Raw genomic sequence first — 144,179 nt, 5'->3', positions numbered from 1 at the left:
TAAAGAAGACTGCAAAGTACTTTATAAACCTTTGCCCAGATCCCTTTTCTTCAAAGGGTTGTTGTAGATGTTAAGGATGTCAGTAGTCCCACTGGACTCCATACATCTTTGCAAGATTAGGGCTTTAATTGTGACAACGACCTCCTGAAACAATCCTCATGAAGCAGGAACTCTATAACTCTAATAAACTAGATATTAAAATTAGGCCCAAACTAAAAAAGGCCATTGAGTTACCAAAGGAATAAGATTACATGTACAATCTAAACAGCTTACTTGTTTGGTGGCAAACTTACTTCTTACATCAAACTTACATAAAAAGCCTGTTTGCTTTTAATTGAATATGTCAGACTGACCCTGCTCTTTGTTGTATTTGTGGCAAAAAAATAAAATCAGTTTTAGCGCCAATACTTATGATAAAGTGATTCTGAATTCTTGTTTGTGATACTTCTGTCCATCTTGGTTTGTTTTAGTTTGACTGATCACTTTCAAATAGCCCGTTAGTTCTAGAGTGAAGTGTCAAGTCACTAACATTTTACTCTTCAGGTTAAGGGCTGTACACAAAACAGGTCTGGATAGGTGGCTCTTTTTTTTTTTTTCTCCTGGATTGGAGGAGACGATGTTGATAATACTAATCAATCTTGCAGCTGGAAATGGGAAGAATTGCAGATTTCATTGGAGAATATGGATAAATGTGATAATAATATTTAAATTAAGGAAATAAACTTCAATAAAGCAAATATAAATGAAGTTCATCATGAAAGGTATAATAAAATAAACCTTTGTGTGAAATAAAAGCTAATCAGCAACATAATACAGAAAGTTTTTAGCGTTGTTTAATTATCAATTTATCCTCCACAACAACATTACCCATTATTATTGCAAATATAAACAAATGCTACATTGGGATGTAATACTAGTAAACTGCATTGTAAGCCAAGTGAGATAATTCTACAGCCATTACCGGTAATTGGGCTGCTGTTGAGGTTGTGTCTAAAACAAATTGTATGTTATAAGGCAAATTGGAGAGTGTTCAGAGCAATCTAATTGATGAAAGTTTTGGAACGAATAAGACTGATAGGGTAAAGCTGGCAGAAATGGGTTTTTTTCAACAAAGGGAAGGCATTACAGAGACATAAAGGGACATCACCAAGGGTACGTCTAGACTACATGCCTCTGTTGCCAGAGGCATGTAGATTAGGCTACCAGGTATAGGAAAATGAAGCGGCGATTTAAATAATCGCCGCTTCATTTAAATTTACATGGCTGCCGCACTGAGCCGACACAGCTGATCAGCTGTTTGTCGGCTCAGCACGGTAGTCCGGACGCGCGGGTGTCAACATCAAAGGCATTTGTCGACCACCCAGGTATGCCTCCTGGGAGGCACCCCAAGAGAACAAGGAGCAGTTTTTGAGGAGCCTAGGCCAAAACAAAAAGTAATGAGCTTCAGTGGAAGTGGGGAAAATTTAGGGTTAAAATTTGTCATGGGAACAAACTATCCATTGTGGCTGCAGAATTGCCATCTTTTGAGGTGTCTAGATCTAGATTAGACACCTGTCTGTGAGAGATGATTTAGAAATTCATTTAATCAATCTTTCACCAATGCAAGGACAGGACTGCTAAGGACTCTATCCGTCCCAAAATCTGTATGACAACATGCAGATGAAGAGTAACTGTTGTCTTGATTGTTAAATATCCTGTGAGTCATCATGCTGAGCTGCATTTACAGTACATGGAAATTCCTTCCTTACAAGCAATATATACAATTCTTGGTAATCCTAATAAGGAGACATGTGGAGAAAAGCATAGACAAAGACAGATCAGTATGAGTCATGAAGAGATTATATTGCTTTGTAAGCACCACAGTATAAATAATTTATATACTTTTATCAGCATGCTCTGTAGTATATTTTCTATACTATTAAGACCTAAATATTAAGTGACTCTAGGATCACTGGATGCATTTTTGTTTGTGTATGATCTTTTTTTAAAGATGATAGTTACACTTAATCTAATTTTTGCAATAAGGACATTGGTGATGTTTTTCGACTGTGCTCTCAATCATTTTGGACAGCAAAACACCTTCAAAAGTTTGAGCTGACTTAAGGTATCTTTCTATGCAGATTTCTGGTACAGGGGGTGGGCAATAAGCAACCTGAGCGTCGGACGCCATTTGCCAAGGTTAGCCACTTGCTTTGTTTACCTGAGCATTGATGGATATGGCTGCACATAGCTCCCGTTGGGTTCCGTTCACTGTTCCCGAACAATGGGAACTGCAGGAAGCGCACATAGGACAGGCCACTGCTTCTTGCAGCTTCCACTGGCCAGGAATGGTGAACTGTGGCCAACAGGAACTACAACCTGCAGACGCTCAGGTAAACAAAGCATCTGGTGGCCGGCCAGGGGCTAACCCTAATAAACCGTGTCTGGCCAGCAGGCTGCTTATTGCCCACTCCTGTACAAGTAGCTGGCCCCAGGAAAGATAAGAGCCTGTTACTTTGTCATGGTCAGTGGCATTAGCTCTTTCTATCTCAAAATGGCAAAGGCTCTGCGTTAGTGTCCTGATTCGGGAATGCATTTTCAAAGTTACCATTAAATAATCATGTGTTTAAAGATAAGGATGTACTTTAGTCCTATTGGGATTTGGTGAATAGCAATCTATATGGATATGTTTTCCTGAATCATAGAGCTTTGGGTTTGATCTCTACTACAGACCATAGTGTCTATGTTCTGTCCTGGTTTCTTGCAAGAATAATTACACTACAGGCAGTCCCCGGGTTCCGTACAAGATAGGGACTGTAGGTTTGTTCTTAAGTTGAATTTGTATGTAAGTCGGAACTAGCATCCAGATTCAGGCGCTGCTGAATCTGACCAGCGGCTGACTACAGGAAGCCCAAGGCAGAGTTGCTCTGCCCTGGGCTTCCTGGAATCAGCCGCTGATCAGTTTCAACAGCGGCTGAATTTGGACGCCTGGGACAGAGCAGCTGGGGCACTGCCGGGTAGGTCACCTCAGCGCCGCACCTCAGCTCTGCGGGGACCAACCCGGCAGCACCCCAGCTGCTCTACCCCAGGTGTCCCCAAGTCAGCCGCTGCTGAAATTGATCAGCGGCTGATTCCAGGAAGCCGGGGCAGAGCAACTCTGCCTCGGGCTTCCTATAGTCAGCCGCTGGTCAGTTTCAGCAGCGGCTGACTTGGGGACGCCTGGGGCAGAGCAGCTGGGGTGCTGCCGGGTTGGTCCAGTAGCGCCAAGGAGCGGCGCTGCGGGACCAACCCGGCAGCGCCCCACCTGCTCTACCCCAGGCGTCGTCGGCGAGAAAAGCCTGTTCTGCTGGGGGCGGGGCGCCCCCTCCTTCCCCCCGCAGACCAGGGAGACGCGGGTGGCGGGACCGCCAAGATGCACCACGGTCCCGCCCGCATCCTCCGTGGCTTTGCTCCGCGTCTCCCTGGTCTGCTGAGGGGGGGCTTCCCCCCCCCAGCAGACCAGGGAGATGCGGAGCAGCTTTTCTCGCCCCGTAGGACGCGGGCGGCGGGATTGTGGCGCATCTCGGCGTCCCGCCGCTCCCGTCCTCCGGGGTGAGAAAAGCCCCATTTGTAACTGCGGATCCAACATAAGTCGGATCCGCATAACTCGGGGACTGCCTGTATTCCATGTTTTCCAGAAACTATGAAGGGAAAAAGGAAACGTGAAAGTTAGCACCATTGCCCTGGGAAGCAAAGGAGAAGAAAAAATAAGAGTAGGCATTTTTATTTCTAAACAGGAGATTAACATGAAAATTACTTTAAGTAAGGAAGAAGTCCCAAGATAAACACAAACAAGCCTCATCAACTCCCTCTGTGTCTAGCTATCATAATAATAAATATCAGTGAAATTAAGAACTTCCATGGTGAAAAGTGTGTGTGTGTGTGTGTGCATGTGTATATATATTGTCCATCAACTGTATGGAATAGCATAAAGTCAAATAAAAAAGTAAAATAGGGATTAATCTAAGAATAATTTATCAGATTTCCACTCTGAGAAGTGCTATGCGTGGGAGAACAGGAAGTGGAAAAGAAAAACTCTTTTGTGGCTCACCCCTGCATTTTCCTAATTTCCCATGAGGTGGTTTTTGTGTGTTTGGAGAACCAGTGCCCTAAAGAGAAGATAGCAGGCACAAGCACTTCCCATTAACTTCAGTGAGACTAGGATTGGCCCCAAGTGAGGAATTATGATGCTAGTCCACTTCTTTGCTCAACTGAGCAAGAATATTTTAATTGCATTGAAATGAGGGAAGAATAGGGTCAGGATTTTTTTGTTAGTGGCCATTTATAATACTGGTTCTTCCTCTTCACGTCTAGAACTGCTGAACAAGTGTATGAATTAGGATGCCACTGCCAAGGTCAATTGAAGTGATAGCAGTGGTAATACTTCATTAAGTCAGCCTTCTGTTGGGATAAATGGCTTGCAAATTTGCTCCCTCTAAAACTTACTATCAAACATGTCGCACTGATATTGATGAAAACTGGATGTAGGGCCCCTGGCATGGGAAGGCTTCCCTTCATTCCCTGATGTGACACCTCATTCCCCCATAAGAGCAAAGCGGTACTCTTGGAGGTGTGTTGAGTGTATCCCCATGAGGCACAGCAACCCTCTCACTGGCACAAAAATACATTTTAGTCTCCAGTGCTGATGAATCAATCCCACTGGTCTCACTTATTGCATAACAAATTTGTAAACATCTCTCTCTAAGGCTATGGCTACATTACGAACTTTTTTCAGAGAGGAAATGCAAATGGAGAGCTCATTTGCATATATTGTGCTCTCATTTGCATATTGTCTTCTGATCTTTTTCACAGAAGAGGTTTTTGTGCAAAAAAGTGCAGTGTAAACGGTGCCTTTTTGCGCGAAACCCCTCTTTTATGCAAGATCCCTTCTTCCTCAATCTAGGAAGGAAGAAGGGATCTTGTGCAAATGAGTTTTTTTGCGCAAAAACCTCTTCCGCAAAAAGGATCAGAAGAGAATATGCAAATGAGAGTGTAAGCTATGCAAATGAGCACTCTATTTGCATTTCCTCTTCTGGAAAAAGTTTGTAGTGTAGCCGTAGCCTTTTGAGTTAGGAAGACAAGATTGTTTCATTAAATCCATGTGGCAAAACAGATCTCTCTTCGTAAACATGAACTGGCCTGTTCAATCAATCCACTCTGGCATTTCTTAACTTGAAAGGTCTTTTAAGGAGAGTTCTTATAGCTTAGATCAAACACAGCACAATTGAAAGCATTTTTATAAACAAACATTTAAAATCTATCAAACATTTTTGATAATCCATGAAAATAATTTAGGGATGGGAAATTGAGTATAGATTTGTCATAGATCAGAAGGGGGTTTTTTAGGTCTGATTCCTGATTTTTGAAGTCATAGAGATAGCATACTATAAGTTACAGGGAATGCATAGGTGGTATTGCATAGTTTGGGCAGATTTAGCTTTTAAAAGTTGTGTAACATGAATGCAGTGTTGTCAAGTTCTAAGAAAACCACGAAACTGTCTTGCAAATTAGATTAAAATACAATACACTTGGAATTCCTTTTATTTACCTCTGGAAGTTGAGTCCCTAGGACAGTGGTCACCAACCTTTTGCAACCCAAGATCACTTTTTGAATTTACGTGCAACCGAAGATCTACCCGAAGATAATGTTGTAGATAAACAGTCTATTTTGTAAATTATGCTAAATAAAAATTAAAATAGTGTTTATTGTTATAAAATAAACAGTCAATTTTTTAAATTTAAGCTATGTAAATCTAAAATCAAGTATTTATACATTTTGTCCTCTATTCACCAAGTCTCAGTTTGACACCTGTGACTGAACGTTATCTGCCAGTGACTTCAAGTCTGGGTTGTAGTTTGAGATTGCTAGAAGTATACTGTCCATCAGATGGGCATCTGTGAGGTGGGTGTTCTACTTGGACTTGGTATCTTTATTTGGGAGAACGCTGTCTCCCAGAGGTATGTGGAGCCACAGTAAGCCTTCACTTTGAAAGCACAGGATGATAGAAGCAGGTACCTGATGAAATTTGATAGCCAACCTGCCAATGTCTTCTACTTGAAGGAATGGGTTTGAGAGAAACATGACAATTTGGTCCATCGTATCTAATTCTTGAAATCGCCTGTTGAATTCCTCTGCTAATTTCCTTAGGTGTGTACAGAAGTTTTCTGGGTGGAACTATTTTTCTTTCTCATTGATTTCCTCTAGTATTCTCTCCAGACTCGGGAAGTGATGCAGTGTTTTATTCTTTAATTGGGAGGACCACAGACCCAGTTTCAATTTGAATGCATTCATGGCACTGATCATGTGTGCTAAGTCTCTGCCCTTTCCCTGAAGTTCACAGTTCAACTCGTTCAGTTTTGATGTTATATATGTAAGGAACCAGAAGTCTAGCAACCATGCACTGTCTGACGGCTCACTGAACACGTCATTCCTTGATTTAAGAAAAGTATTAATTTCAGGCATCAGCTCTAAAATCTTGCAGGACCTTCCCTCAACTTAACCACCTCACATTAGCATGGAGGATTAGTTCACCGTAGGTAGCATCAAGTTTGTTGAATAAGGATTTAAATAGGCGGTGTTGAAAGGGTATTGCTTGAATAGAGTTTACAGTCTTATCAACTATTTTCATTACATGAGAGAAGTCCAGAACTTTGCTTGCTAATACTTGTTGGTGGATTATACAGTAATAATCGACAAAAGGAGGGAAATTGGGATAATTCCTGCAAAATGCAACAAAGCCCGCATTTGCGCCAAGCATGGTTGGTACACCACCCATTGTGATGAAAACCAGTTTCTTGATTGGAATGTTTTTCTCAAGCAAATACCTTTTGTTGTACATATCCTCACCTCTTGGTGTCTCTTTAAGGGGCAAAAGGATGAGAAGATCCTCTTAATTGTCATATCCTTAAAAACCATACACACAAAACCAATCAGCTGGGCAGTGTCAGTCATGTTGACAGATTCATCAAACTGCAGTGAGAAGCATTTGCAGTCCTTCGGGTTCTTCTGTAGTTGCTGAAAGACATCTTCAGACAAAGATTCCGCTCGTCTTGCTACTGTGAAAGCCCCAAGCTACAGGCTCTGGATTGCTGTCATTATTTCTTCTTTGTTTTTAAAATCATTGAATAAAGAGTCAGTGGCCATAGTCATTGCTTCTTTAATTACTTCGCCATCTGTGAATAATTTCTTGTGTTTTGCCAGCAGATGGCAAATGCAAAATGATGCTTCAGTGCCTTTTGCTGCTGGTTTAAAAAATAATGACTGTCGAGCTTTCAAAATGGCCTTCAGTTCGTTAACTTTCTTTGTACGAAGCATGCTGTTCAAGGGAAAACTGTCCTTGAATTTACTATGTACTCATGTGTGGTGTCGTTTCAAGTTATCCCTTTTACTTAGTGATAAACTTGGATGACATATAAGGCATATGCTCTTATCTTTTACATTTGTGAACAGAAATTCATTTTCCCATTCCACGTGGAAGTTGTACATTTTCGGTTTCTTAGGTTGCCCAGGTGCGCCACTCATCATTATTGCCAGCCAAGGATGTATAGCTGAAATAAAAAGCAAGAATCTGTTACAGCAACTGAAGGAGTCAGGTTAAAGCTTAAACAGTTACAAGTTTATTAAAGAAGCTTATAAATCATATGATTACAATGGCTATTGCTCTATTTCTTAACTGCTAGCATATATAGATCTTAAAAATGGTTACAAAGAAAATAAAGATAGAAAATAGAAATAATGGAACCAAGTGACAGCTTAATCTTTAAAGAGCTTTAAGTCTATATATACGCTTAAGACAAAGGACACATACAGGTACAATTTTTACCCCCTTCTGTGCCTCTCGACTCCAGCGTATCATGCCAGGGCCGGTCCCTCAATTCCTAGGAAAGATGAATACGAGGTGGGCGTCCCCATGGAACCTCAGGAGGCCAATCACCTAACCTGACCAGCAGATAGATGGTAGATTGATGCTCAGAGTAAGTGTGCTGCTGGACCCATCTTTATACCCATAGGGGCCCGTATTCTCTTTCTTATCTAAGATGCCAAATTGTACTGGTCCGTCTTTGTGACGCCAGTTCTTACAAGGGAGTTTTAATTTAATTTACACTTGTAAGAGAGAGAACTAAATTGTGAGTACTGGACATTCTTTACTGGGTGGGAGATTCCTCCCCCCGGACAAGTGTGTGTTCGTATCAATATGGGTTTCAGTCAAGGCAGTTCTCGCAGCCTCGAGATCAACAATTGGCGTATCTCTGTTTACAGCCATCCAGGGTCACAGCAGCCAGCATATCCGGGCCTTCTGTCAAGGCTTCAAAGACTATGCTGATTTTACTGCTCTCTCTCTATGCCCTGTGTGCTCCAGGCAAGCAAAGATGGATGTTATGGAGGGGGGGTTCCTGTCTGGCTACAATGCTAGGCAGTATGGTCTTCTGGAACTGGAACACGCAGGGACAGCTTCACAGGGCCCTGGCTCCAGCCGGAGCAAAGAGTGGCAGCTGCCCGACCAGCTGGCCATGGTGTTCAGCCCGCCGAGGCTGCGCTGTGCTCCAGCTGGTCTGGTGGCTGCCCCACTTTGCTCTCAGATATGATGACTTGCCCTTGGAAAGATGTGGCGCAATGTGTATTTCCATTATATGGGTACATGTACCCAACCACTCCAACCCTTTCCCAGGACCACACCAGACCCAGTTCCAGTCATAGCTGCTGTCAGTGATGGATTCACTTGAGACAGTGCAGGTCAATGTGAGGGTCTCTCCAGGCTTCACTGTCACTGGGCCGGATTGGACCAGCTACATCTGGGAGATGACAGGGAAAGGAAAAGCAGCAGAGGTTCCATCCTCATTCCCAGGCACTGAGGGAAACTCCCCGGCGGGCAGGCCCAGGCAGGTCTGTGGCTAGGGAGAGACTGAGGCTCTTAGAATCTGGGGGTTTGTATTTAAACAGCAGCGGCTCTTGGGAATAGACAAGACATAGAACCGGTGCACAGACACAGCCAGTAGAAATGAGCTGCCATGGGGATGAGTAAAGGGGAAGGTGATTCCTTTCTGTAATGTTAATTAATTAATATCTTGCACATAGACAGAGCCAGTGGGGAAAGTGATGGAGAGGCCCCAGGCATTGGGTAGCAGGTAAAGACAATCAGCTGCAGTGAAAGAGAAAGAAATGGAGACATGAAAGAAAGATGCAGTTTTGGGGTTTGTGCCATGAAAAGCTTTGACTGCACTCGGGGAGTCCCAGCAGTTACCGGCAGGGGAAGCAGCAGCTTGTGGTTTGTGTCACTTGAAAGTGAATCACTTCATGGCTATTTAGCCCCAAAGGCACCATTGGAACCAGCTAACCCAGCCCCTGCAGCGCAGCCTCCGCGGGCTGAAAGCCATGGCCAGCTGGTCAGGTGACTGCCCTCTGCTCTAGCCCACGTGGAGCATGGTGCAGCTTAGCTGGGATGGCCAGCGGGCCAGGCAGCTGCTCCTCTTTGCCACCGCCCAGCCTCGCCACGCTCAGCCCGCAATGGCTGCACCTTTCTCCAGTTGAGCTGGAGCAGAGGGCAGCCATCTGACCAGATAAAGCATGATGCAGCCTCCCCCGGCTGAATGCCACAGCCAGCTGGCCATGCGGCTGCCAGTCTTTAATCCAGCCCAGCTGGCCGGGGTGTTTCAGCCCTCAAGACGCTGCCCAGCAGAGCCCACCATGCCGCCACAACTACTCACCTTCTGATCTATGGGTGCTGCTCAGCAAATGAGGAGGGCAGATGTAAAATGTGTTGTGCGCAGACGCACAGTTCAGAGGGAGCTCAAGATCGACTTACAGAGCCCCCTGCAATCGACCGGTAGATCACGGCCCTAGGGTTTGTTTTTTCAGGCACAGCTCTGTACCCATGAAGGCTAGGAAATTACATTTTTTTAAAATGAAAGCTGGTTTTCTAGTATAGAGTCATGACCCAAGGGTTGGGAGCTTTGCAACTCATGATAAAATCATGACAGTTGGCAATAATGTATATCTTGCCCACTGTGATAGTGGGGATGCAGGGAAGAAGAAATCGACGGTCATATAAACAGCTGATAGGTGACTCTATAAACAAAGCACTCTTACCATCCCCAACATGTTTTGGATTTGTATTAAACTTTGGCTAAGTTCCAATGACTTCCATGCAGATTTCACCCACTTACTCCCAGGCTGAATTTGAAATTTGCAGAATACCAAAGTGATGACAGTTATGGTCAGATTCCCTCCAGATCAGTGCAAAGTTATGCTATTTTGCTTCTTGTATCCTGCGTGATTTATGCCGTCAAACACCGCACTGTCAAATTTGGTTTAGAGGTTCAGTTTAGCAAATTACTACCTGTTCATTGAATAGTTTTGCCCAACCAATCAATTATCCTGTGATTTTAGCATTGTACACTAGCACTATATCCACAGTACAATATCATTTGAGGACTGAACTCTTTCTGGCAGTCATATACTCCAAATGAAAAGTGTAATTTCATTACAAGAGCCAAGTCATATGACAAGCAAGAGTAGGCAAAAGATACACAGGAGGGCTGTGTCTACACTGGACCACTTATTCCGGAAAATCAGCCGCTTTTCCGGAATAAGCTGCGAGCTGTCTACACTGGCCCTTGAATTTCCGGAAAAGCAACGATGCTCTACTGTACAAAATCAGCTGCTATTCCGGAAAAACTATTCTGCTCCCACTTGGGCATAAGTCCTTATTCCAGAACACTGTTCCGGAAAAGGGCCAGTGTAGACAGCCCAGTAGTCTTTTCCGGAAAAAAGCCCCAATCGTGAAAATGGCGATCGGGACTCTTTTCCGGAAAAGCGCGTCTACATTGGCCACAGACGCTTTTCCGGAAAAAGGGCTTTTCCGGAAAAGCAGCCTGCCAATGTAGACGCTCCTTTTCCAGAAAAACTGAAAACGGAATAGTATTCCGTTTTAAGCAGTTCCGGAAATTCATGCCAGTGTAGACACAGCCAAGGAGTCCAAATCTTCACATTGCAGGACTCTGCTCCTTGCACCCAAACCTGCAGGGATACACTATGAAGTGTGGGGAAGATGAAGCCATGTCTGTGTGGATCCTTTAGGCAGGGACAGTAACTGAGAGCATGTCAGTGGAATAGGGAATGCATAGAATGAGGGTTTAATAAAGTTCCATTGTTCAATTTAACGTGCATTCACTTCACTCCTTGTGAACAAAACAGGAGAAGCTCGCATGTAGAATGCAGTGTGTTTTTATTTAGGTTGGACCTCCTCAGGGTAGCACACTCAAGACCTGCCTGGTCCTGAATGACGAAGTTTTCTGGACTAGGGATGGCCAATTTTGGCCCCTCTGCTGCCAGCCTCCAGGCTCTCTCTGGCAGCTGCCAGCCTGTCATCTGGGCTCCCACCCCACAACCACCAACCCCACTGCCAGTCCCAAGGGCCAGGTTCTGCTGCTGACCCAGGCTGGGCTACCTGTCCCCAGACATTGGACCGACTCTGCTCATGGTCCCCTGGCTTGGATCTGGGCCACCAGCTCCCTGGCTGCAGGTCCGGCTCCATTCTTGGCCCTCTGGATGGGCTCCCAGTTGCTGGCGCCTCAGCTGCTGGGGATCTCTGGTCTAGGGGCTGTCTGGTTCTGCCGGATCACAGATGTTGCTGGACCAGAGAGGTTCAACCTGTACTTTAAAAATGGATGTTAGGTTGTGTTACTCCCTTCTACTTTAGTAATAGAGATGTAGCTGTGTTAGTCTGGTCTTGCTGAAACAAAAGACAGGACTATGCAGCACTTTAAAGACTAACAAGATGGTTTATTAGGTGATGAGCTTTCATGGGCCAGACCCACTTCCTCAGATCAAATTGTGGAAGAAAATTGGCACAACCATATATACTAAAGGGATACAATAAAAAAAAAGTGAATACATAGGTTAACCTCTCCTCCTCATCTCCCCTCTGTTCTAAATTCTGATTTGTCTATTTTCTATGTGTTCCTTTTTTTTTTTATTGTATCCCTTTGGTATATATGGTCATGCCAATTTTCTTCCACAATTTGATCTGAGGAAGTGGGTCTGGCCCATGAAAGCTCTTCACCTAATAAACCATCTTGTTAGTCTTCAAAGTGCTGCATAGTCCTGTCTTTTGTCCTTTCTACTTTGTTTCTTAGCATCTGCATAGTGCCCTGCCCATATGTATTGTCACTAATAGTGGTGAGGCAATAGGTGCAGGGTGCTGTCACTGCACTCTTACTAATATGAGTGCTTTCTGCTATGTACAATTACTCCAATTAAGGCTCATTTTCTAATCTGACTGCAATATACGCTTCCTGAATTGAATCATAACCTCATATGTGCCTGCAGACATGGAAACGGATTCTGTGCTAGGGAGAACCGGGCCAAAGCCAAAGTTTGGACACTAGCAGCTGTGAATAGTAAGGCCCAGATCCTCAGAGGAATCTCGACCCAAATGTTACCAATATTAGTGTCTCAACTGTGAGTGGAATAAAACAAGGACAATACAAGTGAACGGATGCAGGAATGGTACTGCGTGTGCAACAGGATAGGTCCCTCAATGGCTATTGGGCAGGGATGGTGTCCCAGCCTTTGTTTGACAGAAAGTGGGAATGGGCAATAGGGAATAGATCACTTGCTGATTATCAGTTCTGTCCATTCTCTCTGAGCACCCAGCATTAGCCATGGCAGAAGACAGGATACCAGGCTAGATGAACCATTGATCTGACCCAGTATGGCTGTTCCTATGTGATACTCGGTATCTTTCTTTTCTCATTTAGCATAAGCAAAAAAATTGGAAGGCAGCTGTTTCAAGTAGGTTTAAAAAGTGTTTTTGTGGGCTCAGTGTTTCAAACTTTAAGAACACAGTTAAAACATTACTCTTTAAAAATGTAATATCCTTGGCTGTGTGGGGAAATGATCTGATATTCACGTGCAGCTTACTTTGAGGCATCTTCTTTTTTTTTTTTCTTTTCAGATTCTTTTGTAATATCCCTTCATGCTGAGGACAACATCACAGTAACAATTAAACGTGCATCTTCTGTTCCACTGCAACCAGACTGTAAAATCTGTTTGAGACAAACATGCAAATCTGAAGTTAGGATAACTACTGCTGTGAAAATAGAAAATTATACTTTCAAGTGTGCAGCACCAGAGAAATTTTTAGTCATGGAAATCCAAAAGAACATTGGTAAGACATGTTTCAAATGTCCCCTTTTAGAATTTCTAACCCCTCCTCACCTTCTAGTTTAGTGTCTGCTTCATAACAACACATGGGGATATCTTGCTCATTATGCCATCTTGTAGTAACTACTATAGCAAGGGTGGGCAATAATTTTTGATGGGGGGCAACTCCAAGATTTTGGTATGTGCTCAAAGGCTGCACTTTTTTATGGGCAGGGGTGCAGGTTCAGGGGGGTGCAGGTTCTGGGATGGAGATTGGATACATGGGAGCAGAGTCCCATGCTAGCAAATCTGGCTGCTGTAGGGTTAGTCTTTTGTAGGTATGAGGTAGAGTTATTGAGATGAATATCCTGGGTTTATTATAATGAGTAAACATTCATAGATGCATGTTGGCGCATAAGACAGGACTGTAGATCTTTTCCACATTGTGCATGCAGTTTATGTATGGTCATTAATGTTCACACTATGTACAGTACAACTATTGGATAACCTATTGTGGGATATCTAGGACTTAATGGCTATCGCTCTGCTGCACATCTGATCTCACTGTGATGATCTGACAGTGCACATACTCTCATCCTCGTACTCCAAAAGCACAGGCCCAAAAGCACAGAAATTATAGCTAATCCTTCTCTGTTAGCTGATACACATTTGGAGAGGTTTGATTCAGCTCAACAGAGGGTGATATACATACATATTACACACAGATTACATTAATAGAACTTAAAATTGCAAAGTCAGGCACTCAAAAGCTAGGAAATGGCAGAATGACGGTTGCCTGTTCACTTTAATTTGTCCCCATTGTGCACGTGCATTACGATGCAGTCTTTAATTGCAGAAGCATACTGTTTTTTCCATAGGGCCCCCTGCATGGAACGCATGGTGCACACTTTTTGTTTTATGCTGTTTGTGCACAAAACAATGAGGGTAAAACAAAATAAATAAGGCATAAGCAGGGGAGCCGACAGCCTGTATGGTGCGTGGGCAAAGTGAGTGGGAGTGGCTGTTCTGTACTCCTGTAAGAGGCAAGGTCTCAGTCGTAAACTCTGAGGCCAGGGGTAGCCAGCCTTCCGAATTGCCCAGTGTGTCCTACCCGCCATGCCTTCAGAGCTGTACGGCGCACATAGCATGGCACTGTGGTCCAGTGGCAATTTAAAGGGCCCGGAGTCCAGCCACTACTGCTGTAACAGCAGGGGTGTCTGGGAGCTCTGGGCCCCTTTGAATTGCCAGGCCCTAGGGCAACTGCTCCTTTTGTCCCCTCTCCCCCGTCAGTGGGCCTGGGCATAAGGCCTTATTTACTTCACACTGTTAAATTTAGCTCTGAAGGCAAAATTATTAAATCCCTCCTGGGTTTTTCCTATGGTGCTCACTACGGTTGTATCTGAGAGCTTTAATGTTAATGGGTTTATCTTCACAACACCCCCTGAGAGGTGAGGGTGTAAAATTATCCCTTTTTCCAGATGGATAGGTGAGGCACAGCAAGTAAGATTAGAGGCATCCACTAATTTTGAGTGCCCAGTTTGCATAGCACCTCATAGTAGGGGTATATAAGGTTATATATATTACGTTTACTGGAATGCTACTGGGTAACCAGCCACACCAGGCCTGAATAGCCCAGTTCACATTGAGCAGGTGGGATCCTGGCTAAGCAGCGGGCTGGCATAACTCCAGCCACAGCTGCGCTGGGCCAGCCAGTGGGTCCCAACCATGGCTACATCAGGCAGGCAGGGATCTAGCTGCATGGCAGGCAGGCTAGCCTGGAGCAGCCCCTGCCGTGCTTGGCAGATCAGGTTGGACCCCAATCCCAGCTGCTTTGTGCAGCCTGCCAACAGTTAAACAGTTAAACTTATACTGTTAAACTTGTACTGTTTAACAGTATAAGTTTAATCATTTAACTGGTTAATTGTTTTAACCGATATTTACATCTTTATAGTGCCCGCTGACGTAGAGTTGCAGCCTTGAATGTTTAGCCCAGCATCTCAAGTTGGGCAGTCCAAGAGGGAGGAATGCATGATTAGTAGCCACCTGTGAAAAGTTTGGTTTACGTGGCTGAAACAGCAGCATATTGGAACTCTGTCGGATAGTCCAGGAAAGAATCCAGTTCTCCATTCAATTGTCTTAGCCATAAGTTGCCACTCCACTCCTCCCACCGTCCTATCATCTCCTAAAGCTTTTTTAAAAAGTTTGCTAGATTTTTTTAGCATGAGGGAAAACGATATACTTTTCCCTTTGGACTTAAAAAATGGCGGAACCATTTTGGCTGAAAATTTCCAGAAAAATATAGCCCCCAAGACAGACATCTGACATGGAAAATTTTGGCCTATATCGTTAAAAATTGATAAACTTTTATAAACAATAGGGTATTAGTTTAAGGCTATCTAATACTAATAATGATGTTACTAGCCTTACCTAGTTATCCGGTTCATGACAAAATAAACATGGGGCAGGACTAATGCAGAAGCTGCAAGTTGGATTTCTTGACTACCATGCAATTGAAAAATTGTAACCAATCACTGCAGGAGGTCCCTGAATGCTTTGGTATACCCAGGGCTGGCAGGAGGCTTTGTTGGGCCCTGAGCATTGGGGTTCAGCTCTGGGCCTTTGGAAGGGGTGTGGCCTTGGGTGGGAAGGGGTGGGGCTAGAGGCAGCTAGTCCCTCCTCCACCCAGCCCTCAGAACCACCCGGGCTTCAACAGTGATTTAAAGAGCCCAAAGCCCCAGGTCCTTTTAAATCACCAGGTCCTGGGGCAACAGCTCTCCCCACTCATCGGCAGCCCTGGATACACCAGTCCCTTCTGGATGCCTGGTAGCACTTTCTGTGTAGCACAATCTTAGCGGCAACTCTTGTAGGCGCTTCCAACATCAGCAATGCCAACTCTTATGATTGTATCAAGAATCTTACTGTATAGGATGTTTTTCTAAACGCTCTCTTTCCTGGAGTCACAAATCTCAGTTTTCATTTAAGAAGAGCATTTGTAGCCCTCATGGCTATGGAGGAAAGCTTGAAAACATGAGTTATGAAGGCTTAAAAATAAAAAAAACTAAAATGTATTTGTTTTTTGAAATCTGACTTTATGAAAAATAATATATCTTAATATTACAGTGGGGTCTGTCTTAAAGTTTTTGAACAGCCAAGGTTGTCCGTAGTGTTCCAGCTTTCTCTAGAGGGCTGCAGGGAAATGTACAATGCATGTAATTTATTGTGTTAAAAAAGCAATTTGCTGCAATTTGTTAACTGTTAAACAAATGTGCACACTGTAATTTAAGTGGTGGTGGGGATTTAGGTATTTTTTTTAGAAAAATATAAACACAGTGAGGGGAGGGGGAAAACAGCAAGTTCCTCAACTGTTGATGCTTTGTGCACCTGCTTTGTGTGTGCCCTGTTTTTTAGATTGTATGTCGGGCCCATGCCCCTTTGGAGATGTTCATCTTCATCCATCAGGATTGCCTCGCCTTAACAGGACCTTCATTTGGGATGTGAAAGCCAGTAAGAAGGTTGGACTTGAACTGAAATTCTCTACACCATGGCTAAGGCAGATTGGGCCCACAGACACTTGTCCCGATTTAATCACTTACAAGATCAGCAGCTATATCGACGCTACTACAGTCAACATTGGAACGTTCTGCAGAAATGGCTCCGTGTCTCGGGTCAAGGTTCAGGGAGGTGTTGTGATGGCTTTGCAGATACCATGGAATTCACATCTCCCCACTTCTGGCTTTAACATAGCAAACAGATCTTCCATAAAAAGTAGGTACAGTATACTATGTACTTGTTTATTTGCAGTTTTAGCTCCTGTAGCTTGCAAAAAGGTTTTTAATCTTTGTACAGGTTGAACCTCTCTAGTCCAGCACCCTTGGGACCTGATCGGTGCCAAACCAGGGAATTTGCTGGACCACGGGAGGTCAGTATTGTCTAGCACAAGGCTACTCAACACATGGCCCACAGACCGCATGCGGCCTACTGCCCGTTTGTTTGTGGCCCGCGGTGCGGTTTGGGTTTGCAATGCGGTTTGGGTTGATATGTGTTTTAGTAATTAAATTCATGGATTGCTGTGAAGCCAAAATAAAAAAGTAGTCAATATAATGGTCTTCTGTTGATATGCATTTTAGTAGTTAAATTCCGGGATTGTCATTGCTCATTAAAAGTGCTGTCATATGGATGGAAATTGAATAAATATTGCATTTTATTAGTAGCAGCAGAACTGACTTACATGGGGCCTGCGTGTTGTGTAGACTTACCTTAATCTTTGTATTCATGCCCGTCAATGTGAAAAGCTATTTTCACATATATTTGCATGTATATGCAACCACGCTTAAGTTGCAGCCCTTGGCATGTGCTATGAATATCATTGTGGCCCCCAGGGCTTCCAAAATTGAGTAACCCTGGTCTAGCAGCATTACCAACACTTCCACTGCTTACTGGACTCTTAGAAGACATATGGGTCCATGGGAGATTTGGCTACACCCATGATAAATGGACATCCAGCTAACTAAAATCATGCCAGACCAGAGAGTGCCGGACTAGAGAGGTTCAACCTATATTTGTTTAACTTGAAATGGGGAGGGAGGAGGAATCATGAAACTAAAAATCACAGACAATATGGCTACGTCTACACTGGCCCCTTTTCCGGAAGGGGCATGTAAATTTCACCAGTCGTCGTAGGGAAATCCGCGGGGGATTTAAATATCCCCCGCGGCATTTAAATAAAAATGTCCGCCGCTTTTTTCCGGCTTTTAAAAAAGCCGGAAAAGAGCGTCTACACTGGCCCCGATCCTCCGGAAAAAGCGCCCTTTTCCGGAGGCTCTTATTCCTACTTCAAAGTAGGAATAAGAGCCTCCGGAAAAGGGCGCTTTTTCCGGAGGATCGGGGCCAGTGTAGACGCTCTTTTCCGGCTTTTTTAAAAGCCGGAAAAAAGCGGCGGACATTTTTATTTAAATGCCGCGGGGGATATTTAAATCCCCCGCGGATTTCCCTACGACGACTGGTGAAATTTACATGCCCCTTCCGGAAAAGGGGCCAGTGTAGACGAGCCCTATAGGTTTAATCACTAGTACTTTCCTATTTTCTCTGCATCCTCACACATTAGTCCCATCTTATTAAAATCCACTGAAATATTTCCAGAACTTAATCATGTTCCTTACTTCAGTGATCCTTGCTATCAATTTTTACTTTTGTAATTACTTTGCTAATTCACTAATGTCCCTCTCCCTTCTCGTAGTTATTCTATTTTTTTTAAGTTTTTAGATTGTCCACTTAATTTCATGATTTTTAGCTTGATCAGTTCACATAATAATTATGAAAAGATTTCAGGTTTCCCTATTTGTGAATCAAACTGTTCCATCCAAACTCTTCTTAAGTTGAGTCTTTATAGGATTTTAAAAACCAAACCAAAAGTATTTGCCAAAGAGTAAAAACATACAAATAACGACGTGATAGGAATGGACAAAGATTGCAATTGAGTCTGTTTAATAGCTTCTTCCTTCATAATTTGCTGATCTCCTCAGATTTCCATTGCAGTTTAAAAAACCATAAGAAGGATGCCTGGAAGATGAATCAGCCTGTCTACTTGTGACTGTATATGTGTAATACTCTGTTTCAGCCCATTCTGTAATGTGAAACTTGCACAACTGTATTTTTTATCTGTAGGTTCCATGGCAAAGGATGGAGCCCTCTGTGAACTGCTCATATAAACACATTTTGGTTTTGAGAAGTTTCCACCTTTTATCTGAATGCCACAGTCATCATTAGTTGTGGGTGGAAAGTGCTTTGGATATAAAACATAGTTGTCTCTACATAGGTAAAAATCAGATATGTGGTTTATCAAGAGGGCAGTCCCACTAATTTTTAGCTGTTGATTAAACAGGGTGTTGCCCTCCTTCATGCTGCGGGTCAGCAATGAGGCCTGAATATAGTAGTAGTTATCCTGCTTTTTGCTTTCTGTAGTGATGCCTGGTTAGTCAGGAGGTTAGTTTTTAATTCACATGCCAAGGATGTTACAAGGCTATGGTCAGGATTCAGCTACTACCTTACACATTTGCGACTTTTGTCTGGTATATTTTTCCTAGATCCTTAGATTCAAATCTCTACACTTAAGTTCTCCAGTGATTTGAATGTCCTCTTGCTTGTGATATTATACATGAAATTCAGAGAGGCAGTGTCAGTAAACACAATTACATGTGTCACACAACTTTCTCCTGTGGTGCCAGGCTGGATTCTTCACACATATAGTAGACCAATGAGCCTGTGTTTTTGGAGCTGAACTCTTAAGCCAACAACAGATTCTTTACAGGCAGTCCCCGGGTTACATGGATCCGACTTACATCGGATCCCTACTTACAAACGGGGTGAGGCAACCCCGCACTAGCTGCTTCCCCCCAGCAGACCAGGGAGACGCGAAGCTAGCGCCCACCCCCCCAGCAGACCAGGGAGACGCGAAGCGGCTTTTCTCAGCAGACACCTCAGCTTGAGAATAAAGGACTGAGGGAAGTGAGGTGTGGGAGAATAAAACTGAGCTCTGGAGAAATGTTTGGCTAGAGTTTCCCCTACAATATGTACCAGTTCCGACTTACATACAAATTCAACTTAAGAACAAACCTACAGTCCCTATCTTGTACGTAACCCGGGGACTGCCTGTACTGTGTTCGATCAGCCTTTAGAGGACAACATCAGCAAGTCAAATATATGCACTCTGTTTTCTTCTATAATTCGGCCTATCGCTGAGATGTATAGTGACTTTTTTTTATTTGAAGGTCTGCTTGGCCATTGCTATTGAACTGTGCAAGTGAATATGTATTTTCTTTAATGGCTGCCTATTTTTTCTGTAACAGGGTTGTGTATTATTGAATCTACTTTTAAAGGAGAGATGTCAGCAACCCTAATGTCTGCCAACTACCCACTGGGCTTCCCAGAAGACGAGCTCATGACGTGGCAGTTTGTTGTTCCTTCTAACCTTAGAGCAAGCATCTTCTTCCGCAACTATAGCCTTTCCAACTGTGAAAGGAAAGAGGAAAGGGTGGAGTATTACTTACCTGGATTGTACGGTAGCCCTGAGGTGTATAAACTGAGCGACAAACAACCTGCCAATATTGCTGGCAATTTCAACTTGTCCCTGCAAGGCTGTGATCATGATGATCAGAACCCTGGAATGCTCCGTCTGCTTTTTCAGATTGTAGTTCAACATCCTCAGAATGAAGAGAGTAAGTAACCACTTGTCCGTTTCCCTCTTTATGCTGCTTATTTAATTTTCTCAGTTGTTTTGTTAATATGAATTTGGCAGAAAGATCGCTTGGAATTAGGCTTTCTGATTTTGTTTATAAACATTGGGGCTGAGTTACACAGGCAGTGATTTTTCTTTTGGGGGGGGAGAAGAGAATATTATTTCTGACTGGCTGCTGTTGGAATCTTTGAACTTTGGATCCAAGTTGAGTTTAAGCAAGTGGGTTGCTAGGCAATGTTGAAAGGTCTGTGGTACTGTGTTGGATGCCAGAGAGGTTTCATTACAGTAAGGTGAACAAGATTCTCTAATCTGTAAACAGGAGTAAAAGATATTAGAAATTTAGACTGCATATTTTAAAACTAAAGCAAATGACACCCCCAACTTCTTTTTCAACACTTATTCTGTGTTTCGTGTCATATGATTTTATTTTCACGTATTTGACTCAAACACTTTCATAACTTGCTGCAAGGGTGGAAAAAATCAAACACGGCAGTGCTAAGCTTGTACATGAGAGCCGGAGACTGGACCTGGCTGCAGCATAATCAAAGTGAAACTGACAAGTTTAACTGAGCAAGCTGAATACAATGCAAGTGGTAGCAAGAGTGGTAAAAAGTAAATTGGATATTTAAAATTACTTCAATTTTAATCCTATGTATTATATTAGTAATAAAATTAAGGACTTCTTTAGTATTGTTCTTGTACTGTGTCTATTGCATAGTATCAGAGAATCTTCCAGCAGGGTAATAATAAAGAAGATAACTTTTATCTGGATCCTGACCCTTTACTAGTAGAACTAGCTGAATGTAAAGAGCACTGTGCTATATCATGTCATTTATCTAGATTAGCCAGGTCATTTTGCATCTTCTGCTGCCCTGCGGTTATTAGACTAACACTTTCATCACCCTTTTGCATCTAAAACAGATTGAGTTGTTTGACCAACTATTGTTAAAATCTCTGGGGCTGTGGGCCATGCTACTTGGATATTAAACATAGACTATCTTGAATGGTTTTAGAGGTCACTTTAAAATCAATATAAAGAACTCCATTTAAAACACTGATTGGAATTTCTTATCACAGAGGAGCACATAGCCTTTTCCTGAGTGAATGATTTTAAGGGGAAAACTGTCCTTGTCGGCAAAACACAAGACAATTTAACATCCTTGCCAAATTTGTTGCATTCTTTTTGGGAAGAAATGGAATCAATCTGTGAAAACTGAAGCACTGAAGAGATCAGCTATGGTTTTTCATAAATGTTCTATGTTGGCCTAACCCATTGCATTTAGTGGAAGCTCTGAATAGTGAGTGTTTTTAAAAATCAACCCCCTGATGTACTGCACTACATGCCTACTAATCTAAACTAATCTCTCCAGAAGAAAACAGTCTGCTTTGTATATGTACTTAGTTACCAGAGAATATGTTCAGATAATGTTACAGGTGTAACTTAAAAAAAATAACAGGATAAGCTTTGCAGTCTGTACAATCTATAGGATTAACATCCAATATTTTAGAGACTGTTATACTCAGGCAACATAATAAACTGTGCTAAAGACAGTTCCTATTTGTTTGTTTTTTTACATTTATGTCTTATGCTTAATGTTTTTTGAATGGAATTTAAATTTTCTTTTCTTGTTTTATTATGACTGTACTTGTTTCTGAAAGTGCCATTAAAGGTTACAGACTCTTGGAGTAGGCCTTTCTAGAGTACATTGACTGAGATTCTGTGATTCTTTCCATTTATGAATTAATGCAAGATCTGTAATTAACGTGGCTTATCAGCACCCATGATTTCAGAATAGAGGAGGCTCCCTAACTGGATGATGATGGGATGTGTGTGTATGTGTCAGGATTCGTTTTGTCTCTAGATTGTTGCTGGCTCAGTGTTAGCCAAGGAAGACTTTGAGAGCTGGTATCACCATATTGTTATCTGACTTTATACATAAAATCCTTTCACACTCCACACTAGATACAAGTGTAGAATGTGCCCTTTTGTGAGTTCCAAATTAGGGCATATCACAGAAAATGTGGTGGGGATAAGAGGTGTCTGTTGTACCTCACAGTTCCTCTCAGAGTAAAATAACTTCTTCTCTGTCATGTTAGAGTGTTAATCAGTATACCATGTCCTGGATGATATCAACATTCATATCAGATGACTTTTGGATTAGTTTAGGATCTCATGGCCTCCGTGATAAGACTAGTACTGATCTGTTAGCTTGTGTCTTAGTATACAGGGGTGGGCAAATTCTGGTCCTTCGCGTCCAAACTCAAAGGCAAATTGGAGGGAACTGTTGTCATGTTGTTATTACCCCCATCAGATAGAGTGCACATATCTCAGGATGGTGCACATATTTCACTGGCCTATTTAATTTCAGAATTCTGTGAGGGAGAACATTAATAGTAGGCCATTTTGTCGAGGTTTGTACTATATGTTAACCATCGTACTTCAACTATCAATATTTCTTCTAAATTTCCTCTCCTTTTATGACATCCTCATGGGTCATTTTGGTATGATGTATGACATTCAATTAATGTGGGGAAGCAGTTACTGCACCAATTGTGTGGAAGTTGCTTTTGGAGTCAGACTAACTGATTATAGTAGAGAAATTCTGGAAGGGCCATGCTGTGGGGAAGGCTAAGGAAACTTTCATTTTCTCCACCATCCATGAACTTTTAGTGATTATCCTCATTCAACACAAGTGCTTGGAGATGCACAAATTATAGCTTATGCAATAAGATAAAATTGCTGCTTTGAGGAATACATCAGTGGAACTGCTATAGGTAGCAAGCAAGTTAGTTACTGTGAGATGCCTCTACTTGGAAACAAAGCCCCTGTTTGTTCACGTTGAAGAATTTTCCACCTACTCTATGAATAAGACTAATTGATCGGACAGGATCAGCCTTCATGATAGAACATATCTGTAGGGAGCAAACATTTTTTAGCGAAAAACAACAAATGGTCTGGTAGCACTTTATAGACTAACTAAACATGTAGATGGTATCATGAGCTTTTGTGGGCACAGCCCACTTCTTCAGATGACCGGAGTTATGAGTTTGGGATGTGAACACTTGAAATAAATAGGAGAGGGGAAGGGGAGGGGTGGGGGGGGTGGGGAAAGAGCATCAGTAAATACAGTATCTGGAGAATAGGTACTTAAACCTAAGCAGATAAAAATCAAACTCAATAGATAGATTCCCATGTCAGGAAGGATACTACTCAGAGAGCTGTTAGCACCTTCAATGGTTGTTAAATTGGAAATATCCTAACCAACCTTCATCACGATTTAAGTCCATTAGCATGTGAATTGAATTTGCGGATGAACTCTAATTCCAAGGCTTCCCTGTGGATCTGGCTTGTAGAGCTGGTTTGTGACAAGACAGCTACTTGAAGAACTGTCATAGTATGATTTGGAAGGTTAAAGTGTTCACCAATAGGTTTCTGTACGTATATCTGATTTGTGTCCATTGATTCTTTCCCGCAGAGACTGTCCAGTTTGTCCAATATATATATATAGCAGTGGGGCACTGCTGGCATTTGATAGCATAGATCAAATTACTGGATGTGCAGTCAAATGACCTTTTGATTTTGTGGCTTATGTTGTTTGCTCCAGTGATGAATTCGCCAGTATAGATATGTGGGCAGAGTTGGCATCTCTTTTGGTTGCATGGCTGTGTTCCTGGAGGCTTATGATGTGGTTGTGTGGTACAGTTACCAGAAAGAATACGTTTCAGGTTAGGAGGTTGTCTGTAAGCAAGAATAAGTTTTTCTCCCAAGGCATCTGAGAGTGAGGGATCATTTTTCAAGATGGGTTGTAGGTTGTGTATAATGTGTTGGAGGGGTCTGAGTTGTGGACTGTAGGTAACAACTAGAGGAGTTCTGTTGTTTTCTCTTTTGGGTCTGTCTTGAAGTAGTTCATGTCTGGGTACTTTTTTGGCTCTATTTGTTTTTTCACTTCTTTCTCCAGATACTTACTAATGCTCTGTTCATCCTCCCCTCCCCCCCATCCCGGCCGCCCTTCTTTTATTCTCTCCCTCCCGCCCTTCCCCTCTCCTATTTATTTTGAGTGTTCACATCCCAAACTCATAACTGGTCATGTGAAGAAGTGGGCTGTGCCCATGAAAGCTCATGATACCATCTACATGTTTTGTCAGTCTATAAAGTGCTACCAGACCATTTATTGTTTTTTTCTATAACAGACTAGCTCCGTTTTTTAGTGAGTTCATCATGTTGGTAGATTATAACCTCCAAAAGGGATGCATGTCCCTTTCTTGCTTTTTAAAGAAACCTTGATGTTTAGGGTAGCATTATTGGAAGAGATTCCCAGAATTGGCCCACCTCTATATATTGAGACAAATGAACAGCTTAGTACTAGTCTTATCATGGGGACCATGAGATCGAAAACTAATTCAACAGCCATCTAACTTCTAAAGACTTGGTGCTAGGTTTACTCAAGAGAGGAATTATTAATTGCCAAAGAAACCACTGTTTGGTGATGATGATTTTTCCAATGACACCTCTGTCTCTTAACTTTCTGGTTTTGGGGGAGGTATCAAAAAAGTTGTGGGAAAGGTGTAGAAGTCTCTGATTCGTTTGTATTCTGGCAATATGGATTTCAGCCAGGATATAATATGGTTACCATACTGGTCTTGTTTGGCTGATTTTACTTTTATCTATTGCTAGCAGCTGTAGACGCTGATACTTTTAGCTCTGTCAGCAGCCTTGAATCAGACTGGCCTCCCATAGGCTGTGTTGACTCACCTGTGAATCTTGACTGAGGAGAATGAAGATGTATCTGAATAACTCTAACCTTTAAGGAACATGCCAAAAGTAGCTATAGGTGGTTTTCCAACTCTCTAGTGCAGGGTGCCAGGGCTGCTGTGGTAGGAGATAGCAAAGTCCACAGGCTGTAGTGCTATCAGTATGTTGATCACACCTCCTTGTTTTGATGTTGATGATGATTTTCCTTGTTGTTGTTTTGTTGTTTTTAAAACTGGATCCAGATTGTAGTAGGCTTCTGATTTACATCATACTTTGCCAAGATAGGGGCATAGATGAGAATAAGATGACATGAAGCTCAGTCCAGAGGAGATATTAACTTAGAGGAAAGCACTTGGCGATTTCACCATATAGATATCTACATGTGTAGGAATATCTCTCTCTCGCTCACTCGCTCTCCCTTTTAACAGAACCGACAAGTTACTCTTAACCTAAAATAGCTTCAAAATCACCGGTTAATGTAAGTTGATACTTCTGGGTAAAGTGCATCCCTGTAGAACTACTTGCTAGAGGAAATGACTTCTAATGCTGTTACATGTATTAAAAATAACAATCCTGTTGGAGACTAGATGGTGAAAGTGATAATGAGCTGTAAAGTTATTTATTGTCAGGTCATTGGTCTGGCTTCAGCTCATGTTGGCAGAAACTGAAAAATTCACCTATGACAGTTGCCTGGCTAAAATGAGTAGATGAGCTCAGAACAATCGCTAGTGGATAGACGTCCACTTTGCAAAACCATCACTTCAGCTGGTGCTAATTTAGGAGGCCAACTCCACAGGGAACAAAGATGGAATGGATTCAACCTACAGGTGATCCATGTAGGTGTTGATCATGACATATCAGCAGTGCAGCTTTTTTGTTCATGAAATATGTTTTAACCTTTAATCTGGCTCCATTCGTAAGCATCAAATACCTCAGATCCTCAAGGAAGTTCAAGTTTGACAAATCATGTTGGTTCATATTCAGTGTGCAATCTGTCTTGATTCTGTGAGTAAAAACATTCAATTAATCCATCTTTGAATCGTTTCTATATTGACAGTAAAGTGGAACTTTATAATGTATTGTGTCTTGCAGACTAAATGCTAACCTAAAAAATCTGGCAGGCTGTTGGATTTTGCAAAATGCAAATAATAAATACAGCAGCAGTCAAAAAAAAGCAAACAAAACGTTAGCAATCATTAAAAAAGGGATAGAGAATAAGACAGAGAATATCTTATCACTGCCATATAAATCCATGGTATGCCCACATCTTGCATACTGCGTGCAGTTGTGGTTGCTTTTCTCAAAAAAAGTATCTTGGCAATGGAAAAATTTCAGAAAAGGAACAAAAATGATTAGGGGTTTGGAATGGCTGCCGTATGAGGAGAGATTAATAAGACTGAGACTATTCAGTTTAGAAAAGAGGAGTCTAAGGCGGTATATGATAGAGGTCTATGAAATCATGACTGATGTAGAGAAAGTAAATAAGGAAAACATATTTACTTGTTCCCATAACACAAGAACTAGGGATCACCAAATAAAATCAATAGGTAGCAGGTTTAAAACAAACAAAAGGAAGTATTTCTTCATATAACACACAGTCAATCTGTGAAACTCTTTACCATGGTGTTTCTTAAAGTGTGTTCCACGGCACGCCGGTGTGCCGCAGAGAACAGAGTTCAAAATGGCCGCCCTTAAAAGGGCAGTGCCTGCTCTCCTGATAAAAGGGCAAACTGTTCGGGTATTTTTGCTTAACAATTTCTTCAAAGGAATCCTATTCAAAGTAGGAATAAGAGATCTCCGGAAAAGGGCTTTTTTCCGGAGGATCGGGGCCAGTGTAGATGCTTTTTCCGGCTTTTCTAAAAGCCGGAAAAAAGCGGTGGACATTTTTATTTAAATGCCGCGGGGGATATTTAAATCCCCCGCAGATTTCCCTATTACGACCTGTCAAATTAGCATGCCCCTTTCGGAAAAGGGGCCAATGTAGACGTAGCCCTTTTGTGCACCAAGTCTATTGAAACTATGCTGGTATTTTGTTTCTATAAGGGACAAACTAATTGAAACTCCATTTAACTTCCAGATTTAAAAGAGAGTTGATATTTGCATGTTCTAACGGCATTCCAAATACTTAAACAAGTTTTACTGCTATCTGTAGCACGTACAATTGGGTGCCAGGGAAAATCATATAGCTGTTCCCAAAAAACAAATATCCTATCTGTACTATTGTATATAGCTGAAATAAATCATAGAGGAAGCGTGGCCTGGTGGTTAGTAGTGATGTAAAAATCTAACTCTTTAAATGGTTAATTGAGAAGCATTAGCTGATCAGTTTGCATTATGGTTACATGCTGGCTTCCGTTCCTGGGGAGCTGGCAGTCGCCCTGCACTGTGGGCTCTGCAGAAAGTTATTCTGCAAGCTTGCAGTGAAGCCGGCTCCTCAGAAGTGGAGCCAGCATCCAGGAGCCAGTGGGTGCCGGGAGCTAGCTGATAAGCCAGCTCCCAGTACAAAACTGCTCCCAGCTGCCGTCCCTACTCCTGGGGAGCTGGTTATGCTGTGAGCTCTGAAGGATAAAGCTTATGCTGCAGAACTCGCAGCATGTGTTGCCACTAGGATTTTTAATGGTTACATTTTTAACCAACTATTACATCCCTAATGGTTAGGGCATTGGACTGGAAGTTCAGACCTGGATTCCCTTCCTGTTGTGCCATTGACTTACTGTGTGACCTTGGGCATGTCTCTAGTTTTGCGCCTCAGTTTCTCATGTGTCAAATGAAGATAATAGTGCTCTCCCACCTTTTGTAATGGCCCCATTTTTATACATGCTGGCCACAGTGATCAGATTTTGCTGCCATAATGTTAAGCAGCCTGATTGTAAAGTGCTGAGTCATACTCACCTTATGTGGGTCTTGTGGTTGTGTAGTGCCTCTGAAAATGCAGGCCCCTAAGTTCATACTTGATGTAGGTGCCCAGCTAGAATGTGCACATCCTCAGTGCCTGCATCACAGCCACTTATTCTTCTGGTCGAGGACCACCCTTGGAGGCTGTCAGTGGGACCACTCAATTGGCCAGATGATTCATTTAACTGCAGTGCTTCCATCCCTTGAGAGGAGTTTATTTGATTGCTTTACTACTAAATTACAGCCACTCTCCGACTTACGAACACACCAACTTATGACTATCCTTACTTACGACTAACCTCCCATTAACTCCATTATAATATTTTCGAGTTAAGAACCATGTATGTCAAGTTTTTCGAACAGTGCGGACAGCACATTAAAGGGTATTTCCGACTTACGACCAAACTGAGTTACGACCAGGTGTTTGAAACATAACCTGTTTGTAAGTCGGGGACTGCCTGTAGTCTGGTAGCTCAAACCTTAAGGGAGCAGAATCTTACAAGGTTTCTGTGACAGAATAATAGCTTTTCAAAAACAAGCTTCCTACTTGAATTGGGCGAAAGCAGTTGCTGTCTGTCTGGGCAAATGCAGCAATATACCACATTTAACAGAAGCCGCTTCCCTTTTGATTTCCATTTAGAAAACATTGTGTGGGACTCACAAACTGAGGTTCTTATCTTTTAATTAATGGAAGAGACAGAAAAATAGGTGCAGTAGGACTAAGTAGTCCAAGACCTCTTCAGTTATATTAGCCACACCTTCCTAGCTCTAGCTGTCATTTACCATATATCATGACACTTCCGCAGCAGAGAAAAAAAACTTTATTTACTCCCGCTGGACAGACGCATTCTCTAGAGCATTCAGAGGACTGGCATTCTGTAAAGGGACAAATGTCCTCTGGATTTAAAATCAAGCACAAATCTCTTAGGCTGTGTCTAGATTAAACCTCTTTGTCAACAGAGAGATGTAGATTAGGCACTTCGAAAATGCAAATGAAGCCAGGATTTAAATATCATTTGCATAAACATGGCTGCCGCTCTTTTCTGAAATGGAGCTTTTTCGAAAAAACCCTGCAGTCTGGATGGGGCTCTTTCAAAAATACAACCCTTTTTCAAAAGATCCCTTATCCCTCATAAAATGAGGTTCACGGATCTTTCGAAAAAGGGTTTATTTTTCGAAAGATCCGCGTCTAGATTGCCATTTTTTTTTAAAAAGCTCCATTAAAAAAAACGGCAGCCATGTTTATGCAAATGAAGTGTGGGATATTTAAATCCGGCTTCATTTGCACTTTCAAAGTGCTTGATTTGCATCCCTCTGCCGACAGAGGGCTGCAGTCTAGACATAGCCTTACGAACAGCCTGTAGTCCCTCTGTGTGCCATAGACCTGCAAAGATTTAAATGGACTGAGACACTACCTGTCTGAGAGACTGCTTAACTCCCAATGCCCCAGTAACACAGCTACAGTCAGCAGAGCCCTGTGAGCCGGATTGCACTCTTTATACAAGAAAGGGGGGCTGGTGGCAAGGTGTTTTCTGTAAGGGCCCAGGGATTCTGGAGCTTGTTTAACTCACACACCTACTGGGTATGGTTCACTAGCCCAGGTAGTAACCCTTTAGACCACTTACAAAGAGAGAATGAGTGTGCTCTGCAGCCGTAACTGAGAGCCAGCTGGCTTTTAGCTCAAGCTATACAGGCACATGCACTAGGTCCCAGGTTTGGTTCTGCCTGTCAACACTACACTTGCTCCCCATCCTTGATCCAAAACAGCCCGTATCCGATGACATTCTGAAGAAACGTGTGAGAGAGGGGTTTAGGTGAAGGATACAGGTCTGTCAAAAGGAGGTGACAGACTGGTTTTTTGGATTTTTTTCACGTTTGCTATCTACCGGCTGAAGCAAATTATTATCAGCTGTTGATTATTGGAGGCTGCTAGTTGGTGTCGTCAGTTTATTTGTATTTATTTCAACTGACTGTAAATTTTCCAGTGGAACTGTTTTCTGTAATAAATTATTCTAAAGAATCAAAATGTTATATGTGACCATGTAGGTTCCATCTACACACTTCATGGAAACCAGGCAGGCTATTCATCTTACAGGCTCCCTATATAGCCAGCTACTCCCTTGTTGGACTCCCCATGTCCCCTGCCTGGAATTTCATGAAAAACTCCATTTCATTTTTCTCAGAAGATAATTTTCTAGAACTCCTCTTCCATGGAAATATTGATGTATCCAACTCTTTTCTGATTCAGAATGAAAAGTCTCAGAACTACCCATTCTTTTTCACGGAATGGAAATTCCAGTGCACGCAGAGCTGTAATATGGATAGAGCTCAGTGATTACTGTAAATTACATTATACTTAGCTGCTCACAGCTTTGTACGTGTGTGCATTTTAAATGTCAGATCTAAAGAAATGAGTATTAGGAAGCCCTCTTTTATACTCTATTATCTTGATAAACTTTAACAATGTTGCAAGCATACCATATTTATCCATTTCCCCTCCACTTTGGACATTGTTGGCAGAGCTTGATTCCTAATAGACTGGACAACTTGACAGTTTTGTTCACAGCTCAGCTGAAGGAACTTAATTTGTCTAATATGCTTGTACAAGGGGGAGTGAAGGCAACTTTGTAGTCAATGTCAATCTGAGAAATGAGGACTCTTCCATTTGAAATCATTAGTGGGTGACTAGTAGGGTTGGCCAAAAAATGTAAGAAAAACCCTTTAGCGCACTGTTTTTGCACAAGTCTCAATTCTGTTTTTCAAAATTTCAGTACTCGTGGCCATTAGTGGTTCAGCATGAGCAGTACGTTTTGACCCATTTCTCTGTCCTTCCCCGGGGGCCCTTTCAAGTGATGAGCCTACTGCCTTTGCTCCTCTTACAGTGGAATCTCATGATTCACCCAACTTTCTGCCTGGTTTTTGAGATTACAGCACTGCTGTTTGCTAGCCCTGTTTCTGGCAGGCGTGGCTGGTTTTGATTCCTGTAAAACACTTCTCTTCAGGAGCTAAGACCAGTATGAAAATGCAGTGATTCCAATTAGCTATTTCAAAACAAAGTGCTGTTTATCCATAGGAACAAAGTATTCAGAGAAAAGGGCTAAAACAACAAAAGGCCTACATGAATGACTGTCTTACCTAAAACTTAGCAATTCCCTCACTTTAGACAGGCCCCACTTATCCCAAATACACCACCCACCATTCTCCGACTTCTGGGGAGCATAACTCCATCTGTATTCCTGAAGTTCATGCTTCTTTGGTTTCTCTCAGTTTATGGGCTGAGGCTATTTTTAAACCATTTCATTTTCCCCATTTGGATTCCTTTCTCCTGTCGCCCAGTTACCAGCCAGCATATAGATCAGAGAGAGTAACTTCAAAGGAATTGACACCTGAATTGTTTATATACAGGTGATTAACTAGCTGCAACCATTGACTTTGAGTCCTGTAATAATTCAAAACCACCTCACTGACTTAATCTCTAGTTATCCTTTAACAAGTATCATATTACCCATCAAACAGAAGGTCACATAGTAGTCATAAAAATGTTCTGCTATTTCCAAAGTTCTTCATTCTCAATTTTGTTTTGTAAAGCTTAAAATAAAAACAAACAAAACCAAAATGTTAACATCACAGAAAAGTGCTTCAGTCCTTTGTGAAATTAACATGTGGACAGGATTGCTGTCGTGTATGGTATGTAATATAGAGAAATGAAATTAATTAGCTACATAGTACTAGTACTTCATACATACTTAGCAAGTTTCTTCCATAGATCTTAAACCACTTTACATGGGTAAGAAAGCATTATCTCCATGTTACAGTTGGGAAATGGAGACACAGAAAGGTGTTCTCCTGACTTGCTTATGATCACACAACAGGTCTGACAGAGCTGGCAATAGGACCCAGATCTTCTGATTTAGTCTGGGCTCTATCCACTGGTCTATTTTACTACCATTCTATAGCATCTGTTGTGAATTCTATGGTTGTGACTGAAATAATTTTCTGTAGCAAGCACCTTGTATTATTGCATAACCTTTTCAGAAAGCATTAGCATATATATGATCACATGGGGAAAAATATTAGCAAATGGTAAATTTGCTAAAAATGCACTTTGGAGGGGCATGAAAACTATTCATAAATTCATATCAAAGTCAGCTGAAAGTTTCCAAAAGCAACATTTCTTTTTCTTTGAGTCAAACACTTTTTTTTCCTTGTTTTGTATTTTGGTGACTGAAACTGGAAAAAATCGATTTCATTTCAAAATTAACTGATTTTTTTTCCTCCAGAACCAAACCAAAATATCAACTGTTAGCTCCTATCTACATATGATACCTGTAAAGGGGGGTAAAAATAGGAAGTAGAATGAGATTCCAACTCCTAAATCAGAAAAAACTTAAAAAATAACGAATAGTCTAGTGGCACCTTAAAGACTAACAAAACATTTGGATGGTGTCATGAGCTTTTGTGGAGTATCTGAAGAAGTGGGTTGTACCCACATAAGCATAAGCTCATGATATCATCTGCATGTTTTGTTAGTCTTTAAGGTGCTGCTAGACTATTAGTTGTTTTGTACGTTTTTCCTGTTACAGACTAACTCAGCTACCCCTCTGAAGCTCCTAAATCTGAAGAATGTTTATTTGTATAGGTTCCAATAGTTTAAAAAATAAATAATGCTTTCCTACTAAATGTAAAGATAAGTCCAACATCTGATTTTTGGAGAAGAGAGGAATAGGGTGAGGTTCCAGTTCACCTCATTTCTTTAATTGCTATGTTGATTTATATATATTTTTTTCATTTCAGATGTAACATACTTAATTGACTTAACCAAAGAGAAGGACCTAAGTGTAACAATACATACCAAATCACCATACAATGGGCACCCAATGCAGTTTGAACCAGAATGTTTGATCTGTAAAGATCCTAGAACCTGTCAACACAACGTAACTTTAATATCAGGCAACACATACATGATTTCCTTCTTGTGTTCTGATTTGGAGCATCTGAGGATCACAGCTGAAAAAACCATAGGTATGATAAGGGCATTGTATTTTGTTACTTGTAGAAGGGTTCTCTACATGTTCTCACTTCCACAGTATTCTACTGAAGATTCAGGCTTTTAAATCCCATTTTTTATTTGTGCATAAGTGTGGTTTGGCTTGCAGACAAGCTCTGAACAATAAGGTAGTGGGTACAATTAATCAGTAAATAAAACCAGTTTATGTTTAGAAGGCAGAGATGTGGTGACAAACAAGAACAGCATAGCTGGTCTCTGGAGAAGTTCAGTTATAGCAAATGGAAGACAAGCATGTGAGATGGAAGCTTCTTGCTCAGTGCTGGAACTTCTTTTAGGGCAGAGCTGTAGCAAAGCTCTCCTTCAATCCTAGGGTGGTTTTCATCCATGCTTCTTACACCACATGTCTACACTATGCCCTGGAAAATCTCATGACGCATATAGACAGATGGTGAAGGAAAGATAATATCTTGTGCTTTGTGCGCTGACCGACGCTGTGCATTTGTATTTCCCAGTTTTCCTTAATATCCTCTAACAGTCAGGAGAAAGACTTCAACTAGATATACACAGTAATTTTATTAATGGTTACTATGGAAAATACAGTGGGAAACTTGAATACAAGTTGTACATCTCTAGACCGGCACCCTTGGGACCTGACTGGTGCCAAACCACAGAATTTGCCAAACCACGAGAAGTCAATATTGTCTTACAGCATTCCTAACACTTCCACTGCTTGCTGGACTCTTAGAAGACATTTAGGGATAAATTAGAGCTAAATAATAGCACAGGACACTGAGAGCTAGGACTGGTGGCTGAAAACAAACTTTATGCGATGACAGGAAACTTGGCCACACTCATGATAAACAGGCATCTGGCTAACTAAAATCATTCCAGACAACAGATGTTGTTGGACCAGAGAGTGCCGGACTAGAGAGGTTCAACCTGTATAGGGATGTCTCCTGTAGGATATCCCCACAGGACCAGAGCTAATTGGGAATTTGAATTATTTCTATCTTTCAATGCATACACCCCCAGTGCCACGCAATGGAACTCTGTTGTATTTTGTTTGTGCAGATAGGGTTGCCAGGTGTCTGGTATTGACCCTGACAGTCTGGTATTTTTGCCTCTTGTCTGGTAAAAAAAATTCAGAAAATACCGGACACCTAAAATGTCCAGTATTTTCTAATTCCCCCCCCCCCCTCCAGGAAGTGAAAATACCAGTCACTTGGCAACCGTACACACACTGAGCAACCGGGCCCAGCCGCCTCTTAAGCCCCCAGACCAACCCCCATCTTCCCTACTTACTTGGTTCCGCAAGAAAGCTGCCTTCTGGCTCTGATCAAGAAAACAAGATGGCCCCTGCAAAAAGCCTAAAGACTTTTCTTAAAGGGTCCATGCTGTTTTCATGCTGTTTTATTTTTTGTATTTTTTGTATTTTTTTTTTTTTTGCTTAACTCTCGGGGCGGGGGAGGGGGGGCGTTTCTCAACAACTCTGGTCTCCCCCCTTTTTTTTTCCTCAACAGAATTTTTGTCCCGGTGGGTTTTTGGGGGGGGAAGGGGGTTGTTTGGTATTTTTGGTTAAACCATCTGGCAATCCTATGTGCAGACCTAACCACTCTAGCACGTAGCAAAGCCTCATTTTCATAGCTCTGCTCAATGGGAAAAGTATTGCTATAATTTGTGTCTCTGTGACTGCAGTCTGTTGGGATCTCAGGTACTGCCAAAAGAAGATCTATGCCCTCACTGTGCCCAGGGCTATTTTCCAACTCCCCATTCGGCTGGATAAGTTTATTTGGAAGCTGTTGGCTCCAGAAGAGATCAATGTGGAAATAACATCTCCATCCTTGAAACTACAACAACATGTCCAAGAGCATAAGTGCAATACAAGTTACAGCTATAGCATTGTCAGCACCACTAAGGAAAAGGAATTAGACCTGGGTATATTCTGTCCTGGTGGAGCCATTGAAAAGATTCAGATGAGAGACAATATCACCATATCCCTAAAAACATTTGGCAGAGGATTCTTCAATGCGTCTCTTAATCAGGATCTGAAAATGTCTTTTGTGCCTTTTATTAAAGGTAAGGTGGAGGGTCTGTTCCCTCACTCCATTTCCCCAACTCATTTGGTATATCCATTAACAAATAACCATTGTACATCCATTAATAAAATAGGAGTTGTTAAATTGCTTAAGGCCAAATTTTAATGTCATCACTTGGGCAAAGCTTCCTTTGAATCAAGGGGTAGTTTTGCCACTGTAAGGAGGGAATAACAACTTGAGAGTGGGAGTTGTAGGTGGGTAGTTATGAAGGAAATCCTGCAGGTAAAGCATGTTATGATGAGATGCTGTGATTTTTTGTGTGAATCACTAGTCACCTTTGTAAGAGATGCATGTTTCATTTTAGAAAAGACTGGCTAAGTAATGTATTTAAAGAGAAAAGCTAAGAGCAGTGACAATATTATGTATTCACTCTATCTCTACCTGTGCTACAGAGGAATGCATCTTCACTGTGACCCCCGACGCAAAAGCTCAAGTTTATCTACAGACTCCTAACTGGTTCCACGGTTTGCCTCCTTATGTCTCTGTGTCCTGGAACATCACAGTCCCCAGTAAGCAAGTTGCTCGCTTGGCATTCTCGAAGGAGCGGATGGACATTGCTTGTGAAACAGGGCGCGCCTACGTCAACATAAAGGAACAAAAACCAAGGGCTGAAGAAACTGTGCGCCGTGAAGATGAGATGCTTCCTGAGCCCCTTCATATGTATCACCACTTCTGGGTAAACATCTCTAACTGCAAACCAGTGAACAAGAAGCAGCTGAGCCTGCAGTTCTGGTTGACGTTTGTCCAGCAAAAGACAGGTGAGTTGCCACTCTTTTTCTCCACTGAGGGAAGATAATGCTCTGCAGTGCGGATACTCTGGTGTTTTCCGTCCACAGATGAGGATGTAGTTATAGACTATTTGCTTCATCAATTTGTTGTGCACAGGGATGCTTCTCAGTAGCTTTTTCTGCATTTTGTAGCAAGCAGCATCAGATGCCTAACTTCTGTGCCAGGATCCTCTCTCTTTTTTTGGATGCATTCTCTTGGGAAACAGTCAAATGAAGTAGCAAGTGTTAAAATGCTGAAGAGATTGAAATAGCAGAATGGTGAGATATTATTCTGAACTTAGTTAAAACAGATAATGTAAAACTGGGTATATACATTTTAAGATACTTAAGGACCAATCTGTATTTCAGACACTTTATTAGCTTTTAGGAATATATATTTTAACTATTAGATTTTTTCCCCAATTTCACTATAACTTTTGTTTTTCAGTTTCCTTTTCGCTACTTAGCTCAAAAGCAAGTAAGGGGACGATATTTTCTTATTGGAAAATGGACAAAAGAGTTTCAGACTCCTGTGGGATTAGATTCCTAGTCTGAACATTGGTATTTGGATGCACTAATTTCAGTGGGACTACACATAGGTTCTCGCTATCGGCCCTAAGACATCAAGGCCTAGAGCACGAGGCATAAGGGATCAGTCGGCAAGTCTTTCCTTGCCGACCGATCCCCGTCTTGACTGCCGCTTCGTGCCGACAAACAGTTGAGCTGGCACAATGCGGCGGCCATTTTTATTCTAATGAAGCGGGGGATATTTAAATCCCCGCTTCATTGACTATGTCGGTATGTCTAATTTACATGCCTCGGTAGGCAGAGGCATGTAGTCTAGACATACCCATAATCCACTCTGCAGTCATTTGAAAAAATCCAATAAAATTAGGGACAATACTTAGAATCAGTCCCTGCATCTAAGAGCTTTTATTAAGTCAGTCTTTGCTCTTAACATTTTGTAAGCACTTTCAGCAATGGGAGAAGTCTGAAATAATACTGAAATCCTGACATTGCAGTGGGAATTTAATAACTGGAAAGCAAAACAACACACAAGTTAAAATTGGAAAACATTGAGAAATAAAACCAGAGTGACGCACAAAAAAAGACTTCTTAAAATTTCATTGTATTATTTCCTCGAACTGCCCTTTCTTTTTTGTGAGATGTCTAGTTAGGCACAAATCTAGCAATCTGATCTGGTCAGGGCCAGTGGATCCTTATAGTCACATGGAGCTGATTGCAAAAGTGGGGTCATAATCTATAGATATAGAAACTTCTCTTATGTGTCTATCAAAAACCTGGCATGCTTTTGCATTGTATAAATAATGAAGGTACATATTAAATGCATGTTGTGGGTGTGCATTTTTTAACGTGCATCAATGTAAAAATGTGGCACAAGGTTTTTCTGGAATGGCTACAAATATTACTCCGTTTAATATTGGTCATAAAATCCCTGCATTTTGTAATACCTGGACCTCAAAAATCTTTGAGAGCCATAGGTATGTACTTTAAAAGTTTCTTTTTTTGTCAGAGATCATAGAATTCTAGAACTGGAAGGGACCTCAAGAGGGCGAGTACAGTCCCCTGCCCTCACAGCAGGACCAAACACTCTCAGTCTTCTTTTCTAAACTAAACAAGCCCAGTTCTTTCAGTCTTCCCTCATAGCTCATGTTTTCTAGACCTTTAATCAGTTTTGCAGCTCTTCTCTGAACCTTCTCCAATTTCTCCACATCGTTCTTGAAATGCGGGGCCCAGAACTGGACACAATATTCCAATTGGGGCCTAATCAGTGCAGAGTAGAGTGGAAGAATTACTTCTCATATCTTGCTCAAGTGTTTTATTTTTAATGCCCTAATTCTCCTGAGTTATCCACACAGATTAAAGTTCACGTATGAAGTTGGAGAACTTTCTTTGCCAGCCAGAATCTAGAAACAAAATACAGGTTGAAACTCTGATCCAAAAACATCCGTGATCCAGAATGATTTAGTTAGCTGGATGTCCACCTTTTGTGGGTGTGGCCAAAATTCCCATGGTCCCATAAAGTTTGTTCAAAGCCACCAGCCTTAGCTCTCAGTGTGCTGTTCTGTTACTTAGCTCTAATTTACCCCAAATGTCTTTTAACAGCCCAGTAAGCAGTGGAAGCATAGGTAATGCTGCTAGATAATATTGAACTTCTGTGATCCGGAAAAGTCTCTTGTTTGGCACCAGTCAGGCCCTGAAGGTGCCGGACTAGAGAGGTTCAACCTGTACATGATTGACTTATGTGTCTGATCTTTCTTACAGTGAAAACCATTAACACTCACATAGTACACTCAGTCTTCAAATCACTTTATCAACATTAACTAATTATTTCAATAGTGCTGTGTGATAGGTAATAACTCTTTAATTTCTCTTATTTGTAAGGATGTGGTAACTCGAGCAGAGACACAGATTGTTTTGTCCAAAGCTACAGAAGGAAACTTTCAGCTACAATTAGAAATCAAGAGATCCTGGTGCCCTGCCCCATCGTGAGACTTGACCACATGTCTTTCTAATTAGTAGCATTCCTTTAAATCAGAATATCATAATCATAAAATCTAATGCTTCCCATTTCAAAGCTCTGCTGCAAACTCTGGTAACTATCAAGTCAGGGTCAGCATCAATGGTAGCAAATTTGTGAATCTGATATCCATCTGCCTGTACTGTTGTACACAGTAAAGCCATACAGCTACCAGAGGCTTTGTGTGTCCATGTGGAGACACAGGAACTAATTGCTCAGAAATTTGGTTTGTAGCGGAGAATGTTTCTAAATGAAAAATGCACAAAAAGTAGTAGTAATACTTTTACCTCTTCAGCTGGAGATGAGATCTGTAGGGTGCAATAAATCTTTGATTACTCATGTTTGGGAGCTCACATAAGAACTTCTTGGATGAGTACAGTGGTATGAACAGGTCACTTAAAGTGCTTAGTGAAAACGCTACCTAAGTCAATGGGAGGGTTTCTCCCATTGAAGTAAGCACCCCACCTTCCCCCAAGAGGCTGTTGCACTGTCGATGGGAGAAGCTCTCCTGGTGACACAGCATTGTTTACACTGGGAGTTAAGTTGGTATAAGGATGTTGCTCAAGGGTATGGATTTTCCATGTCTCCGAGTGACCGTTATACTGACATACATTGGTAGCGTAGATTAAGGCTAAGTCTTTGACCTTGGGAATTAAAATGTCACGTGACCTCTTTTGTGTTTTCTGGATATGTTTATGAAAAAAAAAAACCTTAAATACCATGTAGAAAACAACTTGCAGACATCTAACTTTTCTAAGTAATTTTAAACTTGTGCTTTTTTTATTTTATCTTCTAAACTTACCTCATTTCAACTAGCATTCACTTTGTTAGTCATTTCTTCATCATCAGACTTCTTGGTGAAGACCGAAACAAAGAAGTCATGAAGCATCTCTGCCATTTCCAAGTTTCCTGTTCTTGTTTCTCTCTCTTCACTGAGCAATGGGCCTACCCTGCCCTTGTTCTTCCTTTTGCTTCTAATATATTTATAGAATGTCTTATTGTTACCCTTTATGTCTCTAGCTAGATTGAGCTCATTTTGTGCCTTTGCCTTTGTAATCTTGCCCCTGCATACCTGTGGTGTTTGCTTATATTCATCCTTTATAATTTGACCTAGTTTCCACCTTTAATATGGCTCCTTTTTTATTTTTAGATCATGCAAGATCTTCTGATTAAGCCAAGGTGGTCTCCTGCCACACTTTCTATCTTTCCTATGCAGCAGAACAGTTTGCTTTTGGGCCCTTAATAATGTCCCTTTGAAAAACTGCCAACTCTCTTCAGTTGTTTTTCCTCTTAGTCTTGCTTCCCATGCGATCTTACCAACCAGATCTCTGAGTTTACTAAAATCTGCCTTCCTGAAATCCATTGTCTGTTTTGCTGTTCTGCCTTCTACCATTCCTTAGAATCATGAACTCTATGATTTCGTGATCACTTTCACCCAAGCTGCCTTCCACTTTTAAATTCTCAACCAGTTCTTCCCTATTTGTTAAAATCAAATCTAGAACCACTTCCCCCCAGTAGCTTTCTCAACCTTTTGAAATAAAAAAATTGTCTCCAATCCAATCCAAGAATGTATTGAATAATCTGTTCCCCGCTGTGTTAGTTTCCCAGCATATGGCTGGATAGTTGAAGTCCCCGATCACCACCAAATCCTGTGGTTTTGTGAGTTGTTTAAAAAAAGCCTCATCCAATCTGTGGACCTCCTGCCTGTCCGGATAAAATGTAGTGCACTTTATTCTCCATCTTTAAGCCCCAGATCATATGCAAAATCTTTATCTGTAGAAATAGTCCCAGATCAATGTGAGTACCAGCATTCATAGCCATACATGTGCTTATAGAATTGAGGCCTAGAGCAAGAATTGGCAATGCAGGTTAGAATAGATTGTATCACCTTCTAATTGACCTCTAATTCTGTTCCTCTTTATTTCAGATTTCATTGCCTGTAACTTGTTTCACTCTTTAATTTGTTTTTTCTTTTACATTTTTTGTTTTGTTTTAATTCAGTAAAATGTCCAGAGCTTCATTCCCATAAACTCCTACAACCTTGGTGCATTGACCTGCTTGATTTATTTGTGAGGCTTTCATTTATGGCATGTTAATGATCTGCAGGGGTGGCTTTTCTTTTTTGGTGTTACATTTTAAATTGGTTGAAGTAGAGTTAGGCTTTGTCTACCAGATTAAAATGCTGCTGTGGCACTGCTTTAACACAACAGTGTGGTTGTGTCACCAGTGCTCGGAAAGAGCTCTCCTAACACTGTAGGAAAACCACCTCCCCCGTGCTGGAACCCGTTTACACTGGCAAGTTACTGCGCTGAAACTTATTTCACTCCTTTACTGCTGGATCCTTATCCTTGCTCAAACTTTTTTGTGTAATCGGGCACTCAGATGTGAGACAGGACCTCTGCACAGACCTGCTATCTTTAGCAGCAATGATGTGAGTCGAGTATGGCAGCTAGACTTCAGTGGGAGGTTGTTGCATACTGCTGTATGATTTTATTTCTTTTCCTTGTGTCTTTTTCTTTTGATAGATTCGCTAGTGATAATCGCTGTGGTGGTTGGAGTGGCTGGAGCACTTGCAGTTATTGGAATCATCATATGCTGCACTAGAAAGAAGTATGTTCATTACTCCAGATGCTGATTTAGGCATATTCAGAAGCAGTTTTTCTAGGGAATACCATTCCTCTTATTTCATATACTAGATAAGTGGCCCTTAAAGAAGGCATGCAGTAGAAGGCATAGAAAAGATAGATACAATGGGTTGCAGCTAAAAAGCTTATGAATCTTGCAACAATATTACCCACAAGCTTTGCACCAGCATAGATTTCTGGTATTTAAATGTATTACGGTAGATATTACCTGAACTTTAACACAGGTTTCCAAGCTCATTTGGCTGATCTCCCTGAAAGTGCTGTATAGTCACTATTCAGACAGGAATCTCCTTCCCTTTCCTGATGTTTCCTAAAACAAGTCAGTCATTTTATGCATCGGTGCATTGAGCAGCATTCAGTCATGAACAGATTTGACGTTGTAAATTCCGGGTGCTGTAAGGAAGTCCTATTATGATTAAATCAGTAATATTTCTTATGGTTATGGGTGGCAACTGTTTACAGGTGATATGAACTGAAAACTAAGTGCATACTAGTGAGAGAGTGGGATAGACAAAGGCCAAAATCAATCACTTTCTGCACAGCTTCTAGGGCTAGAGGGTTCTCGTGGCCTGCGAAGATTAGTTATTTAAAATAAATTTGAACCCTGAAGGAAGGAAACCAATCCTGCAAACACTCATAACTTTATTCAGATGAGTAGTCTCATGGAAGCCAGTCAGGGTACTTGTTCATGTAACTGTGCAGGGTTGGCTCCTCAGTTTGTAGATTGCTAGGAGGTGACTAGAGCTCTGAAAAATCATCTCCCCTGAAACAAGCTGTTGAAAAGTCCTATCATTTTCTAGCTTGGGTGCAAAAAGTTGGGGCACTTTGCCCTAGGGCAGTGTTTCTAGCTGTAAACTCCTTGCAAACAAACTCCACTGGCCTGCAGAGAAAATGCTTGAGGCATTGATGGAAATATAATTAAATATGAAGTATAAAAATAAGTAGAAGTTGTTGCCTTACAGAGTTTGAATACACAAGTAACACATTGATTGACAGTGGTTCTCACTAGTTAATTTTGGCTTTATAACAGGAGGAAAGAAAGCCAGAACCCTGGGGTAGGTATATACAATGCCAACATCAACACCCAGATGCCTGGAAGACAGGACTTTTTCAAGAAGAGGAGGCAGGACAATGATTCCCATGTCTATGCAGTCATTGATGATGCCATGGTCTATGGAGATTTTCAGATGCAAGCCAATGGATCAATCATTCCTGAGGTAGATGTGTATCGGCCTTTTGATGGACCAGCGAGTGCCATACCGCCTACTCCACCTCCCATCTCTTTCATGAAAGCCACTAAAGTTTCTGACCCAGGGGAGTCCCCATTCTGCTCAGTGAGTGACAGTGAGCCGTACACTTTTGCACATCGCACACCAGAGGAAACCAGGAGCACTGAAGAGACACAAGTGAACAGTGCTGGAGATGTGGACGTGCCCTTATTGGAAAGTAAGAAACAAGAAGGCTTAGAAGAATAGCTTATTCCAAAGGAATGATTTTGGTTTGTAAATAAGGGTGACACTGTGAAGAAAAGTGCTCTTGTGTGCTATGGAAAAATCAGAAAAGGAGATTTATTTTTTTAAGCATGCATAGACATGGGTTGTTTTAACCTCAACAGCTGATATATTCAATTTTAGAATGAACTTTTAGGAAACCTGTCCACTGTTCATGTGCATCCATGAATGAAAGTGCTTCTCTTTTGGAAATGGAAGCAAAGTTATGCTTCCACTTTTAACATAAAGCTGTAGGGAAAATGGATTTTTATAAGCACAGGAACTGAAGGGAACTCGGATAATATTTGCCCCGTTATTTCTCTTTTCCCAAGTAATTGTTCCTTATGAAGATTGCAGGGTGTCAGTTGACTCTGTATCCCATGTCACTGACTCAAGGCAGCTCTTAGATCTATGAAATGTTTTTACGGGAAGCTGTATTTCTTCCCTAACATCTGAGCATAGGAAGTAATATTTATACCAGTTCTTCCACCCGTGTCTCCTTGTTTACCTGCAAGAATTGGTGTATTTGTTTATAAAATTTATCATTTTTGAGAGCTTAAAAAAACTGCAGTCTGTTTGGAATTCTGGTCTTACTATTCCATTATTCCTTGTTCCAGTAATGACAGAATTCTGAAGAAATAATAATGGCATTCCCACTAATGTTTTGTACTCGACCTACAAGAGAGTTTTGTTTATTGAAAGAAGACAAATGTTGAAGTGGAAAAATGTGTTCCACTTCCAATACACAATTACTCTGTCAGGCCCCTGTGCAAAATGTATGAATTAATCCACACAGAAAGCCTAGGTATTTATTACAACAGTAGGGTAGGATTTACAAGTGCCTAAATATAGTGCAAGAGCACATTTCTTATAGCTATCCAAGGGAGCTTGTGCTCCTAAATCATTTTAGATGCTTTTGAAAATCCCACCCTAAATATTTAATAGAATATAATGTTAACAAGACGTAGCCAGCATGTACATCAGCCATTTTAAAATCTGGCCCTCACTTTTAAATTATACAAACGTTCATGGATGTACAAGAGTGAAATTGTATGCTTTTCCATGCAATGTTCAGGCTTGCATGTGCAAACTGGGTATTTCAACAGAAATGGTAAGACGCCTGGCCCCTTGTGTGTACAAGTGCCTGATTTATGTGTATGTACAGTGATTACATGTACACTTTTGCATATGGCACTAGAACTGACTACCTGGAGAGCTAACTCTGCTTGTCTTATTATGAATGATCTCTCACATAACAATATTTGAAGGGCAACATCACTTATGCTGAAGACTTCAAGCAACTGTAACCGTCTATGGCTGAAATCCTAGCTCAAATTAAGTTAATGGAAATTTTTCTGTTGACATCAACAGAGCAAGGATTTTCACTTTCTGTGCTAAATATTTTATCATAGCTAGGTACTAATAATACATTCTCCTTGAACCAATATCAGTTTCATACTTATGTCTCATCTGAAGCAGTGTCGTCACAGCATTTCTGTTAGCATATTGTGAGATTCTTGCCATCTGAGAGTACTTTTAATTATGTTTTAGGGAGAATAACTGGTTCTATGTAGCACTTGAGTGGGAACATGTGTATTCTTCTATCCATCTTCTTATTCTCGGAATCACATCTGCCAAGGTATAGTAGAGCATTTAAATGCCAGGTGAGAACTTAAATGCTGCTATTCTACCTTGATTTCTGCAGTAACTATTTTTTATTTTCTCAGGCAAATAACTTCCACAATATATTTTTCTCGGGACAATACAGTCCTGTCTTCAGCTGGTCAATGTTATTTATTTTCAGTCTTCCTTGGAAAAGGGTTGAGGGCTCTGTAGAAATATTCAGAACCCAGTTAGCCCTCTGTGTTAATATTTGCAATTTAAGCAAATTTAATTCTCATTCTGGCTAACAAACTACAAAGCATAGGACATAAACCAAACTTTTCTCTCATGAAATCAAAGCTAAAATGTTTGCAATTGGTTTGCAATTCTCTCTTTGTGATGTTTGGACTTGACTCCATTTTCTTTGCTGCATTAAAATCCAGGAATTGAAAGATTGGTCCCAGTTTATTTTTATTAGGCAAAATTGCAGCTTTAAAAAATATTATGATAAATGCACCTAAACTGTAAGCACAGTAGTTACCAGGGCAGTGTGATTCCTTTCATCTTTCTTCTTTCTTTTCTAAATTGGATTTTGAATTCTCTTGAGTGGCACTAAATGAAAGCCTCAGAACCTTTTTTGAGCACACTGGAAGCATCACTTGAGCAGCTCAGAACTTTAAAGAATCTCTGCAGTTCTGCAACTCTATGGCTTTAGAGCTAGTCACATGAACCACATATGAGTGATCAATGAAATTTGGTAGGAATTTGACATTGTAGTGTACACCAGTACTGCCTTTAAGTTACAGGAGAACTATTGGTTTCATTCAAGATGATTTCTACAATAAGTCTACTTTCCCAGGGAGAGGGGAGAAAAATTCTATCAACGAGTATATAAATGTTCAGTCCTACAGACCTTATGCTGGCAAACTCCCATTGATTTTAGTGAGGGTCTTGTCTGTACAAGGAATGCAGGATCAGCTTTATGTATTTTTGTACCTGACAGCTTATAGTAAAGAGAATTCCTGTCAATAAGAATGTATTTCTATGGAACAAAGTTTACCATGATGATAACTTATTTGCTGAATGTATATATCTGTTTTGTTTTATAGCTGTGGTAGTGTGCTGTTAATTTCTCTTTTTAAAGAAAGAAATGTTTTAGAGATGTATTTTCATATTTTAGGTGCTTCTTTTGTAAAATGTTTGTATGCAACAGAATAAAAGACCCCACAGTTCCTTAGTAGGATCATAATGTCTGTAATTATTTAAGCCAAATTGACATAAGCGTTGAGTTCCAATGTAATCTTTTTTTGGGGGGGGGGGGAATGGATAGCGCAAAAGCAGACCCGACTGCAAGCATCTGATCCCAAAAAGAGCCTGATTAAAATGTATGAAATTTGTGGTTTTCATTACAATAAATATTATGGCATCTGTATCCATAGCCACTTTCTTGTTTTAATGTTAAGTGCACGTTGCGCTCATTGAAGAGCCTGCTTGAAAACCCTGGAGACGGAAGTGTTTGGTTTTATCTGGAGAACAACTACAGAGTAGACAGTGGTAATTCAAGCTTCTCCACTTCACCTTAACAATTGGCCTCAACCATGACCCAGTCAGATCATCTCTGACGACAAGAAGGAAATTGAGCTAACATGTCCAAATGGGCCCTCTGAGATTGCAAATTATTATTAATTAGAATATGGACAGTTGTCCACTAGAAACTGAATGGAGATTGCTTCATCTTATCTGATTCACTGAACAGTTTGTGTGATCATGACACTTGGTTTCTACTTATCTGTTGCATATTTGAACTGGTGATCTCCACCTCAAGATGAAATTTTCTGAATCCTGTTAATCGTGAGTTGTGTTATTTAGTCCGCTGAGATGGTTATATAGCTCCAAATCAAGATCTAGTTTTCTTTTATAGCAGTGGCTTTCCGCCTTTCCAGAATACTGTAGTCCTGAGTCTTATTTGTCTTGTGTACCAAATTACACCTCACTTAAAAACTTCTTGCTTACAAAATCAAGTCATAAGTGTCACCGCACACTACTACTGAAAAACTGCTTACTTCTCATGCTTAATATATAATTCTAAAATAAATCAATTAGAATTTAAATATTATATTTACATTTCAGTGTATAGTATATAAATCAGCATAAACATGTCATTGTATCAAAGTTTGTGCTGATTTTCACTAGCGATTTTTATGTAGTCTGTTGTAAAACTAGGGAAATATCTAGATAAGTTGATGCACTCTTTGAAAGATGTCTGCAGGGGTGTACCACTGGTAGAAAACTACTGTTTTATAGAGTACTGCTAAGCAGAAGCAACTGTCTTTTAGAGCAGAGGACCTGTCCTAGAAGAATAATATTTCTTATCTAGATCCTGCTAGGTGTTTAACACTCAGGCCTCAACCCAGCAAAGCATCTAAGAACACGCTTAGCTTTTTAAGTATGTGAATAGTTCTGTTAACTTCAAAGTGAAGCAAGTACTTCAATGCTGTGCTTTGGATCAGGGCCCTAGTAACTCAGTATCATCTAGGGGTGTATCTTTTTGTTGAGCTTAAACTGATGTTGGGAATTTTTTAAAAGGGCAACAATGCAGTTAGTCCACTGTGAAATAGAAATTGCCCTGGGTTGGCTGTGTGGCTGACAGAGAATAAACTGGAGAATGAGAACATTGCATAGAAAAGATGTGTGTGTGAAGATTTAAAAATCTAATCTTGTGCATACCTCTCAACCTGTTGAGACCCAAATGTGGGATGACTTGTGTGCAAAGACCCAGAAAGAGGAGAGACAGAAATTACTCATGCAGGAAATAGAAAGGGCTATGGAATTACTTGTTTAATGTGAATAACTGTTTTTGTACCCTTAGGCCCATGAACCTTTGTTTGGGATGTAAACAACTTTCAAAAATAAAAGGGGAGGCACATAACTTTGTTTGGAACACAGAACTCTGGGGTGCATGCGGGGCAGTCAAGATGTCTGATTCTATCAAAGCAACAGCGATGAGACACTGCAAGGCTGCTCAAACAACAAATGTTCCTCTGCCCCACTAGGAGGCTGGAACAAAAACTCTTCCTCCATTTGGTTGGGCAGGAGCTGTCTCATTCTTTTCTGCATGATCCTCTCCTCACGTTAGGAATTGAATACAGTCACCCAGCCCTATGCAGCTAAGGTGTTACACTACTTATGGATAGAGACAAGGGAAAACTCAGAATGTGCTTGCCTGGTGCTCACTTACCCCCAGCTACTTACAACAGTTGAGGAACATTTCTGTGGTGGAACTAGTCAGTGAAACACCGACAGGACCATATGCCATTGAGGCAGCATTGTTTCCAGAATGGAGTTGATTTTGCCCAAACTACTTTTTGGAGGAAAATGAGAGAGAAAGTTCTGACAATGGGGAAATGTCCCATTTTGACACTATCAGAATGAAACTCTTTGTTGTGAAATGACCATTTGGGATTATAGTACAAATCAAAAGTCAAAGTCAAAAAATTTTTCCATTGACCTGAAATGAAAAAAAAAAGTGGAATTTTCCTTCCTGGTGAATTAGTTCTTATTAGGAAGAAAGCCAAACTTTGAAATCTTGACGTTCTTTGGGCAATGGACTTTTTGTCCTTGAGGTAAGGATCTCTGTTTAATTTTAATTAGTGGGACAGTGTTTGGGCTCTAAAGTACGTGATCTTAAATTCACCTAATAGTCACAGACTATGAATTGCAAACCCTTGAAACCAATTTGTTTTAAATTCATGTCTAGTCCCTCACCACACCAAAGTTTTTAAACATTAAAGCTATTCCCTTATGAAAACTGGACCAATTAATGTCCAGATTTTTAAAGCAGAAGTCATGTAGTTGTTTGATTTTAGATTTGATTTAAATACACCCATAGGTGTTTTTTTCCTGGGGTCTACAGTCATGTGCTTGTCAAGGGCTATGCCTATTGTTGTGGTACCTCCTCCTGGTAATTGAGGGATTAGCTCTGTCAGGAATACTATCCTCTGGTGGTGTCTTTACCCAGCCTGTGCCATCTTACAGTCCCTCCCATTCCAGGAACTGCTGCCTCTTCTTTGTGACTCAGCCGTCTGGCTGGCTCACTATGTGATTTCCCCTTCTGGGTGTTACCCAAAGAGCTTCCAGGCACGTAGTCTTGGGCAGCCTTCTCCAGCACTGCCTGATTATGCCTTTTCTCACAGAGGTTTGCAGGGGGACCTGATCCCACATCTTACTCCAGATTGTAGACCAGGGACCCTCAACCCAGCAGTTTTGGACATTCCTCTTCCAGCCCTCACTGCTCCTTCCCTTTAACTCCAGACTTCAAGGAGAAGCTTCAGAATTGTCATTCATGCTTAAATTTGACACTTTATGTATGGGTCTCACTGGCACTGGCTCCCTGGCTCATCCTGGGGCCACTGGTTCGGGGCACAGACTGCTGGCAGGGCTGGCTGTGTCAAGTGCCGTCTGGCCACAGTCTACTCCTTTAAGGGCCCGGGGCTGGGGGAGAGGAGAGGAGTTTTCCTGGTTGTGCCCAGAGTGGCCACCAGGAAAGCTGGGGAGGGCTAGCCTCCCACTAGTTCGAATTAAGGGGCTACACAGCCCTTAATTCGAACTAGTTAATTCGAACTAGGCGTTAGTCCTCGTAGAATGAGGTTTACCTAGTTCGAATTAAGCACTCCGCTAGTTCGAATTAAGTTCGAACTAGCGGATCGCGTGTATAGCGCCTATCAAAGTTAATTCGAACTAACGGCCGTTAGTTCAAATTAACTTTGTAGTGTAGACATACCCCCGGTCAGCCCGTAGCTTGGGCTGGCTCTGCCTATAATGTAGACCTAGCCTGAGTGTCTATGCAGATGCACGAAGGGAGGAAAGGATCCCCTCCCCACATCACATCAGAGCCAGACACAATTGCTGCCCATAGCCTATCAGGAGCACAATGGTGGCTCCTAAGGCTGGTTTTTAAATAAAGAAAAACATTGTGAAAAATTGCAATTTCCCTGTCTCCTCCCCCCGCTTTTTTTTTTAATTTTCAAAATGTGAAATGGAAAGAAAATGTTAAGATTTCCCAAATTAGTTCTATTGTTATTCACAAATATGGGAAACAAAACAACAATGCTTTTTTTTTTTTTTGGTCAGACATTTAAATTGCAAAACATTTAAACAATTACTAAGGGTTCGAACCTCCCAAAAACATGGGAAGAAGGAGCAAAGATCATACACAGAGGGAAATTGATGCTGTACCCCTTCTAAGGTAACAGTGGCTGTATTTACCAGGGCCTGTAGGACGCATTGCAGCTACTTGAGGCCGGATGCCCCCTGGAGTTCCCAGGGGCAATCCAGGGGCTGTAGACGGCACCCATTACAAAGACAGCTTCCCCAATTATCACCCTCTAATATCATTACCTCACAGAAACTTCCCCTATTATCACCCCTATGTCATTACCTCACAGACACTAACCTGCTCCCCTCACCCCCACTCTGTTCTAAAATTTGATTTGTCAGTTTCACATGCGTTCATTTTTTTGATTGTATCATTTTAGTATATATGGTTGTGGCAATTTTCTTCCACATATTGATCTGAGGAAGTGGGTCTGGCCCACGAAAGCTCATCACCAAATAAACCATCTTGTTAGTCTTTAAAGTGCTACATTGTTCTGTCTTTTTCTCCTTCCCTGGACTGCTTCCTACAATTCCTGGCTCAGTCCCTTTCTCTGGACATACAAGTTCCATCTTCTAATTCCCTCTTTCTGCTGAGTGACTGCAGCCTTTCCCAGCCACCTGTGTCTGTTGCTAGTTTCCTGGCCTTTATAGCCTTGGCTTATTCCTGCACAGCTGAGCCTGTTTTCAGTTGATTTCCCAGTCCTTGGCTCTCCCTCCATACGCAGTATAAAGAGTTCATTGGCCCACCAAACCATTCTAACCCTTTCTAATCTTATGTGCAGTACATCCCCCTTCACAGTGCAGTTTACTATATATCTAACTAGTCACTTTCTCTCTGGAGAAAAACCTGATTGCTGTACAGCTCATGATGATGAATACAGTTTTGTTCAAAACAAAATGTCCATTTATGCTTCAGGGTTTGATGACATTATTACCTTCTAACTTCAAAGGCCTGCTGTCTCCACAGTGCATTAGTATGTGACATGGCGAAGGATAGTTAGAAACTTTGAAGTTCCCTGCTGGTTAGAAAAGTAACTCGGTGTTGAAGCTCTTTAGAAAGTTGAAAGCTGAATTCTGATTTTCTTTGGTACAAAAATAAACACATCATTATCATTTTCACAAACCTCTTGGGGAAATTGCATTTCTGATATCAATTAACAAAGGTACTTTAGCTCCACTCTCTTAAAAATCAAATCTGTTTAGATATTCCGTGATTATTTTTTCAGCTTGATGCTTTATCTGTTCAAGAGCTTGAAAAGGTTCTTTCTTTTCCCCTGCATTCATTTTTACAAACTAATGAGTGGGATTTTTTGTTTAAAAAATGGCAAGCTAGTCTTAAGATTTGCAAAGATATAATGAAACCCATTAGTGTGATTGCCCCATTAGCAAGCATTTATATCTGTTAGTCTCTTCAAACAATTTCAGAAATTAAAAACATGTATCGTTACAATTCACCCTCAATTCTCTGTTCTTGTTAATGAAGAACAAAATTGCAAATACTTTAAATCAGCCCTGCAAATTGTCATGAAAATGTACCCATTGCATGCATAAATGTACTCCCTGCCTATCAAATGGAGTGGGCGGTAGAATTTAATGAAGTTGCTCTTAAATTCATTTTGGTTTGATCAAAAAGATCTTCTACACCAAACTCAAGCATTATTATTTGTGGCCCCCTCCAGAGGGCTTTGGCATGAAATGCATCACTTTTGAAAATCAAGCCAATAGAGTATTTTACCATTCAGAGTTGCAGCGACATAATTAATCGTGAGAGCATAGGTGAATCCCCTGGGAAATAATTTATAAAAAAATTCTTAGGCCAACTACAAATACAAGTGAGTCAGAGAGACCATTATATCATGATTGTAATCTGTAATAGAGATATGTCCAACACTTTGATCCAATTATGGAATATGGTTAAGATTCTGTTTACACTACAAGTTGCAAGAGTGTTACCCTGTTCACCTGACTAGGCTGTATTTATAGTGCAACACAAATGTTGATTTATTTGCCCTATTAAGACTTACTTCTAGGACCCAGCGTTCTACTATAATAACACAGTTTGTTTAAATGAGTACAGTTTCTCCTGTTTCTTCACTGTATTTAAACACATTTCCTGTCCCCTCACATTAACCATTCAGGATTTCTCTGGTGCTGCCATCAATTTTTATGGTAAGAGAGGAGATGGAGCTGGGGTTTATTTACAGGAGACACCCCTTTTTTGGAACTTCCTGTTAGTGCTATTTATCCTGTTCTTTTCTCCTCCCTGTTCTTACTTTGAGAGTTGTTCCCTCACTGAAAGGCCTCACTCAAGCCTACAGCTTCAAAGCCGTAGGGTTAGGTCTACACTACAGCTTTTTCTGATTTTTTTTCGGAAGAGGCTTTTCTAAAATTTGGCCCGTCTACATTGGGCCAAATTTCGGAAAATCCCCCACTTTCAGAAGATCCTGTCTTCCTCATGGAATGAGGAAGACTGGGCTTCCGAAAGAGCGCGTTTGCATTTCCGCAACAAATAGTGGAAGAGCAAACGCGTTCCCAGAGTTTTTCTGGTATCAGTATCTCGGAAAAACTCCGTAGTGTTGTTGATTAATTTTAACCTCTACTCTGCAGAGACCGTTCTTCCTGTAAAAGTAAAGCAGCATCTTTGATGCAACAGCAGTAGGCACATTAAGTCAGAAAGGCAGTAGAAATGCTGTAACTATCTCATTTTTAGAAGGTCTGTATAAATGTCAAAGGGGTGGCCATTGTAGTCTGTTTCAGCAAGGTGACACCTTAAAGACTAACACATTTATTTAGGCATAAGCTTTTGTGGGCAGGAGCCCGCTTCGTCAGATGCCTCTAAGATACAGTCTAAGATTACTTTGGCCAGATCAATGTGAAGGTCACTACATTTAAATGGCTATGAAACTAGAAGGGTATAAAACTCTTATTATAGAAATGACTGCAAGATAAGAGGGATAAGCTGAGCTACTGTCATGAGGTGAGTTTACACTGCACAATCAGACATAGGGGCCTAACGGCTTCCATCTCTTCTTGGCGCTTGGAGGAGTCGTTGGCCGTAACGGAGGCAGACAAGGGCCAAGGCAGAAATGTGACAGTGTGGCTATCTATTATTGCAGTGCGCAGTTCCCAACCGCCAGGCTTTTTTGCCCGGTGACGCTCTGAGGCTAAAGCAGCAGCAGCAGGAGGAGGCAGAGCAGGAGGCGCCTCCCTCCCTCTCCCACCCAAGTAAGATGGCAGCCTCCCCCTTCCCCCCCCGCCTCGACCCATGGGAATGAAAGATGCTCTTGGGGATGGAGGGGGCATGAAAGAGGAGGGAGTGTGCACGCAACCAGTGGCTGCTCCCCCTGCCCAGGCAGCAGTAATAGCCACGCTCCTAGAAGGGGCAACCTCACTTTGAGGATTGTAGGGGTGGGTGGGGTCAAAGGACAAAGGGTGTTGGGTGAGAGTGTGGTGGGGTCATAGGGCAAGAAGATTTTGGCATGGACTGTACGGGTGAGAAGCTAAAAGGGTCAAAGAGTATGGGGGTAGGTGTGGGGGTCAAAGAATGGTAGGCACTGGGAAGCTTGGGCAGGGTTGGGGCTAGGCGGACAGGTAGTATTTTATTGGCATTTTATTTGCATAATAAATATGCAGATAAGATTATGCCAGACCACCAAAAGTTTATAAATAGGTTTGTTGGTCCACGGTATAAAAAAGGTTGGGAACCACCAAGTAAGGGGTCAGTGGCTCTGTACAGGGTCTTCCCTCTGATTGTAGCGATGCAATAGATAGCAAAAGTATCCTTTGATCTTTTTGATTCACTTCAGAAGTGACATGTGATCACAGATAAGGGGGCTGTGGAAGCACAATACTGAACTCAATTGCTACTGGAAAAAGAGGTGTAGGGATGTCACGGGTGTAGGGGTGTTGTCTCATCACCACAGCGCCTCTTGCTGGTAACACTGGGAATTAGTTCTGTAGTCTGCAGCGCACCACAGTCTGCATGGGCCTCACTCTCCTCCCAAGAGGGTATCAGCAGCTCTCTGATTCACCCACCACTGTAGCCAGCCATGGCCTCCAAGCCCAGCCCCTCTGTCTCAGGGGCAAGCCACAGTTTGTCTAGGCCATACCATGGTAGCAAGGTGTGATATAAGGGGGAAAGGGGAGGACTCAGGCCCGCCCACTACTTTGGGCTCTGACTCGGGGACTCATTGGCAGCAGCCATATTCTGCTTCTCTCCTCACCTTTACGGCCTCTCGTTCCTTGGGCCACATCTCCTATGACCCTTTGCACCTTCCTGGCTCTTGTAGAAAGGCCAGCAACCTGGCAGATATCAGGCTGGAGCTGCCGTTGCTAGACCCTCTGAGCTCTAGCCAAGGTGCTTCTCTGAGAACTGGCCCTGCACCTTCCCTGATCAGGGCCTACGTCAGGGCTGTTCCTTAGCACTCTGAGTGTAGAAGGTGGGGGCCTGCAAGAGAGCTTAAAAACTTTGCCTCTACAGGCACTGGTTACAAAAAAACTTCCCCCCAGAATCATAATACACAGATTTTGGGGAATTGCTGCCACCATCAAGTGCTTTTTGATCCCTAAAAACCAGGAGTGAACACTTGAAATCACCCCCCAAGGGTACCCCAAGTTCTTTTGTCCCAAAAGAGCTTGAAAAGAGAAAAACAAGATGCAGTCTCTGGTAGCTGACCTCTCAGTCAGAGGCATGCACAGACAGACCTTCCAGGACACAAGAATCAAATCATCTACTTTAAAAAAGTGATTTTTATTACAAAACAAAAGATAACCTGCAAAAGCATACTTAGTTGCTAGATGTTAGAGAGCAACTAAGGAAAACAATTTAAAAGACAGAGATTATCTCTAGGAACAATGCTTAGCTAGTAATTGGGGAGGGGAGGCATAGATTCCCACAGAGCAGTTCAAACCAAACCACAAAATACAGAAAAATTATCTTGAACGCAACTGGATTCACTTTTCCCTTTTACTTACTTCTAATTTTCTCTTTGTTCAGTCCACTCCCATGCCCTGAATTCCCAGCAGAGAGAGTGAGGATATGTCTACACTACAAAGTTAATTCGAACTAACAGACGTTAGTTCAAATTAACTTTGATAGGCGCTACACTAGCAAACCGCTAGTTCAAACTTAATTTGAACTAGCGGAGCGTTTAATTCAAACTAGGTAAACCTCATTGCACGAGGACTAACGCCTAGTTCGAATTAATTACTTCGAATTAAGGGCTGTGTAGCCACTTACTTCAAACTAGTGGGAGGCTAGCCCTCCCCAGCTTGCCCTGGTGGCCACTCTGGGCACCACCAGGGAAACTCTTCTGCCCCCCTCCCGGCCCCAGGCCCCTTAAAGGGGCACGGGCTGGCTACGGTGCCCGTGCCAGGTGCAAGCCTGCCAGCACCCAGCCAGCAGACCCTGCACCTGGCACAGCTCGAGCCAGCCACCTGCTGCCACCCAGCCCTCCGCCTCTTCCCGGGACCAGGCTGGCAGCTCCCGGGAGCCTGCCCAGGTCCACAAGAGGCGGGCGCCCACCTGGTCTAGTGCAGACATCGTGGACCTCCTCCATGACCTCCGCACTAGGCACAGGAAAGTGGCCGTCTAGGGCAGGAGAGCTGCCAGCCTGGCCACCCAGGAGCAGGTTTGCATGAAAATCAGGGTGGTCCAGTGAGACCCCCGACCCTGAGCCCTGAGCTTAGAATGGCCATACTGGGTCAGACCAAAGGTCCATCTAGCCCAGTAGCCTGTCTGCCAACAGCGGCCAACACTAGGGACCCTGGAGGGGATGGACCGAAACAATGACCAAGCCATTTGTCTCGTGCCATCTATCTCCAGCCTTCCACAAACAGAGGCCAGAGACACCATTTCTACCCCATGGCTAATACCACTCCATGGACCCAGCCTCCATGAATTTATCTAACTTCTCTTTAAACTCTGTTCTAGTTCTAGCCTTCACAGCCTCCTGCAGCAAGGGGTTCCACAGGTTGACTATTTGCTTTGTGAAGAAGAACTTTCTTTTATTAGTTGAAGCCTGCTACCCATTCATTTCATTTGGTGTCCTCTAGTCCTTCTATTATGGGAACTAATGAAGAACTTTTCTTTATGCACCCTCTCCACACCACTCATGCTTTTATAGACCTCTATCATATCTCCCCTCAGTCTCCTCTTTTCTAAGCTGAAAAGCCCCAGTCTCTTTAGCCTCTCTTCATATGGGACCTGTTCCAAACCCCTGATCATTTTAGTTGCCCTCCCCTCTCCCACCCTCTCTCTTCCCCTCTCCCACCTCCTTTTCCCAGTCTCCCCAAGTTTTGTTAAATAAAGAGAGTTTCTATTTTTGAACACACGGGTCCTTTCTTTTGTACATCAGGAAGGGGGGCTAGGGAGGGGTAAGTGGAAGGAGGTGAGGGAGGAATGGGGTATGAGCCCCTGATGGGGAGGACTGGGGTGGCTCTGAGGGCTCCTTGGGGTGGAAGCTCTCCTGAAGCCCCCCGAATGGCAGCCTGCGGCAAGTGCAGCCGGGCTGATGGGCGAGTGCTGTGATGTGCCGAGTGTGGGCATTCAGGGCACTCCAAGCCAGGACTGCTTTGCTATCCTCCATCGAGTTAGACAAGCGAGTGGGGAACCCCTGAGAACTGTCTGTCCGGGGTGGGGGTCGGGTCCCTTTAAGCACAGCCCTCGGCTAGCCTGAGACAGCAGCTCCACGCTCTAAGTCCTAATCTGATGCCCTGCCGGCACTGCTTCCGGCCAGCTTTAACCCCAGTTCAGGGTCCACTCAATGTGGACATGCTAGTTCGAATTAGCAAAACGCTAATTTGAACTAGTTTTTAGGTCTAGATGCATTAGTTCGAATTAGCTTAGTTCGAATTAACTAATTCGAATTAAGTTAGTTCGAATTAGTGCTGTAGTGTAGACATACCCTGAGTTAGGCTGTAATGGACAGGAGGAGTGCTGACCAGCACCCGGTGACTAAGGGGTTAAGCTCGGGTATCTAGCAAAAGTGTTGGCCAGGGGGCTGAGAGAACCAATCGAGATAGAGGGTTGAAATTTGAACTGGATATAGAATCCTTGCCTGTTTTCATTGTGTAGGAGAGAAAAAACAGGAGTTGGGGGCACATAATGATTTAAACCCAGGCAGGCTTTGAAAGTGGTGGTTTCCGCAGAGTTCATGGTTCCGATTTTCAAGGGAATGTGTACTTCCTGCAGGACATCAAATTCCTATTTGAGGTCCATGTGGGTTGATGAGACTCAACAACTGGAAAGTCTTGCTCTTTAACTGATCCTTAATAGATAGTTCAAATACAATGCCTTGCTGTCCACCCTGCATGATTGTAAACAGTAAAAGCAGAGAGGGAGAAAAAAGTCCCTCGTGGAGATGGACATTTTGTCATTGAAACTAGATGTTTTTTGCAATATTTGCCATGTGACCGTGTGAACATGATCACAGTTTTGTTACCAAAAGGCAGTTTTTGATGATAAAACTTGGTAGCGTGTGGATATCGCCTCTTAGCTTCTAACCCACATGCTATTGCTACTTTGGTTGGAGGTGGGAATGTTGGCACTATTTCAGCCTTCCCTTTTGGGACTAGCAGTCTTGAATTCATTGTGGAATTGCTCTGTTATACATAAAACACAGAGTACAGCAATGGGGGTCCTATATTACTTAGCAATATTGTGGGGGAACCTTTCTGCCCTTATGAACACACCAAAGCTGTGTCTAGACTGGCCAGTTTTTCCAGAAAATCAGCCACTTTTCCGGAAAAACTTGCCAACTGTCTACACTGTCCGCTTGAATTTCCGCAAAAGCACTGACGATCTCAAGTAAGATTGTCAGTGTTCTTGCGGAAATACTGTGCTGCTCCCGTTCGGGCAAAAGTCCTTTTGCGCAAAACTTTTGTGCAAAAGGGCCAGTGTAGACAACCCAGATTTGTTTTCTGCAAAAAAGTCCCGATCACGAAAATGGCGATTGGGGCTTTTTTGCACAAAAGTGCGTCTAGATTGGCACGGACGCTTTTCCGCAAAAAGTGCTTTTGCCGAGAAGTGCCAGTGCCAATCTAGATGCTCTTTTCTGAAAATGCTTTTAACAGAAAACTTTTCTGTATTTCCGGAAAATCATGCCAGTCTAGACGTAGCCCAATTGTTTTAACTTCTAGCTACAACACGCTTCTTCATAAAGCTAGCCTTGGGCCTGCTTGCTCTACTGTAACTTATCTAAAATGTTGCTGATTCAATGTTCCCTTCCCATTAGACTGCATCACAAGAACTGCATGACAAATTCAACAGTAAAGTTTCCACGTAACTTGGTGTGAGGTTGTTGAGGCAAATTGACCTGACCTTGAACGTGATGACAATGCTCAGACAAGTAATGACTTCTCACTGATTTCAAGTGACTACAGAATTCTTTATGAAAGCCCTAATATAGTTCTGACACTTACCTTCTTCCATTAACTCACATTTCTCTTTAACTGACTTCCTATATGAGTAATGCCCAATTAAAAACACCAAACCAGCCAGAAATGTAAAGAACAATAGCACATGCTCATGAATGGTATGAATCACAGTTACCTATAACCCCTCTAAATCCAGGACAAGTTTTACAAAAACTGTAATGGCTTTGTTGAAATTTACCTTAGGAAAAGTACATGCCCTGTTTCAACTTTGGGACTACAGATCCAGTGTAGATGGCTTAATGTTTTCCATTGCTGTGGGTCAAACCTGACACTGTTTTCCCCCTGCCTGCTCCAGTGAAGAGTAGAAAGATGATAATACGTGTCCCCCTATTGCTGTAGACCAATGGTGGGCAACCTGTGGCCTTGTCAAGTTGTTTACCTTGTATCCAGAGATATAAGAACATAAGAATGGCCGTTACTGGGTCAGACCAAAGGTCCATCTAGCCCCGTAGCCTGTCTGCCGACAGTGGCCAGCACCAGATGCCCCAGAGGGGGTGGACCAAAGACAATGATCAAGCGATTTGTCTCCTGCTATCCTTCTCCAGCCTCTGACAAACAGAGGCCAGGGACACCATTTCTATCCCCTGGCTAATAGCCTTTTATGGACCTAACCTCCATGAAATTATCTAGCTTCTCTTTAAACTCTGTTATAGTCCTAGCCTTCACAGCTTCCTCTGGCAAGGAGTTCCACAGGTTGACTACACGCTGTGTGAAGAAGAACTTTCTTTTATTAGTTTTAAACCTGCTACCCATTAACTTCATTTGGTGTCCTCTAGTTCTTCTATTATGGGAACTAATAAATAACTTTTCTTTATTCGCCCTCTCCACACCACTCATGATTTCATATACTTCTATCATATCCCCCCTCAGTCTCCTCTTTTCTGAACTGAAAAGTCCCAATCGCTTTAACCTCTCCTCATATGGGATCCCTCAGATATGGCCACCCTCAGCTTCCATTGGCTGCAGTTCGCTATTCCCAGCCAATGGGAGCTGCGGGAAGCAGCAGCCAGAAAATCCCTTGTGCACTGCAGTGCTTCCCACAACTCTCACTGGCCAGGAACAGTGAACTATGGCCAAAGGGAGCTGCGAGAGGCTGTACCTGTGGGCTCAAGGTAAATCACTTGTCTGGCGGTCCGCTAGCAGCTTACTCTGACAAGCCACATGCAGCCCACAGCCTGCAGGTCACCCACCACTGCTGTAGACTGTATTATACATTGTGAATGGGCTATCAGATTTAGCTTCTATTCCTTGAGGGTGACATTTGCTCCAGTTCTGAGGCCTGGTACAAAGCATACACAGTCCTCAAATTTCAGTCTCTGTTTTGAGGGCTTAAGTGGAACAGGCTTTGTGCCCATCCTCACCCTTTCACCCTACGGCACAATTCGCTTCCCACTGGAGTTAATGGAAGGACTGTTCACTCCTCCTGTCTTTGAAAGGCAACACCAGTTGAGCTGAACTTCCAAATAATTCTTCCGACTGTGCTATCTGCAGTGCCTGACCAACAGAATTAAGGAGCCAGTCTTCGAGGAGCAACTGGCTCACATTTCCAAGAGGTGCTGCAAAACGAAAGGACGAGTAGAGACTGGTTGTTGATTGTGACCAGCTGCAATTATTGGCGGGTGAGGGAGTTCGTTGGTTGGGTTTTGTTGTTTGTTTTCTCTTTGTGGCAGTGGCTCCGCTCCAGTGCAGATACCATACATTGTCAAATGCAGACTGTTTCCCTTCTCAGAGAAACGTGTCTTTTTTTTGGCATTGTAAATCTAGGCAAAGTTTTTCCTTGTCTTGCACAAGTGTCCTAAGAATGGAGAAGGAACAAAGAACCAGATCCTTTCTACTCACCTTCCTGCTCACCCTGCCGGATGCTGATGTTCTAAGGAGCTCAACAGCCACCACTGTAGTATCAGGGAGAGAGCTAGCTAGCCTGCAGGCTTGGCTCAAACACACCGCCGCTGACTAGATGCACAAGTGAGTGTGTGCTGCACCTTTCTGAGCCAAAAGAAAGGCTCAGCGCTGAATATGGTGCCTTGGGGCCTTCTGGAGCCAGCTCACACAAGCAGCATAACTCTGTGCAGTGCAGTCAGGTTGTATCTGCCGTGACTTGTTTTTAATGTATACAGCTTCTCACATTTGCATGGAGAGAAGGCCCACAGGGAACTGCAGCTGCTGTACATCTAGTGAGAACGGACTGCTGGAGTAGACACACGCAACATGCTGCCTCGGGGAGACGTTTGTGGTCTACTTGGGTAGAGGTTGTGCTACCTGAAACGACTCCATTGGTCTTTGGGTCTATGGAAAATAACACAGGGACCCTTTTGCTGGCCTGAAATTTTAGAGGTACAGATGAGGCTGTTCTAGCTATAAGCAAACCAGACATTGGCTGAGTGTAACAGATTTCTAGGCAGCAGCTTAGGGTGGCAGATTTGCTCTGGCTGCAACAGAGGGGTGCTCAGGCCAAACCTGTTGCCCTTGGCCTAGGAGGAGGGGGGGGGCAGAATACTCCAGTTTTGATTGTTCTGAGCAGCCTGTGGGTATGGAGCACTTGAAGTTGTCAGTGTCAGGGCCTCTCAAAATTACATCCTTCGTTATTCCATTGAGACCATGACAACATTATGGACACGTGGAAGAACAACTGTTGACTGAAGATAGCATATATTCCTAAATTGGTTGCCCTGGAAACTGCACCCTAATTCAAACCATTCAGGAGGGGTAGCCATGTTAGTCTGTAACTTTTAAAAATGAGTAATCCTGTGGCACCTTGGAGACTAACCAAAAAATATAGATGGGATCATGAGCTTCCGTGGGCACAACCCACCTCCTCAGATGAGTTGGATTGGAAATAACAGAAAGCACGAAGAAGTGGGGTTTTGCTCATGAAAGCTCATGATCCTATCTATATTTTTTGGTTAGTCTCTAAGGCTGTGTCCAGACTCCATGCCTCCGTCGACGGAGGCATGTAGATTAGCCAGATCGGAAGAGGGAAATGAAGCCGCGATTAAAATAATCGCGGCTTCATTTAAATTTAAATGGCTGCCCCGATCTGCCGATCAGCTGTTTGTCGGCAGATCGGGAGAGTCTGGACGCGATGCCCCGACAAAGAAGCCTTTCTTCATCGACACAGGTAAGCCTCGTGAAACCAGGCTTACCTGTGTCGATGAAGAAAGGCTTCTTTGTCGGGGCATCGCGTCCAGACTCTCCCGATCTGCCGACAAACAGCTGATCGGCAGATCGGGGCAGCCATTTAAATTTAAATGAAGCCGCGATTATTTTAATCGCGGCTTCATTTCCCTCTTCCGATCTGGCTAATCTACATGCCTCCGTCGACGGAGGCATGGAGTCTGGACACAGCCTAAGGTGCTACGGGACCGCTCTTTGTTTGTTAAGGGTTTTTTTAGAATCCAAGATGGTGGTTCTAATGTACATCTCTGCTGGGAGGATTGCTCTTAGGCTAGGTTATGGCCACACAGGGGGAGCAAGTGGGATTGTGCCTGGGTGTCTGCATTTCGACTTGTCTGTTCTCACAGTGGTCCTGGGACAATAGCACTTTCTAAGCTCCCCTGACAATAAAACAGCCAGGAGGGATTGCTGGAAAGTATAAGCTTTTCCTCTTCTCCACAGGATTCTTTCTAGCACTATTAGAGGCCAATAGTGGTGCCCATACCACTTTCTCTCTGCTCCCCTGGAGCTGGCAGTAGCCAAGGGTGATTGCACACATGCACCACAGGTGCAGTCAATGGGTTGGGTCTACCTAAGCAAAATGGTGGAGGCAGTAGCTGGTCCTGCTTGGTATAGGTATGTCTGGGATATGTGGAAAAGTGTGGACTCCTGGGGGAGGGGAGATACGGAGGGGCCGTGTCTAGACTGGCAAGTTTTTTCACAAAAGCAACTGCTTTTGCGGAAAAACTTACCAGCTGTCTACACTGGCCGCTTGAATTTCTGCAAGAACACTAACGATCTCATGTAAGATTGTCAGTGTTCTTGAAGAAATACTGTGCTGCTCCCGTTCAGGCAAAAGCCCTCTTGCGCAAATGCTTTTGCACAAGAGGGCCAGTGTAGACAATGCGGTATTGTTTTGCGCAAAAAAGCCCCTATTGCAAAAATGGCGATCAGGGTTTTCTTGTGCAAAACCGCGTCTAGATTGGCACAGACGCTTTTCCGCAAAAAGTGCTTTTGCGGAAAAGCGTCTGTACCAATCTAGACACTCTTTTCCGCAAATGCTTTTAACAGAAAAACTTTTCCATTAAAAGCATTTGCGGAAAATCATGCCAGTCTAGATGTAGCCAGGGTGTTTGTGATATGAGGAGATTTAAGTCTTTCAGCTTCTTGTGTGTGAGGAAAGGGAAAGAGGTGCATGTCCCATATGCATCACATCCGTGCAGAATTGTGTAGGTTTTGTCAGAAGCAGTCTGCCTCAGTTCACCTTATGGTACGGGCACCCTGTCTGGAACCTCCTGAATCTCGCCATGAGTTATCATGCCCATGTGAGTCTGTGCTGTGTGCCTACTGAGGCATAGCTCGGGGAGAGTAAGGCGAGGTTATGGGCAATATTTGTTCTTGTTGTTCCCCTCTCCATGCCCTATGACAATGTTAGGTGGAACCCAATGGAGGAGAGTAAAGAGGTTGTGAAAGGAGGAGCTAAGTTTGTACAGTTCAGCCTCGGTGGGCTTGGCAGAGTAAAGGTATGTGTGTTACCTGGGTATACTGGGGCACTGCAGAAAGAGGGCCAAGTTAGGCTGCATGGGCTCCCTCACCTGACTTTCAGAAGCTTCAGTTTTGCTGAACTCAGCATTTTGCAAAGAGACGATTATGACGGGGTGTGATCACAAAAGCCCTCTTGGGATTGTTCCCCTAGTGTAGCTGATTGCACCACTGACACCCACCTTCTAGCTCTCTGGGGCTCCTCACTGTCCTGTCCTGCTGGGCCAGAATCTCTGGTCTCCCCCAGACAAGGCACAGAGTTGGGATTACTGCATCCCTAGGCTATGTCTACACTGCAATGCTATTTTGGGATACCATAGTATCCCAAAATAGCTATCATGCATCTTAACAGAGCTTTCCAATGTCCCTGTAAATCTCATTCCATGAGGAGTAAGGGACATTTGGAATAGCAGGTTATTTGCGCAGCTCATTGCGTATCTTATTTTGAGCTACGGTGCAATGTAGATGCACCCCTACAGAGAAATGCAGATACTGAACCACTTCATCTCTGGGAAGATGCAGTTCTAGGGCTCAGCACCCAGGAAACCAAACCCAAAAAGAGACCAAACTCCCCTCTCAACAAATCCATCTTTCCCTGTGTAAAACTTTTACACAAGTAAAGTTCATAAGGTCAACCTTCTTTATCAATGAGAGAGAGAGAGATGCACAGTGGTTGCTTCCCCCAGGTAACAATTATTTACACAGGGCCTAAGAATAAACAAAAGAGCTTTTTAATTAAATATGAAAAGTAGGATTTAAATGGTTGCAAGTGAAAACAGACAGATCAAAGTAAGCTACTAAATTAAAATGAATAGAAAACACATAGTTCTAGATCACTAAGAATGTGTACCTGCAAATTCTTACCCTAAGCAGCTGTACTTATTTGGGTAAAGGCTTCAAATCAAAGCTGTTTTTTCACTCTCATTCCCCCAGCAGCAAGCAGGGAACACATCTCTCTGAAGTCTTCTCTCCCGGTGATCAAATGTTTTTATTCCTGTTACTTCCCTCCTTCTATAACCTGACTCATCCACAGTGCCTGGAGCTCAGGACATCTGTGTTTCAGTGGAACAGTGTTCCTGGCTGTGTTCCACTATGGTTAGAGGGTAGAGTTTGTGACAAGGCCTGTGACAAACCACAGATGATTTCCGTTCCAAACTGCCGACAATATTAGGGTGGAGACGCAGGTCTTCTGGCCCCTGTCCAATAGGTGTGCCCCTCCTCTGAGGACAGTGAGGAGTGAGAGCTTGTAATGTTTCTTTGCCATACTGTACACATTTTCTGGTCAGGGATGGTACCCTACAATTTCCTGATTAATATTCTTCCAACCTGTACTAATAGCTTTTGTATTGCCTAAATATTCTGAATTAGAGAAAACTGTCACAGCTCCTGGACACAAATCACTGATGTGATCCAAATTTCTTCCTATGCATTGTCTGAGGTACAGATCACAAACAGAATCCAGATCATTCCCCCCGAGACTATGTCTAGACTGCTGCTTTTTATTGGAAAAAGGTATGCAAATTGCGTTTTGCAATTGCATACCTTTTTCCGATTGTTTTTTTGGAATAGGCTTTTCCAAAATTTGGCCAGTCTACATTGGGCCACATTTTGGGAAAACCTCCTTTTTCGGAAGAGACCTTTTTCCTCGTGAAGCTATTCCCAAAATATCAGAAAGAGCAGACGCATATCCCGGAAAAACTCTGTAGTCTAGACATAGCCTGAGTGGACTACCACAGTGTCTGATAGATCACAACTTGTAACGTCCAAATCTCCAGGTTGTGTGTCTTTGGAAACACCACAGTACTTTCCCCTGAAGTCAGAAAGCAGTCTCTTCCCATTCCTTCTCCACCACTGGCTACTAAAATACAATTTTTCACAAACGTTGAAGCCAAGGTTTACTGGTCACCAGTCCTCATTTCCCACCTCACTTCTTTTCTCCCGGTCCTCCTCCTCTAGTCACCCACAAAGTCCTCTGAGTCTGGCCTCTTCCCACCCAATGGTACAGAAATTATGGCTAGACCTGCTTTTGCTGTCTACTGTGTTCCCACTAAAGCTCCCCAGAGACAACACAGAAAAGCTCACCGCAAAATGTGTGTTACTAAATCTTTATTGCCTAGGTGTACAAAGATTTTATCTGGAAATATGTATCAGTGGCAGGGATTTTCCTTAGAGGCTGCAGCATTGGCACGTTCCCTCAGAAAATGCAGCAAGCAGAAAGTGGCTGCATAGAATCCCTCTCCTGGTTTTTCCCTTTGTGTGTGTGCACTGCAATCTTTCCAGACTGCACATCTGCACACACGGAGACATGAATGTCGTCTTAATGCAGTTCACAGTTTGAGTTCCCCAAAGGCTTTAGTGGGGGCTGTGCACTTACTTCCTTGGGTAAGAAATGAACTGTTAGAGACCCTGTTGACCTGTATCACAGCAATAATTTGAGCTCTAGCTCTGAGGAAAAACTCCTAGAAACTTTTGCATTATACCTTTTTTCAGGTGCTGAAATGCTTATATCTCCTGAATCCTTGTCTCAAGAGACTTAAAATTTGCTATGGTTTGGGGGAGTGCAGAGCATGGTTTGAAGACAATCAATGCTAATTTGCAGATTTGGGGGCACTCAGAAGCACGGGTGAAAGTAGCTTAAATTTCTTACAAGTACTGTCCTATTGCAATAAAGGGTTGGGGGGTGATAGGACATTACCTGTAAGAGTATGCATGGGATGGAGTGCAGGGGGTTCAGGGCAGGGGGTTGGAGGGTATGCAGGACAGAGGGCTGGGGAGTGAGGGGGAGTTCAGGGTAGGGGGTTTGAGGGCTGTGGGGGGAGTTCAGGGCTGGGAGTGCAGCCACTGTGCTGCCAGGCTGACAGATTTCCAGGTTGGCGGGGACAGTGCTTCTGAGCCCCTGGGGCAGACTGGGGCAGAAGGGACCATGCTGCCCAGCCAACCACGCATGGGGGCTGAAGCCTTAGGCTACGTCTAGACTGCAGGCTTCTTTTGGAAGCAGCTTTTCTGGAAGAGATCTTCTGAAAAAACTTCTTCCGAAAGAGAGCGTCCACACTGGCCAAGCACATTGAAAAAGCCATCTGCTTTTTTGAAAGAGTGTCCACACTGATTGGACGCTCTCTCACATAAAAGGCCACCTGGAAACACTTCAGACAGGGCTTTAGGTCACCAGTTGCTTCCAAGTGCTGGTGCTGGACTCTAGCAGAGACACATGCTTAAAGGGACCCCCCTGGACAGCAGTTTCTCTGCTTCTGCTGTGTGCTTGCTACCTCTTCGAGGGACAGCAAAGCTCTGGCAGTGTGTGCTGTGGTTGTCCTGCTTTTTGGGACACCACAGCTTTTTCCTTTGAGCCATGGAGCCTGAGCTGCCCCTGGGCATGCGATGGCCCCACACGGCCATGCCGCGGTTTCTGCAGCACTTTGTGCCGGCTGCCTTCCTGGTCCTGACCAAGCTCATCCCCGAACTCATTTTGGAGACCCTCTCCCTGGGTGCGGGAGCAACACCCTTGCAACCACAATCCTCAGTGGAGACGCATTTCTGGAGGCTGGACACCAGTTCTGACTGGTGGGACCAGCTGGTCATGGAGCTGTGGGATGACCAGCAGTGGCTCCAAAACTTTCACATGCAGAAGGCCTCCTTTTTGGAGCTGTGTGCCTGGCTCACCCCTGCCCTCCTACGTGACACCCACCTGCGGCCCGCCATCCCCCTGGACAAGTGGGTCTCAATCGCCGCCTAGAGGCTCACCACCCCAGACAGGTGATGGGCAACCAGTTCGACATGGGGAAGTCCACCTTCAGGGCCCTCCTCATGGAGGTAAGGCACTCTGGGGCTGCAGGCCCTGCAGGGGAGGGGGTGTCCTGGGAAAGGGGGATCCTCAGGAAAGGGGGGTTGGAGGGAGTGGGGGGTGGATTGGGGGCAGGGGGAAGCCCTGTCCCCAGGGGGCTGTGCCATTCCACCCTCACACAGCCCTGCTGCTGAGGGGGTGGCCTCATAGGCGGTGGCTCCTGAGGTATTTGAAGGAGGGGATGGGAGAGGTGGGCACCTCACAAGGGCCCAGGTACCCCCCTCTCTCATTCCCTGTTTTGTGTGTGTGTCTGTCTCCTTCTGCAGGTGGTGAGAGCCATCAGCTCCATCCTGCTATTCAGGGTCATCTGCCTGGGAGACCTGGACCCCATCATCATGACCAGATTTGCTGCCCTGCTGTAGGGGAGTGATTGATGGGACCCACATCCCGAGCCGCGCACCTCAACATAGCGCGGCCCAGTACAGCAACCTCAAGGACTACGTTTCGATGGTGCTGCGGGCCCTGGTCGACCACCATGGAGTGTTCACAGACATTTTTGTCGGGTGGTCAGGCAGGGCACACGATGCCCGTATCTTCAGGAACTCTAACCTCTATAGCAAGCTGGAGGCAGGCACATTCTTCCCCCACCAGGACTTTGTGGTTGGGGATGTGCAGATGCCACTGTGCGTCATGGGGGACACGGCTTACCCCTTGATGCCGTGGCTTAATGAAGCCTTATACCGGCCACCTGGACCCCAGCAGGAACCAATTTAATGCCCACCTGAACCCAGCCAGGATTCAGGTGGAGTGCACCTTCGGCCACCTCAAGGCGCAGATCAGGTGCCTCCTGACCTGCCTGGACATGGGGGAGCACAACATCCCCGAGGCTGGTTTAAAGGCATGTCCTTTGTCCAAATACCATGACAACGGACACATTTTCGTTAAAAAAAAAACCACAACCTCTTATCAGAAAGAAATTCTAAGATGTTCTCCCTAAAACTATGACCAAAGAGTTGAATGGAACTGCATCTCTGAAGCTGAAATGTTGAGCAGCTCTGGTTGTGAGAGAAAACAGTGACGTCCAGTGGTGAGATGTGGACATTGGTTGGTGCTTACGGTGCTGTGTGCATTTATGCACTAGAAGTGACTGAAACGAAGTGGACTTTCCCTCCTACTGAGAACAGTTGGCACATAAGCAGGAGTGAATCACTGGGGATTTGCAGTGTTTAAACGAGCGGAGGGACAAAGAGGGAAACAAATCAGTTATCTGATTGCTACATTACGTGCCCATTTTCTATACCTCCAGAGCTGTGTGTTTAACAGTTAGATTTTAAACTCTTGCACCCAGGATGACTGATGGCTTTGAAATAGCTAATTCAGATTTATTTGTGTTATCGTAACGCCCCAGTTCTGCATCCATGCAAACCAGCCATAACAAAAACAAATAGCATAACTTGCTGTGTGCCATAGGAATGCTGCTGTGGCAGCAGCGTGGGAACGGCCAACCATGGCACAAGTAGATAAGAGCCAATGGGACATGGTTCCCATACAAGGATACTGGATGTATTTAACAGGGAACAGCTGGATCCTGTATCTTTTTGGAAACAACATTCCATGCAGCTATCAGGGCTGGAGCCGGAGACCTCTAAGCTGGGAGTATTGAGAAGGGGAAAGAAGAGGGTGAAGGAATTCTCTCCGAGTGAGTCTTTCAGCAGGGGTAGGCAGACTTGTCATAGTGTTTAAACCTAACCAATGGTGGGCCTGTGGGTCGCATGTGGCCCACTGAGGTTCCGCCTGCAGCCTGCGCACCCCTTCTTTGCCCCCCTTCCCCACACGCTTCTTGCACACTGGAGCCGTTCACGTCCTCCTCCTCCCACTCCTAGCACTTTGGAGCACCACCAAGCTGTTGATTTGCACTCTGTCCCCACTCTTCCCTCTCCCTCTCCCAGCTGGAATGCCATAAATCAGCTGTTCAAGCTCTGGGAGGGGTGGAGAGGAGCAGGGATGGAGTGCGAATCAGCAGATTCAGGGTGCTCTGAAAATGCTGGGAGGGGGAGAGGAGTCGGAAGTGCGGGACTCCAGTGCCCCAGTGTGTGAGAAGTACATGGGGAAGGGGGCAAAGAGGGGGTGCACAGGCCGCAGGTGGAACCCCAATTGGCCATGTGCCGCAGATTGCCCACCACTGGTCATGCGGCCCACTTGCTAGTTTTGGTTGCCCATAGCTGCACTCAACCCAACCACACTAAACTCCAGGCTCATGTTAATATGGCAAAAACATCTGTGTGGCCAGTCTGGCACTGGTGGAGGCTCAGGCCAGTGGCCTGAACTCAGACCCACCCGACCCTCTTTGTCCAAGGTCAGGGGGCTAACCCAAACCTCAACTTGTGCTGTAGCTATTTTTAGTGCACCAGGGTGAGCCCTGCTAGCACAAGTCTGTCTAACTGGGGTAGGAGGCTTGCTCCTAGCTGCCGCGTAGACAGACATACCCAATGTGGGCCAGATCGGCAGCTGGGGGAAGTCTGCATAACTCCACTGGACTCAGTAGCCAAACTCAAGAAATCAGAACTCTCGATGGAGCTACAGCTGTTCACACCAACCAGCTCGGGATCAGACCCTGTAACTGTTGCTTTTGTATCTGCATACACCTCAGACGCCACCTTTCTCTTGACCTCTTACTAGCCTGTAGCCAGGTAGCACAGCATGCTCATCAGCCTGACCTGGGTACAACATCTGTTTTGTTTTAGTAGCAGGTGCTGCCATAAATTCTACATTTCAGCTCCTAGCTTAGGACGTTAGTACCTTCCATGATCATCTCACTGGGAAAGAGCAAAGATTTGTGTCTCTTAGTTGGGTTAAAACCGAGCGTGGCGAACACCAGATGTGTGCTAGCTGTTTGGGTGTTAGAGTCACCACCCAGCGGAAGAAAGATCAAACAGTGACGCGTGTATCCACTCCCAGCAGATGGAATCCATCTGGTTTGGAGAGTTGCCAGTAAGCAATTCTCAGTGCAGTCAGGGTTCGTGCTTGAAAGTGATCTAGGAGTATTTTAATCTAGGCACACTGGATTCTGGGCTGGCATCAGAAATTAGAGACAAAGGCCTGGGTCCACAAAGGGGTGTAGGTGTTGCAACTCTCATCCGTGCCACAGTGTCTAGAAAATCACAGGAAGAGCGCTGTGATTCGGAGAGTCTGCAGTAGGTACTTGGTCTCCCTGTGCACTGAATGGGGAGGCACTTCTGAATGTGATCCACCTAAGCCAGCAGCCAGGGTGGGAGGTATCTGAACTATATGCCAACCGGGGCGGTACATATAAGTGGCTTGGGGAGGGTAGGCCTTTGCAAAAGAGGCTGGCCAGGCAGGAGGGCAAATGTCACGTAGGTCACCTCCCATGGGAGGCACATTGGCTCTGCTGCCTTCAGCGTGCCAGAGGCCAAGATCTCTAGAAGAGAGTTTGCACCAGCTCCTGGACTGCAGCTCTGCCCCACCCTTCTTGGCCTCTTTCCCTGAAGCTCCACCTTCACTTGGACTCTTCCCTGAGGAAGTACCCCGACCACTGCACTCTCCTCTGTCACTCCTTTCCTTCCTCCCGGGGGCAGAGAGTAGGGTGGGAGCTTGCAGGGGGCACGGTCCAGGTGCCAAAGGGCCCCCCATACTTCTAGGGAGCATCCAGCACTCATGTGAAAGCCTCCCCAAAGAGAAGACGCACATTGCTCCTCCCATCCTTGCCCTTTCCCCCTCCCCCAGTCTCCGAGAGAGGTGCCGAGCTCTGCTAGTGACCCATGAATGAGCCCCAGCTGCCTGGAATGAGGCAACTTAGGATCTAAGCTGTTTCTTGAGGGACTGAGTGAGGCATCTGCATCATGCTACATCAAATGGCTGGAGGAGGAGTTGGAGGTACCTGCCTTTTAACCCAGTGGTTAGAGTGCTCATCTGGGAGGTAACAGACTCAGGTTCAGTTCCACTCTCCGCCACAGAGGGGAGGATGGATTTGAACCAGGGCTCTGCCACCTCTCAGAGAGCGCGCTCTGAACTCCAGAGTGAGGGCTATTCTGATGTAGGGATCCCTCAGGCATTTCTGTAGAAGCACTTCCAGTGTGGCCAAAGGATGAAAGATTGGTAGAAGCTGAGCTGGACCTGGGGTCTCTCACCTTCCTGCTTTGTGCCCAAACCACTGAGCTTTGGCCCAGCGACTATGTACGTGTTTATCCACAGTGGATCAGCTTCAACAGCAGAGCTGGAGGGACCACACCCCCAGACCATCCCATAGCTCAGTGGTTAGAGCGCTCCTCTCAGAAGTGGGAGATCCCTGTTCTAAATCCTTTCTCCCCTCAGGTGAGAGGGAAATTGAACCTGCATCTGCCCCAGCTGAGTATTCTAACTCCTGAGTCAAAAGTGGGCAAGCAGTCTAGCAGTGGACAAATTTTGAATGGGTCCTGATCCTGAGGGTGGCCTCCGAGTACCCCTGCCAGCTTGGGGCCTGCATGTGACTTCCGGACCAAATGCCTGTCTTGCCATGTTTTGAGAGTCGCCCCAGGGCTTAGGCCAGAGACAGGCCTCTGGGCACCTAGAAGGAAGCAGTAAGATTCTACAGGCAGAACTGTAGGTGCCTAGGGAACTTCTACCCTGATAATTTAGTCACTACAGGCTTTTGTCGACAGAGACTTTGTTAACAGGTACTGTCGACAAAGCTTCTGTTGACAAAGAGTGTCTAGACTACATCCAGTTCTGTGACAAAGCAACTTGCTTTGTCGACACGAGAGTGTAGACACACAGGACATGTAGATGCAATAACTCCTTCTGTCGACAGAACTCTGTTGACAAAAGGTGTTATTCCTCATAGAATGAGGTTTGCCGCTGTCAACAAAACTGCTGAGTTCAAAAGGTCAACAAAACCCTGTTTCAAAACCCTGTTTCAAAAGGTCAAAAAAACCAGGGTTTTGTTGACAAAACCCTGTAGTCTAGACACACCCTACGTGACTTTAGGCACTTTGGTGGGATGACAGTGGAGCCTAGGCCTGCTGAAAGGGGTGGGGATCAAGGAGCCAACTGCTCTGAGGCCCAGAGAATCAAAAGGGCCTGGGACTCCCTGTCACTGCTGTTCCTACTGTGGTGACAGCAGCACCTGCAACGACGGGCCCTTTAAATTGCCAATGGAGTGACTTTCCTACTGTGGCACGCTCTGGGTGACTTTGAGGGCTGGGTGGGGCAGAGTCCACTTATTGTTGGGGGCTGTTTGCCCCTGGCACCTCCCCTTCTGCCAGAAGCCCTGCCCTTTCTAGGACTGCAAAGCTGCCTCCCTCGCCTTGCCTAGGGGCCCAGCAAAGCTGTCTGCTCCCCTGGTGGAGCCTTGTACTGGGGCACAGGCATCTTAAACCACAGATGTCGGTACCTATATCCACCCGTCCACTTCCCAGAGACCAGTGACAAACAGTTTTTCTATTTGTTATATAAAAGGCTTGTTTGGGCAGTTTTGAAGCTCAGTCTTCAGCACCTTCAAAGGCGAGAAAAAAAAGTTAAGATACAAATAGAGCTATCAAAAACCTGGACCAGTCCTGGCATCATAGGCCCAAAGAAAGAAAGAAATAGTTGTGACTCTGAAAAGGCAAAATAGCTATGAAGTAGGATTTCTTTATGCTAGTATAGCATGTGTGCATGCATATGCATGTACGGAGAGAGGCGGTGAATCTACTGAGGGCCGCTTATTATCTGGTAGATTTTTGTTCCTATGCTCCCACTATTTCCTTTTGGCAGCTCCATGGCCATTTGTTAAAACTTTGCACTCCAAGCAGACAGACGCTCCAAGCCACAAAGTTCAGAACTTTCCCAGAGCTGGGAGCTATTTGGATCTGGAGGTTTCATTTCTTCCACGTCCAGTTCCAAGGCTCCTTTTTAAAAGACTCAAATTAACTTCCCTGATCACAAATCTGGGCCCCAGGACTTGTGTTCAGCCAGTGATCAGCCTGCAAAACATGGATAGTATGGGTGGGTGTCCCAGTCTCAAGGGAGCAAGCCCTTAGCTTAGGAAATCAGTCTGAGTACATGGGGCTCACTTACACTGAAGCTGCGCCTGGCTGCCCGCACTTCTGGTCTAGACTGTTTCAGTGCTCTTGGTAGATTTTCTCACCTCTGTTTTTAGCGGTGCTTCACATTGCCATGCTGTGGCCGTTTCCTGCAATGCTTTTGCAATGACTGTATCAGTGTGGCCCAGGAAGTATATGGAAAGCCATGGGGGGAGGGTGACCCCCAGCCAAGAACAGTGAAGGGCTATTAAACAAATTCACTTCAGCGGTAACACCTCCAGAGCAATACTGCCTGCTGGAGCAGCTCACATAACACACGGTTGAACTGGGGGTCTTCAGGAGGACCAGACAGAGAAAGGACACGTGGACAAACAACCTGAGTTGAAACTGACTCAGGGTCTGCGTTATGATCCAGGGAACAGCCATGACCTTCTACTCAAGGAGGGCCCCAACCCGTCCTGGAAAAGGTTGGAAGGACTGGCCCCATGAGACTGATGGGTGACCTCTAGGACCCTTTTAGCAAGTGTATAGGAATCAGCACTGTGGCCAGGACAGAAAAACTGTCTGTCTGTGTGTCTAGACTGGCCACTTTTTCTGGAAAAGCAGCCACTTTTCCAGAAAAACTTGCCAGCTGTCTACACTGGCCGCTTGAATTTCCTCAAAAGCACTGACGATCTCATGTAAGATTGTCAGTGCTTTTGCAGAAATACTGTGCTGCTCCCGTTCGGGCAAAAGTCTTTTTCCGAAAAACTTTTGCGCAAAAGGGCCAGTGTAGAGAGCAGAGATTTGTTTTCTGCAAAAAGTCCCAATCGCGAAAATGGCGATCGGGGCTTTTTTGCGGAAAAGCGCGTCTAGATTGGCCACGGATGCTTTTCCGCAAAAAGTGCTTTTGCGGAAAAGCGTCCTGCCAATCTAGATGCACTTTTCCGAAAATGCTTTTAACGGAAAAGCATTTCCGGAAAATCATGCCAGTCCAGATGTAGCCTCTGAGTGGGGAATGATGGGAAGTGGAAGGAGGGGACAGGAGGGGTGGGAGGCCCTGGGGAAGAGGGGTAAGGAGTGGGGGTGCAGGAGGGAGCTAGTGCCCTGGGGAGGGTAGCAGGAGGAGTTTGGGGGTTGGGAGGGGTCACCTCCCCTTCCCCCCCATGGTTTAGTAGGCATGTGGAGCACACAGACTGTAGGGTGTGTCCAGGGGTGAAGAGGAAACCTGCAAAAGGCTGGAGCTCTGCCCACCCCTCTCAACCCCAACTTGGTATCTGTCAGCCCAGAACTGTCCCTCTCCTGCTGGTGCCATGTGATGCTGTCCTCATCTCCAACCCCAGTGCTAGCCTGGCCCAGACCAGCCCTACGAGGCACACTGCCCTCAGGGCTAGTGCTGGAGCAGGAGGCCCTGGCAGCAGCACGCTACATTGGCAGGAGGAGGATGCTGCTAAGCTGATGGACACCAAGCTTGGGTTGGGAGTCTCAGCCTGTGGATTGGGGGTGGGGAGCACGCCAGCCCAGATTTGGGTGGGTCTGGATACCAAGTGGGTCCACTGAGGCCTATCTGTGGCTACAACCCTGATAGGAGCTTTTCCCCCTCTGTCATGTTTTCACCGTAAGAATCAATGTGCTTGCTTATAAAGAGCTGTGTGATAACCTGACTGAGGGCAAGCTATTCATGGTCTTCACCGAGAAAGAAAACCACAGACTCTGGCCTTTAAGGTAGTCTGGTTTGCTGGGGAGCGCCCTGAGTAGATGGGGAACTATGAAGCCTGGAAAAACCCCAGTCAGGAGGGAGAAAGATGTGGGTCTCTACCCTGGAGAGGTCATGGTTGAGAAGCTGAGAGCCTAAGTGGATGCCCTCAAGGGACCCTGGAGGGAGAATACAGACGGAGCTGCTCTGCTCACAGACCAACCCTTTTGGCAATGTTGCAGCTGTTACCCACCGGACGCATGTTCAGTTCTGCATTCTAAGGTGGCATTATTGTTTGTCTCCTCTCCACTCAGCTGGAGGAAGCAGGCACTGCCCTAAGAGTGGGAAGCCTGATGAGGAATTATTGGTTCCTGTTGTTTGCGGTAACTACTCTCCCCTCCCCTCAGGAAGGAGGAGGAGCTGGCCTTGCTAGGGCAGCTCCCTATGGAGGGTGAAGACATAGTCTTCCAGAATCCCCCAGCCAGCGATATCAGTGCCTTTTGTTATGAGAGGCCGTAACACTACTCCAAGGGGTTGATGGGAGAGAGGAGATGGGTTTTTTGCCAGGCAGGCCCTGCTATTGCAGTGAAATATCCCTTATGGTGAAGGAAGGAAATCCCATTTTGCTATGAAAGCATTCACTGCATATATCACTGTCTTTCAGCACATGGAATATACGCTGTGTGCACATATAGCCTTATAACATATGGGAGAATCCTGCAAACATACCATGTACTAGTTTTCTCCATATTTAATGACTCTGATCCTCACACTGGTCTGGGGAGCAAGCAGCTCTGAGAGGAAACAGCAGCTGGCGAAGAAAACATTCAGTTTCAATCAATTGACTTCATTCTCTGAGTGAAGCTATAGAGATTTATTTTGTAGTCATGTGAACAGCAGAGCGTTTGGCAGTAATAATAGACTCAGAAGTATGCACTGTCTTCCTGTTTGGCCCTCCTGCTATTACATCTGAAAGAAACTCTGCTCAAGAAATCAGTGACTTGAAATATTTCGCCAATGGGCTTTAGAAGAACATGTTACATCTAAGGCCCTTTGCATGACAGTGCAAGGAATAAATAATCAAAATGGCTGTGTCCAGACTGGCAAGTTTTTCCGCAAAAGCAGCTGCTTTTGCGGAAAAACTTGCCAGCTGTCTACACTGGCCGCTTGAATTTCCGCAAGAACACTGATGATCTCATTTAAGAAATCAGTGCTTCTTGTGGAAATACTATGCTGCTCCCATTCAGGAAAAAGTCCTTTTGCGCAAAAGGGCCAGTGTAGACAGCTCAGATTTGTTTTGCTCAAAAAAGCGCACCTAGATTGGCACGGACGCTTTTCCGCAAAAAGTGCTTTTGTGGAAAAGCGTCCATGCCAATCTAGACGCTCTTTTCCGCAAATGCTTTTAACTGAAAACTTTTCCGTTAAAAGCATTTGCGGAAAATCATGCCAGTCTAGACGTAGCCAATGGGTTAACATTAAGCATGGTGGACTTAAACAACCACTGATACATTTCCGTAAACTTTAAGAAAAACAACTTTGTCAAAGCCTCATTAAACTGCCCTGGATAGGCCTGTCATTACTTTTCCATCATTGCTTCTTAAACCAAATGTTTCTGTTGAAATTTTTCTTTAATGCTCTTCCCAGCAAAGAAATGCCGGGGCCAGATTTTCAGCTGATGTCAATCACTGAGCTCTATTGAAGCCAGGGGAACAAACATAGCTACACCAATTGACACCAGCTGAAACTCTGGCTCTGAGTGGAGAGGCCAGTAAGCCAACTCAACAGATACTAGAGCAACAATGGGCAACCTCGGCTAGTGAGTGGATCATATGAGTGGCCCTCCATCATCTCAGAGGGCCGCAAGGTTGTCGTAACCACAACAGTCTCCCAGCATAGGGTAGTTTTGCGAACTGCACTTGCGTCCCTAGAATTTGCTGTGTGCCAATTGAACCATAGCAGGGTTTTGATTGGTTACAGAGGGCGCACACAGCTCTCACAGTCAATGTTGTGTGCAATCAGCACGCACGTCACTTCATGTGCCCTGGCTTTACAAGCGTGTCACTTTAGTAATACCAATAGGGGAAAAAAATGTGAACGAAAACCAGCAGAATCCAGCAACAGTAAACAAAATGTCTCGTGGGCCACACACAGAGCCCCGATGGGCCACAAGAGACCTGTGCTAAAGCAGTTCAGTTATGCAATATAGTCCATCACAAATACAGATCAAAGGGGGTAAATATGATTTTCTTGGGATTTAATGACTTTTTTATACTTCTAGTGTTCCGAAAGAGCCTGGCCACTAGTCATATGCACAAACTATATATTAATGAATGAGTTAGTAAATAATCAGTAATTCCTCCAAAATAAAGCTCTCAGGTGGAATTTTCAGAAGTACCCGGTCTAGCCACTCCCATTGAAATCCATTTAGTTTAATGGAACAAGAGCGATGCCAAATCTGAGTTCTGAAAAATACCACCCTCCTTCTTTATAGATCAGTCTTCTTTCTAGTTCATAAGACAGCATCGTATTATCAGACAGCTCAATTCTGCCAGCATCTCAATTGTAAGTGTAAAAGTCAGGGAAGAAGAATTAGTCCTACCACTAGGAACAACATGTTCATCAGCATGAAATCGATACTGGTCTCAGTTACACTGGATTCTGATTTCACTGAATGAAAGCTCGGTCTGTCTTTCCAGAGTAAGGGGAGCCGGATCTGATCATGAATTGACAGGAGGAAAAGATTTGATTAGTTCATGGATAGCTTGATAAAATCAGCAATAATGGAAGGGGAATTGCAGGAAACGTATCTACAGCAACAATTGAATGAGGCTTATGAACCCTTTGGTATGGTTTGCAAAGTCGGAGTGTTGCAGCGGTTCTTTATTATATCACATAAGCCATCTTAATATGTTTCTAATTTTAAAAAAATATATCTATAAATCATGCCTTAGTAAGAACAACGCAGCTGCAATGGAGTTGGATGTAGCTTTTAGCCAATTAAAATGCAGCATAGATCTAACTTGCTCTAATGTATTACTGAGCCATGATGACTTTATTTGCAAATAGTTTATCTATTTGCAAATATATATGTACAAATAGATAAACTACATATATATATTCCTGATGCCAAACAGAATATCCCAGGCAACAGGTCAGCAGTAGGAGTTCTGCTATTAGACAATCATGAACTGACACACATATGGCAATTGATCCTTGCATTTCTTATCAAACCACTTGCCAATGGCAACCCCTGACAAGGCTGCACAGTTCTCCGCTTTGCCGCCATCCGGCTGGGTGGTGATCTCAGTCTCCCAGTTCCGGTAGCGGATGCTGCTGCCTGTCATATCCACCCATTTGCCCTCGGCTGCCAGGTCATTGATACCGAGCCAGACTTCTGCTTCTGACCCGATGCTCTTCCTCATGTACTCGTAGAGTCCGTCATTTTCATCCCCGTTCTGGGGGGTGCTGAGGGTGCCGCCCTGGGAGATGCAGTCTTCACTGGCTTCATGATACGTCTTGGTGTTGGAAAACGCCAGGAAGCACTTGAGGTGAATTTTAGTGCCTTTCAAACACACTAAGACATGGCCAAAAGAGAAGGCACAAACAGAAAAAGAACATGTTGTAAAAGTGCCTGAGAAGGGTCGTCAGTAGCAAATGTTACAGTCAGATTCAAAATTTCATTCCGACAGCGTATGTAGGAATTGGGTAGTAATGTATCACTGAAACACTGATAGCCTCCCACTGCGCTGGATGGGGGACTAACCTGGGACCTCTGGAGCATCAGCTATCATGAACTAAAATGAACCACATGGCTCTTAGCTAAGGCTATAGCAGACTCATTAGGTCTAGGTACTTACTAGAGGGATAAACTTCGAAAACAACAAATGGTCTGGTAGCACTTTATAGAGTAACAAAACATGTAGATGGTATCATGAGCTTTCGTGGGCACAGCCCACTTCTTCAGATGACCAGAGTTCAGATGAAGAAGTGGGCTGTGCCCACAAAAGCTCATGATACCATCGACATGTTTTCTTAGTCTATAAAGTGCTACCAGACCATTTGTTGTTTTTTTAAGTTTATCCTGTACAGACTAACTCAGCTACCCCCTGAAGCATACTAGAGGGAGACAGAGTGTGACACCAGGTCGGAGTGGGTTACAGTAGCCCTCTAAATAATTTGGAAGCCTTATAGCGAGCCACCCTGTCTTCCATTGAAAAGCCACCAGAACCCTGTTGGAGCAGCAGTTTCGGTATGTTGCCAAGCCTTGTAGGATGGTATTAGTTAGTAAACATGGGTACGTGGCATCCCAGCTGTGTCCATGTGCCTTCCAAATCTGCATAGAAAGCAAGAATTCTGTTTCCCTTTATTTTACGCTGCTCCTAAACTTTCCCAAATGAATTCCTCTTGGGCTGAACTTTTCCATGCTTGGTCTTAGCCCAGCATTGAAGAGTTCTGCAAAACGGGTGCATATTTGATGCAGCTGTTTGAGTTATGCAAGCACAGAAGAGATTCCCTTTTCACAGGCTTTGAGCAGAAATGGTCTATTTGCATAACTTAAGCTACACAGAAAAATGCCCTCCCTGCCTCATTGCTAAGAATGTTTAAACTTTCTTCTTTCTGACAAGGATACAGTTGATAGTAGCGATTGCACGTTTGTAAAGTTTTATATACCAAAAGCCTCTGGGCACCTTATTAAAAAAAAACCTTAATAGGAGGCATGCACAAATAATCAAACTGTTTTTTAAAGTCCCATTGAATCTGGACTTGTATCTGAAACTTAAATTTAACCTAAGTTTATTTTTTAAGAGCATTAGATACAAGACAAAATTCTTGTCTTTAAGCCACACTGTGGGTCTGAGGTTTATTACATGTTCGGCAAACCCACCTTCTACTGATGTTGGGTGAAATTCTTCACACCACACAAGTGTGGAATACTTAGATTGTAAACACTTTGGAGAAGGGACCATTTTTTGCTATGCATCTGTACACCACCTAACACACCAAGATGCTGAACCCTGATTTGGGTCTCTAGGCAATAATGTAATACAAACAACAGAGCCAACAGCCTCTGTGGGCCTCTGACAAGATGGAGGGGATGGCTCTGTGGTCCTGGAAGGGGTGGGGCCAATGGCAGCCAGTCCTCAGTGTTGCATGGAGCACCCTCTCCCAAGCCTTAGTGCTATCTGGAGCGCACAGCACAGCGCCCCAGCAGCGATTTAAAGGGCCCAGAGCTCTGACTGCTGTCACTGCTATTGCAGCAGCGGTGGTGGCTGCAGCCTCAAGCTCCTTGGAATCACTGGGCCCTGGAGCAACCACCCCATTTCCCACCTTCCACCTCCCCTGTCCACAGGCCTGAATACAAACAATAATAACAGAATATGCAATAGTGATCTGATTGCTATGAGGGTCAGACAGAAGCGTGATGGCGGGTTCACAGCAAAGAAAAATCTGGGAAATATTAAAGTACAAGATCTCCTTTACACTAACCCTCTGACTGCTGAAAGAAAAATGATCATTTCATCTATTTTCCATGTTGTTGTACCCATGCTGGTCCCAGAATATTAGACACACAAAACGGGTGAGGTCTTATTGAACCAGCTGCTGTTGCTGAGACACGTTTTCCAGCTACACAGACCTGAAGAAAAGTTCTGTGTAGCTCAAAAGCTTGTCTCTTTCATCAACAGAAGTTGATCCAGTAATCATTATTACCTCACCCATCTTGTCCATCTGATTTACAGCCACTGTAAAATTCTCGAACTTTCTAAAGAAGACGTTCCAGCATATAGAGCCAAATACTCTATAATTAATACTATTAAAAGTCTGAGCAGCTGTAGCTGTCTGGAAATGTTGTGAAAATACAACATATAACATTAATCTAATTGTGAATGCTTCATTAATGATGGAGTTCTAGCCCAAATGCAACAGGATCTCTTTTAACACTCTTGTCAACATGTACAGAGAGCTTGTAACCATGGTTTAATTAGCACCAATCTCAAAGCAATAACTGTGTAGTCATCAATGAGCTCTTTACCTGTCTGAAGTGCTTGCTTTTCCTTCAGTAAAGCCACCTCCTGGGAGATGTTGTCAATCAGAGCCTTAAGATCTTCAATCATTTTGAGGCTCACACCATCTGGTGAACAAATCAAGAGATGAGCACACACATCTCATGAACCTCCAATGAATGCCTCAGAGGTTATTAATGTAATCAGAGCTCCTTCTCTCACCTTCAAAAAAAGACTCCTTAAAACACAGTGGCTTCACAATGCATTTTATTTATGCTGACCACCTGTCACTGCATCTATATTATAATGGCCTATATACACTGGCACCTTGTGAGTCTAGAGTGACTACTACTTTGGGATAGGAAAGGGGCAATGTGTGGAATTGTGGATCCGAGCCAAAGCCCACTGAAGTCAATATGAGCCCTTCCATTGATTTCATTGAGCTTTGGATCAATTTCCTGCATCACTAAAACAACCTGAAGGGCATTATCGAAGAAGTCCTTACAGAATGTTTCTGGCTCCTTCTTGAAAGAATTATTTGGTTTGTACCTAATCCCTGAGATGCCAAAGGATTAACACATTCTCTGAAGCTTCTCGGCAAGTGTTCTCTGCTCATTGGCAGTGCGTTTGAATGGTGTAATGCTTCCCCAGTGTGTCTTTGTTAGCTGAGTATATCAACCTTCCGTACCCTTGGTGGAGCTGCTTAAAACTGCCTAGACTTGGTTTCTCCTGCTTAGAGAACACTGGCTCCTGCTTGTGTGGTTGAGTTCAATCTATTACTAAAATTCATGTCCTCTGTTATGAGTTTCACTTCTGGGCACTTAGGGTATGTAGGGTATGTCTACACTGTGTTCCTCTTTTGAGAGAGGAATGCAAATACAGCTGAGCAAAATTGCAAATGAAGCGTGGATTTGAATTTTCTGTGCTTCATTTGCATAATCATGTCCGGGCGCTTTTTCGAAATACCCTATTTCGAAAGAAAAAACAAAGTCTAGACAGGTTATTTCGGGAAAAAAACCTTTTGAAATAACCCTTACTCCTTAAAAACGAGGTTTAAGTGTTATTTCGAAAGAAGGTTTTTTTTTTTAATATCCCATCCAGACTGCGTTTTTTCTTTCAAAATAGGGTATTTCGAAAAAGAGCCCATACGTGCTTATGCAAATGAAGTGCTTTATTTGCAGTTTTGCTCAGCTGCATTTGCCTCCCTCTCTCAAAAGAGGAATGTAGTGTAGACATACCCTTAGAGACTGCTTACGTAATGCTGACTGGTGGAACTACACCTGGGACCTCTGGAGCTTAGTGCATCAGTTTCTACCACTTGAGCTAAAAGCCATCTGCCTCTGAGCTAAGCACATTGTGTAGAGCACATTCATTCTTTCTCTTTGTGAGTGGTCTCAGGACCACCACATGGCACGGTGAACCACTCCCAATAGGTGTGTGGGTTACACTTACTCCACTATACAGTTCTAATACGGGAATAGTAACGTCTTTGCCCATACACAGAATATGCAGCTGCGTAGTCATTCAGTTTGGGGCACCGCTGGGTCTTCATGTCCATCCACCCAACTCTTCCTATCTCTATTCTATGGCTTCACGTCCTCCAGAGAGGATCTAGTTAACTTAAAAGTGAAAAAGTCTGCCAGACCTATTAGCAGAACATTAACACTGTGCAAGAGCCATTTAGGTGGTAAGGAAGCCATTTAACAAGCATTTGTCAACTCCAGGTATATACTGTCAGTTTCTGAATGTATCTACAGGAGCTTAGTTTAAAATTTGCTTTTAAATATTGCATTAGTGTGTTGCTGTTCATTAAAAAAATCACATCTCTAAAAAAATCTCTCCCCCACCCCAGACCCCGGCTGCCAACAGGCAGAGGGGCACCAGTTTAATAGTACTGCATATGACCCCATATATCCTAAGGATGGCCCTGATACCAAAGTTTGAGTGAGAAACCACTACCGCCCATGGTTACACGTATGAATGAAGATGAAAAAAAGTTCAGGTAGTGAATTCCACCCAACAGAGATTCTTAGGGGAAGAATGGGCTCTGGGAACAATTATTGTGCATCGTAGGGTGAGGTCCCTGTAAGAGTCTTATCTATGCTCAAGCAGCCTTTTTCTTCCACTCTTGATGGAGTACTGGGTGCTCACCAGAGTCTGTCAGCCCTGTTCTCAGCTTCCATTCAGGTGGACCGTGTGAGGTGCTCAGTCTTGCTCCGCCCCCACCTCTGGAGTTGCGTGCGGTTTCCTGCCAGCACTCCTAGCTCCTGCTGTCTTGGAAGCCCAAGACACAAACGTGGGAGATTCGACATGGCTGCAGGGCTGGCCTAGTTTATCCTTTTTATAGTGAAAGCTTTGTTATCTGGCACACTGTTAACTGGAAAGCTTTAACTGGCATTGCCCCCTGCACAATACTGCTGTATCTTCAGGTGTGCATGCCTGACTCCCGCCTGAGCAGCCGGCGGTTGTGGGGGTTTCTGACAGCTGGCACTGCTGGCTGACATCATCAGCTGGTGCCTCCTTTCCACTCAGTCTGCTTCCAGCTGCTGGGAGCCAGATCTGCTTGTAAAGAGCGGTGGCAGAGCAATAAGTGTTGTTATCTGGCACGTTCAATTAACCAGCAACCTCCATTCCCCATGAAATGCCAGCTAATAAAGCTTTCACTGTATTTTGCCAGATATTTCCACTTCAAATATGCAAGGTCAGCAGGAGCTCAAACAATAGATCATGGCAACTAATGGCAACTCAAGCAAAAAATATCTGGGCACTGATCCTCAGAAGGCGTTGTTCTATTGAAATGGGTGGAGCCATGGCAAATGACGCCAACTGAGGCTCTAGCCTGGAATCTCTGTTTTGGAGAACAGATCCATTACAATCTTTACACACAGACTAGCCTGCAGGTTTTTAAACTCATTTCTCCTGTAACTCCATATTCAGCCACTTTTCTATTGAAAGTCCCCCTAAAGAAGCCTTTGAACCAGTGTCCACCCTTTCTCCCTGCTCTCCTGCCAATGTGTTTTATTTTATCTAATGATTCCAATTTACATACTTCCTGAGCCCCTCCAAATGGCTATCTCCTCCACCCCACCCCAAATCTTACGCTCTTGCTTTTTTCCATAAAGACAACAGTGAGTTCATTTTCTTGAAGTGGGGTGTGTGATGAACTTTTCAAGAGAGAAAGAGGAGTTTTGCATTTAGTTCTGAAGAGAATGAGTCCTGGAATGGCTGTTGTCTCTTGGCACACCTGGAGCTTTGGCTCAGCTGCTGGGAGAATTCTGTCTTCCATGATCATGCCCCCAGCCCCAGGCTGGAAGATGCTTCTGTTGCTCCAGTGGTGCACAATTCTCATGTCATGCTGGGAGAGAAGTCTCACTGGTAGCTAGGGCTAGTCCCATAGAGCGTTTTGAATGTCATGACAGAGATCAGAAACTGGACTCTGTATTCAGTAACAAGCCTGTGCCATTGTGTCTTCACTGCTGATTTTAGTAGCTAAGTAGACAAAAGGTAGCTGGAGTAGGCCTCCCCAAGTTGCAAATCTCACCTTCCCCTGCCATGTGCACATTCCCAGAAAATTCCCCTTCTCTGTGTGAGTTAGCTCTGCAGGAGATGGCCCGCCAGATGTGTGAGAGAGAAAGAAGCTACAGTGTCCCCTCAGGGGTGGCCTTCGTGATCCATGAGGTTCATGGATTTTAAGACCAGAAGGGGCTATGACAAACAGCTGGTCTGAGCTCTACTCCAGATGGGTACTGACCCTCACTGTTAAAAATGGGAAGCCTGTTTTTGGAGACCAGACCATTGGCTCCATCCATGGAGCTTACACCCCTCTCTCTCACCAAAGAACTGATCCAGTGGAGACGCCATGAGGGTTCCCTACTGATTTTCTGTGCCTCTGTGGGGTTTTCTGGGACCGGGGGCAGTATGGCCATTTGGAGTGATAGGAGAGTACTAAAGATTGTTATCTAATCTTGTCACTCTACTGAAGCCATTTCCCATGTAATTAAATGTGCCATTATCGTTAATGTCACTGATCTCTGACTTAGAGTAATTGCAACTGCTGTAACCAGCTACTAATTGGTACTCTCCTTTAGAAATAATAGAGCTGCCTCCGTTTGGTGTTGCAGCAAACATAACAATTAAGGGCTTGATATTCTCTGTATTTATATGGCTGTGCCCAAAGAACTATTTCTAGGCCTGTCCTGTCAGACATGTATTTTGTTTTTAATGGGAACCCGATGGGACAAAAGCAAATGTGACAATCTACACACGCAAACCATAGGCCAGGTCTATGCTGGAAATGGCAACTATGATGAATCAATTAGGTAAGCAGAGCTACTGCATGAGCTCAGTGGGAAAGCAGTGTTGAAAGTCCCTGTAAAACATGGGAGCGGAGAAGATTATAATGTGTCAGGAATAGGAAACAAAACATCAAGAGAAGTGTATGAAGCTGCTTTAATCATTGCTCATTAACTTTAATGGGTTCCATTAACACTGAAGCATTAGTTATTATTTTAGTGCCTTTTTGATGAAAACACTGTATGGGGAAACTTCTCATTAATACAGGGTTTCTGCAAGGAAGCTTACCTAGAAATGTATTGGCTATTAGCTTTAAACCAACACACTAACATGAAGAGAGGAAGGGTGGTTTTACGGCCAAATCCCAGGAGATCTGGCTTCTATTTTTGGCTCTGCCACAAACAGCATGTGTGGGTTTTGAGGAAGTTCCTTGTCTTAATTCCTATTTACGTCGTGTCCCCCATCTGCAAAGGCTCTCCCTCAAGTGGTGTTGTGAACCTTAAAGTTTATCTGCACAGGCCATAAGTCTTCAATAAGGCCCTGTATGGAGACTTATGTTTACATACAAATGCCTTCTTCTAGGTTAGCTCAAGATCATGTAGGTAAGGTACTGAAAAGGGACGTAAGATGTTTGAAGGTGGATTAAGCTAAACAGGAACAAGACACTCTCTTTCTGGAGTTTTTCAGGAACAGCTGATGGATTTTAAATTCATACCCTACCTTAATCCAAATTAACTTTCCAGTGCAGTCCTAAATTCATTAATGTTGCTAAAGAGTTTTCAGGATCTAGAAGGGAAGATGTCCTGGGAGTCTAATTTTTAATCACACAAAAAATTATTAAAGAACATTGAGGTTGCAAAGTCAGGCACGCGCATGCTAGGCAATGGCAGATTTAAGGTTGTTTGTGCAACCTTGGTATGGCTTCCTTGTGCAGATGCATTGTGATGCAGTCTTTAATTATGTGATCGTGTACTAGTTTTCCACAACGCCCCTGCCTCAATCAGTGATGGATCATTATTCAGTATTTCTCCTCATTAAATATGTGGCCTCAAGACTTACTTAGTGTACACCATTCAAGCCCTACTCTGACTGCAAGATGATTAATTTCTTTCTGGGCATATCTATAGTGCTATCCTCATAGTACCTGGGCACGTTATCAACATTAATGAGTTTCTCTCCTCTGTGAGGGGAGGTAGTGGTGGTGTCCTCATTTTACCGGGGGGAATGAAAGGCACAGAGAGATTAAGGCCAACATTCTCAAAAGTCTCCATTGAATTGAGTGCTCCATTTAAGACACTTATGGACTGACTTTTTTTTTAGAAAAGTTGGTAATTTGTACTTTATTTTTCAAAGCACAGCACTTGTTGACTTTAGCGGCAGTCAGAAGTTCCGGGCACCTCTGCAAATCTGGCAACAAGAAAACAAACAAAACCTGACAACCAACTCTGAAAAGTTTGGTTTAAGTGACTTGCCCAGGGATTTAGGCTGGGTTAGAGTCCAATTCTCCAAGGCACCATTCAACATTTTTAACTTTGGGGCTGGCCATCCTTCTGCTTACTGCAATCTTCTGCCTCCTTCACTACATACTTGAGTAACAAATCAGGCCCGGACCACAGCCAGTTTCAAAAAAACACCCCTCCTCCCCGTCCACACATGCCTTTTTCGGAAAAAGGCTTCTTCCTCGTAGAATGAGGTTTACTGCTGTTGGAAAAACCCTTCTGTTCTTTCGACTTTCTGTCGAAAGAACGCAGTAGCAGTGTGGATGTAAGTATTGTATTGTTTTTCTGGAAAAACCCTGCAGTGGAGACATACCTCCAGAGAGGGAAGCTCTGTCCACACTAGCGCTTAGGTCGGAATAACGTACGTCGCTCAGGAGGTACATTATTCACACCACTGAGAGATGCAAGTTATACCGAAGTAACTGGTAGTGTAGAGAAGGGCTAAGGTTATGTCTCCACTACAATGGTGGGGGGAGGGGTTGCAGCACAGGTAGGCATAGTCACTCAGTCTTTAATCTAGCTACCAAGGGAGAGGGGGGGAAAGGTAGCAAGACGGTGGCACCGGCTGACAAAGTCTGCTGGAATCCTGGGAATGTTGGAGTCTGAGCCTCTGTGTCTTCACTAGGTAGATTAAAGCTGCCATTAGTATGCTTATATGAGCACAACTGCACCTCCTGCTGCAGCATAGATGCATGCACAGTGGCTTGCCAAAGCGGATAGCAGAGAAGGGAATTGAATGCTAGTCTCCGAAGCCCCTGACTAAAGTTCTAACTACTGGGCCATAGCACCCTTCACTATGGGTTTTGCACTGTCAGGGAACGGTATTAGAACATGATCGTGAATATAGCACTATTTGCTCTTGTCTGCATAGACAAGACAAAGTCACGCTATAACCATGTTCTGGAACCGTACTGTAGCTCTTTAAAAACAGAGCTAGCAATCTTACAAAAGAGAGAAAAATGTGATGCTGGAGCCAAAAATTCTCCCTCTGTAAATGTCATAAATGGAAATGAAGGGAAAACTTTATGACTCCCCAGAGATTAAAGTCTTGCTGATTGTGCACTGCTCTAGCCCTTTGTGTTATTACAGTGCTGCCTCTGACCATTGGGAAATACTCTAGGATCTCCAATTTGTTCAGCAGTTTCCACCCACTCCACCAATAGGAACATATGAATTGCCTACAGGATGAGAACGAGATGCTTCAGAAAATAGCATGAGGACCCTGCAGGAGGCAGATGCGCAATAAACTGACCCCCACTAAGATCTTATCCTGATCCATGAGAGAGATTGGCTTGAGCTGTGATGCATAAGCTTTAATATTCCCTGTCCTTTTTTTCTGTCATTAATTTTGATAACGCTGATAGTCTTGATAAATACCCTGTTCTTCTTTGAGTCAAGTTCCTGGCCTTCCTAACTTCCTGTGGCAATGAGTTCTATAGGTTCTACAGCTCTCAACACCCCGACCCAGAGCTGCTGACGGAATTGCTGGGCCCTCAGGCAAAGTTGGGGGGTGGCACTGGTCCCCTAGAGAGGGTGGGGTGCAGTGAGTGCTAGTCTCCCCCAATCAGCCCTTCGACACTGCCCGGCCCCTGCCACCTGGCATTTTGGTGGCAATTTAAAGGGTCTCAAGTTCCAGCCACTGTTGCTGCTCATGGTAGCAGCAGTGGCAGCCTTAGGCCATTTTAAATCAGTGGGCCCCAAGGCAGCTGCCATATTTGTTCCTCCTGTTAGCAGCTCTGCCCCCCCTATACAAATTGTTCCAGCACCCCTGAATGTAGAGCTGATTGGTCACCAATTTACACACTTTAAAAAAAATTAGTTTTGTAATTTTTTTTCTCTCCTTTCTTTGCTGAAATCTGAAAAATGCTGACCAGTCTTATTAGTGGGGAAAGCTTTCCAGGGAGGTAATTGTTGTCAGATGTCACCGATGTGGTGTCCTGGCAGATATCTTGCTCTGTCAAATGTTGATAATCATTTGGCTGCATGCATGTGCTCCCAGTGTGCTGCCCTGACTCTGTACAGATAGCCAGCACAACAGCCCCTGAGAAAACCCTGTATGGAACAAAATCAGATAAGGGATAAAGGCACCTGGCCAGGTTTATTGCCAAATAAAGCACAGGAATAGTTGCCCTCAGACTCTACACATATGTGCCCCCTGCTAATGGACCAGCTCAGTCAGTGGTGGGAGTTTCCATTGCTCCCTAGGTCAGACAAGGACAGCCCCCTTAAGGTACATTTTTATACACAGATACAAACATGTTATACATCACTCCTGACATATCAGAGTGCCACTCTGTGGCATACCTGGTAGCCATCACCCTTATACATGTTGATTCGATTAAAACATCCATATCCCACATTAAAATAATAATACTAAAAAAAAATCTTTGGCTGAAAAAGGTCAGAGTGAAAATTGTTGTTGCTTTGGCCAAAAAGTTTTGAGAAGCAGATGAAAATTTAGGAGGATTAAAATTTTTTCATTCTGCTGGAAAAAAATGTGATGGAAAATGTGTAACCTACCCTACTGAAGAGCCCAGGTGTCTGCAAACAATAACAAAGAAAAAAATTCATTGTTATACTGAGCTAAGAAAAAATGTTTAAGAAACACAAATGCACCTGCTGATGCAACACACCCACCCACACACAGAGATGTTGTGAGTCTACAATGCTTTGGATCCTGACTTCAATATTTTTTAAAAAATAAACATGAGAAGGGACTTGACTGAAAATCCAAGCAAAAGGAAAAGATAGAGAAAATTCTCATTCTGAAACAAACTTCTAATGAAAAATAACCAAACTGGGAAGAGGCTACAGAAAATGACTGGTGAAGCAAATAGTTTGCTTAAACATCTTGTACTTTCAAATTTGCTCCAAGATGAAAATCCCATGTTTAAAGCTATTAAAATATCTGCAACAACTATATGATACATCTGTGAAACTGGAGTGAATTCACAGTAGTTATGTTACTCACCCGAGTCATCCTTAAGTTATTTGTACTTTGCAGAAATAAAGTAAGCGAACTCTGTGCATTTATTTTTCTATACAGTATCTGCTGATGATTACTCTTACTACATGCATCTAGCATATAACTTAATATAGACTCGAAGCAAATGTTTTAAAATAGAATTTGGAGACCAGTGCTGGTATTTGTTAATAAAGTTATATAATCATAGAAATGATTTACTTACTCTATTTCTCAGAGTAAATATTCTGTCTACTCTGCCTCTGAATCTACATCAACTCTTTCCTTTCTGTCATTTATTTTCCCCTTAAAATGGAATGGGAGAGATTAAAGATCAATACAATGATATTATAATGCAGGAAAAAATGGTAGAAACGTAGAGATAACATATAGCATCTTGCTATCTGAACTTTAGAACAAACATTAACTATGGGGACGTCCTGTAGAATGTAATAGAAGACAATAACTTTTGGGGGGATTTTCTCATTTTTAAAACCAAGCAATAGAGTTTAAATATCCTTGGTATAGAATTCTACAGGATGGGTTAAAACTCCTGTAGAAAAAAGCTGCTGCTCTGTTAAAGGCTATATGTGTGTTGAATAATGTTGACAAAATGCTGTTATATACAGGCCCACCAAATAAATCTTCCCAGCTCCCTACCTTTCTTGGTGCTCACCGGCCTTTGTTTGAGTGTGGGGGCTTGCTGAATTGTAGCCTGCACAAGGCAAAAGAGGCACAGAAGCAAGCAGGCACCTCGAAACTCCATTCTGCTGCTTTTCCTGACCGCGTGGATCTGGAGTAGCGTTGATCTGCCGAGACAGCCTTCTTAACAGGGGCTTTAATCAAAAATGTCTGTTCAAGAAATCCTTCCAGATTCACTCACAGCATTCCAGAGAAGAGGGAGCAAGAATTCCACCATGGGCTGGGACTAATGCAGGATCCTGGGCTTAGAGGCAGTTCAAACAATCCCAGTGGCCAAAGGGAAAAAAGAATGTCTCCTTTGTATTTTAGGATTTTTTGAAGCATATCGGATTGTGAGGCAAGTTACCCTGCTTAGTGATTTAAAAATATCGATCTTTATCATGTCCTGAATTCAGTAAAGCTCTCTAAGAGGTTGATCCCGTGTTCCTTATACATTACAACTCCCATTGGCATCAGTGGGAATTCTGGATGCAAACTGAGTGCAGATTTGGTTCCTACGGCTATATCTGGGACTCCAGGAATCCCCCCACAAGGCTCCTTTCATCAGGAAAACATTGGAAGGGTCTCATCATGGTATTTCTCCCAAATTGTTTGGCACAGGCTGCCAGCAAGCCCTGTGGTGCCCCGCTCACTACGCCCTTCCAACTTGATTGCAAATAACTGACAAGTAGCCTCTGAGTATGGTTATTCCGATCAGTTGTTTACCACTTTAGAGTACGTTTGTCTAGGTTATATTTCCCTAATTCGGTTATGAGATGTTCATGTGAGACAGTATCAAGATTATCACATCTACTGCTTTCCCCCAGCTCACTCCCATCCACAAGGCTGTCAAAGAAGGATGTTGGGTTGGTTGGACATTTATTCTTGACAAACCCATTTGCATCACGGTGGACGACCAAGAGTTGGAGAATGTCAACAGCTTCCCTTATCTCGGAAGCGATCTGTGCAGCAATGCTGACATAGACAATTAAATCCACCATCAAATCTCCAGTGCCAGTGCAGTTTATGGATGTTTACGGAGATGAGACTTCAATGACTGTGACATCAAGACACAGACCAAGATTGACATCTACAATGCCATAGTTCAGGGGTGGCCAACCAGTTAGACACTAAGAGCCAAAATAGCTGTGGATAGAAGTGCAAAGAACCACATACCCAGCCCCTTGAGCCAGGCTCTCCCAGCCCCCCTCTCCCCCCCTGCTCCAACCCAATGACCCACCCAGCAGTGCTGGGTTCCCAGGCAGGCCTTTGAAGTGCCCGCTCCTGCTGCCCAGCCCAGCCTCAGTAGCTTGTCTGCAGGGAGCAAGTGGTCCGCCAGTGCTGGGCTCGCTGCGTGGGGCTATGCGCTCCCCCCAGTCCGGTGTACCCCTAGCATGGCACCCAGGGGCAACTGCCTCCCCCCCCACCCTCCCGTCACTATGCCACTGCAGCAGAGCCAGGCACCCTCAACCCCCTCTCACTCTAACTCAATGCCTAGGTCTCACCAGAGCTGCCACCGTAGCCACAGGCTTCTCCTCCAATCGCTGGGGCATGTGCGCAGAGCGGCCGTGAGCAGTCTGGGCACATAGCTGTGAAGGAGCCATAACCCTGAGAGCCATTTTTCTTTAAGCAAAGAGCCACATCTCGAGAGCTGCGGATTGGCCACCCCTGCCATAGTCATCCCAACGTTGCTGTATGGAGCTGAAGAGTGGACTCCCTATAGACGACATATTAAAGATCTTGAGAAATTCCACCAATGGAGAATATTGGGCATCACATGGCAGGACAGTCGGACCAACGTTCATGTCTTCTCAGAGGCTGATTCTTGCAGCATCAAGGCAATAAGCACCTACAGGCAGCTATGGTGGTCTGGTCACATGGTCAGGATGCCTGACACATGTTTGCCTAAACAGATCTTCTACACACAGCTGAGAACTGGGGCGAGGTCTTGTGGTGGGCAGAGGAAGAGCTACAGGGACGTTCTTAAGAACACTGTGGTAAACAGTGGCACTGATGCAGACACCTGGGAGAGGCAGGTGAAGGATCAGGTAACCTAGAGGACCACCATCAAGAACACTGCCCAACATTTTGAGATCAAGCGATGTCTCCATGCAGAAGATCAGAGAGCCTGATGTAAGGAGTGTGTCCAGACCCGTATTGGTTCTGCTGGTGTTGGCACTGCTGGAGATAGAGACCTCCCATGCAGACACTGCCAGAGAGCGTTTCTTGCCAGAATTGGCCTAATTTCCCATCCACGTACACATCAGTTATAGGTGTCCAAGGGGAAATCTTACTCGATTCGAGAGAGTTCAGAGAGAGAGAGAGAGAGAGAGAGAGAGAGATTTGCAACATTATCTTTCTAGGTATTGAAGTTAAACTGACTTATCTATAGTTCCCTGGGTTGTCATTATCTTACTATACCTGTGAAAAAAAACATTTCTTGCGAGATGACAGAGTGACATCATCACATCACTCTGTGTCCCACTGCCCCTCCTCCCCCAGATACCCAGCCTCCTCCCTCTCTCCTCTCTGCTGATAACCTCATAATAGGGTCAGCAAGAAATCTAAATATGGCTCTTTGACCTCCTCAACAGCTGCACTCACCACCCTTGCACCTTGAATGTAAGCTGCTGCTGAGCTTGTGGGGGAAGGACGGGGAGGGGACAGGACCACGGGGCGAGCGGGTGGGTGGTGGTGAAGCCTATGTGGGGGGTTGGGACTGGGGTATGCCCCGGCCCCCTGAGCTGCTGCACGGTGTTGGGCTGAAGCTCTGGCAGCCACCACGTGGAGGGCAGCTGCTGTTTTAAAAACAACTGATTGAGGCACCTGCAGGAGGATCCATGTGAGGGTGGGCCATGGGGAGGGACAGAAAGTACCAGGTGGCAGAAAGGGGAGGGAGAGAAAAGGCCAGGCTTGCAGAGGCGGGGGGAGGGAGGGAGGGTGGTGAAGGGGCCCAGGCTGGCAGAGTGGGGAGGGAGAAGGGGCCCTCCCCAATAGCCGGGGGAAAGCTGGGGTTGCCTGCCCCCCGCAACAGGGGGGTTGGTGAGTGCAGCAAGCTGGAGGTGCAGCCCCCTAGTTCCCTATATTATATTTGTCCTTTCCCAGGCACTAGTGATCTCTTTTGTCCTCTGTAAGTTCTCTAAGATTACCACTAATGGTTCAGAGATCTCTACCAGTTCCTTACGTATTCTAGGATGTATTTCATGAAGCCATCTACTGTGTTTAAGTAATCCTTAACTTGTTGTTTCCCTATTTTAGCCTCAGATTTTGTCCCATTTACATTGATGTTCACTATGTTAGTTGACTGACTACTGCTACTTTTTTGGTGAAAACAGAAACAAAAAAAAAGGCATTTAACTCTTCAGCAAGGGCAAAAGTTTCTGTTGCTGTATTTCTCGCCTCACAGAGTAAATGGCCTACTCTCTTTTGTCTTCCTCCTGCTTTTAAATGTATTTGTAAAATGTCTCTGTTGTTATCCTTTATGTCCCTAGCTAGTTTAATCTCATTTTGTGCCTTGGCCTTTCTATCTTTGTTCTTCCATGCTTGTTTCTCTAGTCATCCTTTGTAATTTGACTTGGTTTCCACTTTTTGCAGGACTCTTTTTTGAGTTTTGGGTCATTGAGGTTCTCCAGTGAGTCTTTTGTTTCTCAGTTTAACTTGGCCCATGTTATTTAGTGGCAGAAAATCCAATGGTTGGCCAGTCTGTTTCCAACTGCAGTGTAGATTACACACAGGTGATCTGTGGAGTAACCGTCACTTTACAGTCAGTGGTAGCCTGAGCCAAGCCTCCTACGACGTCAGGATTTTCTTGACCAACTAAGCTGAAGTAAACGAGTGCCTCGCAGCACTCCATGTGGCTGCTTTGTGTCTGGCATGGCCCTGTGAGCACTTACCTTTAAAAAAGGAACAGAGCACACACGCACAAAGCAGAACCCACCTGCCAAGTGGCTTGTAGGCTGGAGCAACTGCAGCTGCAGAGAATGAGGCAATTATCTGCTAATAAATAGAAAACCTTAGCGTGGGGGAGGTGTGTGGGAGCCAACCTGTGGCTCCGGAGCTGCATGTGGCTCCAGAAATTAATATGCGGCTCCTTCAATAGGTGCAGGCTCTGGGGCTGGAGCCACAAGTGCCAACTTTCCAAAGTGCTCACTGCTCTGCCCCCACTCTGCTCCTTCCTCGCAGGCCCACACCACTCCCCAGAGCCTCCTGAACACTTCAAATCAACTGCTTATTGCTGGCAGGCGGCATGGGGAGATGGGGAGACAGAGGCACTGGTCAGTAGGGCTGCCAGTGAGCAGAAGGTGCTGGGGGTGGAGCAGATGTATTATTGTGGCTTTTGGGCTGAAATCTCCCATAGAATTAGCATGGGTGATGTTGAGTCTTGTCTCTGCTGAGACAGACTCCTGCCCTGTGCTTACGGGATGATTTTTCTAAGGCAAGCTTGGGGTGTCTTTGTAGGGCAGTGTGAGGGATGCTTACCCCGATGCTGCTAATGCTGTTCCATTTCTGTGCACAGATGACATCAGTCTTCAAGGCTGTCAGTCTGGTACCTGTCCTACAACAATTCTTTTTCTGTGTGGACTCAAAGGCGAACTCCCCTCCCAATACCTCTGGTGTAGATCTAAAATGAAACCCCAGACTTGTTTTGGAAATCTCCATCGATGTTGTAACAGCTCATGAACTCAGGCATCAGCACAATAGAAAATCAACGAGGGCATATTTATTTGTATTGCACTAATGCGTACAGGCCTGTTGAGGAAATAGATCCCCACTGTGGGAGGTGCTGTACAAACAAGAGGAACAAAGACAGTCTCTGCCCCACAGAGCTCAAAGTCTAGGTTTGTAACATAATAAGTTTCAATTCACTTTTAATAATAAATAGACCAACGATGTCTTATGGAATTAACTGGGTTTTGTCTTTTTTGTTTTAGACATAATGTTATTGAGACCATTATGATCCACACTTTAATATGTGAGCCCCTTCCAGAGACTTAGTGCTATGTTGGCTGGTCAAATACACGGTGATCAACAAGAGCAGAGAAAGTGCTATCTGAGATGAATGAGAATATTAAGTGGAAAACTAAAATGTTTGTGTAGAAAGTGCTCCAGGGCAGGATGAAATGAATAAGGCAACTGAGTGTGTGTGAATGAGTGTGTGAGAGAGAGAACACCGGAGGCCATATCTACACTAGGAGATAAGGTCAAATCAATTAAGATTGCTTTCTGGTCACCTGACTTCGTAAAGTCAAAGGTCCTTGTCCCCACTGCTGGTCAGTACATAGACCAGGATGCTGAATCTGGAGGGATTTCAGTTAGCAAGCAAATTGCTGTGATAAGACTATGAAAGGAGGTTAAAGATCTGGTGATGATAGATGCCTTTGGTGTCATGCCCAGCCAGGTCAGGAAGTGGGCAGTGAAATCAGAGACTATTTTGAGCTTAGCTCTCAGAAAGGAACAGGTACGGCTGAGCCAATACGTGACAGAATGCCTCTGGCTGAACAGCAGTTGGACAAACTACATGAGCCAACAATATGGAATTAATTAGTACAGTTGCTGGCGCCCTGAACCAAAAGGGAAATGACAGAATGTGTGTGGAGACTAGGGAAGGAGAGAGATGGTCCCATCAGCTCAGGGTGGAGACACGGTGTTGGGCCAGGGTGAAGAAGTTAGTACTTCAGATCTGCACTGTAGATATATGGGATTTCTGTCTCAACAGCACAACATTACCATCAAAGGGGAGAGAAGCAGAAAGAGACATTCCAAAGTAGGCCAGGAAGAAATAGGAAGCTAGATGAAAATCAGTAGACTCAACCACTGTCCAAGCTGAGCTTAAGCTAATGCAGTGTTCCACTGATTGCAGTAAAGTAACTCCTGATTTATAAAATACAGGACTACGTAGCACTTTAAAGACTAACAAGATGGTTTATTAGATGATGAGCTTTCGTGGGCCAGACCCACGAAAGCTCATCATCTAATAAACCATCTTGTTAGTCTTTAAAGTGCTACATAGTCCTGTATTTTGTTTCAGCTACACCAGACTAACACGGCTACATTTCTATCCTGATTTATACTGCTACAAGTAAGAGCATGCCCAAAGACGAGAGGATTAGAAAACAGGGAGGCTAACTAGATTATACAAATGTAGAATTTAAAGCAAAGATGGGAGGGGACTAATTTGAAGAAGAGTTGAACTAGTAAGTCCTGCCCTAATGGGAGAAAACATCTTAAAAAGTATAAATTCACTAATATTAAGGTAAATAGATGGTCTCAGTGAATGATGGGAGAAGATCTGAAGCTCTGCTATTCAGTTCAAAACTGTGTCCAGTCTGAAGGATCTGCCAGGGTGCCAGAGTGCTCTGCAGGAGAGTCCTTCTCTGCAAACCCTGGAGCAAGCAGAAAAGCCATTCTGGGGCTGCTATTCCAGCTCATGGTTGGTGCAATGTCATAGACTCCCTACCTCTGTTCTCAAACAGACAAAGGACAGAAGGATCTGTGCAGAGGGGAAACCTGCATTCCTAAACTGGACCCATCCATACACTGCAGAGAGGAATTGTACACAGAGCTGGAATCTACAAAGCACAAGAGTTCTGCAGCCTCTCAAATCTCTTTGCTTCCAAAGCTCACCATGTTCTAAAGCCAATCGAAAGCTGCAGTCAGATTTTTAAGTTCATCTGTAAAACCCTGGAAAGCTTGTAGCTTTGAGGCACCACTAAGTGCCTACGATAAAATTCCATCTCAACATTAGTACAGCCAAGTTATCTAATTACAAATTGGCCCACACACACCGTCAACAACTTGCCATCTTTGTACAAGTCGCTCAATATTTCGGGGTCTCTGCTTAAAGCCCTCACTGTTGGAATCAAAAGATTATAGGAGAAGCCCAGCTTTCAGTTAAAAGTAAAAGTAAGTTTCCAGGTCTTGTGATTGCAGAGTAAAACTTGAAAACGTGACCCATGTCCCCCCCATAAAAGCTCAGAAACCACAAGGAAAACAAACTAAAAATCCCTTCCAAAATACATTGTTTTTTTAAAGCTCATGACTCTGACAATAACGGGGAGGAGGCTCAAATCCAACTTAGTTTTGAACTATTTTATTTTTATTTTATTTTACAGTCTGGTGTTCACGAGGGTGTATCTTATATCCACACAGAACAAGTCTGATAAAAGCACTATCTTTTTGAACAAAGAGGGACCCAATAGATGTCAACAAAAGGCTAAGATTTTTTTTTAATAAGCTGTGACATTTGAAGCCTCTCTAATAAAAACTGTAGTGCCAAAGGCAAGAACTTCAAATCTTAGACACAGTCAATGTATCTGCACAAAAGCAAATATGACATGAAATCTTCTGGGTGTCCATATGGTCCATCTCTTCTCTTTTGAAGAAGGATGATGGGAGCTGCCAATCAGAAGACTGCACAGAGCTCGGAAGATAACCCTATCCTTATTAAAATGTTCCAGTGGCTGGAACTGTCATTGATTTTTTTTTTCATTTGAGAGTCATTAACAGCTGGGTTAAGTTGAGAGTTGCCATCTTTTTGTGAGGAGAGCAAAGATGTCCTTGTTACTCAATATCCCGAAGTGCTGCTGACTAACAAAAATAGATGGAGTCTGAATTTCCAAAGGTTCAGATCTGGGTACCTAGCTGAAAGTGGTCTCCCTCTCAAATCCCACTGAAATCGATAGGATCTACAGGTGATGGGTACTTCTGAAAATCAGTTACCTAAATATGGAGTTACGGACCTAATTTTAGACTGTGCAGCCTGACAGTGCACTAAGCCTGGAACACCATCACTGGTTCATTCACCTGCACATCTACCAATGTAAGATATGCCATCAAGTGCCAACAATGCCCCTCTGCCATATATATCGGCCAAACTGGACAGTCCCTACGTAAAAGAATAAATGGACACAAATCAGATATTAGGAATGGCAATACACAAAAACCTGTAGGAGAACACTTTAGTCTCCCTGGACACACAATAGCAAAGCTGAAGGTAGCCATCCTGCAGCAAAAAAACTTCAAGACCAGACAGACTTCAAAGAGAAACTGCTGAGCTATAGTTCATCTGCAAGTTTGACACCATCAGCTCTGGATTAAACAAAGACTGTGAATGGCTAGCTAACTACAAAAGCAGCTTCTCCTCTCTTGGTATTCACACCTCCAGATCAGCTACAAGAAGTGGGCCTCATCCTCCCTGATTGGATCCACCTTGTCATCTCTAGCCTGATTCTGGCCTGCATATTTATACCTGCCTCTGGATATTTCCACCAGATGCATCTGACGAAGTGGGTCTTTGCCCACGCAAGCTTATGCTCCAATACATCTGTTAGTCTATAAGGTGCTACAGGACTCCTTGTCGCTTTTGTAGATCCAGGCTATTCCTCTGAATCTTAATTCTGTTTTCAGAAGCGGATAGCTCACCGAGCATAGCTACTAGCCAGCAATAAGAAATGAGTGCATGCACTAGCTGATCTGCTCTCCAGGGTACCTGTGGTCTCCAAGCGTAAAGATCTCATTAGACACAGTTATGATTGTTTAGCAATAGATCCAGGTGGATTTAAAGGTTCATTGATGTTAATAAAAGGACATTTGGGAAAACACATTTTCCTGTCACTATAACCTATATTGCTGCAAAAGAGTGGAAAAACCATATACCATGGCATAGCTATATATCCATGATTTTATATGCAGTCTGCCTAGCTTTTCTGAGTATTTACAGACTGTACCTTACTCTCTGTGGATTCTTTTGGAGCAGTTATTCTGAAGTTAGTATCACAGAAACCCAGGTGGTATTTAAGCAAATGCCTAACTTCATGCATATGGAGTGCCACTAATTTCAATGGGACTCTCTGGATGTTTACTGTTAGGCATGTGAATAAGCACTTGGATAAATCAGGGTCAGTGTTCTTGGCCTTCTAGATGCTGAGCTCTCAAACCAGTTTTCTCCCCTAAAGCTTTTAACAATGCGGTGCTTTCAGTGACACTGGGTCGTGGGTGAGGACAACATCTGGCTAAAAAAGCTGGTGAAATGGTCTATTAAGGCCCGGATCCTCAGAGGTATTTAAGCATCTAACACTCACTGACTTCAGTGGGAATTTGGCACCTGAATACCTTTGAGGGGCCTAAACTACAGTGATCTAGGAATCTGGAAACCTTCCTCAGGCAAGAATGCATTAGCATTAGTGGGGAAAAGAGTTTCACCCAGCCACTCAGGTGAAGTGTCAGTAAAATATCATTTGTAATAAATAAAGCCTTTAGAGGCCCTCTCCAAGATTAGGGCCTTATTGTACTAGGGCAGTGGTGGGCAACCTGCAGCCTACAGACCACGTGCAGCCTATGGGGGTTCCACTAGCGGCCCATGAACCCCAACTGTCCCTCTCCACCCTGCGCCTCTTGTGCACTGAAGCCCCGCACTTCCTACTGCTTCCCCTCCCTCCCAGCACTTTCAGAGTAACCTGAATTTGCTGACTTGCGCTCTGTCCTCATCCCTCTCATAGCTTGAATGCCATGAATCAGTTCAAGCTTTCAGGGGCGGCGGAAGCAGGGATGGAGTGCGAATCAGTGGATTCATGGTGCTCCAGAAGTGCTGGGGAAGGAGGAGAAGGAACCGGAAAATGCAGGGCCATGGGCGGCAGGTGAAGGCCCATCTGGGGAAGGCAAGTCCCAGCTCCACCCTTTCTTCCTGAGGCCCCACCCCTTCAATAATCCAGTCCTGGCTTGCCACAGGTCTGGGACCTACCCAAGCTGCATCTCTGCATTGAAAGTGTATTAGGAGCTGGGTGGGCAGCCTGCTCGACTCAGTTCCAGCTCGTGCCGGGTCCCGTGAGGGGAGCTGGTTTTTAAACAGGCTCCCCTCATGGACTGGCTCCCGCCTGTCACCCCACACTGCTGCCTCTGATACAGAGGCAGCAGCGTGGGGTGGCAGGGAAGCTCCTCCAGCGTGGGGTCGGAGTGCATTGGCTGCCAGCACCACCGCCGGGGATTATAGAATAGTCGACTAACCAATAAGAATTCATGAAGTTACTCAACTATTCAATTAACTGATATTTAACATCCCTACTAGGTGAGTCAGCTTTATAAGTACTTTATGGATGTGTATGTACAGATATAGAAGCACAGAAATATCAAAGCAATCTGTATTCTAACAAGCCAAAAACAAAAAACCCCAGAAAACTGTCACAGCATTGTTGACCTACATTAGATGGCCAAATGGCCTGGCAACGTGTACTGCGAAGGTGTGATTTCTAAAGCACACCTGCGTGCTGCATACTAACTGGCACACGTGCATGCCAGCAAGCCATACTAAAGGTTCCCTGCTGAAAATAGCACTAGGTTAATGAGCACAAGGGATTTTTTTAAATGTGCAGCAGCAGGATCCACACCGGCCAGATGGTGTATAGCACTTTGGTATGCGTTAGAAATTACAGCTCTCTCATGTGCAGTATCATTACCAGTGCCAATCCTGAGGGATTGTCCTGGAGGCTCCAGGAATTAACAATTAATTGTAATTGTGGAAGAAAACAAGTAAGGCGATCCTTTTCAGTTAACTTTCGTGCCTCCTCTCTATCTATAATGATGTATAGCCCATATGGAGCTGGGCATAGAGAGGAGTAGAGGGGTGATGTTGTGCCAAATTCTCCCCGAAGCTTGGGAGAGACGGTACAATTGCTTGTAAGTTACATTTCTCACTGTAGGGAGGATTTTTTGCTTTTCTGAGTTTCAATCTCATCCCTCAGGGCTTTAATTTCTTTCTCTGTCAATCTGTCAAATGCTTACAGGTCCTTGGACCATGATGCATGTACGTGTAGTACACAGGGGTGCCTTTCGGCAGTGTGGGGGTATGCTTAGACTGATCCCCATCCATTTTAGTCATTCAGGGGAGTATCCTGTCCACTCCCCGTCCGTTCAGTGGTTTATAGGAAACTAAATCTACACACTCCAAAGAAGGGGTCTGCTGGGTCTAGAGCCGTGGTCACCAACCGGTCGCTCGCGAGCTACTGGTCGATCTCAAGGCCTCGACCAGTTGCTCGCGAGGCGTCCTGTAAGCCCCGCCCCCATTTCCCTCCCACCCCCCAGAAGCCACACTACTTACCTCTAGAGAAGACGGAAGTAGTGTCGGCTTCCGGCGCGCTGGGGTTTGGCCCTGGGGCTTCCCGGCGCGGGGAGGGGGTTGGCGTCGGGACAAGCGCCCGCGGGCCTTCCTGGCGTGGGTAGGGGGGTAGGCTCCCTGGGCAGGCGCGCGCGAGAGACTTTCTTTCACGGGAAGGCGGCAGGGGGTTGGCCCCGGCGCAGGTGAGCGCGCACGGGGCTTCCCTGCGTGGAGGGCGGAGTTGGCCCCGGGGCAGGCACGCATGGGGCTTCCCTGCACGGGGGGGTTTGGCCCCGGGGCAGGCGCGTGCGCGTGGCTTTCCCTCCACAGGTTGGCCCCCTGGGCAGGTGCGCACGCGCGAGGCTTTCCTGCACCGGGGGGGGGGGGGGGGAGGTTTGGCCCCGGGGCAGGCGCACGTGCGGGGCTTCCCTGCGCGGGTGGGGGGGGGGGGTCGGCCCTCTGGGCAGGCGCACACGCGAGGCTTTCCTGCATGGATGGGGGGGGGGGGGTCAGCCCCCTGGGAAGGCACTCGCTGGTTTCCGGGGGGTGGGGGAGAATGCTGGGAGGAGGGAGATGCAGGGGACTCTCTGCCTCCACTAGCATCCCACTCCCCTGTCCTCAACTACAGAATGCTGTCCCCATTCCTGTCCCCACTCCCTGAATTCTGTCCCCATTCGCGTCCCCACGCCCCGAACTCTGTCCCCACTGGCACTCTGTCCCCTGCTGCAAAATCCTGTCCTCTGCCCTCCCAGCACCCTGTTCCCTCTCCCCTGCCCCCAGCCACAGTACTCTGTCCCCACAAAATGTATAATTATAAATGCTTCATTTTAGATTTAAATAGCATGAATAAAAAACAGACCATTTATTTCATAACTATAAACACGTGATTTTGTATGTATCGCATAATTTAAAAATAAACTGTTTATCAGAGTGTGTAAGTAAGGGCTGGGGATAGCAAGTGATGGACAGGAGGAGAATAGAGATGGCGGGGCTTCAAGGAAGGGGCGGGGCAGTAGATCTTCGTCTGTTCTGAGATTTGAAAAGTGATCTTGGGTGTAAAAAGGTTGGAGACCACTGCTCTAGAGTGTCAGACCTTATCAGCAGCTCATGAAATAAGGGGAGTCGTCACTCCCTCACATATCCGCTGGGTCTTGAGGTTCGGCTGACCCCCCTTGCGTTCAGAACTCCCTCGTGGGAGAGCCCTGGTGCGGCTGGAATCAGCTTACTTCTCAGAGACCTGGGCAGCGGCATTCATACTCCACTCATTACATTCACACTCAGCATGCTTTTCACACAGAAATTTTCCCACTTTTAGATGCATCTCTCTTTATGGACCTCGTCTATATTTGGGGTGGCAAACAACACTGTTCCCCCCGGGGCGGCAAACAACACATTTCCCCCCAGAATCACAGCAGTTCCCAGCACTGCATAAACCTAGGTGCCTTATGTCCAGACGCAATACAATTTTCTTCCCGTACCTGAAGCGGCACCACCAATAACACAGCAGTTCCCAGCACTGCATAAACTTAGGCCTACTCGGGGGTAACAAAACAACCTCCCCAGAACCGCTTTGCGTCTGACCTTGTTGCAGATTCAAGAAGTTCGGATGGTATGAGCCCAGCGAGGCAGACGACCCCACAGGCAGTCCTCCTCTACACTACAGTAGAGATTTCAAAAGGTCTCTTACCTCTCATTTGGCGCCCTGGGGGATGAAGGGGGACGGTCTGCAGCCGCTGTTGCTGTCTTCAATCAGGCGTTGCCATCCGAGTCACGGCACCAAATTGTGGAAGAAAACACTGTCCTCACTCTGCGTTTGTAAGCAATAAGTAGCCAGAGGCAGTTTTATTATGAGCTGCAGCAAGGGAAAACTGGTTTGGACGCGGGGGGGAAGAAGCCCCCCCCAGGAAGATCTTCGAATACAAGCAATTATGAAGCAGTTTATATACTGTCCATTAGATATAATAACAATAACAATTAGTCTCCTTCTCATTACAAACACCAATGACTAACAGTTATTTTAGTTCCACCCAGATGCTCCTTATCTCAAGGTCTCTGCCAGAGTCAGCATTCTATCCTTATCTCCGTATGGAGGTGAGAAGCAAAGGCAGCATCTAATTACAGATCTCGCATTGTCAGGCCACAGACTTAGCTTGACTCTTGCTCTCTTGTTAACAAGACCAAGATGGCTGCACACCAATTCCCTTATTTCCTTTTCCTGCCTCCACATAATTAAGTCATGTGATGGAACCTTCAGGACTACATCCACCCAAAACTGGCAGCCCTAAAGTGGTATGTTGTGTAGACAAGCCCCAATATGTGCTTCAAGATGGACATTAGGTTAGAATACACAGTGCCAAAAAACAAGAGACCATTTTTATTTTACCCATTTAGTTTTGGCTCAATGTATCAGGTGCTGTTAGAATTCTCTGTTCTGATCTGTACCTTGTGGACTGTCTACACTCTGAGCAATGGCCCAACAGCCAGTAAAACTTTCTGGGATAAACCCTAAGCTCTCCTGATCCACAGCTGTTTCCTTTTAGTTCTGCTGGATTTATGTCAATGAAAACGTGGCAATATCTGCATAGCAACACTTGGAACTTTCCCATCAACCCAAATGGCAGCAGGAGCCGCCTTGGTTTAGTCAGTATAAAGAAAATGAGTGCTAGCTGGATTAAGGAGAATTTGTTTTTTTTCTTTTAAATACACACCTCAAAAAAACAGAAGTTGGTAGGAAAGTCAAATCTCTGCAAGATGTGTGAGAACAACAACTCCATAAGGATCTGCTGAAAGAAATTGCATCTATTAGGTGGCATAGGCTAAACAGATCCTTCTCACTCCCCTCCCTTAAATAAGAGGTTTGGTGGTCCATTTGGGATATGACTTTGCATCAGCAAATCTCCAAGGGCAACCAGGACAGCTGTTTGTAATGCATTTAGCTATCATCACTTCCATCTCTTATTTCTGTAAGTAAGGATGTGTTGCTGATGCACTGCAGCAGATGAATGTAAATTAACAAGTCTTCCAAGTGGGGAGAGATTTGATCAGTACCTAATCCATAAAAGCAAATCCTTTATCCTATCACCACCTCAAGAGATATTAAAAATGTCCAACTTTGGCACCTACATTCAGTGGGCAGGAAATGAGCTGTGGTGGTGGAGTAGTTGTTTTTAAAGATACCTGAATAAATGGTTAATAAATAAAATAATAAAATTAATACACTGAAGTAAATATGGCTTTAGGTATCTAACGTTAGGCACCTACCTGCGAGAAAAATAGTTTCTATTGCTAACATTCTTTGCATGACTCTATGAAAACTTTATTCTTTTCTCTCCAAGGGAACTGACAACTGTGGGACCTTGTACACAAGTGATTTGCTGCATTAATCCACTAGAATCTCAAATATCAGAAGGGTAGCCATGTTAGTCTGGAACTGCAAAAGCGACAACGAATCCTGTAGCACCTTATAGACTAACCGATGTATTGGAGCATAAGCTTTCGTGGGCAAAGACCCACTTCGTCAGATGCATGTAGTGGAAATTTCCAGAGGCAGGTATAAATATACAGGCAAGAATCAGGCTAGAGATTCTTGCCTGCTTATTTATACCTGTCTCTGGAAATTTCCACTATATGCATCTCTGACGAAGTGGGTCTTTGCCCACGAAAGCTTATGCTCCAATACATCTGTTAGTCTATAAGGTGCTACAGGACTCGTTGTCGCTTTAGCATCTCAAAATGCTTTACAGACACTATAGCACTGCAGACTATCACCACCAGATTACAACATTCACTCTGAAAATACCAGTGGGCAACTTTTGATACCTCATCATTGATCTTTAGCATAATGAGCAGGTTAGACCAATTGCTGCTGTCATTCTGGGAGTTACATGGGTTGAAAGGTTTTCAGCTAGATTTAGATGCTTACTGTCACACATATGGCACGTGGCTTTTGTTTTTCAAACCTACTACGAAATACAAACAGGAGCTAATAGTTTTCCCCTACCTTCTACTTTTCTACCTGCCATATTCATTCTACCCTGCAGCTTGCAGGCTAACAAATACACTAGAGCCGCTACCCCCATCACCTCAAATAAATCTTTGCACAAAATAAACATGCAACTGAATTGTTCTACATAGACAGACTTCATTAACCACCCTCTGCTGTTATTTGTAGGGCAGAGCACAGCAATGAGATGCAACATTGTTCTTCAGTTGTCAGAAGTCACTTTTCTCATCATAATCTTCTGCTATCAGGTATTGAAAACCTAAATGTTATGCTGAACCTGTGTTCTTCAGCACTTGGGGCGGGGGAAGCTGAATGTTTACCTTCTCACAGCTCTTATTACAGCTGAATTTCAGTGAACCAAAGAGACAGGATGTGAGAGGGGGCTCCATTTATATTAAGATGTACTCTCATCCAACAACTGTGGCAGGGGGGACGGAACGGGGACAGATGTGTTGTAAAGAATTCATGGGGATTTGAACATGCATTCTTCTTAATCACTTAGATAACATGGATAGGATTTGTAATTTAACCCAAAACACTAATGGTCTGCATAAGAACCTATAGCTGACTCCTTCTGAAAGAAACCCTTATTTCAGTTCTGAGATGTCAACCTAAAAATGTTAAGAAGCTTACATAACAGAAACTGGAAACGAACAACTTGGATTACATGCCCCAGAGCATATTAATTGCTTGCTGGAGGACAGCAGGGGCTTTGCCTCAATGTTTATGCCGAAAAGATCATTCCAGACATCTGTATGCTTTTGGCTGAAATAATCCGTTTCTTGAAACTATTTTTTAAAATGTTTCCCTCCAGCTTTCTTCTCCTTCTCTGTTGAATGCAGCAGGTCTCATTTCTTTATCTATGTCTGCCAACAGAAGCTGCACATACAAACTATAGTACAACTTAAAAGTTTACTGTGACTGAAGGGTTTAGCTATCATCTCCACTCCAAAATGCATCTTAAGTTTCGAGAACTTCAGCTAAGGTGTGAAATCAAAAATTATATGTCTCCATGCATCTGTTGAAGTGTTTTTTACCCACAAAAGCTTTGCCCAAATAAATCTGTTAGTCTTTTAGGTGCTACAGGACTTGTTTTTGCAGATACACTGTACTAACACGGCTGCCTCGCTGACACTTATGAGCTGACATCTTAAGACCTACTCCGGAGCAGATTCTGCCTCATTAGATCATCACCCAGAGGCAAGGAATGTTAGATGTCAAGTGAATATTAAAATACAAACTTTTCACACTACTGTATATAGTTATTCAAGATAAGCAGACTAGACTGCAACAAATTAAAGTTATTTCACAAAACTGCTGTTGTGTTGTCCATTTTCACCAAGACAAAACTGAACAGTATGTGCTAAGTATGAACCCTGGAAAAAATAATCCCAGTTATACATATACAGTGAGGGGTTCTAAATTAGCTGTTACCACCCAAAAACAATCTTGAACTCACATTCAATAGTTCTCTGCAATCTGAAGAGAGATTAAAACGACAGACTTTTCATCTTAGAAAAGAGAGGACCAAGGGGGGATATGCTAGAGGTCTATAAAATCATGACAGTTATGGAGAAAGTAAATAAGGAAAAGGTATTTAATTGTTCCCAAAAGAACCAGGGGTCACCAAATGAAATTAATAGATAGCAGATTAAAAACAAACAAAAGGAAGTATTTCTTCACACAGCGCAGAGTCAACCTGTGGAACTCCTTGCCAGAGGATGTTGTAAAGACCAGGACTTCAATAGGTTTCAAAAAATAACGAGATACATTAATGGAGATTAGGTCCATCAATAGTTATTAGCCAAAATGGGTAGGAATGGTATCCCTAGCCTCTGTCTGTCAGAGGCTGGAAATGGGTGACAGGAGAGAGATCTCTTGATGATTACCTGTTCTATTCACACCCACTGGGACATCTGGCATTGGCCACTGTTGGAAGACAGGATGCGGGGCTAGTTGGACCTTCGGTCTGACTCAGTATGGTTGTTCTTTTGTTTAAGGTGTAGCAACAATCAACAAGACTAACTGTCAGGAATATTTCAGAGGAGTAGCCAAGTTAGTCTGTAACTGGAAAAACTTAAACAATGAATAGTCTAGCAGCATTTTAGAGCCTAACAAAACATGTACAATAAACTTCAGATAATCCGGCACCTTTAGGACCCAGGGGGTGCCGGATTATCCGATATGCCGGACTATCGGAAGGGGGGGCTATGAGGGGTCTCGGGTGGGTTGGCATGGGGGGGATGCCAGCCCAGACCCCCTCATAGCCCCCCCTTCCGATAGTCCGGCTCTGCCCCAGGCGTCCCTGATTCAGCCGCTGCTGGTCAGTTTCAGCAGCGGCTGAATCAGGGACGCCTGCAGCAGAGCAGCTGGAGTGCTGCCTGGTTGGTCCCGTAGCGCCGACCCTTAGCGCGGCGAGACCAACCCAGCAGCACCCCAGCTGCTCTGTCCCAGGTGTATCCAAGTCAGCTGCTGCTGAAACTGACCAGCGGCTGACTCCAGGAAGCCCGGGGCAGAGCAGCTCTGCCTCCGGCTTCCTGGAGTCAGCTGCTGATAAGTATCAGCAGCGTCTGACTTGGGGACACCTGGGGTAGAGCAGCTGGAGTGCTGCCGGGTTGGTCCAGTAGCGCCGCTCCTCGGCGCTGTGGGACCAACCCGGCAGCCCCCCTGATGCTCTGCCCCAGGCATCCTGATTCAGCCGCTGCTGAAACTGACCAGCGGCTGACTCCAGGAAGCCCGGGGCAGAGCAGCTCTGCCTCCGGCTTCCTGGAGTCAGCCGCTGGTCAGTTTCAGAAGCGGCTAAATCGGGGACAGCTGGGGTGCTGTCGGGTTGGTCCCGCAGCTCCAAGGGGTAGCGCATGGGGACCTACCCGGCATCACCCCAGCTGCTCTGCCCCCGGCTTCCCCGATTCAGCCGCTGGTCAGTTTTAGCAGTGACGGAATCGGGGAAGCTAGGGGCAGAGCAGCTCCAATGGTCCGGCTGCGGAGCACTTCCGGGTTCCTGGTGGTGCCGGACCATCAGGAGTGCCGGACCATCAGATACCGGACCATTGGAGTTTTACTGTAGATGGTATCATAAGCTTTCGTGGGCACAATCTGTTTCTTCAGATGAATGGAGTTATTAAAGGACCTTTAAAGTAACATCGGACACAAGAAAAAAAGTGAATGCTGCCTAATGCAATGTTACCTCAGACTGCAAGTCTGACTAGCTATTCAAGGGAAACAGCAGTTAACGTAGTTAAAATCTGACTTCTCATCTCAATTTCATATTTAGAGGTTTGGGAGGGAGAAAGGAGAAACACTTGTCACCACCAGCAGCTTGAAGTTAAATCTGACACTTCCATTCACATTGGAAGAGGGGGAAAACATGACTAAAGTTTCACGTAACTTTGGAATTAAAAGCAAATTAGGAATTTACTTTCCAACTTTTGTCCATAAGCACAAAGCTCGATGTCTAATTCAAACTAACTCTTGAAATTAAACATATGTTGATTAGATAATCCCCTACCACTTACATTTGTGTTACCTGAATAGTGAATAAAGCAAACAGCCAAATGCTGACTTTCAGTGTGCAACTGCTCCTGTGTTTTGCAGAGATGGAAATTTATTTTTTGACCACACAAACTAATTTAAAAGTATCCACACAAGCTTGCTGTATTGAATGTTAGATTGATGACAAAAGTCTCAGAGGGGTAACTGTGTTAGTCCGTATCCGCAAAAACTATGAGGAGACCTGTGGCACCTTAAAGAATAACATATTTATTTGGGTATAAGCTTTCATGGACAAAACGTACTTCATCAGATGCAGCAATGAAGTGGGGTTTTGCCCACAAAGCTTATTCCCAAATAAATCTGCTTGTCTTTACGATGCCATAGGATACTCTGATTTTTTTGTTAGATTTATGCAATTCCTGGGTACAGAGCAGAAATAAGTACAAAGCATTTCATATTAATTTATTTTCATTTAAGATTTAGTTCAGTTTCCTTATGCTTTGCTAACTTCATATAAAAAACCTCAAACATGATTCAGACACACAACAGTATTAAAACCAAAAATATCTTTTTATTTCATATACAAACTGACAAAGTCATGCTAGGAAAAATAACTTTTGTACATTTTCATCTGCACTGACAAAACAATTCATCCTAGGAATCCAACCTTCTGTCGTGTTGTCCCTAGACTCTCTTCTTTATCTAAGATCTTCTGTAGGGAAGTGTGCAACGTTTTGCCCACCCTTTTTCCTGTCTGTAATGCAAAAAAAGCAAGACAAAGCTGAGGTAGCCAACAAACAGAAAGAGAATTTATGGGGAATACTTCCCCTTCTGTCATCTATTTTTTCCATTAATGATTAGTGTACACCAGCTGTTGGAAACAACATATTTAAACTAAGACAAATTGCATATTATGCATCTTGATCACAAAATTCTGCAAAACAAAAACCAAACAAACCCTACAAAGCAATTGTTTAAATCAGGGACAAGGGCTCTAATTTATCATACGCCAGATTCCCTAGTATGAGCCTGCCCCTTTGTGCCAGGCAGGTGCCTCACGGGCTAGATTTCATCTCATCGACCAGTAGGCTATTTCTTTTGCAGCAGGGAACTCTCTAATGGCATAAACCTAGTGGAAGCAACTCCTGCACCAGCCTACTTCCCCCAAGTATCTAGTAAATGGGACATGCTGAGAGAGGAAATACATGCATGGGTTTGTCCGTAGAAGGGAGGAATTCAGTAGCTCAGTGCAGTAGCGGCAGCGGCCAGGAGCTACAAGCTCTTTACATTGTTGCCGAAGCCCTGGGCAATATGCACAGAGAAGGCTAGTGGTTCCCCAGCCCTTCCACTCAAGGCCCCACAACTTCTGGGGCCACAGAGTTGCTTCTCCCCCCTATTACCCCAGGGTCCAACAAATCTGTCAGCTACCTGTGCATGGCGGGGAGGAGGGGGGGGGGGGAGAAGGATGCAGTAAAACTCTATTGCAAAGATATCTTTGGTGTGTTTTAGCAGTGGTATAGATCAGAACTTCCACTGGGCAGCTTTAACAGACCAAGGCCTGGCTGGCACCATAAGATTCTCTGATGCCCTGAGCAGAGAACAATATAGTTCACTGTCCTTAAGAGGTCCATGGGTAGCTCCAGCTGCAGGTATTGAACAAACTATGGCCAATTTGTCCAGAGGATACTGTGCCTCAATTTTAACACTGAAGACCCATAAAACTACCTAACTGGGGGCAAGTCCAAGCACCTTACAATGAAGCAGATTCTCTGATCAAGGAGCCAGGCTACTGGAGTAGGAGACAACTCTCTCAGCCCATCCACAGCCGTACTCTTCTGTAGCATCAGGGAGAGGATTTGGGGTGAACTTGGGAGAGATGGGGTGTTAGAAGACTAGTGGATCTACTGATCCATGGAACTCCGTGGAGGAAAGGTGCAGAAGTTGTTACAATCAATGGGCTCGGATAACAGATACAGAGGTGCTCTGCAGCCCCATGGAGAAGGGGGCAGGAGAGGGATTATGTATTCTGTCTATCCCTATTCTGCTCTGCTGGATGCCCACCTACCCCCAAAAAATAGCTCCAACAGAAGGCCTGTTTACCCTCGCTTGGCGCACAGATCCTGTATTTTACCCACTGTCGTCTCAGTTTTTCCTGCCTGACTCCATTGTAGATAATTTTAATCCAGTAAGGGGTGCAGCCAGAGCAGCTTCCCAGAGCTGAATCGTTATGCTGCTTTTCTAAAAGCAATGCACTAGCTGGAATGGCTGTTCACCCCAAGGCTGACAGTGCTGAACAGATTCTGAGCTGGAGCCAATCCACTGGAGGATATAAAAGTGTCAAGCAAGGGTTATGAAACTGTTCCATTTCGCATACCCTGTGCTTTTGGCTTTGTTTAGTCCATCTGTTTCCAAAACAGGCTGTTGTATTGGGAACAGGGCCAGCCAGACCCCCGGCCAACAAAAGAATTCTTTGCTCCCTCCCACTCCCCCCCAAACCCTTTTCTTGTTTACTGCAGTAAAATACATATCCACTTAAGAAAGAGTTTTTTTAAAACAAGTGAGGGGCAACATGACATACTGGGGTACAGGGGTAAGTTTTAAATCTTAGGTTGTCACAGGAGTTAATAATTGTTTGTACAACATTTAGCTTTTGTAAATCCAGCCCTACATGAGTTAACATTTAACTCATTTTTTTCCAGCTGGAACTGGCTGCTTCACCTACTTATGAGTTTTTGAAAAATCCCATCAAACTCCTCTCTCCATCACTAGATACCTTGGAAATATCTGCCCCTTGGTGTCTTTAAATGTTCAAAGCGCTATACCAACTCTGATTCCAGGAATACACCTGTGGGGCAGGCTACAAATTACTCTCTTCATTTTACAAATTGATACACTAGGACACAAAGGTGAAACAACTTGTCCCAGAAGAAACGGTAGCTCAATGGAAGAGCCAAGATTAACACTCTGGCGTTAAATTACATCAAAAGAAAGTGAGGAGGCATGATACTTAGCACGACATTTCCACTTCAACCTGTTATTTTCAAACCCGGCTCAAATTTCTGCATTCCTCACGAGAGCTGGTCAGGAATATTTGATAAAACATTCGTTTGCTAGAAAATGCTTATTTGTAAAAATAAATGTTTACAAGAACGTACTAGTTTTGACAACAGTTTCAATTCCAGAATGGAACTGGGGGAGAGCCCTCCAAAATAGTTAAAGGGTTGGTGGTTAAAGCCTTCTCCCTGATGTGCAAAACCCAGATTCAAGTCTCTGCTGCACCTGATTCAGAGCACAGACTTAAACCTGAGTCTCTTACATCCCAGCTGTGTGCCCTAACTGCCAAGCTATTAATTCTGGAGCTGGCATCTCTCTGCCTTCTCACTAGTGTTTCAGATAAACATATATTTCACCCCCAATGCAAAAGGGGACAGGTTTTTAAAAATCTCAAAATTTTCACAGGATGGGGAAAAAAACATTTCCTACTCAGTTCCATTTCTCACTAGGGCCATGTATTATGCCAAATGTGAAAGTTTTCAGAAACAAAGTCAATATCGCAGGGGTGGGAAACCTAGGAAAATCAGTCAGGGGCCACACACAAGTGAGAAGCCAAAAACAAACAAGCAAACCAACCTTTACTGATGTGCACCCCTCCCCCCCAACTGAGAAGCAGACACTTCCCATGTTCCTCTCCCACACCAGAACCTAGTGGGGCCCAGCCTAGTAGATTTTCTGTGCTGCAGCCCTATGATGGGGCAGCGAGGGGGCTGGAATTCAGCGCACATTCCCCAATGCTAGGGGGAACCCTGAGCCTCAGGGGCCAGATCCAGGCAAGCCGGGAGCTGTATCTGGCTCCAAGGCCTGAGGTACCCCACCCCTGCAATACTGAATTAGAGTGTAAATGAAATGTAAAGCTCGTGTACAAAATTCATTTGTATATACTTTTAAGGCCAAGTCTGCATGAGAAATTTCACACCAAATGGGAAGCTTATGACAGATGCCTAAAGAAGGATTTAAAATGAAATTCCCAAGTTAATGTGAACTACAGCTAGCTACCATAGTACTTCTTTATAAGTATTCTTACAAAAAAGAACAATCACATCAATAAAAGGACAGATACAAAAATGTGAAAACAAAATGTGAAAAGTAAAGTACAGGCAGTCCCAGAGTTACGCGGATCCGACTTACGTCGGATCCGCAGTTACAAACGGGGCCCTCCCTCTCCCTGGTCTCCAGCAGACCAGGGAGAGGAAGCAAAGCGGCGGAACACACGGGCAGCGGACAGCCCAGACGCGTCTGGGCTGTCCGCTGCCCGTGTGTTCCGCCGCTTTGCTCTGCTCTGCTCCCTGTCCCCCTGGTCTGCAGACAAGGGGGACGGGGAGCAAAGCAGAGCAGAGCAAAGCGGCGGAGCACGCGGCCAGCGGACAGCCCAGACGCGTCTGGGCTGTCCGCTGCCCGCGTGTTCCGCCACTTTGCTCCCCGTCCCCCTGGTCTGCAGACCAGGGGGACAGGGAGCAAAGCAGAGCAAAGCCACGGAGTCCGAGGGCAGGAGGATAGCCACGGTGTGTCTGGGCTGTCCCGCTGCCCCCGTGCTCCGCGGCTTTGCTCCGGACGCCTGTGGTACAGCAGCTGGGGCACAGCAGCTGTGGCACTGCTGGTTGGTCCCGTAGTGCCGCTCTGGGCGCCACTGGACCAACCCAGCAGCACCCCAGCTGCTCTGCCCCAGGTGTCCCCAAGTCAGCAGCTGCTGAAAATGACCAGTGGCTGACTACAGGAAGCCCCTGCCCCGGGCTTCCTGGAATCAGCCGCTGATCAGTTTCAGCAGTAGCTGACTTGGGGATGCCTGGGGTTCTTAAGTTAAATCTGTATGTAAGTCAGAACTGGCGTCCAAATTCAGCCGCTGTTGAAACTGATCAGTTTCAGCAGCGGCTGAATCTGGACGCCAGTTCCGACTTACATATAGATTCAACTTAAGAACAAACCTACAGTCCCTATCTTGTACGTAACCCGGGGACTGCCTGTAGTATGATGGTTACGATTATTAGCTAAATACGTTAATTACATGAAAAACAAATTATGCAAATTAAAGAGTATACTGTGAATTCCAGTTCACAACAAGTTTCAGTTCTGTTATGAGGGAACTGATTTACATTAAAGAATTGTTGTTTTCCTTTGAGTTTTAAAGGAAAATCATCAGGCTTGAAACTTGTTCTTTATGAAGTAAATATAGGGTTTGTAAATAACATTAGTTACCTTAACTTTTAAGTAGTTTTATTAGTATGACACTACTGTACAGAAGAAAACTCAAATTATTGCAGTGTCAGAAGGAACATCCAAAACTTTTTTCCTAAATGAAATTCATTTCCATAGGAATTTCAGATTTCTTGAAAATGCCTGGGTCCTTCCACAGGTCACTTTCTGCATCTTAGTAAGTTTTCAATAGCCCTTTAATTATGCACATATTACAATTTTTCATATGCTCAAGAGCCACTTCACCATTATGTGAGCTAAAGTTGCTAGTCAGCATTTCTTACCTCCATCATCTCAAAGATACTTTCTGGATCAAGACTACCATTCCCCATTTTCTTCATGCACGTAAGGAAACCTCTGTTGGTCACAGCAAGCAGCAGGCTGGCCAAAGAGCAAGCTTCTTCCTGAAGGGTAGCATCAACCACATGCCTACAACCAATCTGTAGAAACAAAGACATTTTATTTTGAATTTTTAAAAATTGTTTTGTATCCAAATAATTATGGAAAGGTTATTACTAAGTGATGGAATTCGATCACTGGAGGTAACTCTACGAAATCAAAGTCATTGCAGATATAGCAGTCATTAAATAAAGTCCCTTGATATAGGACTTGCTTGTAATTGCTGACAGCATATTACTATGTGTGCATGCATATAACCATTAGGAATGTTAGCGTACAGTCATGTAAATGATTAACTGATAAGCCTGGGCTTATTGGTTAATCCTAACAACTACATGCATTCTTTCCCGCTTTCCCCACCCCCTCAGCTGTGTCTATATTAGTAGCATCAAGGATGGGGGGGAGGGGAGGTGGGAGCCAGTGCCTGTGGGGAGCCGGCTTCCCATTGGTACCAGATCCCACGGAGCCCTTTGTCCCCGCTTGTTGCCTCCTACAGCTGCCTTCCCCCTCCATTGTGCTGCTGCTCTGTATCAGATGTAGCAGCCGAGGAAGGTGAGGGGCAGGCGGGATGTCGGCACAGGCCCTGTGGACAAAGGATTCTGCTGCAGAGCAGTCTCTATCTGTTTTGGGCCCATGCTCACTGTGGATACAGTCTGCTCCATGGGATGCCAGCTCAGCCTCTGTCTATGGGAAGCTGCCACAGAGTAACCTCTACCCGCGGATGACCCGGGATTGGATAGAGGCTTCTCCATGGGATGTCGGCGCAGCACCTCTCCACGAGGAGTTTGGGCTCCCTTCTGGGAGCGCACTGGCTGCTGGCCCCACTCCAGGGGACTATCAAATAATTGTGTAACGGGTAAGATTTGGTGTGGCTACACAATTATTCAATAAAACAATATCTAACATCTCTAATAAGCATACGATGTACATAAGATAAACATGCATCTTTGGCCATTTCACCTACATTATGACTCTTAATTCATTCCCATGGAACTTAGTTTAACATTCCAAACATCTGGCAATAGCAGATATATTTTAGCAGATTATATTTATATATTTTTAAAACAGGATCAACTTGCCACCTCAAGGTTTCTTTTTTTCCCCTCAGCTGTGAAATTTTATCCATAAAAAGTTACACATGCTCGAGGCTCAGGAGAGGTGAGATTCAGTGTCCGCCTCTGTGACAGCTTTTTATGCAACACTCAGAAAACACAATGATCTGCCTGATGGCATGCAAGCTATCTCATGCCCAAGCCAGGGAGGACCGTTGATATTAACACCATTGCTGTGTTTGCTCGAAAGGTTAGAGAGATGGGCAGATAACATTTTCTATCAGAAGTGATGCAAGTAGGATATGCAACACACACCATGAACATAATTTACTTTACAGCACATTTTTTAAAATAGTGATATGAGGGAGAAGTAGACCAGATAGCCATGAACAAAGAGTTCCGCTTCCTGCTCTGAGTTCCTGCTGGGTGTAGGTCGCTTAACTTCTCTGTGCCTTAGTTGTTCTATTTGAAGTATAATGGCAATAATGCTTACCTGTCTCCCAGGATGTTGGTAGGCTTGAGGTTAGCTCCATCAACAAAGTTTGTTTCTTCAGTGGCTCACCACATAGATTTGGAACATTTTAAATAGCTCTTGGGTATTATTTTAGCATATTAGAGAAGCCAATACTAATATCCACTTCACTTTCAGTGAGCTGGTGGATAGATAGTTAATTGTTCCAGTCTCAGAATACCGCAGGATTAGCTATTGTAGATTCCTACTTCAGCAAGACATACAACTTGTGGAGGAGATGGAGCACTCTCTCCACAAAGATTTCCATCCCAACTTCCCAGATCAAAAAATAAATTCAAGGATGGAAGTAAAGAACGTATTTTCAGTACAGGGGTATCTCTCATGGCTCTGGTCATCAATGAAAAGATGTGTTGTTGCAACCAGCAATGGCAGGTCAAATCTTGTAGTCAATCTATAGAAGAGTCACAAGCTAGATGAAACAATATACAAACTTCTACAGGCTTACTTTGCTTAATGTGATGATGCAGGGTACATTATCCACATTAAGTCGAATACAGTCGTAAGGGTCATCGGAGAGCTCAATCTCTTTCGATCCCTCTTCATCCTCCAAAACACGTACTTTAGGTATCCTATTGAAACAGAAGTATATGCAAAATGTAACGGATATTACTTCACCACTCTCCAATCTGTTATGTAAACCTGCATGATTCGTAGAGAAAATAAAGCTCTTAAGATGTCTAAAAGATATGTTTTCCATCATTATTTTTAAAGAAAGGGAATGAAGATGAACAACTACCAAACTCCCCTAAAAACAAACACATTTATTTTTGGTACTGAAAGATTTTAGTTTTTATTCTGAAGAAAGCTTCTGGTCTCTAGAGTCGCATCAGTTAATGTTAAAATGCTTTTTTCTTTTGTTTAAACATGCCAGCAACTAAGTGATCAACATGCAAGTGATCAAATAGCAAGTACGAGTGCTTACAAAAATCCATTTCTTCAGAATTTAGATTAATTCAAATACTAGGCCTCTTGCTACAGTTACATAGCTAGGCTATGTCTAGACTGGCCACATAAGACGGAATAGGCATGCAAAGCAGGCAAGCCAGAATAGGGAAATCCGCAGGGGATTTAAATATCCCCCGCGGGATTTAAATAAACATGGCCGCCGCTTTTTTCCCGGCTTGGGGAAAAGCCGGAAAAGAGCGTCTAGACTGGCGCAATCCTCCGGAATAAAGCCCTTTTCCGGAGGATCTCTTATTTCACCTTGCAAGTAGGAATAAGAGATCCTCCGGAAAAGGGCTTTATTCCGGAGGATCGCGCCAGTCTAGACGCTCTTTTCTGGCTTTTCCCCAAGCCGGAAAAAAAGCGACGGCCATGTTTATTTAAATCTCCCACGGATTTCCCTATTCTGACTTGCCTGCTTTGCATGCCTATTTCATCTTATGTGGCCAGTCTAGACGTAGCCCTATAGTATGAAGCAGCTGTAAAGTGAGGCAATGCAGTCATCTGGGCTCTGCAGATGGCAACTTCTCTGGTCCTGTTGCTTATAGTTTAGCCAAGCAAAAAACAGATTTACGCTAACAAGGCTCTGATCTTGTTTGAAAACTATGATCCATAATCCTGTGGGTGACAGTGAAATTCATACCAATTTTGTGTTGCTGCTAGTGCTCGGAAAAGCTATGACCAAAGCAGACATAAGAACTAATGTTATTCAAGGAAGAAGGAGATTAGCCTTCCCCTCCATAATTAGAGTGGCAGAATGTTTTTCTCTCCAGCTGAGAGATTCTCCCTCTTCCACAGTTAGAGCCTCATGGCTGCTAGTAAAAGATAGGTATGAAAAACAGATCCATCAAGTATGGTCCCAACTGAAGCTGAGGTAGAAATCTCAGCATCCTCCATAAAAGATAGGATGTCAGGGGCCAGACCTCTCACAAAGGTGCTGATTTAACTCCCAACAATCAAATTTCACCTCTATCTATGGCTAGCAGGTTTAGGCTTTCAACTAGTGTCAAGAAATATATGGTCAATTTTTTCTGTGCTAGACATCTGCAAAATACAAATTACCCTCTCACACTCCTGATCAATCCCTATTAGACACAGTAACGAAAATCAAGCAGCACAAGTTTGGAGAAGTATTTAGGATGGGATAACCTTGTATAGGTGAATGTTTTAGATTTCCCCGCTTTGGCGAAGTATAATCAAGAGAAAAACATGAATTCTTTAAGCATCTTTCTTTAGAACAGATTTTACATTTTCATAAAGGATTAACTATACTTTCCCCAAACCCTTTGTGAAACAGATGAAGCAATGCCTGAGATCTTCATTTTTACGATTACTTACAATGTAAATGCAATGGATAAGTCTCTATAGCTTAAAATTTGTCACACTAGATTTGGCTTATTATATGGATTGCATAAGTCCCATAGAAATTTTACAAAAACATATAACATTCTTATGGTACTGAGTAGAACATCAGTTGGAATAGTTTCTAAATAATCATTTGCTTTCTTTTTGCTTCCCAGAACATGAAGGCAATGCAATTTTGATAGAGTCCACTGGTGTAAGAAAGCTGCTTCCCCCAGGGACGAATATAGCATGAAAGTGCTTACTTTGCAGGCCAGTAAAAAGAAAATAGGTATTCTCCCATTTCTATGCACTTTCCTTGGAGACAAAACACACCTCAATGCATCTCTGAAAAATTAGCTTTGATGACTGAATGACATCTAACAGCAATGTTTGTTTATATTAATACTTTTACAGCACAGTGTTGTATGTGTTACAAATTAGACTCAAGAGACTTCTTGTGTGTGTTCTGTAACATCTTTTGAAGTAAAATATCTGAACTGATTTAATGAAAATTTTTCCTTACAGAAACAACGTGTTTTTTATTTTATTTTTTGATCCCTGGAAAGTATTTTAGTTTTCTGCAGTTCATACTGAGTCCTTTTGGCAAGTAATTCAGAATAGCCCAGATTTCTGTAGACAGATGAGGCATATTCTATGCATAATACTAACCAAACAATAATCTTTTAAAATAAACAGAATACAACTGGTTTGTATAGTCTTATAGATGCATCTAAAGTGCACTGTAGCCATATAGTACAATCAATGAGATAAGATGTTTTTAGCTCTTGTAGGAAACTTCAAAGTAGTCTGTAAAGGAGTAAAAATCTGGAACTAAGAAAAAGTGGAAGAAAAGACTGACTAGATTGCACACTGTAGGTTAATGCCTTTCACCTCTGAAGGCCAGAGCTCAATGATTTTGCTCACAGATAAAAGTGCGTTGGGTGGTTTCTTCATGTTCCTCACAACAATAGGTCTTCTCAGTTCATACTGAATTAGAGAAGACCAGTCGTGCTGAAGTGAAATAAGGAAGATTCTCATAGGTCAAAACTGAAAAAAAAAAGTAGGGGCCATGACTATGGAGAAGCTCAGACAGTATTTGCCCACACTATTCCAAATTCAAGCCATTAGTCTCTCACTTTCACAAGTGTGAGGAAGCTAACAAATACTGGATGAAAGATATCTATTTTAAAAGGCGCTGTTCTGTAAAGAACTGTTATAGCAAGCACTGCATGCCTAATGTCCCCCAGTGTTAGGTTGCAGTAAGTTTTTCCTAATCAAATGTAGCTGTTTTAGTTTTCATACTTTCTTTATATACTGTATCCTTCAAAATAGGACTTCTGTTTAAAATACATTTTTAAAAGCCCAGATACCTTGTAAATAAAGCACAAACAAGTGAGCTAAAAAAGAACCATGGAACAGCAGCTGTTACAACTAAACTTAGACTAACAGCATCCAGGCATCTTTCCCATAAAATCATTTTGCAACATTTTTTCACTCTTAGCAAGTTCACAAGTCTTTGGCAGCTTCCCAATATGTGAGAATATAACTTTTAATGGATTCCACATTACAGGAACTCTTTACTCCTTTAAAAAACCCAAAACACTGAGATGATTAAAGCCTGAAACTGTTCAGTATAATACCCAGAAGAATGACATGTAGCAGAGTTAATGTCTCAACTTCCTTCCTTCCCCATGCCCCCAATGACCAGCAGCCACCTATACAACACATTTCAAATAAAGGTAACTACTTATGCTAAACAATCTGTTCCATCTTGTATTTAGCTGTGATGCTCTGAATATGTTCCCCACACCTAAGAAGAGCTCTGTGGAGGCTCAAAAGCTTGTCTGTGTCACCAACAGAAGTTGGCCCAATAAAAGATACTACCTCCCCCTACCTTGTCTCTCTCAATCTCAAGACTTTCTTCATGTCTGAACAAGCAGATGTTAACAACCCAATAAATGGCTTCACAATCATAGGTTTGTTTGTTTGGTTTTGGTACATAAGAACATAATCCCCAGAATTTCACTCTACTGTAACTCAGGAGTAACTCAACTAAAAGCCAATAGAGATCCAATACACTGTTGAAGAACGGTTTGAGATCAGCTTCAGACTTCTTGCACATGCAACATAAAACTGTCAGCTTTTGGAAAACAATTCTGGAGTTTCACTGTGCAACATATGCCAACTTCTGTTCAAGATCACTCATCACACTCTTGATGGAAAGAATTGGTGCAAAGGCTTATTGAAAAACTAGAAATGTAACATTTACCTGTTGGGGAGTTTCTTCATCTGGTTGTATGGGGAACCTATTGAATCAGCTGAAGTGAGCTAACTTACTTTTCTGTAAGTGGAAATCTACGTTAGGCCAAGTCTACACTTGAGCTGAAGGTCGGCTTAAGGTACACAATTTTAGCTCCGTAAAAAGCATAGCAGCAGTCATCAGAGCTTAAGCTGAGGTTTGTTGCTGTCCTCACAGTGGGAGGTAGATGGGAGAAAGGCTCCCATCGACTTCCCTTACTCCTTATGAGGAGCAGGAGTTCCAGCATCAACAGGGTCGAACTCTAGAAGATGGACCACTGCAGCGTCGATCTTCCAGGAAGTAAAGACATGGCCTTAGCTATATCTCTAGCAGGCAAATAAGAAAATGGCCTGCAAAATGCCTCTGCTCCAGAACCCCTGCCTTCCATCATGCATCACTCCATGTGCAGAGTAGGATAACAAGCAAAATTGATTATTTCATTAATGACGCTGCACTTACAAAAAAATTTCCTGAGTTCTGGCCCTCTTGGACACTTTCCTTCTCTCAGTCAATAGGTTTGCGAAGAAACTATGAATCATGATTAATGTTTAATGCAAGAGAAAAAAAAATGTAATTATTTTTATTCAGGAATTTACAGCAGCTGACAAACTGGCAGCCCTATCGATAAAGTGATTTTCAGAGGTGCCAAGCACCTGCAGCATCCATGGAGTTTCAGCCCCTCTGAAAACTAGAGCATGAAGGTCTTTAATTATACATCCTGGCCAAAAAAAACCAACACTTTTTCTGAAGTTGGGCATGTTTAAAGGGGGTGGAAAGGTAACGGTCACCATGTTCATTCAGTCTTTCAACTGTCACACATCTCCTTGTCAACTGCTGAACAGAAACTGAACATAAGAATGACCATAATGAGTGAAACCAAAGGTCCATCTAGCCCAGTATCCTGTTTTCCAACAGTGACCAATGACAAATGCACCTGAGGGAGTGAACAGAACAGTGAATCATCAAGTGATACCTCTCCTGTCATCCATTTCCAACCTCTGATAGAGGCTAGGGATGCTGTTCCTACCCATCCTGGCTAATAGCCACTGATGGACCTAATCTCCATGAATTTATCTAGTTCTTTTTTGAATCCTGTTAAAGTTGTGGTCTTCACAACATCCTCCGGCAGGATGAAATCACAAAAAAACACCACACACTGGACTGAAATCACAAATACACTGTTTCATGTTTAAGCTTTAATAATGAGTGCTCATCTCCCAGAAAGTATTTCTCCTCCTAATAAAATTAAGATCTGTCCCATACCTTGTATTAAAAAGAGCTGCCTTCACTGCAATAGAGATTGCATCAAAGAGGTTGCCACCACATTCCAATAACTGAGGTAAAACACAAAAAACATGAATTAGTCTAAAAAAAAATCAAAATATTATCTCCATACTTATGTCACCAAAACTCTAAAAAGCTTTCTATATTTAATTATTCAACATTACCTATGAAGTCACAGACAATAATTATATATGAGTTTCTTTCCAAAATTGCACTTTAAAGCATATGCTTGAAAATACAATTTTAAAACCAAATATATACAGCACAGCACACACTATAATGATTACAAAATGCAAGTGATAAGAATTATTTCTAGACAAGCATTCATTTCCATTAAAGCTACTTGAAAAACTCAAACTTTCAATGAAAAGTGAAGCGGTATAACTGTTGAAAATATTTTTTGGTCAAATGTGAAATTCAGAATGTTTCAGCCATCTGTAGTTTTGGTAATATTTAAAAATAAACTCAGAACACACACAGACTTATGGCATTCATTTTTAATTCTTCTTTAAAAACCTACCCAAGGAAAGCACTTGCCCCTTATCTTAACAGGAAAGATATGGATTCACCAATCTACTTGGCTCCTGTGAAGAGAGTGAATTAGCGTTTCACAGTGTCTGATTTTGAAGTATATGCAATGTAATCAGGATAGAAAATTAAAAAGCCCAGAAGGAAATGACCTCTAAAATGAACTAAGGGTTGGTTATATATCTCAGACTGATTACTTATACCAAGACAAAGTGATGTCTGAAAGGTGCAATTGACAAAAGGTGAAAGCAAAAGCTAAAAGACAAAATTACTGTTATGCCGCAATTGCTGGCTATAGAGAGATTAGCCTGTCATTTTCAGCAGTTATTGGATTTTACTGGATACATGCAATAAAGCCACTTTATTAAAAACAAAACAGGGTATATGAGTGTACTATAGTTAATGTTATGTTCAGACCTTCAGTATAAACCTTTATCATTTGCATTGCAGCAGGTGGTACAGGCCAGGGACCCATTGTGCTAGGCAGAGTGAAACTTTTTCAAAACAATATCTTAGACTAATATTCCATACATGGTGAATTTTTGTTCATTCAATCTGTGCAGCTGTTTGAGTTGTGGAAGATAAAAAACCCATATCCTTCCCTCCAAAAACCACAAACTGAATAGTGGTTAAATAAAATTCTAAGGCTAGCCTGTGTTTTATTCTCCAAGAAAAAGACTCCAATCAGTAGGAACAGAAAACCCTCTTCCATGGATGCTCAACAAGAAATGGTTAAGATTTTAATAAAGCATAAAGGAGCCTTCCCATGTGAATGATGTGCTGTAAAGAGGTGGAAAAACTGTACGTTCACATTCTCTCCATCCTGTATGAGACACTGCGGGGTCAATTCGTGTAAAGAGGACTATAAATGTTTCCAACAGGCTTCTAAAAGCCTGTCTTTAGCATCAGCCACAAAAGAAAACGGTAGGTATGAAGAGATTGCAGATTCATGGTTTAGGGTCTTTCTGAACTCACTGTGGCTGCTCTTGGGATAATGGAATTTTTTATATTTCAAAAACAGATCATTTCTTTTGCGATCACTATTATACAACCAGAGCATTAACCAAGAGTTGCTGGGTGGCTTCTGCATGTGAATCTGTAGTCTAACTCCTTTCAGTTCAGTCTACTGGACATAAACAGTGTGATTGTGTAATCAATTAAGGCAAGTCTCAACAATAATGCAAATAAAATATTGGTTACTAACAAAGAAAAAGTATCTCTTTTTAGAGGAGTGACTTGACGTCAACGCTAGGGATGTTAAAGATCCGTTAATTGAGTAATCGATTACCCTCACAAATTCTTATAGTTTACTCAACTATTCTATGGTCCCCGGAGATGGGGCTGGCAGCCAGTGCACTCCAGTCCCACTCCCAAGGCCCCTGCCATTCTGCACTGCTGCCTCCAAATCACAGGCAGCAGTGTGGCATGCCAAGCAAAGCTGATACACGAGGGGAGCCAGTTTAAAAACCAGCTCTCCTCGTGGACCAGCTGCCTGTGGCAGCTGCCCCTATCCAGGTGATAGAGGGGAGCTGAGCTCCCAGACACGACGCAAGCCAGAACTGAGCCAGGTTGCCTGCCCAACTGGCTCCTAATACACTTAAAATGCAGAGCCACAGTGGGGGGTACATCTCAGATGCAGTGTAAGTTGAGACTGAGGTGGGCTGCTGGCCAGCCAGTTAAAAAAAATTACTGGCAGCGGGGGGAGGGGAGGTGTAGTCTATAGCATTAACCTATAAGCTTTTACTTATCAGTTAATCGACTACACTATTACATCCCTAATCAACACTATCTGTTAAACAAATCTCTTCTCCCTTTCCTCCTGAAGCTGCATAGACTGAGCAAATCTTATTTGAAACTCAGATACTTCTCTGAAATTGTGGATTGTTTATGGATAGCAATAAGAAATTAAGTAAGAATCCACTAAAATCTTTTAGAACTAGCTATTTTCGAAACAAAATATTTTCTTTCTGGTCCATTGCATATCCAAGAATGTAGTATTTTTTCAACTTCCGACACAAACGTAATGAGGTTTATTCTCTCCACAACTTAGTGTGCAACACCCACTACATGAAAAAGAGCTACTCTTACATATCTATGGGAAAATACAGTAAAAAGTCTTTTAATTAATTTGTTGTTCATTACACTCACAAAAATAGAAATCCCCACTTGATATTAGTGTAGAATTACAGATAAATTCCACCGTAATGCACCATTAATACAATGTTAAAAGGTAGCACAGTAAGTGCTACAGAAATACCTCTAAATGTTGTACTCTTACTGTTTTGCAATATTGTTACTCTATCTAATGATGCTTGCTATAGCTATACCAGTAGTTACTCCTGGGGGTATTCTGCATCAAAAATATCAACATTCTACACACATTTTAAAATTCTGCAAATGTTGTCAATAAATAAGGGTATGTCTACATTACCACCCTAGTTCGAACTAGGGTGGTTAATGTAGTCAACCGGAGTTGCAAATGAAGCCCGGGATTTGAATTTCCCGGACTTCATTTGCATGTTGCCGGGCGCCGCCATTTTTAAATGTCCGCTAGTTCGGACTCCGTGCCCACGGCTACACGCGGCACGAACTAGGTAGTTCGGATTAGGCTTCCTATTCCGAACTACCATTACTCCTCGTGGAACGAGGTGTACAGATAGTTCGGAATACGAAGTCTAATCCGAACTGCCTAGTTCGTGCCACGTGTAGCCGCGGGCACGGAGTCCGAACTAGCGGACATTTAAAAATGGCGGCGCCCGGCAACATGCAAATGAAGCCCGGGAAATTCAAATCCCGGGCTTCATTTGCAACTCCAGTTGACTACATTAACCACCCTAGTTCGAACTAGGGTGGTAGTGTAGACATACCCAAAGAGTGGAGGCTCCAACACGGCAGTGAGGAGCACAGACCATTGGCTGCAGAGAGATAGCTGATCACCCTGCAACCTTCCCTCCCTCTCCCAATCCCCAGACTCAGCAGTAAGGCTACACCCAACCTAGAAACATTGCAAAAGCTGAGCCTGCTCCCAGAAACATGAGGGGAACAGCCCCTTCATGCCAGGTACACCAGGTATGGGCAGGCAGGCTGAGAGTATTCTCTGTGGGGCGAGAGGGAGGGGATCTGGTTGTTCAAGAATTCATTGGGAGTTCTGGGTGCAGGGGCAATGGGACTCTACAGGGGGTTCCCAGGTGCAGCTGGTTGGAGCTCAGTGGAGTGAGACTTGTTGGAGTGGGGTTTCGGATGTGTGGGGCTCAGCTGGGGATGGTGTAAGTCCGCAAGAGGGTGTTCAGATGCAGAAGGGCTGGGGTTAGAGTGTGGGAGGCTCTAGGTGCAGGGGTGAGGCTCAGTAAAGCTGGGTAGATTCTAGGTGCAGGCCAGCTGAGAAGCCTGGATGTACAGCGGTTGGACAGATGGAGGAGCAGCTACCCATACACTTCTCTCTCCTCCTGTAGATGACGACCAATGGGGGGGGGGGGCAGAGCTTTCTCTTACCCAGGGGTGGATCTGACCCAGCTCTGGTTGCTCCTTGCAGAGGAAAGAGAAGAAATCCCATCTTTTTCACCCCCAGCTCATCTGGGACTAGCAGCTGAGCCTGGCACAAAGCAGGAGTCACCAGCTGGGGCCTCCCCTGCCTGATCCTGCCATTTTCCCCCTCCCCCAACTCCCTGCAGCAATTTACCACTCCACTGGCTGCTAAGGTCACATAAAACAACATGCCAAGGGGAACGTCACCACTCTTGTGGCTTCCCTTGGCTTTCCTGTCAGAAAGTCATTTTTCCATGGGAAAGTAAAGAAATCTGTGGGGGACATGAATATTGCACCTGCACAGTGGTGCAAAATTCCCCAGAAGTAAGTAGTTTTTCAATGGCACACCCTGCTCTCCCAAAAAAGAAACAAGATATCTGAGTTCTACCTTTGCACTCTATTCAGTACAAATGCTAGTCCTGAACACATTTCAGTTAGACTATGAATTATTAAATCGATTTTTAGTTGAGGGAAAAGCATAATCCTGACCATGTAAGAGAGGATGTAAATCAAGAATGTATAGAACATAAAGAGCTTTAAGATACTGATATATTTAACAATCTAAAAGTTATACAGAAATAAGTGTGGATATCACACTTATTCTTAAATGTGACTAAGTAAGAAGACTTAAAATGCCCATAATTATTTGTTTACACATGGGGATTACAGAATTACTGCGAAGGTAAATTTGGCAGTATCATGAACAATTCAAACAAGAAGTTTGAAATACTGTGCAGTAAGAGAGATATAATGAGATTTAAAAAGTGATTTACTGACTTTATGCAAACATTCATATCCTCTAATAATCTGCAGCTTAGTTCCCATTTACCAAATAATTGAAATTCCCAGTGCTACTCTTTAAAAACAGCACTTCATTTTCAATTAAATTATTTTAGCTTCTGATAAGATGACTGCTGAGACTGTATCAAACTTCATCAGTATACCTCTGATTGTTCTGTACTGCAGTAATCAGAGTAGGCACGTACCTGTATAAATTAGATTAATATCTTTTTTTTTTTTTTTTTTAAAGACATCATTGATTAAGGTTTCTCTGCATTCTGAGTGTTCTTGTTTGTTACCACAGATCTACATTTGGCTCTGGCAATTGTACTTATCACCTAGCTACACATCTTCAAAGCACTTTACAAACACGAACTAATCCACCTGTTGGAGGAAGTTATCCATTATTATCCACTTTATAAATAGGGAAATATTGATTTGTTCGAGACATACTCAGTGTCAGAGTTGAGAATAAAGCTATCTCCCAGGCCTTTATTCAAGTCTTGCTGTCTCTCTCTCTGAGGACTTTAAGCACATTACTGTGATTCAGCAACTCATTAGGTCAACTTCAGAACACGGACAAAATTTAATTTCCATTTTAGTAAGAGATCAAGTATTCAACTCACTTTACTCCCACTTCACTAATAAAACCATAGACAATCAGAACTGGAAGGAACCTTGAGAGTAAGGGTGTAAATTATCACTATTTAAACAGCCTAGGCTTACTGGTTAACCTTTCAAATGGTTATACGCAGGTTCCTGCCCTGCTCCTGGAGAGCTGGCTGCCACCCCATGCTGCTGCCTCTATCAGAGGTTACGGTGGGGTTGGAGTATATGGGGGGGGGGGGTGCAGGAGTGTTATGGCAGGGGGGTAGGGATGTGGGAGCGCAGGAGTCTGGGTTCAGGTATATGATGGGCCCAGGGCTGGGGTGTGAGGGTATCAGAGGCAGCAGCACGTGGCAGAAGCTGGCTCCCTGGGAGCAGAGCAGCAGGCTGGAACAAGTACATGCTGGGAGTTGCTACAAGTGTTTGTAACCACTGAGATTTTTCAGCAGTTACACAACTAACCACTTCTTAACATCCCCACTCAAGAGATCATCAAGTCCAGTTCTCTGCACTCATGGCAGGACCAAGCAACATCTAGTCTGCCCTTAATAGGTGTTTATATAACCTGCTCTTAAAAATCCTCCAATGACAGAAATTCTACAACATCCCTAGGCAATTTATTCCAGTGATAAACCACCATGACAGTTAGAAAGTTGTTTTCCTAATATCCAACCTAAACCTCTCTTGCTTCAAATTTAAGCCCACTGCTTTTTGTCCTATCATCAGAGGTCAAGGAGATCAATTTTTCTCCCTCTTTCCTGTAACACCCTTTTAGGTACTTGAAAACTGTTATCATGCCCTCACCCCAGTCATCCTGGAACTTAAGTTATGTTTCATTTGCTTCACTTACCAAAACATCAACATATAGAATCCAGCAATGTTCCCTGGGATTAATACAAAGAGATTTCACATCTATGGTGTTTTCAGTGCTAAATATTCTGTACAGAGTATTTACTATCTCTGTACCAAGCTCTTCACCTCCCCGGCCTTCAAATTCAGGAGTGGCATTTGCTGAACTGGATGAAGGAAAAAGAAAATAAATAATTTTCATTTCTAAAGCAGCTGTTATCCAAGGAACTCAAAGCATTTCACAAACTGTAAGTACATATCATCACCACCACAAAGAAAATACTATTCCCACTCTACAAGAGTGGAAATGAAGCACAGAAAAGTGAGTGGATACCTTGAGATAACATAAAAATTAGCATCAGGACTAGCAATATGGAAGTCCACTATACTAACTACACTTACAGTTCCTTCAGACTAACATTTAATTACCTCTGCCCTCTGAGATAAAAAATTAGAAAATTACAGTAAGTTCCAAACAGTTAACAATACAGCCTGTTAAAGATAAATGAGACAAAAGACAAGACTGGAGGAGAGGGAGATGTAGAAAGAGAGGCAAAAAAGACTTTACAAAATGCCATGACTGCACAACTTTAATTAGTAAATTTTGTACTGGATACTCCAGTAATGGAGTTGCTTGCAGACAGTGTCACAATAGCTAAGCAAGTGGGGTTTATGGTGAATACCAATTAAAAGGTATCTTTTTTTTTAAAGAAACGATCAGAGTAACATGAATCTTTACTTTTCTAACTATAAAATAAATATCAATTTACGAGCATTCATACTAAGTGGTCCTTAACTGTGGTGAGCCTTACACACAGCTAAAAAATGTTATAGCTAACAAAGGGAACAAGCCTATAAAAAAATCTCCAAACCAACATTGTGAATTTTGTTCCGGTTCTATTCTAGTATATACTGAAGGCAAATGCAGTCCCAGGGCATGTTGTAATAACTGGACCTATAAGCTTACCCTGTTAACTCAACTATGGGAAAATTTACAAAATGTTTTGATCACATAAGGATAAATGTTGATGGGAAAACATGCAAAAGGGAGGCAGATTGAATTAGCCTAAATAATAAGGCCTACCAGTTTAGTTCAAGAACTGGTAAATAAGAGAAGCATGGTACCAGAAGTCATAAAATCATAGGACTGGAATGGACCTCAAAAATTCATTTAGTCCAGTCCCCTGCACTCATGGCAGGACCAGGTATTATCTAGACAATCTCTGACAGGTATTGGGAGATTAAGAGAACGTTAGGTAAGGATGGAAATTCCACAACTCCCAAAGCAATTTATTCCACTGCTTAACTAGAATACCCAAGCTAAACCATCCTTGCCTCAATTTAAGCCCATTGCTTTTTGTCTTAGCCTCAGCAATTGTTCTCTCTCCTTATCAGAGAGAGAGAGTGTGTGTGTGAGAGAGACAAAGAGCTACAACCCCTCTCCTTAACAACGGCAAGGGAACTACTCCTTGCATTCACCAGCAGCGGCAGGTGAAGCAAAGTAGCCCTGCTGCTTCGCTCTCCCAGCAGTGCCGCTCTATGGGAGGAGCGGGACTGCCCACACTACCCAGTGGGAGCAGAGCAACAAGGTGGCCGGGGGAGCAAAACAGCAGGGCCACAGCAGTCTTGTTCTGCTTCCCTTACCATACTACTGAGGGGAGGGGAGGGGAGGGGAGGGGCCTGCTGCCAGTGCTGTTTCCCACTAGTTTCCCAGGGCTGTCTTGGGTGAAGAGGTAGGGAAGAGAGAGGGTGGAGCAGGAGCAGAGTAAGCACAGGGAGAGGCAGGACTTGGGTGGAGGGGGGTTGCCCCAGCACTTCCCTGGGCTGGGGGGGGCACATGATCAGTAGCCCCCTAAGATCTCTCTGGGCGTTTGCCTCTGCTCCTCCTTCTAACAATCTTTTAGGTACTATGTCTCTTCTAAGCTTTTTCTCCAGACTAAACAACCCAATTTTTTAAATCTTCCCTCATAGGTCACATTTTCTAGACCTTCAATAATTTTGTTGCTCTTCTCTGGACTTTTTCCTAATTTGTCCACATCTTTCCTGAAATGCGGTGCCCAGAATTGGACACAATATTCCAGTTGAGACCTACTCAGTGCAGAGTAAGGTTGCAAGCACAAGTCAACATTGGAGACAGAAGCTGCATTTTCTCTTTGCTGTTTGTGTGTGCACATGCACAGTCTGCTTTTGCCTTCTCGGAAACAGTCTCGGACTTCAACAAGAACAGCTCTAGTCAATCTCAACTAACTTCAAATGTGGTGGGACGCCTTTTAAAAATCCCTCTCCTCACCCCAAGCTAACTACTGCCTCATTAAATGATCTCACTACACATGACAGAAGACTTTTATTAAGGAATTGGGGGGGGGGGGGGAATAAGGGATGTTGTTTAAAATGAAAGACTTAATACTTTTCATTTCAAATGCTTTAACTGTTTTTCTTTTGTCCCTAACAAAAGGCAGGATGTTGTCATTTGCCAGATGTATAAATGACACACCGTAATAACTGTACAATTAATGATGAGCCAAAATTATAAACCCATGCAAATTCTAAAAGAGACTTATCACCAGAATTATTAAACTACACACCAATGAAGGGCTCAATTCAGCAAATGTATCTCCCATTTAAATGAGTGGAACGATTTACCTGTAAACTTGACTGCAAAACTGAACTCAAATTTTATTCGAGTTATGTAGGTATGTCAATACACCGGATGTAAAAGCTATTTTTTGAAAACTTCAGTTTTTACTTGTTTTAACCAGGAGTCAAATGCTGATTTTTTTTTTTTAAACTTGGATAACTGGAGTACTGCCCAGACAAGAAATGCTAGACTTGGAGTATGCCTACACTATAGCTGCTACAATGATACAGCTATAGCATTGTAGCTGTGCCACTGTCACACCACAGTATACACATTTGTCTACATCGACTGAAAAATCCCTTTGGTCAAGGGAGCCAGGTTGACAGAAAAATTCTGTCTAATCTGCTTTGGGAGTTCAGTTGACATAACCACACTGAACAGAGTAAGAAATTTTTCACAGACTTGAGCAATATATTTAGGTCGATCTAATTTGTAGGTGTAAACCAGGACTTAAGAGTATTTGATCTGGATAATTGTGTCACTGATTTTATGACACCTTAATCATCTTATAATTGCAAGAGACTAAGCCCTGATCTACACCTAAACACATCCCTTTCAAACAGTAAATACTCTCACCATAAGGTCACTGGATATTGCAGTAGTGTAGCAACAGAAATGTTTACATTCAGACATTTGAAATACTTTTCCCACTGTACAAAGCCCAGCAGTTGAATTCAGAAAAATGTATTTGTGGAATACAAAAAGATCTAATAAAGGCCAAAGGGAATATGTTATTCTTATTCCTGAATAAGACTTAAAATAAGATTTCTAATATTAAGAAATAGCTCTCAGTCACATTCTATGATAATCAGGGCTCGACAAATCGCTGTTTCTACTCGCCCGTGGCAAGTAGATTTCAGCCGGTTGCCCCGTTTACCGGCGGCATGCGCAATGCAGGTCTTGCACATGTGCAGTGCGGGGCTGGCGAGTAGATTACGCCGCCGTTTGTCAAGCCCTGATGATAATCAAGATTTTCTAGATAATTCAGTATAAAGTAGGGATGTCAACGAATAGTCGACTATACAATTAACCAATAAGCCAATGCTTATTGGTTAATCCTGTTGACTACATGTGCTCCCCGCTCTTGTTGCCTTTGTATCAGAGGCAGCAAGCGTGGAGAAGGGGGCGGGAGCCAGTATTCGTGAGGAGCTGGCATTAAGCAGGCTCCCCATGAGCACTGGATCCGCCTGCCCCCACTAACCCCGTGCTGCTGCCTTTGATAGAGAGGCAGCAGTGTGGAGGGTGAGGGGGGAAGGCTGGACCCGATACACGCAGGAAGCGGCTTTCAAGCCAGCTCCCCACATGTACTGTTTCTATGGACCCACCTGCCCCCCTCTTGCTGACTCCTACAGAAGCAGTGGGAGGGAGGGGAGAGGCAGGAGCTGGTGCTGGGGAGAGCCAGTTTAAAAGCCTCCCCCGCCCCGTGCTGCTGCCTCTCAGAGGGGTGGGGATAGGGGAGGCTGCCACAAAGTACCCTCTGTCCACAGCAAGCCTGGGCCTTCCGTGGGTAGAGACTGCTTCGCAGAACCAGCCCCTGTCCACAGGGAGTACAAGCTCCCCACGGAGCAGCCTCTGTCCACGTGGAGCTCGGATCCTCCACAGACAGGGGCTTCTGCCACCCTGTGCTGCTGCCTCTGATACAGAGGCAGCAGCACAGGGTGGCAGGGGACTCCCCAGGAGTTGGGCAGAGAGCATAATGGCTGCCGGCCCCACCCCCAGTGTTAACAACTATTCAATTACCCAATAGTTAACATCTCTAGTGTAAAGACGTATCCTTCACAGACCACCTCTCCATGTCAGCACTCCTAAGTTATCAGTAAACCTGTTTCCTCTTGAATAAAACTTAAAAAACAACAATGGTCCTGTGGAAGCAGCCATCTGACAAACTGGGGGTGTGCCCACGAAAGCTCATGCTACTATTTATATATTTTTGTTAGTCTCCAAGGTGCTACAGGACCATTGTTGTTTTTTTCTTTTTTTTTTTTTAAGTTACAGACTAACATGGTTACTCCTCTTGAATAGTTTAGTATCTCATTTCCCACTGACTTCTCCCACCTCTGTTTATTTAGACCTCAGGTAGTTATTCAAAACATTAAGAGTTTCCAATATATGACTAAATAGGAACACAGGAAGTCAGTGAGTACAATTTGCATAGACCAGGGGTGTCCAAACTTTTTTCAAAGAGGGCCAGATTTGATGAAGTGAACATGCGTGAGGGCCGACCATTTTGCCTGACATTCTTTGAACCATTAAAATTAAATGCAAATTAACTATTTTATGCAAAGTGTATTGCAAACGGCATACTTTTCATTTCGTCACATGGATGACAAATCTAAACAGGTGTTAAATCACTCTGCCTTTCATATCTGAAGGCCAGATGTAAAAAAAATCCAGGAAGCTGAAATATACGTCAGGAACATTGTAAAGTACATTACATATTCTTGGTAATAAAGGTTGTCTGTCAACTTTTAAGTTAAAAAAATATGAACAGGAGCATAACACCAAGTATACATGTTGTGTCCAAATATATTTATAACTGATTTAGACCAACTGACATTAACTGAGATTTTACAATGTATTCATCTCAATACATATGGATTCGTTGGGGGCCATAAAAGATAGATATTGCCAAATTACCTGTGGGGCCGTATTAAACCGGAACACGGGCCGCAATTGGCCCGCGGGCCGGACTTTGGACATGCCTGGCATAGACAGTAGAGATATTAATGAGCACATTTATTTGCACTACGCAATTTAGTCATAATTTAAAAGCAAACTGGGTTTGAAATTTTGGTAGCATATAAAAGCCAATTATATGCACATCAGACTAAAAGCTTGAGATTCAGTTGTGTGGAAGTCAAGAAATTCAGAGCTGGGGTTCCCACAGCAACCTCAAATCTGCTTCCCTGAACGTCCATTTTACAGTGGAGCCTCATTAAATGACCTGACTGCAGATGATGTACTTTGTTTTGTAAAGCTGTCCTTCCTTACTACAGAAACTATTTTAAGTGAACAGTCTAGACAGGCACCTGCTTTAAGTATCTCATCCCCATCTCCTTGAGAGAATTGGTTAGAATATCTTGCCCTCTTTTGAGGAGACATTCTGACTATTTTCATCAATGAGCCTAATACCACCCCATAACTCAACATGCAGATAGCACACAGAAGCTCTCTCAGCACACTTAGAACTTTGATGAGCAAAATTGGCTAAAACAGCCAGACATCATGTGGCATTTCTCTCTGCCAGACTGATGCAGTGAGTGCCTCCAAATGAAGGTACTTCTATTCATAAAGTTCCTCCTGCTATGACCTGTTGCATTATAACAGCAATTCTCAAATTTTTTTTAAATATACCACACCAACCTCTCTCTCTCTCTCCCTTTCCAAAATGGGAATTCCTGATGTAATCTAAATGGAACTGGGGCCATTAAAAATATATGGATTCCAATAAATGGAACTCTGCTTTAAGTAAATCAGTCCTCTGCTCTAACTGTGCATAGGCCTGGAACCTTTGACAAAGCTCACCATGCCCCAGTTTGACAAGTTCCCCAGGTTGAGAACTGTTCTTGTATCTACATCAAACTTCACTGACTTTATGAAGAGAAAAAAAAAGTTCTGCTCATCTTCACACTATCACAGCAAAAGATTCAAGCATTGAGCTGTCCCACCTGGTCGACCTGAGAACACAAGTGCTACAAGAACTTTAGCCTCCACTCCCTGTGTTTCATTTATCGTAAGTTAATCTATATAGCATGAGACATATGAGATCTGAAGATAACTTTTAGGAGCAACTTTTTAGGATCATTTGTTGACTGCAGCAACAAATGATCACAACATTGCATGAGGTCATCCACAGACTAGGATGTTAAACCCAAGAAATAGCAGAAGCAGATGTAGTCCCTGTATTTCCATGAATGTACCAGAGAAATAGGTCCTCCAGGCCAACAGAAGCTAAAGGAAGTGTTCCCTACAACCTGGAGGAGCAAATGGATAGACCTGGGGTCAAAGGTATAGCTCTCACCTCCCTTGTGGCCAATTTCTTTCTACATCCAATATCCAGCAATAACTCTGAAAGTCTCATTGCATGCAGATTCAATTGCTATATGGCCTTTTCTGGCATAAATAGTAACCAAAAAGGAAGACTATTATGGTGACAAAACTAATAAGTTAGTATTTTACAAAGTTAAACAAGAAAAAACATCACTTTTTTAAAAAAATGCAGCTATCCTGCTGAGGTAGCTACAATATGTAACTGAGATCTACAATTCCCACCCTACTGTTTTAGGGGAAAACAAAACAAGTTTCAACATCAGTTATCAGTCCACCCAAATCATCCATTCCAAGGAATGGCACTGCACATAGTTTAAAGAGGTCTAATGTAGGTATGTCGACATGTAGTCAACTATATGATTAACCGATAAGCCTAGATTGATTGGTTAATCTTGTTGACTACATGCATTTCCCCCTCCTTGCTGACCTCTGTATCAGAGGCACAAGGTCGGGGGGAGCAATAGCCGGTGCTGAGGGGAGCCAGCTTAAAAGCCGATTCCCCACCAGCACTGGCTCTGTGTCACCTGCCGCATCTCTGAGCTGCTTCCTCTATCAGAGGCAGCAGTGTGGGAAGGAAGGGAGGCAGGGGAAGATTGCCATGAAGCAGCCTCTGTCCATGGCAGGCCCGAGCACCCCATGGACAGAGGCTGCTTCACGACAGCCTCTCCTGTCCCCTCCCGCCCAGCAGCCTCAGTCCATAGGGGGCTCGGACCCCCCACGGACAGAGGTGGCAGGCAGCTGGTCTGCACAGGGAGTTGGTTTTTAAACTGGCTCCCCTCATGGACCAGCTGCTGCCTGGCATCCCACGCTGCTGCCTCTGACACACAGGTGGCAAGAGCACGGGGTGGCAGGGGGCTCCCCAGGAATGGGGTTGAAGCACACTGGCTGCCAGCTCCATCCCCTGGGAACTACAGAATAGTCGAGGAACAGATAAGAATTCATGTGGTTACTCAACTATTCAATTACTCAATATCTAACATCCCTAATCTAATGTTCCTTTCCCACTTTAGGAGAAGATAGAGTCAGAGTAAGAGGTTAGGAAAATGGTGGTGATAGAAGAAGATGGTCTTTTCTGAGCAGGAGATAATCACCATTTATGTCTGGATGGCTAAATCATCTCTAGTAAACTAACATATTTTAAAAGAAGCCAAGAATGAAATTCAGATAGTAAACATAATAATGAAGGCATAATCAGCACTCTGGAAAAAAATCTTAATTTGAAAAAATAAAAAACAAAGCTCTTTGAAATAGGAGACTTCTACAATAACAGAGATCCAGTTGTAGAATTATGCACAGTTACCACCATCTAGTGGCACTCTGAAAAAGTGTCATACATTACAGCTACACATGATAGAGTACTGGTATCACTACATTTGTGTATACCGCATATTACAGAAAAAAAAGGTTTATGTCCAAAACTCCAACTTCTATTTTTAAAATCTTTCTAGTATGTTCTCCAGGATATCCTCTGATGGCTTGGATATTTTGGAACTCAACAATCAGGTCTCCAGAGAGCCCAGCTCTTACCCTCATGTTGTTACCTTGAGAGAAAACCACCTCACATACAGGAAGAAAATAGGACTGTCAGTTCAGGAAGAGGCTCTCCAATACTCCTGTCCCTCACGTGCGTCTCTCTCTCTTTGGCAATTATATTTTAGAGGCATCTGGCTGTCTGTGAGTCTGTTTGTTCAAGAACTCCTAAATCAGGGGTGGGCAAGACAGACTTGTGGGCCAGATTCAGTCTGCCAAGTGGGTTATCTGACCCACTGTTGCCCTGCCACTACCCCACCCCCAGGCCAATTGAAACCTGGGGGCAGGAGAGTGCGTGAAGTCTCCCCATGCCAGGGGCACACAGCACCTAGAGCAAACCGGCAACTGTTAAGAACAGCTGGTGGTTCTCTCTAGGTGCCAGAGAGCAGGAGGGCAAAGACTTGACGTGCTTCCCCCCCGCAGCTCCCAGGCCAATCAGGGCCTGAGGGCAGAGGTGCACAGAAGTGTCCTGGCCCCATGCCCTACCATCCAAGGCTCCACCCCTTCTGAGGCAGCCCTGGGCCACTTCAACAATTTCTAAAGTGGCCCCTCCTTCTAAAATTATTGCCCACCCCTATCCTAAATGGTAATAAATAGGACCATAACTTTGGTATGCAGCTTCCTTTATCCTAACTTAAAGCAAGGTCAGAGTTTGGTTGTGGCAGGAAACTGGGATGTGCTTGGAGTTTGATGGGGAGGCTGATCAGAGATAAGCAATACTGCAAAAGCCACCACTAGAGGCAGTGTGCAAGGAGTGCTGTTAGGGATGGCCTGCACAGCCCTCCACCCACCCCACCCCCCAGACCCAGTCAATACGGGTAAAAGTCTTCATATGATCCAGCTGCCAGAAAGAGCTAGAGGTTTGGCTGGTGAGGTGCGAAACTTGAAGCTGAAAAGCTCCAAACTGCACTTATTTGACTTCAAAGCTTGTCCTGACCAATACTAAATGGAAAACTCCAAAGCTGAGAGCTGCTACCTCCTCCCTCCCTTTTTACTTTTCTGTCACTCGGGAATGTTGAGTGAAACCAGCTGTCTATGAGAGTTTTCTCTGTGTTAACAAGCATTGGATGCTTTTAAGAAATTCAGTGTAGGCTTGTTTTCATCAAGAACTAGTATTACAAATCCTTAAATGTTTTTAGTTTTAGATTTTGCTAGAAGACTTTTACCAGGTGTTGACTGGGTTCAAGGCTGGAGCTCCCACTTGCTGCTGCCGGAGCCACCTGCACAACGACGCCCCATTACCACTGGAGATTCCCTGGGGCTTCCTAACCAAGGCCGCTTCTCTCCTACTGCCGCATGGCCCCACTGCCACCAGGGGTTCCCCAGCTGGGTCTCCCTGGCCACCTGGCCCTGTTGACACTGGGGGTTCCCCGGCCCCTATAACACTGGGGAGTTCCCTTGCTGGGAGCACCTGGCCAACTGCCACTGAGGGCTTGCCAGGGTTCCCTGGCTGAAGCCACTGCTGCTGCCAGTCCTGCTCACGCCGGTGATTCCCCGGGCTGCCTGGATGTGGCCTGGCCCTGCTGCTGCATGGGGCTCCCAAGCCAGGGCAGAGGCTCTCTGTTTGCTGCCTGGCCTGGCTGACACTAGGCGCTCCCTGGCCAGGGCCAGGGGCTCCTTGTTCACCGCCTGATCGTGCTGATACCAGGGATTATCTGGCCAGAACAGGGCTCCTCACCCCCTCCTGGATTCACTGATACTGGGGGCTCCCCAGCCACCATCTGGCCTAGCCACTGCTGGTCCAGCCAGAGCTCCCCAACACTGCATTCTCCCACTCTCCACCTCTGGGGCTCTTTGGTTCAGCTATATCAGTGGCCCAGCTGGACCATGGATGTTGCCGGACTAGAGAGTCTGGGATTTGGGAGGTTCAACCTGTACTAAAATCTGAATTATAGAAGACAGACAAGGAGCCCTATACTTGGGGAAGAACAGTGGTGCTTCCAGTTTGGAGTGAGGAAGTTTATCAAACGATTACAAATCTGTCAAAGCAACCCACTAACAGGTATTTTATTTATATTCCAAACAGACTACTGGGCAGTTAACTCAAGCAGTATCAGTATTTCTATTATCAAACCTCTGAAGTGCTTGTTCCAAAACTGAAGCAGAGCTTTAAAGTCCACCTAACATGCCCGCTGCTCTCATGTAAATGGCAGCATGTGTGAGCCTTAATTACAATGAGCTGACTGTGATAACTTAAAAGTAAGCCCCCCCTGCTGGGCCAATGAGGTCATAGCTATCCTGGTCCCCCCTGTGGTCATTCTGTGGTATAACTGTCCCTCATGCAAGACCCCTCCCTTTGCATTTTATGAGACACAATCAAATTCCAGGCACATCCCATTAATCTGGCATAAACAAATCCTTTCCTTGCTTTAGGTCAGAATATGAGGAAGCTGCATACCAAATGTACTGGTCCTAGCTCTTACCATTTAGGGGGAGTTCCTGAACAGACAGACTCACATATGGATGCACAGACAGACAGGCAGATGCAAATTTCTAAAATATATAGTAAGTAGACCGCTCCGCAGGTCAATGGAACTAAGGAATATGCTTTAGAGTAATAGTTTTTCATTCACTCATAGTACAGTACTGGGTTTACAGTACTCTTTCTTATTATACTCACCAATCAACAAAGAATTCCAGGTAGCCTTCATTTGGATTCTCCAGCTTTGGTGTCCCCATTTCAGCTTTGACTCCTACCAGGATGTCTGTGTGTCCCTATTAAGATACCAGCATTATTCAACCAGAAAAATGTTCTAAGCCATAGCTTGTACAATTTTTCTATATGGGGTCAAACTGTTGTTATTTTTTCTCTATGTTATCTACACAAACTATTCAGCCAAATGGTGTTTTGAGCATGACCCAATATTTTGTAAAACATCAAAGCTTTTGAAAAGACAATGTTAAGTTTGAGCACATTTCCGCAGATAAACCCTATGAATGCACATAATTTCCCTATGCTAGCAGGACATTCTAAATATTAATGACTTTATAAAATCAGTCCTGGAATAAATACATATGCAGAACTATTCTAACACCTGAGCAATAGCCGGTCTGTATATACAACATCCATTAAATCAGCAGTGTTACTGTGTTGTGATAGGAACAATGACGAATTATTTTTTCTATTTATTAGTCACACTACTGATTTTACTTTCACAGGTTTAAATGGTGGATTATTTTAGCTTTCTCTGGTCTCCATGTACTTTGCCAATAGAACTCTCTCACACCAAGGATTTGTTCACACAGTTACGCCCTGCCAGTGTGTAGCTACAGCATTTTGTGAAGATGGTATCTACACCAATAGGAGAGTTTCTCTTGTATGTGTAGGGGCTCCACTTCTCTAAGAGGCTGTAGCTATGTTGATGGGAGAAGCACTCCCAATAACAAAGTGCTCTCTATATTGGGAGATAAGTCTGTATAATGTGTTGCTCAGTGGGTTTTCTATACCACTGAGTGGCATAGTAATACTGACATAAGGTGATAGAATACAGTAGGGCTAATTAATCATTCTTCATGATGGTGTGTCATTTTCTGGGTAACTTCACCTGTATTCCCCGCTCTACCTTGACCTCTAGACCTTGAGGACACCCACTTACAAGTTTTTGGCTCCTAGCTAATATCTCTCATGGGCAAAGATCTATGTTGAATTCCCTCCTGACCAGAGGTTTTAAGGCTGCATGGATCCCATATTACACTGTAATATCTCCAGCAAGCCAGATGGACAAACCAGGCCAGCACTTGGCTTTTTTTCCAAAGGCTATGGCCAGTTTATCGTTGGCAGTTATACGTTACCACACAGCAAGCACATTTATTCTTAAAGTAAAAAAACATAACACATAAGAAACAATAAGAGTTACTCTAAGCATGCTAAAAGCCCACCAGAGATCATCACCTATTAGTCTTATGGAATCCTAATAGGGCAAATCCCATCAACCCTTTTGCAAGAAATGCTGCCTCTACCTAACCACCCTCAGGACAGAAGGTCCTGTCCATTTGCTGGATCAGAAAGAAGGCCTCGAGTCAGGCTCTTTATCCACAAGTTGCTTCTTTTTTCTGCTGGTCTCTGAAGCGTCCAGTTTGAACTAGTAAACACAAGTGTCCCCTAAGAGGTTGTACTCCTCTCAGGGTTTACAGTCTGACAGATTTGTCTTAATCACTCTTCCTCCTGGTTTCTAGTTCTTGGAGAAGCAGTGATAGCCAACCCCCATGGAAGAGAACTCAACCTTACATAAACCATTCATTTAAAATAGGGAATCCCAAAGACACTGCACAGTGTTGCATTATCTGTCAAAAATACATAGGAAGTGGTGAAAGAGAAGCAATTTGTGCCACCTATCATTAAAGTCAAATTTCTGTTAACACTGTGGTGTATATTTCAGATAGCAGTTATACATTTACAGTATTCACTTTATATCTTTGCACTGAAAAGGAAAAAAATCAATAAAAAAGTAATACAAATAGTCAAGTGATACTATCTGGACTTGACATACAACTTCAAAGTCATGATAATTTAAGAGCTTCCACTAGTAATTTATGAAAACTCCTTATATCTGTACTTACAAGCTTCACCCTTGCTGATCCACTTGTATTTGATACCACATCTGTTTCCACTTCAATACATCGATAGTCTTCACAGCCGCGGCCATCAACCCGAAGATCCTCCTAGCATAGCCACCATCACAATATTGTTAAGCAATATCACTGTTTCCTATTAATAAGTCAAAGGGAAATTTAAAATATCTTCCACATTTTTATCTGGGATTAACGAAGCTCAATGGAGAGAAATATGGTCTTGTAGTTAAAATGCTAGAATAAGACTCGAAAGATCTTGGTGTAGGCTCCCTTTTAATATAGGAGCTTCTGACTTTTACTGGGGTGGATCTTTTGTGCTGCAATCTAGCCCTAGAGACTACAACTCCCATGAGTCCTTGGGAAAAAGAAGGAAAAATTGTTGCTCTCATCCAGCCAGCGCAGGGAAAGAGTTGGTGGGCTCCTATTTGGAGAGAAGAGCCAGATTGCTGATGCGGAGCCTTTTCCAGTTTAGGAACAGTTGCTAGAAGCAAGAATTTGGAAAGCAATCAAGGGCCACACTCTTTCATGATATTAATGGAGGAGGTGCAGGGTCTGGGATGGAGGTTGGGTACAGAAGGGAGGGAGCTTGGGTGAAGGATGCTGTTGTGACCTGGAGCAGTAGACTGGGTGCTGGGGGATGGATTGTGACCTAGGGCAGTGAATTGGGGTATAGCAGTGGGTGCAGGGATTTGGGTTGGGAGCTAGGGCAGTAGGGGATTGTGATCTGGGGCAGGAGATTGGGGTGCTGGATCTGGCAGGGGATATGGGTACAGGAGGGGGGCAGAGGATTTGTGTATGTGGAGTAGGGCCCAGGAGTGAGGGTCAGAGGGTTGGAGAAAGAGGGGCTGGGGTGCCAGAGGCAGGATCTGGCCAGGAGACTTACAAGCCAGCAGCCATTCCTGCATCAGCCTCTCTGCCTGCCCAGTCCCCAAACAGGCTGCAGCCTGGAGCACCTTGTGCTTTGTGGCTGCCTGTAATTGAAACAGGCAGCTCCCACCAGCCAGTTTCTGGCCAGAAACCGGCCAATGGGATTGTACCGGGATGAGAGCAGCTCCTAAAGCTTTCCCCCCTCCCCTCTGGACTCAGTTTTTAAAGAAAAAACGCCCCACAGCTGCATTTCTGAGCAATGTGCGCATAGGATAAGGCAAGTGGGGGGCCTGCCTGGGGCTCCCTGCAGCATCTGCGGGCCAGATCCAATGGCTTAGCAGGTTGGATCTAGCCCAAGGGCTGGTTTTTGCCCAGGCCTGCTTTAAAAGCAAGGAACTGCTGCAAGAAGATAGATAGGGGATCCCCAACTATCCAACATAATCACTGGGACACTCTGGATCTCCTTTAATGTTAAAAACATCAGGCATCCAGGCACACAGATGAGTGTGGCCTGCTCCTGAATAACCCAGGGAGAAAAGAGTGGGTTACACAGGTTTAATTCCCAGTTCGGACACTGACTTCCTGAATAAACTATAAAATGGAGATAGAACATAATACTACTCATTTTCTACACTTAGTTTGTATTGTGCATTAAAGCCCTGATCCTGCAATAAGCTCCATGTGGGCAGACCTCATCAGCTTCAATGCAGCTCCTTATGCGTAAACAAGAACCTTATGTCCACAGCTTATTGCAGAATCAGGACCTTACATAGCAACCTCTTCAAGGAAAGAGCTTTGTGTTTTGGTAGCACCTAGCATATTGGGGCTCTGATCTCGGTTGGGTCCTCAGATTTAACATTTTTATTAAAGCTAATGTTAGAATTATATAATACACAGGTTAAGAAAAGAATGTCTATACATTGAGATGTAATGCTTATCAGATAGTCGACTAGTGATGTGACTAGTCGCTTCCCCTGACTTGCTGCCTCTATCCGAGAGAGGCGGCAAGTGGGGGAGCAGGTCCCAGTGCTAGGAGCCAGCTTAAAAGCTGGTTCCCCTTAGCACCATCTCCTCAGGGGGCAGGGGAGGTAGAGGCACAGCGGGAAATGGCGTGAGCAGAGACTGAAGCTCTCTCTGCTCGTGCTGCAATTCTGTTTTTCAAATATACAAGAGCCCCATTGGGGCTCTTGTACATTTAAAAGGCTGAGGCAGGGCTTCCTTTGAAATGTAGCAAAAGAATGTGTTTCTGCAGTGGCCAGTTGGGTGGACCTCCAGGCTGCCCCAAGCAGCTGGCTCCAGGTCAGCTGCTCAGGTGGCCCCAGGGACAAACACACTTGCCATTTCTGGAGAGGCTCTGCACTAATGGTGCAAAAATGTGTTTATTTTGGTAAACATGTAACTGCTGAAAATTTCAGCAGTTACATACTTGCAGATGGAGGAGGCGGGAGCTGGCTCTTAAGTTGGCTTTCCACGAGCACCTGATCCTGCCTCCCTCCCCAGGCTGCTGCCTCTTTATTAGAGGTGGGGATATTAAATATCAATTAACTGAATAGTCGAGTAACCTCATTAATTCTTATAGGCTAGTCAACTATTCTATAGCCCCCAAGGATGGGACTGGCAGCCAGTGCTCCCTGCCACTCCGTGTTTCTATTGCTATTTTAGAGGCAGCCGCAGGAGCTGATCCACGAGGGGAGCCAATTTAAAAACCAGCTTGCCTTGCGGACTGGCTGCCTATTGTCCTGCACTGCTGTCTGATAAGGAGGCAATAGTGCAGAGTGGTAGCAATCCCTGTGTGGGAGGGTCTGAGTTCCCGGACCCAGTATGAGCCAGAACTGAGCTGGGTTGCCTACCTGCCCAACTCCTAATACAATTTAAATGCAGAGCCACAGCAGGGATAGGTCCCAGACCCGTTGCAAGCCGAGACTGAGCCAGGCTGCTGGCCACCCTGCTAAGAAATTTAGTGGCGAGGGGAGGTGGGAGGGAAATGCTTGTCGTCTGGAGCATTAACCTACAAGCTTTTGCTGATCAGTTAATCGACTACACTATTACAGCCCTACTCAGAGGCAGCATCTCAGATGCGCTGGCTTCCCCCCCCACTGCCTGATCAAGAGGGCTGCAGTAAGGGTGAGGGTTAAACAGGAGCCCGGGCTACATCTCTACCCTGCACCCGGCCGCTTGGACAGCCCCGCAGCCAGCCACGCGGCCTCCGCTCGGCCGCCCCGGGACCAGCTGGTGCCCTTGGCCCAGGGGCGTCTCCCCCTCCCCCACACTCAGTCAGTGCACGAGCGACAGACACGTCACAGGAATTGTATCTACGTAGCCAACAGTCGGGTTTGAGTTTCGGGCGGCGCGGCTCAGGCAGCGACGAGCCGTGACCTGAGCGGGGGGGGGCGAACAGAGACCGGGGCGCCCCTTCCCACGGCCGCAGGGCGGCACCCAACTGCCCGCCCCCCGCGCAGCCCCGCCCCCCGTTACCTGGATACCGTGCACAATGTAAACCTTCTCCGCCTCGCTCAGCACCACGGACGCCATGATGCGCGCCGGGTTCCAAACACACCGGCCGCCGCCGCCGCCTGGTGATGCCGTCACCAAAACGCGACGACGCTAACTTCCCCGTCGCTTCCCTGCCGTCCCTCCACCCGCACGGAGTTACGTCAACCGCTCGCGCGCGCCGTGCGATGCCTGCGGGCGGGCGCGCGCGTGCACCGCCCTGTGTGGGTGACTCAGAGTCACTGAGGGGCTGGGGCTGCGCGGGAGCTGCTCCCACGTGGGGATAGCAGGCGCGCAGAGGGCAGAGCCAGATGCTCTGGGTGGACGCGCCACGTGTGCGCATGCGCAGCTCTTAATCTGGGCGGCCTGCTGGAGGGGTGCGTGTGTTAGTGCAAGGGCGTTGCTGGTCCGCATTGTGCCTGGATGCAGAGCCCTGCAAATTGGGGATGGCAAAACCCGTTATTACTGTAACCGTGTAGCCGGTCAAACCGGTTACACGGTCACCCGCTGGCTGCCAGCCCACTTCCAGGGAGCCAACTACCTGCCTAGCACTGCAAACTCGTTGGCTACGTCTACACTGGCCCCTTTTCTGGAAGGGGCATGTTAATTTCAACTATCGTAGTAGGGAAATCCGCGGGGGGATTTAAATATCCCCCGCGGCATTTAAAT

The 144,179-nt window shown here is 44.1% G+C and overlaps 3 protein-coding genes across 3 annotated transcripts in view; 1 reads left to right on the top strand and 2 right to left on the bottom strand.

Moving 5' to 3' along the window:
• CDCP1 (CUB domain containing protein 1) overlaps positions 1–45,431 on the top strand; it is a 55,911-nt gene extending 10,480 nt beyond the window's left edge. Inside the window, exons 2-9 of the mRNA XM_075921871.2 lie at positions 12,975–13,187; positions 16,571–16,927; positions 20,008–20,376; positions 32,839–33,066; positions 34,748–35,128; positions 35,541–35,906; positions 40,983–41,067; positions 42,133–45,431. Coding sequence (XP_075777986.2) covers positions 12,975–13,187; positions 16,571–16,927; positions 20,008–20,376; positions 32,839–33,066; positions 34,748–35,128; positions 35,541–35,906; positions 40,983–41,067; positions 42,133–42,577 — 2,444 coding nt within the window. The 3' untranslated portion in view covers positions 42,578–45,431. The remainder of the gene's footprint in view (positions 1–12,974; positions 13,188–16,570; positions 16,928–20,007; positions 20,377–32,838; positions 33,067–34,747; positions 35,129–35,540; positions 35,907–40,982; positions 41,068–42,132) is intronic.
• A 29,383-nt stretch (positions 45,432–74,814) lies between these two features.
• CLEC3B (C-type lectin domain family 3 member B) lies at positions 74,815–89,645 on the bottom strand. The gene is made up of 3 exons (XM_006116417.5): positions 89,372–89,645; positions 79,987–80,085; positions 74,815–77,529 (listed from the first exon to the last, which is right to left on the bottom strand). Exons 1-3 carry the CDS (start codon positions 89,475–89,477, stop codon positions 77,129–77,131), a joined length of 606 nt encoding a protein of 201 aa, XP_006116479.1. The 5' UTR covers positions 89,478–89,645; the 3' UTR covers positions 74,815–77,128.
• Positions 89,646–108,527: 18,882 nt separating this feature from the next.
• Positions 108,528–143,805, bottom strand: EXOSC7 (exosome component 7). Its single transcript, XM_075921870.2, has 8 exons — positions 143,496–143,805; positions 140,142–140,243; positions 138,202–138,296; positions 127,365–127,530; positions 121,055–121,125; positions 115,652–115,775; positions 113,508–113,663; positions 108,528–108,730 (listed from the first exon to the last, which is right to left on the bottom strand). Exons 1-8 carry the CDS (start codon positions 143,550–143,552, stop codon positions 108,626–108,628), a joined length of 876 nt encoding a protein of 291 aa, XP_075777985.1. The 5' UTR covers positions 143,553–143,805; the 3' UTR covers positions 108,528–108,625.
• Between the last annotated feature and the right edge of the window lie 374 nt (positions 143,806–144,179).

The sequence above is a fragment of the Pelodiscus sinensis genome, chromosome 2, assembly GCF_052426305.1.
Source record: "Pelodiscus sinensis isolate ZL-2025 chromosome 2, ASM5242630v1, whole genome shotgun sequence".
Taxonomy (NCBI): Eukaryota; Metazoa; Chordata; order Testudines; family Trionychidae; genus Pelodiscus; species Pelodiscus sinensis.
Note: the sequence above shows the minus strand (reverse complement) of the source record. Positions and strands in the feature narration are given on the sequence as shown.

Excerpts from the sequence above, each read along its gene's own strand:
- CLEC3B (XM_006116417.5), bottom strand. The coding sequence starts at position 89,477 with ATGGAGTTTCGAGGTGCCTGCTTGCTTCTGTGCCTCTTTTGCCTTGTG. Across the intron at positions 80,086-89,371 it reads GCCGGTGAGCACCAAGAAAG|ATGGTGTGAGCCTCAAAATG; the intron begins GTAGGGAGCTGG and ends TTTGTTCACCAG. Across the intron at positions 77,530-79,986 it reads AAAGCAAGCACTTCAGACAG|TGTGTTTGAAAGGCACTAAA; the intron begins GTAAAGAGCTCA and ends GCCATGTCTTAG.
- EXOSC7 (XM_075921870.2), bottom strand. The coding sequence starts at position 143,552 with ATGGCGTCCGTGGTGCTGAGCGAGGCGGAGAAGGTTTACATTGTGCAC. Across the intron at positions 138,297-140,141 it reads GATCAGCAAGGGTGAAGCTT|GGACACACAGACATCCTGGT; the intron begins GTAAGTACAGAT and ends GTATCTTAATAG. Across the intron at positions 121,126-127,364 it reads TTCTATATGTTGATGTTTTG|TTATTGGAATGTGGTGGCAA; the intron begins GTAAGTGAAGCA and ends GTTTTACCTCAG.